This window comes from Trichomycterus rosablanca, chromosome 20 (assembly GCF_030014385.1).
Source record: "Trichomycterus rosablanca isolate fTriRos1 chromosome 20, fTriRos1.hap1, whole genome shotgun sequence".
NCBI classification, from domain to species: domain Eukaryota; kingdom Metazoa; phylum Chordata; class Actinopteri; order Siluriformes; family Trichomycteridae; genus Trichomycterus; species Trichomycterus rosablanca.
The window spans coordinates 20,184,360-20,306,255 of record NC_086007.1 but is presented as its reverse complement, the minus strand read 5'-3'; the positions used below and the strand labels follow the sequence as shown (position 1 = coordinate 20,306,255).

Genomic DNA, 121,896 nt, shown 5'->3' with positions numbered 1-121,896 from the left:
TGCCATCTCTTCTGTGAGTAAATAATGATGCACTCGTGCTCGGTTGTGTCCGTGAACTTGGAGAAAACAGGATTGGTCTGAGCAGTCAACCTTCTATTATTGAGAATGTCCAGTTCCAATAGCTGTGCCCCCAGTGCAGGTGCTTTTAGTGGTGGACAGGAGTAAGCATGGGCACTCTGACTGGTGAATTCTCTTGGATCTTTAACAGAACGTAGAAAGCAGTAGACACATATTAAGGCAGGTGTGTTTACCCCTTTGTTTATCACCTTTCCTATTAATGAGACTTTAATAGTTTGGGAACTGAGGACAATAATTGTTGCTTTCAGCAGCTTAACAGATTTTCAATAAGAGACAGAGCTGGACTGCAGGCAGGCCAGTCAAGCACACACACTACACCGATCAGCCATAACATTAAAATCCCCTCTTCGTTTCTACACTCACTGTCCATTTTATCAGCTCCACTTACCATATAGAAGCACTTTGTAGTTCTACAAATACTGACTGTAGTCCATCTGTTTCTCTGCATGCTTTGTTAGCCCCCTTTCATGCTGTTATTTAATGGTCAGGACTCTCCCAGGGCCACTAAAAAGCAGATATTATTTGGGTGGTGGATCATTCTCAGCACTGCAGTTACACTGACATGGTGGTGGTGTGTTAGTGTGTGTTGTGCTGGTATGAGTGGATAAGACACAGCAATGCTGATGAAGTTTTTAAACATCCCACTGTCACTGCTGGACTGAGAGTAAGTCCACCAACCAAAAACATCCAGCCAAAAGCGCCCTGTGATCACTGATGAAGGTCTACAAGATGATCAACTCAAACAGCAGTAATAGATGAGCGATCGACTCTGACTTTACATCTACAAGGTGGACCAACTAGGTAGGAGTGTCTAATAGAGTGGACACTGTATTTAAAAACTCCAGCAGCATTGCTGTGTCTGGCCCTGTGGGGGTCCTGACCATTGAAGAACAGGGTGAGAGCAGGCTAAATAAAGTATGTAGAGAAATAGATGGACTACAGTCAGTAATTGTAGAACTACAAAGTGCTTCTATATGGTAAGTGGAGCTGATAAAATGGACAGTGAGTGTAGAAACAAGGAGGTGGGTTTAATGTTATGGCTGATCAGTGTAATTCTGTGTATATTTTAGAGAACCTGCAGCTACATTTCTTTACCGCCAGATGGTGCCAAATATTCAAATTGGTCTGTTTTCTACCAGTTACGCAATGTATGTGCTTGCTTATCTGCATATGCTCTATAAAAACAGACAAACATGGGTTGTAAGAACCCAAACCAAAAAACATTGCAGCTATAGGGACTACTTAATTGAATTAATGGTCATAATGGGTCCGTCTGAAACCACAGGGCACAATGCTTGGTGCCAATGAAGTGCAGGGTATCGTGCATTCACTCATTAAGCCACAGCAGCCAATCAGAGGGCTTCTTTTCAAGAGACAAAAAGCAAACTAAAAACTAATAGAAAACTGTGACCAGATATGACCCATCCTCCAAGTCCAAGTACTAACTAAGCCTGATCCTGCTTAGCCTCTGAGCGGTTCTACAACCCCAAATCAGAAAAAGTTGGGACAGTATGGAAATGTAAATAAACCAAAAATGCAGCGTTCCTTACATTTACTTTGACTTTCATTTGATTGCAGACAGTTTGAATCCATTTGTTAATATACATCCATTTCTGCATTTCAGGCCTGCAACACATTCCAAAAAAAGTTTGGACGGCGGCAATTTAGAGCTAGTAATGAGGTGAAAAAACTAAATAATAATGTGATTCCGAACAGGTGATTGTAATCATGGTTTGGTACAAAAGCAGCATCCAGGAAAGGCTTTGAGTCTTTGATGAGCAAAGATGATCATAGGATCTCCAGTTTGTCAACAAATGCCTGAGAAAATGATTGAAATGTTTAAAAACAATGTACCTCAAAGAAAGATTGGAAGGGATTTAAATATTTCTCCCTCTACAGTGCATAATATCATTAAACGATTCAAGGAATCAGGAGGAATTTCAGTGCGTAAAGGCCAAGGACACAAGCTTAATCTGAACGCCCGTGATCTTCGATCCCTCAGACGGCACTGCATCAAGAACCGCCACTCAACAATAGCTGATATAACCACATGGGTGAGGGATTACTTTGGCAAACCTTTGTCAAGCACTACAATACAGAGTTACATGCACAAATACCACTTAAAACTTTACTGTGCAAAAAAAGAAGCCTTATGTTAACCATGTCCAAAAGCGGCGTCGACTTCTCTGGGCTCAGAGGCATCTAGGATGGACCATCACACAGTGGAAACGTGTATTGTGGTCAGATGAATCAGCATTCCAGGTCTTTTTTGGAAAAAATGGACGCCGTGTGCTCTGGACCAAAGACGAAAAGGACCTGCAGTCCTGAAAGGTCCCCAATAGAGAACGTGTGGAGAATTTTAGAACAAAAAATGCGACAACGACGGCAAAATAAAACCTGAAACATGAAATCACTTGGTATCCTCAGTGCCAAAACAGCTTTTAAGTGTGGTGAAAAGGAATGGCAACATTACAAAGTGGTAACTGCTTTACTGTCCCAACTTTATATGGAATGTGTTGCAGGCCTGAAATGCAGGAATGGATGTTTATTATTTGCATTTTCTGATTTGGGGTTGTATAAGTGGTATGTCCATAAGTGAAAATATTTTAGGCATAGACAAAAAAATTCATCTGTATCGTGTTTTCACTGCCAAAACCTTATTACTACTGTGTGTGTGTATATACTTTTGTGCCAAGTCTGAAGAATTTTGCTTTCCAACAGCAAAATTAAGTTAAATTACGTTCACATTGTAGGAATAACAATCACATATGTTTTGAAGCCATAACTGGTTATTAAATGAGTGGTACGTGTTCATTAGATTTCAATCTATCTAGTGTCTACACCAGGGGTGCCCATACTTTCGTGGCTCGAGATCTACTATTTCAGTCGACAGGTCATCACGATCTACTTCTTAAGGTTGGCCTCATCATATTTTAATGTGCTTCAGTTGACTATACTGATATTCAACATTACAGAGCAAACGACTGAACGGTGTCAGCCAGGTTTATGTAGTTTGGACAATAGCTGCTGATGCCAAGTCTCAAGTAGCTTTCAAGTGATCATCAGTAAGGGTGGACCCATATTTAGACTTCATTATTAAGTTGATTCAAAAATGCTGTCAAATATGTGGCACATTTGGGCCGCTCAGGTGGCGCAGAGGTAAAACACACGCTGGAACCAAAGATGGGATCTCGAATACATCGTATCGAGTCTCAGCTCTGCCTGCCGGCTGGGCTGAGCGGCCACACGAACAACGTTTGGCCCGTTGTTCAGATAGGGGTGAGATTAAGCCGGATAAGGATCAGGACTAACGCAACTATGACCTCTGCTGGCTGATCGATGGCGCCTGCACAGAGACGGGGAAAAGAGTGCTGTCAGGGTGTGTCTCTCCGTACACAGTGCTGATCCGCATTGCACTCGTCAAAGTGTAGGTGACAAAATGCATACGGTTGCTGCCCACGTGTCGGAGGGGGCGTGGGTTAGCTTCGTTCTCCTTAATCAGAACCGGGATCGGCATTGGTGGAGAGGAAGCATGGCGCAATCGGGCATATGGACGCACTAAAAGGGAGAAAAAGGGAAAAAAATGCATTAAAAAAATATGTGGCACATTTTCTTATGTTTGGCAAGTTCCAAAATTGTCCAGCAGAGACCCTGGATTTCATATGAATGTCAGATGTAGGGTTAAAATTTCTCCGTCAGACTTCTTCCGTCTCCGCAGTGTTCTCACCCGGATCAAACCGGTGTCTTTGTGCTTGGTTGTGCACTCATCTTCACAGTGTAGGTCACAAAAGAAAAAAAAATGCAAAAATGACACAAACTGGCTACTGATGAATTAAAATTTTCTAGATTCGCAATGCTTTAGGCAGGCTAAGGCGTAGCTATGGTGACAAACTGCAAATTAAAGAAACAGTGGCCACATTTCACGTCAATCACGATGACCTGTTTAAATGAGGCGCGATCTACCAGCGTGCACTGTGCGATCGACTGGTAGATTGCGATCGATGTATTGGGCACCCCTGATACTTTGTTTTCCACTATATATTAAACACAGAGAATTAGCTGATAGTCTTTGCTAGATTGGTGCACCGAGTTAAACAGTGGTTAGATATTGTCGAGAAGAGAGATGCCAGCAGTGTGGTATTTCTCACAGAATGTTTAGTTGTGCGCGAAAACTATATATATACACCGATCAGCCATAACATTAAAACCACCTCCTTGTTTCCACACTCACTGTCCATTTTATCAGCTCCACTTACCATATAGAAGCACTTTGTAGTTCTACAATTACTGACTGTAGTCCATCTGTTTCTCTACATACAGTGTATCACAAAAGTGAGTACACCCCTCACATTTCTGCAGATATTTAAGTATATCTTTTCATGGGACAACACTGACAAAATGACACTTTGACACAATGAAAAGTAGTCTGTGTGCAGCTTATATAACAGTGTAAATTTATTCTTGCCTCAAAATAACTCAATATACAGCCATTAATGTCTAAACCACTGGCAACAAAAGTGAGTACACCCCTTAGTGAAAGTTCCTGAAGTGTCAATATTTTGTGTGGCCACCATTATTTCCCAGAACTGCCTTAACTCTCCTGGGCATGGAGTTTACCAGAGCTTCACAGGTTGCCACTGGAATGCTTTTCCACTCCTCCATGACGACATCACGGAGCTGGCGGATATTCGAGACTTTGCGCTCCTCCACCTTCCGCTTGAGGATGCCCCAAAGATGTTCTATTGGGTTTAGGTCTGGAGACATGCTTGGCCAGTCCATCACCTTTACCCTCAGCCTCTTCAATAAAGCAGTGGTCGTCTTAGAGGTGTGTTTGGGGTCATTATCATGCTGGAACACTGCCCTGCGACCCAGTTTCCGGAGGGAGGGGATCATGCTCTGCTTCAGTATTTCACAGTACATATTGGAGTTCATGTGTCCCTCAATGAAATGTAACTCCCCAACACCTGCTGCACTCATGCAGCCCCAGACCATGGCATTCCCACCACCATGCTTGACTGTAGGCATGACACACTTATCTTTGTACTCCTCACCTGATTGCCGCCACACATGCTTGAGACCATCTGAACCAAATAAATTAATCTTGGTCTCATCAGACCATAGGACATGGTTCCAGTAATCCATGTCCTTTGTTGACATGTCTTCAGCAAACTGTTTGCGGGCTTTTTTGTGTAGAGACTTCAGAAGAGGCTTCCTTCTGGGGTGACAGCCATGCAGACCAATTTGATGTAGTGTGCGGCGTATGGTCTGAGCACTGACAGGCTGACCCCCCACCTTTTCAATCTCTGCAGCAACGCTGACAGCACTCCTGCGCCTATCTTTCAAAGACAGCAGTTGGATGTGACGCTGAGCACGTGCACTCAGCTTCTTTGGACGACCAACGCGAGGTCTGTTCTGAGTGGACCCTGCTCTTTTAAAACGCTGGATGATCTTGGCCACTGTGCTGCAGCTCAGTTTCAGGGTGTTGGCAATCTTCTTGTAACCTTGGCCATCTTCATGTAGTGCAACAATTCGTCTTTTAAGATCCTCAGAGAGTTCTTTGCCATGAGGTGCCATGTTGGAACTTTCAGTGACCAGTATGAGAGAGTGTGAGAGCTGTACTACTAAATTGAACACACCTGCTCCCTATGCACACCTGAGACCTAGTAACACTAACAAATCACATGACATTTTGGAGGGAAAATGACAAGCAGTGCTCAATTTGGACATTTAGGGGTGTAGTCTCTTAGGGGTGTACTCACTTTTGTTGCAGGTGGTTTAGACATTAATGGCTGTATATTGAGTTATTTTGAGGGAAGAATAAATTTACACTGTTATATAAGCTGCACACAGACTACTTTTCATTGTGTCAAAGTGTCATTTTGTCAGTGTTGTCCCATGAAAAGATATACTTAAATATCTGCAGAAATGTGAGGGGTGTACTCACTTTTGTGATACACTGTACCTTTTTAACCTGCTTTCACCCTGTTCTTCAATGGTCAGGACCCCCACAGGACCACTACAGAGCAGGTATTATTAAGGTGGTGGATCGGTGTGTTAGTGTGTGTTGTGCTGGTATGAGTGGATCAGACACAGCAATGCTGATGGAGTTTTTAAACACCTCACTGTCACTGCTGGACTGAAAATAGTCCACCAACCAAAAATATCCAGCCAACAGCGCCCCGTGGGCAGCGTCCTGTGACCACTGATGAAGGTCTAGAAGATGACCAATTCAAACAGCAGCAATAGATGAGCGATCGTCTCTGACTTTACATCTACAAGGTGGACCAACTAGGTAGGAGTGTCTAATAGAGTGGACAGTGAGTGGACACGGTATTTAAAAACTCCAGCAGCGCTGCTGTGTCTGATCCACTCATACCAGCACAACACACACTAACACACCACCACCATGTCAGTGTCTCTGCAGAGCTGAGAATGATCCACCACCTAAATAATACCTGCTCTGTGGTGGTCCTGTGGGGGTCCTGACCATTGAAGAACAGCGTGAAAGGGGGCTAACAAAGCATGCAGAGAAACAGATGGACTACAGTCAGTAATTGTAGAACTACAAAGTGCTTCTATATGGTAAGTGGAGCCGATAAAATAGACAGTGAGTGTAGAAACAAGGAGGTGGTTTTAATATTATGGCTGATCGGTATATATATATAGATGGCTCTTACCCACAGACTAAACCAGAGGCACTTGTGAAGAGGATATTTAGAACAAAAGAACAAATCAGTCCTCAGTCCAGGTTAATGTCCCAGCGGTCTGTCATCATAGGTGCTGTATCTCTTAACGTGAATGCGACGCACCCGCTCTCTCAGCTCCACAGTCTCGTCCTCTTCACTGTGTGAGCAGCAGTGGGCTCTGCGGCGTGTAGCCTCCAGTAAAGAGTTATCCGGAACCGGTAGCGTCTCGTAGAGCAGAGCGTTTAGCGTCTCCTCGTAGATCCTCGCCTCGGGAAACTCCACCTAGAACGGATCACAGGAGACTCACGTTTATGCTGTTTATAATCAATATAGACACATGTTATTTAACTAACATGTAATTTAACATAATGTTGGCATGACCAAGTGTCACTCCAGTTCACCCAAACAGCAGCAACCTCAGGTAACCTTAAACATGACCGATTCTTGGGGCGCCTAGGTGGCAGAGCGAGATATTCCGCTGGCACATCAGCACTGGGATTCTGAACTCCCTGAGCTTTGACAATTGGCGGTGTCTGCAGCAGACAAAATTGGGAAAAGACTGTACTACAAAGGGGGTGTGGTCTTCAACACTGTGTGGCCTGAGGCGCCTGTACAGAAGTGGAGGAACGCAGAGTGTGTTACTTTTCCTGTGTGAGACTGGCCTTATGCGTGACTAAGAGGGGGTCGGTGGACTGCGCACACGTCGGAGGGAGCATGTGTCAGGTGAATATACAGAGCAATAGTCAGTACACAGCAGTGCAATACTAATTGGTTACATTAAATTGGGAGAAAAAAAGGACTACTAAACTACAAATATTCAGACATGCCATTTAAAAATGCCCCATGTCACCCTGCTATGACATAATGGCAGGTCATTTGGGCACCTGCTAGTTGATTGATGACCTGAAAAGAGCAGGAAGAACAGTTACTCAAAAACCAAAACTGTACCACATCTGTCTTTGCAAACACATCAGAACACATCTGGAACAATGTCCTCTGATCAGACAAAACAAAAAACAAGAATCTCTGGCAATTATTTGGATCATGTTCCGAAATAGATGGGTTATGGGTAGGATCCCAGGAACACAGTATACGAAGTATGGTGGTGGAAGCATGAACATACATAAAAGGATGTTTTCTACCCACTTTACATGCTAGCAAAAAAAATAAAATAAAAATGAACTGATGCCTTAGGAGGGCAGCACGGTGGCTCAGTGTGTAGCACTGTCGCCTCACAGCAAGAAGGTCCTGGGTTCGATCCCCAGACGGGGCGGAGTTTGCCTGTTCTCCCCGTGTCTGCGTGGGTTTCCTCCCACAGTCCAGAAACATGCAGTTAATTGGAGACACTGAATTGCCCTATAGGTGAATGGGTGTGTGATGGACTGGTGCCCTGTCCAGGGTGTTACTGTGTGCCTTGCGCCCATTGAAAAGCTGGGATAGGCTCCAGCCCCCCCCCCCCCCCACCCCACCCCACCCCACCCCACCCTTATTGGATAAGTGGTTAAGACAGTGAGTGAGTGAGTGAGTGAGTGATGCCTTAGGACTTATGACAAGATTATTAAACGTTTATTCCCATCAGCCAAGAAATTAAATCTAGACCGAAGGTCGGTGTTTCAAAAAGATCTGGAACATAAAGCACACTTGTACCTACCTTGGTCTGCTTTTTCTCAGTAGCGTAGACGATGGACGTGCAGCAAACCTCCGCTAACTTGCGGCCCTGTCCGTAGAAAGACCAGCAGCAGATCTCGTCGCCAATCACGTCCTTGATGAACAGCACGCGTCGGTTGTAGCTCAGTGAGAGCTTCTCGAAGAGTTCAATGTTCTTCAGTAAGTTGTCATCAGAGTTGCTTCCAGGAAACAAATTACAATACACAGATTATGAATTCGCTCACGAAGGATCTCTCGCATCTTAACATGTAATATCTTCAAAATGTTTCGGATTATTTGTATTTACCTGGTGTAGGAATATTTATTGTTGCCTCGATTATAAAGTAACTTTACAACAGGCTGTAACAGAAAAATCAGAATCAGTTTTATTCGTCAGGTACGTTTACACACTAGGAATTTGTTCCCGGCAGTTGGCAGCTCTCTACAATATACAAACAATACAGTATACAGACAAAACAGTATAATATATACAGTATAATATATACAATATATACAGCAGAAAAAAACTGACTGTAGTCCATCTGTTTCTCTACATACTGTTTTAGCCCGCTTTCACTCTGTTCTTCAATAGTCAGGACCCCCACAGGACCACCACAGAGCAGGTATTATTTGGGTGGTGGATCATTCTCAGTAACAATGACATGGTGGTGTTATTGTGTGTTGTGCTGGTATGAGTGGATCAAACACAGCAGCACTGCTGGAGTTTTCAAATACCGTGTCCACTCACAGTCCACTCCTATGTAGTTGGTCCACCTTGTACATTTAAAGTCGGAGACGATCGTTCATCTGTTGCTGCTGTTTGAGTTGGTCGTCTTCTAGACCTTCATCAGTGGTCACAGGACGCTGCCCATGGCGCGCTGTTGGCTGAATATTTTTGGTTGGTGGACTATTCTCAGTCCAGCACTGACAGTGAGGTGTTTAAAAACTGCAGCAGCGCTGCTGTGTCTGATCCACTCATACCAGCACAACACACACTAACACACCACCACCATGTCAGTGTCACTGCAGTGCTGAGAATGATCCACCACCTAAATAATACCTGCTCTGTGGGGGGTCCTGACCATTGAAGAACAGCATGAAAGGGGGCTAACAAAGCATGCAGAGAAACAGATGGACTACAGTCAGTAATTGTAGAACTACAAAGAGCTTCTATATGGTAAGTGGAGCTGATAAAATGGACAGTGAGTGTGGAAACAAGAAGGTGGTTTTAATGTTGTGGCTGATCGGTGTACAACAATGATTTTGAGCATTATGAACAGCATTTTACCCTTGTACATCCTTGTATTACCCTCTCTTCTTCTTTTGGAGACGTGATGACTGGAATGACACACAGAGCTTTCTGTTTATTATCCTGCAAATCAAAAAGAAAGCTCGTCAACACAGGCAGCTGAAAATACTAAAATATTTAATATTAAAGGTCCAACAAGATTCCAAAAATACAAAAATCTTTGTATTGTTTGTCATGCGTCCACATACGTTTGGCCGGCCATGTAATGTATTACCAGGAAAGCATCTACAACGAGCTTGTTACCCAATTACCCTCATCCTCAACTTCTGGCACACCCAATGACTGGCTTTTTATTTTGGGAAGAAAGAAAAAAAGCTGCTTCAACTTCTTATACAAGTGTTGACTCAATAAATTGGCAAGGTGAAATAAGCCAGTGATAAATCGAAAGACGACTATTTATTTTCTATTCATATGAATTTATTTACATTTTTGGCATTTAGCAGACGCTTTAATCCAAAGCGACTTACAGTATACAGTCTAAGCAATTGAGGCTCAAGGGCCCAAACAGCAGCAACCTGGCAACCTTTCGATTACTAGTCCAGTACCTTAACCACTAGGCTACAACTTGCCCCATTTATTAGAATTCATTTTCACTTAAAGAAAGGATTGCAGCAGCATTGTGTGTGGGCCTTACCAATATACTGATATAGAGATGGAAAAAATATAATTAAACAAATCCTACTCACTAGTTTTGTGTAATGTAAGGATCAGTCTGTGTTCAGTGTTCCTATCAGTTGTTAATAGGGCAGTAATATTTTAGAATTTACCCCCCTTCCTTCACCAATGTTCAGTTCATGGCTATGGCCTTGGGCATGTGAGAGTGTAGCCAATGAGTGACTCAAGAGTGTCACATTTGAATAAACATTATGCATAAATTGCTAGTAAATATGCTTTTTTTTTTAAAATGTTTAAAGTGTCCTCGCAATACAGCTATGATAAAATAATACAATAATACAACCAACAGTTAATCATAATGTAATGAAGTCTTAATAAACTGTGTTTGGTCCTGATGAAAAACAACTATGAACTTTGGTTATTAACCCACTAACAATGGAAACATGTAACTGTATTTGAAAATATAAAGAAGATTTATTAATTAATTTATTAATTTGTGAGGTCCATACACTGATGTTGGACGAGAAGGCCTGGCTCGCAGTCTCCGCTCTAATTCATCTCAAAGGTGTTCTATCGGGTTGAGGTCAGGACTCTGTGCAGGCCAGTCAAGTTCTTCCACACCAAACTGGCTCATCCACGTCTTTATGGACCTTGCTTTGTGCACTGGTGCGCAGTCATGTTGGCACAGGAAGGGGCCATCCCCAAACTGTTCCCACAAAGTTGGGAGCATGAAATTGTCCAAAATCTCTTTGTATGCTTAAGCATTAAGAGTTCCTTTCACTGGAACTAAGCATTGCGCTTGGTGATGTAAGGCTTGGATGCAGCTGCTCGGCCATGGAAACCCATCCCATGAAGCTCTCTACACGCTGTTCTTGAGCTAATCTGAAGGCCACATGAAGTTTGGAGGTCTGTAGTGAATGACTTTGCAGAAAGTTGCCGACCTCTGCTCACTATGCGCCTCAGCATCCGCTGACCTCGTCATTTTACGTGGCTACCACTTCATGACTGAGTTGCTATCGTTCCCAATCGCTTCCACTTTGTTATAATACCTCTGACAGTTAACTGTGGTATATTTAGTAGCGAGGAAATTTCATGACTGGACTTGTTGCACAGGTGGCATCCTATCACGGTACCACGCTGGAATTCACTGAGCTCCTGAGAGCGACCCATTCTTCACTAATGTTTGTAGAAGCAGTCTGCATGCCTAGGTGCTTGGTTTTATACACCTGTGGCCATGGAAGTGATCGGAACACCTGAATTTAATTATTTGGATGGGTGAGTGAATACTTTTGGCAATACAGTGTATGACAGCTTGACCCCACATAAACTTCCCAAAGCTTTCCTGACCTGAAGTGCATGTTGACACAAGTCCATCAGCCCCTGGATCTGATAGTACTTTGCCTCAGCCAGGAGTTCCATGATGCCCTGCTTGCTCTTGGGCAAGGTTTCAACTCCGTCGCGCAGGTAGCTGAGGATCAGACCAAAGTGTTTCCCGCAGCGGTCGATCAAAATCCAACCTAGGAGAAACAGGACAAGTTTAGGCTGAATACACTACATGGACAAAAGTATTGGGACACCCCTTTGAATTTTTTATTTCATGTGTTTCAGTCACAACAACAGCGCAATAATATTTTTTTCTATTTTTGCATTTTACCCCATTCTTCTCCCAATTTAGCATAGTCAAGCTGCTGCTGGGGACGCCCAGTGATGCCCAAGGAGGGGGTAACTTGACTGACACTCTCCCTCCAATGCGTGTGCAATCTACTGATCCCTTCTTATACCCACACATCGGTGGATTTGTGCATACAGAGAGCCACGCCCCCACCTCTGCGCTCCTCCTCCAACCAGGTTCCTTTCACAGCCCCACCCCTCTGTTCAATCCGGTCATTTCCCACCCTAGCAAACTGGTAGGTCAATTTGTCTGCTGCAGGCATTAGGCAAAAAACTGCGGTTATGTAATCACAGTAATCGCTGTCTAAGTCTAAGTAGTGCGTCTGAATAACATGTCTTATAAGTCAATGACTATTTAGAATCCTTTCTACTTAGGCAGCTGCCTATGTAGGCAGTAGACATCAAGGCAGCTCACTAGGTTTTAAACAGACCCACCGTGTGTGTTTGATGGCATCTTCTTGGCATGCCATAAAGACGAAGTGTTTTCATGAACGTTGTTTTTGTTAGACTGGCCCAACCAGTTTAAAGTGACAGCACCAAAATAACAGATGCGTTTACTAAACATTAACACTTAACAACCAACGTTGTAGATCTCATCAATTAATTTACCCTCTTTGTCGGTGAAGACCTCGGTCTTGCCGCTAAACATGGATTTGAGCAACGTGTCGTGCTGCGTCAGCACTTGTACGGTGGAATAGTAGAGCGCTCCACCCACGTTGAGGCGGACATATTTGCCTCCGGCTCTACCTCGCTGGCCGGGGCTGGTGGTCTTGGGACAGAGAACCGAAGAGGAGACCGGGAGGATGGGGTCGGCCTGGGGCCGAAGTGGGTGCAGGCAGCTCTCTCCCGACATGTCCCTCTGAAGGTAGATGACCACCCTGCACACAGTAGGTTTGATGTTCTCCGCCGTGGTGAACGCCACTGGAGAAGCTTCCAATGCAAACGAAGTCCACTGCTTCACATAGCTGCGAACAGTGTAAAGAGATTAGAACATATAAATGCCAATGCTGGGTATAACGATACTGAACAGCAGGATATACTGTATGTCATACTATACTACTAAAAAAGTGATGCATGGCAGCATGGTACCTAACACTAGTTAGTATAGATGTACATCATGTACATCTACATTTTCAGCATTCGGCAGACGCTTTTATCCAAAGCAGCTTACAGTACTTTGACAGTATACACTGATCAGCCATAATGCGGTATCGCAGGTCCTTCCTTCCTGCGGCTGTTAGACTGTATAACCAGCACTGTTCCAGAAAGATCACACACACTTTAAATCATTCATAACAATGTGCAACTTTCCCCATGTGAAATTATTACAGTGCAATATTTTTCCCAAGTGCAATTATTTGTAATCGTTTGTAAATATTTTTCTGACTTTTTTATTATTATTATTATTGTTACACATTGTACTTCTTATTGTCTATTTTTTGTACTGAGTGCTTTACTATCCCTTCGCTGCTGCAACAATGTGAATTTTTTTAACAGGATTGAAGGATTATCTTATCTTATTAAAACCACCTCCTTGTTTCTACATTCACTGTGCATTTTATCAGCTACCCTGTAGAAGCACTTTGTAGTTCTGCAGTTACTAACTGTAGTCCATCTATTTCTCTGCATCCCTTTTTAGCCTGCTTTCACTCTGTTCTTTAATGGTCAGGACCCCCACAGGACCACCACATTGGTGGGTCATTCTCAGCACTGCAGTGACACTGACATGGTGGTGGTATGTTAGTGTGTGTTGTGCTGGTATGAGTGGATAAGACACAGCAGCACTGACGGAGTTTTTAAACACCTCTCTGTTCCTGCTGGACTGACAATAGTCCACCAACCAAAAATATCCAACCAACAGCGCCCGATGGGTAGCGTCCTGTGACCACTGATGAGGATCTAGAAGATGACCAACTCAAACAGCAGCAATAGATGAGTGACCGTCTCTGACTTGTACATCTACAAGGTGGACCAACTAGGTAGGAAACTCCAGCAGGTAAAAACTCCAGCAGCACAACACACACTAACACATCACCACCATGTCAGTGTCACTGCAGTACTGAGAATGATCCACCACCTAAATAATACCTACTCTGTGGTGGTCCTGACCATTGAAGAACAGGGTGAAAGCAGGCTAAAAAGGTATGTAGAGAAACAGATGGACTACAGGCAGTAATTGTAGAACTACAAAGTCCTTCTATATGGTAAGTGGAGCTGATAAAATGGACAGTGAGTGTAGAAACAAGGAGGTGGTTTTAATGTTATGGCTGAGCGGTGTATAAACTGTCTTAACTGTAGCTCTTAGCTAGACCTAAACACAAGTTCAACTTTTGTAAAAAGTTATATAAAAGTTATATTAAAACAATTCAGCCCCTTTTAGTCTATAGAATAAATACCTAAATAATAAAGAGCTGCATTTTTCATCATAACTACAATATTGTGTACAAACGACTAGCAGACGACTAGCAGCTAACGTTAGCAAAACTCAAAATGTAAACACTGACCTGTAAAGTTATTAAGTTGATCTTTTCCGCTCAAGTGTTCATTTTCAACAACAAATTTATATATTTAAAAGTATTAAAAAGCACTACTGACTAATATTATAACACATTTTGTAAAAACAAAACGACTTTTCGCTGTTAAAACACGTTTGACGCTTTCACTTGTTCTGTGTAAAATGGCATTAAGTTAGAAATGCCTTGCTGCCCTCTACTGAGTACAGCTGCCACAAATCTAGTCATGTAAATATACTGCCACCAAGAGGGACTGAAATATACTGTATCTCAAAAAAAACTACTGTAATAATAAATTCATTTTAATAAGAAGAAAAATATCGATTGAATAATGTGGACGTATCTTAAAACATGCTCACAATATTAGGGCCACTGTAAAAAATATTTTTAAGTTTTGATTTCGAGAATAAAGTCGTATAAGTTTCGATTTCGAGATTAAAGTCAAAATATTATGAGAATAAAGTCGAAATGTTATGAGAATAAAGTCAAAATAGGTCGAGGCTTTTTATTATTATTATTATTATTATTTTGAATTTCTTTGTCTCCCAATTTTCTCCCTTAATCTAGTCGTGTCCAATTACCCTGATTGCGGGCGTGCTAAGTGGGTAGCACTGTTGCCTCACAGCAAGAAGGTCCTGGGTTCGATCCCCAGGTGAGGTGGTCCGGGTCCTTTCTGTGTGGAGTTTGCATGTTCTCCTCTGCGTGGGTTTCCTCCCACAGTCCAAAGACATGCAAGTGAGGTGAATTAGAGATACAACATTGTCCATGACTGTGTTCGATATAACCTTGTGAACTGATAAACCTTGAGTGACTACCGTTCCTGTCATGAATGTAACCAAGTGTAAAACATGACGTTAAAATCCTAATAAACAAACAAACAAACATCCTCCACTGATTCAACCCTCCACCGCTGACTGAGGACGCTTCTCAACTGACACACGCCCCCTCCGACATGTGCTCACTACAGACTGCATTTTTCACCTGCACGAGTCGAGTTCATATATATCGATCAGCACTGTGCACGGAGAGCCACACCCTGATCAGCATTATTGGTGGTGGTCTATGCAACCACCACTGTGAGGCAGGCCTTCTCGTCCAACATCAGTGTCTGACCTCACAGATGCGCTTCTGGAAGAATGGTCATAAATTCCCATAAACTCACTCCTAACCCTTGTGGAAAGCCTTCCCAGAAGAGCTGAAGCTGTTAAAGCTGCAAAGTGTGGGCCGACATCATATTAAACCCTATGGATTAAGAATGGGACGTCACTCAAGTTCATATGCGTGTGTATATATATATATATAGTGTATGTTTATAATATACATTCCATGAGCAACGATGCACTGCTGTCTGTCAGCTCCACTTTTATCTGTTCTCGAAGGTCAACTGCATTTATAGTCGGATAGGTCAGAATCCAAAAAGTCCCGCCTTCATTGGCGCTTTGCGATCTGCTGTTGGTCGGTTCGGCTGTCTGTCACAGGGTTTTCACCCAATCAGGATACTTTGTCCTTTCTCACTCGTGCTGTAGCGACGGGTTAGCTTCCATTCAAGATGTCGGCGGTGTGTGTGTATCCCATGTGTGTGCGGGCAAGCCGGGGCCTCCTCAGGCTAAGGAGCGGGGTGAGCCCGACTTCAGCTCCGACAGCGCTGGAGCTGGTGAGAAAACTGTCGGCTGAACAGAGCAAAGCAGGAGAGGGCAGTGGCACACCGGGGCTGGCACAGTCTATATTACAACAGACACTTCAGCAGCAGCAACACAAGAGTCAGGTAAGAAGCTAACGCTAGCTTAAGTGGCTCATTTTGACAGTTGAATATTACCACGCATATTAATAGAAGCACCCTCAATACTGCGCATTATTTTGCCATACAATTCATTACGGTAGTATGTGCTTCGTGAGGTCGACTGTATGTTTAAAGTTAATCTTGCTTTTTGGACTAAATATCAAAATTTTAAAACGTAACAACATACAACGAACTTAGTCATTTATTTGTATTCTTTCTATCCTCATTTTTCCTCTTTAACAGTGTATTTTTAATACAGGTATCGGTATGAATGAAGTTTGACGTTGACATGACCAATTAGCCGGTTGACTTCCAAATACACCCCTTGTTAACAAGTAGTGCACTACGTAGAGCTAATAAGTCGATATGTAATCCCCTATGTAGTGCACGCACACAGGTTGCTAGGAGCCATTCAGATTACAGCCACTGACAATTCATTGCAAGGCTGTTGCGTTTACTTTCTGCTTTGACTTACATTAACCGTTTAAACTATATAACCATATCCTTTCTAATATAAACTGCACCGTGGTCAGGGTCGCTGTGGGTCAAGTGCTACCAGAAACACCACTCCCTCTATTATTCTCTTCTAGAGGCAGTTAGAAAGTAGCAAATCTACCCTATGCATGTTCTTTGGAAGGTGGGTTAAAACCGGACTATTTGAAGGAAAGCCAGGCAAACATGGGAAGAACACAGGGACCAACTCTCCAATTCACCTTGTTTGCATGTCTTTGGACTGTGGGAGAAAACCGGAGCTCCTGGAGAAAACCCACGCAGACACAGAGAGAACATGCAAACCATAACATTAAAACCACCTCCTTGTTTCTACACTCACTGTCCATTTTATCAGCTCCACTTACCATATAGAAGCACTTTGTAGTTCTACAAATACTGACTGTAGTCCATCTGTTTCTCTACATACTTTTTTAGCCTGCTTTCACCCTGTTCTTCAATGGTCAGGACCCCCACAGGACCACTACAGAGCAGGTATTATTTAGGTGGTGGATCATTCTCAGTACTGCAGTGACAATGACATGGTGGTGGTGTGTTAGTGTGTGTTGTGCTGGATCAGACACAGCAGCGCTGCTGGAGTTTTCAAATACCGTGTCCACTCACTGTCCACTCTATTAGACACTCCTACCTAGTTGGTCCACCTTGTAGATGTAAAGTCAGAGACGATCGCTCATCTATTGCTGCTGTTTAAGTTGGTCATCTTCTAGGCCTTCATCAGTGGTCCCAGGACACTGCCCAGGGGGCGCTGTTGCTGGATATTTTTAGTTGGTGGACTATTCTCAGTCCAGCAGTGACAGTGAGGTGTTTAAAAACTCCATCAGCGCTGCTGTGTCTGATCCACTCATACCAGCACCATGTCAGTGTCACTGCAGTGCTGAGAATGATCCACCACCCAAATAGTTCTGTAGTGGTCCTGTGGGGGTCCTCCTGACCATTGAAGAACAGGGTGAAAGCAGGCTAAAAAGTGTGTAGAGAAACAGATGGACTACAGTCAGTAATTGTAGAACTACAAAGTGCTTCTATATGGTAAGTGGAGCTGATAAAATGGACAGTGAGTGTAGAAACAAGGAGGTGGTTTTAATGTTATGGCTGAATTCTGTTACGTTCAGTTAAATGTCTTTTGTTCAACATTGTGTCTCACTGTTTGCACAAGCTCAACTTGTGTGTGTGTGTGTTGTAACTGTATGAAGAAAGATTTTATTGTAATATATTTACTGCAAAAGCAAAAAGTTTAAAGGGTGTGACTTATTCCCTAGTTTTAATTCCACTGCATGGCTGCATAGGAGTTGTATGCAAGAACTGAAATAGGAATTAATTATATAATGTTAACAGTATTAAACAAATAGTGAATGACTATTTGTTTTTTGCAGGGCCAGCCTCCTCCTGCGGGGGAAGGAACCACTGACCACCAGCAAGATGACCAAGGTGAGGACAAGAAAAAGAAAGAGAACACAGCATATGCAAAGAAGGTGGTGCTTCGACTGGCGGGAATCATGGGGATCGGTGGCGCAGTCGGCGTGGTCTACGTCTTCGGTGAGTTAATCCTGTGTGGCAGTCGTCTTGAATCAGTGTTAAAATGTTGAGGATTTTGGCTGCAGTGTATTTTATTTTATTTTTTTTCCATTTAAGGGATTAATTTTTATTATTCTTGATTGGATTACTGGAATTTTTACTTTTTCTTCTTTGATTATTTTTATAATACAATACCAGGATAACAGTGGATTAAAAAAATGTGAAATTAATTATTTGGACTCATTTTTGGCTGGATTATATCTGAATCACTGGATTGAAATGATTTGATTATATGGATTATTATCTATCCACGCGATCTGTGGATTTTACTGTGGCTGACGATGAAGGTAAGAATTCTAAATTTCATTTGTGATTAATTTGAATATAAATGCATATAAATTCGTACATTTAAATTTTTTATGTGTACATATAAGGGTGCTTGGGTGGCACATACAGTATGTAAATTGCACTAACCTACTACTGCTGGGATCCAGGGTTCTAGTCCTCAGCTGCGCTATCGGCTGTTTGGGCATCTATATACAGACCTAATTAAACTCAAATGTTTTTATTAGGGCTGGCACCGTAGCTAATCACTGGATCGGATATCGGAAGGATAAAAACGTGTAATCTGATCCGATACTGTTGCTTAATGTAAATAACACTTAATGTAAATAACACTTAATGTAAATAAGGCCATTCAGAAATTAAAACACACTGATATACTTAAACTTTTAGCATTTTAATCATTCAATACTGCCGCAACTAAAAAGACGTGTCGTCCAAAGTGTCTACAGTTGGAACATGTGGATGTCAATCAAACGCTATGGACCAATTAGAATTGACGCAGAGTTTGGGTGAGATTTTCCGTTAAAGTTCTGTCACGTTTTTAGATTATTGAACCCTGCTGGATTTTGAAGAGGACGTCTGTGGCTAAACGGGAAACGGTGAAGTCTGTTTTATTTCATAACACTAATGGATTAAACTTCGTTGAGGACGTGAGAGATCTCCAAGCCGGGACAAGATGGATACATTTGTTTATTATTTATTTGTTATTATTTAATAGTTTCATTTTTATTGTTTATTAATATTTTTTTATTATTTTATTTATTTTATAATTTTTTTTTGCTGCCTCTTCAAGGTGTTCAAGGACTTGAGAGTTGACAGATCTAGAATTTTATGTGTGATGTAGGTTCTGTATTTATTCCTTTAGAATATTTGTTTCACAGTCTGAGCATTGTTATGTAGATAGCTAGTTTAACCATGGTGCATTGAGACGTGTATTATTACTGCTTAGTTGTTTGACAGGAGAAATGACGGTATCGGGTTGGTATTGGTATCGGCAGGTACTCAATTTGCAGTATCGGTATCGAGCCAGCCCTGGTATTTATACTCAGCTGTGATTATATTAGCTGTTAATGTGTATTTGATAGATTTTGAATAATACATTTAATAATTAATTAATAAAATAATATCAATTGTTTAGTACTAAAATGATCTTTTTCCTTTTTTGTAGGAAGCAACTCTATAGATGAGCATGGAAATAAGGTAGGTAGAACTTAATTCTACACACAAGCTCATTCCTCTGTTTATTTACTCCCTAATTAATTCCCATGAGAAAATCCTGTTTAGAACCTGGTCACAGTTTTTCACACACTTTAACGACTTGCTCAATAAAATCCCCTTCATAGTGACAGGAAGTGTCTCCTAGTATTGCTGCGGCACACTTCCTCACCTATTCCGTTCGCCGCATCAGCGCCACACCCGTGTTGTTATTGTAGACTAGAGTTGGTTAGAAGTTAGGTGGTCTTTTCAAAGGCACACTTCTCAGCCTAGTGCGAATGAGCCCGAGTAGCCTTCAAGTACACACACTTCACACATCTGTGGGGTGAGACTGGCACACTTCACAGGGACACACGCTCGCACTTGGGGCAATTACTAGTAGCTCCAGTTGGTCTGATTGCATGTCTTTGGACTTGTGGCGGGAAACCCACGTGAACACAGAGAACACCATACAGAAAGGATCGTGGCTGCCTGGTTTGGGAATCAAACCCAGGTCAGATCTTCACCTCAGTATCCCTTTAAAAACTCTACACCCTTATAGACACACTAACACTTTAACCACTATACACACAGATAAAAAAAAAGCAAATTAACCCCTTACATTGACGTCTAAAGACTGAATCTACTATCCAGCCATGATAATAATCATAGCTACTTGCTGTGGGGCGACAGCGCTACCCACTGCAACATTCAGAGCTGGACGTACTTGTGTGCTTCGGGTCATTGTGCTGCTACATAACCCAACAGTTATGTAGCTTGAGCTTTAGGTCATATATCGATGGGTGGAAATTGTCCCTCAGGGTTTTTTTCAATAGAGAACAGGAACATGGTTCCATTAGTTATGACAGGTAATCCAAAACCATCACACTACCACCACAGTGTTTGAATGTTGGTATGAGGAGCTTATGGTGGAATGCTGTGTTCCACCTTTGACCCATCACTCCACATAATATAATCCAAATAGAGGATCATCTAGATGTTTTTGGCAAACAGGAACACTCATGAGCATTTGTGTTCTTTTTTTTTTTTTAATTATCAATTTTTTCCCACTTTTTTCCCCCCAACTTTTATCCCCATTTTAATCGTGTCCAATTACCCTGATTGTGTCCTCTATACTGATTCGACCCTTTTTGCCGCTGACTGGGGACGCCACTCAACTGACTTGCGCCCCCTCCGGCACGCAGTCAGTACAGCCTGCATTTTTCACCTGCACGAGCCGAGTTCATACACCGAGAGACACTGCGCACGGAGGGTCACGCCCCCCTCAATGTTATTCCTCAGCCCTGTGCAGGCGCCGTCAGTCAACCAGCAGGGGCCGCAGTCGTACCAGTTATGAGGTCCTATGCTCCGACTCGACCACTAGACCCCTGAACAACAGCCAAACGTTGTTCATACTGCCGCCCAACCCAGTCGGAAAGGTAGAGATGAGTTTCGATACGACGCAACTAGAAACCCAACTCTGTTGAGCTATCGTACTTTTCCGCTGCGCCACCTGAGCGGCAGCATTTGTGTTCTTTTTGGTCAGCAGTGGTTTGCGCCTTGCAACTCCCTGGGTCTGTTTGAAAACCTAGAGAGCTGCCTTGCTGTCTACCGCCTACATAGGCAGCTGCCTAAGTTTGTTTGTTTATTAGGATTTTAACGTCAGTCTTTGGACTGTGGGAGGAAACCGGAGCTCCCGGAGGAAACCCACACAGACACATGGGGGAGAACATGCAAACTCCACACAGATAGGACCCAGGCCGCTCCATCTGGGGATCGAACCCAGGACCTTCTTGCGCTGCCTAAGTGATGAGGATTCTGATAAGACATCGACTTACAGTATATGTCGGGTTGTTCGGACGTGCTATTTAGACAGTGGTTACAGCGACTACATCAGTTTTTGCTTACTAAGCTAAGACAGTTAGCCTCATGCCATTGGAACCAATGGGATGAGGTGGCACAACACACTACCATGTCAACTAACATCTCTCTCCGTGTACCGAAAACGGTTAAATTGTTGCTGACAAGCCAGAATTCGCACATAAATGACACTTGTACACGTTTATACAAATTATTGATTAAAAAAAAGCTCCGCTCGTTGCTCGCAATTCGCCAACTATATTTCTATTTTTTAGTGAGGAAAGTTGTGCCGCACTGAATGCTGGGATTGCCTTCACCGCTAAGAAAGCATCAGACACTCCCTCGTTATCAGTCAAAACACCGTTCAAATTTAAGGTACCTTATGCCTAGTTCACACCACACGATTTTTGCCCTGATTTTCGCTCGCTGACTGGCCGCCGCGCGATTTGCCGGCTCAGAGGCAACTCGGTGTTCGCTCGGCGATCGAAACTCGGCTCTCGATTGCCATGTGTGAACTGCTCAACGACTCGATCCGAGCGGCTCGTCGAGCCTGAAATAAGATATCTAGCATCTAGTTAAATATCTGGGTATCAGTTGGGCGACTGGCATGGGAGGAATTGTAAAAACGTGGGACAGGGGCATAATATAGTTTCTATCAGAATACACTGGCACACACACGTTTTACAGTATCTCTGACGTTATCGTCCTTGACAAAACATAATATCTACGCTGCATTGCAAAAAATATTTATTAACCACCAACTAACTCACAATCCATGCTGTTCGCGATTTCTCCTGATGATAAATCGTGTAGTGTGTGACCCCCCCCCCATTGCCGATCAGTCGTGTAGTGTGAAAACCACGACAACTTAAAAGACTCATGAGAGCAAGAGATCCAGTCGTGTAGTGTGAACTGTACAGCGATCTGAACAACTTGAAAGTCGTGTAGTGTGAACTTGCCATTACTAGGCAGCATTTTAAGGCATCCAAGAATTCGAACAGCCTTCTTTTCGGGAGTGTGAAGATGACCTAAATCTGTCTATGTAGAGAGCTCACTAGATTTTCCAGAGAGTGAGAGAGTTGTTTTTTATTCCCATGTCTTATTTTGTGTATAATGGCTCTCACTGTGGTTCGCTGAAGTCCCAGAAGACTTATCCAGACTGGTAGTTTGTAATCATTCTGCTTTTTCTACATTTAGCTGTTTAGATTTAACAGCTCTGGTAGTAATCATGCCTGTGTGTGTGGCCAGTGATTTTTTTGAGTGCATTGATTATGCATTATTGCTTAATACGATGCTATTCAGACATTAAACTGATTTTAAAATTGTATCATTAAAATAATTAGTGTTAATGAACCTTAGTTGTGTTTGATCAAGTATTACTTCAACAGTTACTACTGTACTTGGGACCTATTTAGTGCATTTCTCATGTATGTGTGAACGTCTTATTGTACCAAGGTGTGGCGCTGAGAGAGTTGGCGCTTCAAAGAGAACTCAAATCCCACGGGAGTTCCTGTCATCAGGTCTGTTCAGGTCTGTACAGGGCCCTTCCTTAAAAAAAGAGGACACACTTCTCAAGTAAGTGTGATCTGGCTGGAGACATTGACCCTGGAGCTAATTGACCCCATTCGCAGCTCGTTGACTAGATTTAATGGTCGGGAAGCGCGAGTAGCTTGTGATCAGGTCGGCGGAACCTTCATCCTGTCTTTGTGTTGTAAACATTTATAGCTTTGTGTACAGTGGTTTGACACAAAAAAGGCTTAAATTAACATTCAGCTAAGGGCTTGTGGAAGAGGCGTTTCATATATTTATATATATGCAGCTTAGGTTAATTTGTGGTAAACAGTATTGGTTAGGATTTGTAATTTTGTGAGAGGCAGGACGACACCAACCTAATCTCTAATCACCGCAAAACTCAATGACCATGAACCACCAAGCTCTGCTCTTTTATCTAAACCCAGGGACACCAAGCAAAGACAACAAGTATACATGCACAATTACACAAGAACCTACCTCACAGCCATTAAAATGAACATATAAAGTGGACCAAAATATAAAGACTAAATTAAATGAACAGACAGAAATATATAGAAACCTGTTTTGCTATCAATTGACACATACACTGATCAGCCATAATATTAAAACCACCTCCTTGTTTCTTGTCCACTCATACCAGCACAACACACAGTAATATGTAGAAACCAGCCACTAGGTGGAACAGACCATGAGAGCATCCGATTGCCCATCTCTGGTTTAATCCAATCAAAGATCTGAGTAAATATGTATGTTTTAATCTGGACTTGAATATTGAAACTATGTCTGAATCTCGAACATACTTGATTAAACAGTCGGAAATTAATATAAATTAATATAAGCAGAAAGGACAACACAGAGGCAGTTCAGTAATGAGCACGCTTGATAAACATCCATCTCTCTTGTTCAATTAGTCTAAATTAGGTTGCTTAACCTAAAATAGACCATTTAAGCATGACCACATAGTTTTGATAAAAGCTCTATGGAATGAACAACCGTATCAGCCTTGTAATTGTTAGGGATGAAGCTTACATATTGAAGATACATGTGTTAACCAAAATTAGGATTGGCATATCTCCAAAAAAGGGGGTTATTAATAAAGTGCTTAAATATTGACCACCAACTTAAAACTAGGCCAACCCCAATGTATTTTTAAAGCAAGTGCATACTGTAGTTAATGCGAAATCTTTAAGGACACTTGGAGGCACCACTGTAAAATACAGGGGGTGGCTGAAAGGCCTAGCAATTGGGGGGTGCTTTTATCAGTGTGCTTTCATTTTCCGTTCTATGCTTGGAAGTGCAAGTGCATTTTGTTGTTAATCTATGGAATCCAATGGTGATTCTCAGCAGAGCCAACAACCTTGCCGGGAATCCACACTAACACATTTAGCCGAGTTTAAGGAAAGAGGGTTGGATGGATGACCAATGAAAGCCGGATAACCAAGCCGGATTATTACCTGCCAATGTTAGGTTCCCACACAGAGCAGTATCGCATGTTACATAAAGCTTCATGTGACCACATTTCCATTTTCATCATTTAGCAGACGCCTTTATCCAAAGCGACTTACACAGTGAGCGGAACACGATGAGCAATTGAGGGTTAAGGGCCTTGCTTAGGGACCCAACAGTGGCGACTTGGTGGTGGCGGGGCTTGAACCAGCAATCTTCTGTTTACTAGTCCAGTACCTTAACCACTGAGCTATCACTGGCCCACACTCACAAAGGCCACCTCAGTGGCCACCACTCACAAAGTCATCCAGGCATCCATGACCAATGAAAGACGGATAACCACACACTGATGTCCAAACATCCAGACCCAGGTGCAGACCCATGGGGTCTCTTGCCGCTGCAATATGCGATATCTGGGACTGGTCTGGATGCCTTTGTGAGTGGTGGTCACATGAAGCTTTATGTAACATATGCGATACTGCTCTGTGTGGGAACCTAACGTTGGCAGGTAATAAGAAGTGGTCGCAAATTGGACATCAGTGTGTGGTTATCCGGCTTTCATTGGTCATATGAGGGGATGTGCAAGCAACAGCGGATTCACAGTCAGAAATCGTAAATGACTAATTTGGGAGATAAAGGGGGGGGAAATCAGGTATGCGGACCAGAATGGTTCCCTGTGGTGGACATACTTTGCACGATTTTAGGGCACACTTTCACACCTCTGAAGTCAACAGGCTTTCTTGTATAACGATGCAAACACCGGCGTGACATGTGGCTTGTGCCAGATACAAAGGTGTGTGTATGGGAAAGCCGGCTCGGCTTAGCTTCCAGGGAGGTGTCTCCTAGGCACACTTCTCATTCAGCTGTCTCTTTAGGAGACAGGGTGAAGTGTGCCAGCCATTTGCTGCTGTTAATTGGGTGGCCTTTAGGTGTGAAAGGAACTTGTCCCAGATTCTGGCGTTTTTTCCCGGACTCCTAAACAAAGGCTATTTAAATTTAGTATAGCCAAGGTGTTTGAAGCCATTATCAGTAGATATTTTTACTTGTGTATGACTGATGTTTAAAAATACAGTGCTGTTATTTTTTTGGTGCCTTTTTGGTTAATTTTCAGTGTTTTAAATATAAATACCTACTGTCACTGTACAAGTACGAGATTCAGTGTGCTCTACTTAGGAAGTAAAATATATACACCGATCAGGCATAACATTATGACCACCTTCCTAATATTGTATTGGTCCTCTTTTGCTGCCAAAACAGCCCTGCAACTGTGATGCACTGTGTATTCTGACTCCTTTCTATCCGAACCAGCATTAACCTCTTCAGCAATTTGAGCTACAGTAGCTCGGACACACGGACCAGCCTTCGCTTCCCACGTGCATCAATGAGTCTTGGCCGCCCATGACCCTGTCGCCGGTTTACCACTGTTCCTTCCTTGGACCACTTTTGATTGATACCGATGACTGCAGACCGGTAACACCTCACAAGGAGGATAAAATGTTCACTTGCTGCCTGATATATCCCACCCACTAACATGTGCCGTGATGAAGAGATAATCAGTGTTATTCACTTCACCTGTCAGTGGTCAGACTGTTATGCCCCGGTCGGTGTATACATACAGTGGGGTCAAAAAGTATTTAGTCAGCCACTGATTGTGCAGGTTCTCCTACTTAGAAAGATGAGAGAGGTCTGTAATTTTCATCATAGGTACACTTCAACTATGAGAGACAAAATGAGAAAAAAAAAATCCAGGAAATCACATTGTAGGATTTTTAAAGAATTTATTTGTAAATTATAATGGAAAATAAGTATTTGGTCAATAACAAAAGTTCAACTCAATACTTTGTAACGTAACCTTTGTTGGCATTGACAGAGGTCAAACGTTTCCTGTAAGTCTTCACCAGGTTTGCACACACTGTAGCTGGTATTTTGGCCCATTCCTCCATGCAGATCTCCTCTAGAGCAGTGATGTTTTGGGGCTGTTGCTGGGCAACACGGACTCCACAAATTTTCTATGGTGTTGAGGTCTGGAGACTGGCTAGGCCACTCCAGGACCTTGAAATGCTTTTTACGGAGCCACTCCGTCGTTGCCCGAGCGGTGTGTTTGGGATCACTGTCATGCTGGAAGACCCAGCCACGTTCCATCTTCAATGCTCTCACTGATGGAAGGAGGTTTTGGCTTAAAATCTCACGATACACGGCCCCGTTCATTCTTCCCTTAACACGGATCAGTCGTCCTGTCCCCTTTGTAGAAAAACAGCCCCAAAGCATGATGTTTCCTCCCCCATGCTTCACAGTAGGTATGGTGTTCTTGGGTTTTTCTTCTTCCTCCAAACACGACGAGTTGAGTTTTTACCAAAAAGTTCCATTTTGGTTTCATCTGACCACATGATATTCTCCCAATCCTCTTCTGGATCATCCATATGCTCTCTGGCAAACTTCAGACAGGCCTGGACATGTACTGGCTTAAGCAGGGGGACACGCCTGGCACTGCAGGATTTGAGTCCCTCTCGGCGTAGTGTGTTACTGATGGTAGCCTTTCTTACTTTGGTCCCAGCTCTCTGCAGGTCATTCATCAGGTCCCTCCGTGTAGTTCTGGGATTTTTGCTCACCGTTCTCATGATCATTTTGACCCCACGGGATTGAGGGAGATTATCAATGGTCTTGTATGTCTTCCATTTTCATACAATTGCTCCCACAGTTGATTTATTCACACCAACCTGCTTGCCTATTGTAGATTCACTCTTCCCAGCCTGGTGCAGGTCTACAATTTTCATCCTTGTGTCCGTCAACAGCTCTTTGGTCTTGGCCATGGTTGACTGTTTGAGGCTGTGGACAGGTGTCTTTTATACAGATAACGATGTCAAACAGGTGCCATTAATACAGGTGACGAGTGGAGGACAGAAGAGCTTCTCAAAAAAGAAGTTACACATCTGTGAGAGCCAGAAATCTTGCTTGTTTGTGGGTGACCAAATACTTATTTTCCACCATAATTTACAAATAAATTCTTAAAAAATCCTACAATGTGATTTCCTGGTAAGTAGGAGAACCTGCACAATCAGTGGCTGACTTTTTGGCCCCACTGTATATGTGTAAGTGTGCAAGTAAGAGTGAGGATCCCGGTAGTAGATGGCTCCGATTTCCGTAAGGTGATCTTAGATCTTTCAGTTAGGAAAAATACAACACATATAAAACTATTGCAATCCTAATAACCGCTTGTGCCACCCTTGGCAGTAACAACATCAATGCATCTTTCACATCTCTTCAAGCATGAATGAATGTATGCTTTTATTGTCATTGTATATAAAATACATCAACATTTATTTGTGCAACTCCTTAGAAAACGAGCATACACTGCCGCATACACTGCCGCATACACTACAGCATTGGAAATGTATCAATACAATATTTATATAAAAAGTGTATCTATGCTATAGGTTTCCATCCCTTTTAAGTCTTGCCACAGCATCTCAGCTGGATTCAAGTCAGGACTTTCAGACCCGGTTACTATAAAACCTTAATCTTGTTTCTCTGGACAGGGCTTCAATCTGTGCTAGAGCTTCGGTCACATGACTAGCTAAATTCATTTTAACATTTACATTTTCAGCATTTAGCGGACGCCTTTATCCAAAGCGACTTACAGTACTGTGACGGTATACAGTCTGAGCAATTGAGGGTTAAGGGCCTTGCTCAAGGGCCCAACAGCAGCAACCTGGCAGAGGTGAGGCTTGAACAAGCGACCCTTTGATTACTAGTCCAGTACCCTGACTACTAGGCTACGGCTTGCCTATATTCATAGCATAACTTGCTTTTCAGGGGCTCATTCATTTTCCCTCTTTATGACTGCTTTACACTGTTCAGCAGGCGGCATGGTGGCTAAGTGGGTAGCACTATAGAAAAGTATCTATATCTATATAAATAATGTATCTATGCTATAGGTTTCCGTCCCTTTTAGGTCTTGCCACAGCATCTCAGTTGGATTCACATTAAGACCCTTGACTTGGCAATTTTGTTTCTTTTGAGCCGCTAAGAGTTGGACTTGCTTGTGCGCTTTTCTTCATGATTTTCTGGTAGAGAGCAAAAATCATGATTCAGTTAATTATGGATTAATTAAGTCGTCCAGGTCCTGCGGAAGCAAAGCAGCTCCAGATCATTACACTACTGTTATCATGTTTGATTGTTGGTATGATGTTGTTGAGGTGGAATGCTGTGTTAGCTTGACGCCAGGTGTAAAAGTTCCACCTTTGTAATATTCTGTGCACTTATGCCTAGTTGGCACTACACGATTTTTGCCCAGATTTCGCTCGGCGACTGGTCGGCGCTTGATTTTCCGGGTCGGGAGCAACTCAGCGTTCACTCGGCGATCAAAACTCGGCTCTGAATCGCTAAGTGTGAACTATCCAACAACTCGACCCGACCGCTCGGCGACCGGATCCAGTTTTCTAGCAGGTCAGATATCTGATCTCAGATGTGCGACTGGGAATGAGTGACATGTCGAACAGCCAATGAGAACGCAGGATACGAGTGGTGAGGGGAAACGCAAGAGACGAGTGTAAACACTGGGACGGGCTTAATTAATATAGTTTATATCAGAATACATCGGCACACACACGTTTTACAGTATTTCTGATTTGATCGTCCTCTACAAAACAAGCCATATACTGTTTGTGTTGCCAAATCCACTCAGATTCATTTATTTTTCCTCTTTGATTTTACGCTGCATATCAGCGCACAAACACTTTGATCGCTCGCTACTTGTTGACGTGCATTTTTGGACGTGGTATCATTAAACCCCTCGTCACTTCTCGCGTGTCTTTTTGTAAAGAAGAAAAAAAGGGAGACCAGAGGAGCTCGCCTGCGATTCCAGTTGGTGATGGATCGTGTAGTGTGAAACCCCCTATCGCCGATCAGTCGTGTAGTGTGAAATATACACCGACTGGAAGACTCCCGAGTGCAAAAGATTCAGTCGTGTAGTGTGAACTGTACAGCGACCTGACGACTTGGAAAGTCGTGTAGTGTGAACTTGGCATTATGAGTCAAAGATACCCTCATACTGGTATTAAATAGAAAGACCATGAACTATTTATGTTTTTTTGCTTTAAAGGACACGTCCTTAACTTATTTCCAGTTGCTTTTTTATCATACAGGCAGTTAGCCATTCATCCAGTGACAAAACAATAGAGTCTCCTGTAGGTGTAAACGCGTGAAGGGCACACATCACACCCAGCTGCCAATTTTGTGAAGTGTGAATAATTGGACGTAAACCCTGAGGTAATGATCCTTTCCTAGTTTGAAATGACTGTCGTCCACCTTTTGGGCAGGAGCTAAATTGAATGAGCGAGGGATACTTCACGGGCAGCTGTGAACCAGGCGGAATGTGGAGTGTGCCACGGTGTGAAGTGCTTCTCCGCACACCTACGGGCCTTAATGGGGGAACAGTCAGTCGAGGCGACAGCGCGGGAGCCGGAACTGAATCCCGATCTCATACTGTTGGTTTTATTGGGAAACGGTACAATCCAGCGTCTTTCCAGCTGTGTCGTTAAATGTCATGTTTTACACTTCGGTTACATTCGTGACAAACGGTAGGTACTGGTTACCCAAGATTCATCACTTCACAAGTTTAACGTCAAACGCAGTCCTGGACAGTTTTGTATCTCCAATTCACCTCACCTGCATGTCTTTGGACTGTGGGAGGAAACCCACGCAGACACATGGGGGAGAACATGCAAACTCCACACAGAAAGGACCCAGACCGCCCCACTTGGGGATCGAACCCAGGACCTTCTTGCTGTAAGGCGACCGTGCCGCCTGGGTCCTGTTTTACCAGGGAGGCAGGAATACCCCGTTAGTTTATGGCAGGGCTTCGTCCCCTACGCCAAGCTAAATTCATAACATGGCATGCTTTTCGGAGGCTTCACGGCTGCTTTATCCTGTTCAGGGGGGTAGCACTGTCGCCTCACAGCGAGATGGTACAGGGTCCGATTCCCTGGTGGAGCGGTCCAGGTCCTTTCTGCATGGAATTTGCATGTGTGGGTTTCCTCCAAGAGCTCTGTTTTCCTCCCACAGTACAAAGACATACAAGTGACAGAACTGGAGATACAAAATTGCTCTTGGCGATGTTCTATACTGAACTTGAACTGTTGCATTATGGGTAACCTGTAACTACCTGTCCTGTCATGAACGTAACCAAAGTGTAAAACATGACCTTAAAATCCTAATAAATAAATACATACTGTATAATGTTTGGTCTGCCACTCGTAAAACACTATGAGCAAGGAAGGTACTGGACTAGTAACCAAAAGGTCACTGGTTCAAGGTTGTCACTGTTGGGCCCTTGAGCAAGGCCTTTAACCCTCAATTGCTTAGACAATATACTGTCACAGTTCTATAAGTCACTTTGGTTAAAGCGTCGGCTAAATGCCAAAAATGTAAATGTAGGCATGAGCGTAGAGACCAAATTCCACACAGATAGAGACAAGTTGTAAGGTTTAAAGCCAGGCCACTAGGACCCTCCGGCTGTTGTGATTAACAGCACTTTTCCCAACCTCAGCAGGACAGCAATGGCAATACTTTAAGTTCACCAGCAGGTGGCATGCATGGGCTGCTAAGAGTCTAGAGAGATGGCTGTGTAAATATGGATCTCCAGCAGGGGGCGTGTATTCTAAAGTTTGCTAGACCCACACTGTCCTGTTCTTTCTTTTTTGCTCCTGTTGTTGATATCTGAGTATGGGACCAGATTGGAACCATGATGGAGTAGACCGTACTGATTAGGTCAACACTTGTTTGTAAGTTTTGTATCATTGTATCATTTCTCCCTTTGTGTGTGTATATACAGGTCCTTCTCAAAAAATTAGCATATTGTGATAAAGTTCATTATTTTCCATAATGTAATGATAAAAATTAAACTTTCATATATTTTAGATTCATTGCACACCAACTGAAATATTTCAGGTCTTTTATTGTTTTAATACTGATGATTTTGGCATACAGCTCATGAAAACCCAAAATTCCTATCTCAAAAAATTAGCATATTTCATCCGACCAATAAAAGAAAAGTGTTTTTAATACAAAAAAAGTCAACCTTCAAATAATTATGTTCAGTTATGCACTCAATACTTGGTCGGGAATCCTTTTGCAGAAATGACTGCTTCAATGCGGCGTGGCATGGAGGCAATCAGCCTGTGGCACTGCTGAGGTGTTATGGAGGCCCAGGATGCTTCGATAGCGGCCTTAAGCTCATCCAGAGTGTTGGGTCTTGTGTCTCTCAACTTTCTCTTCACAATATCCCACAGATTCTCTATGGGGTTCAGGTCAGGAGAGTTGGCAGGCCAATTGAGCACAGTAATACCATGGTCAGTAAACCATTCACCAGTGGTTTTGGCACTGTGAGCAGGTGCCAGGTCGTGCTGAAAAATGAAATCTTCATCTCCATAAAGCTTTTCAGCAGATGGAAGCATGAAGTGCTCCAAAATCTCCTGATAGCTAGCTGCATTGACCCTGCCCTTGATAAAACACAGTGGACCAACACCAGCAGCTGACATGGCACCCCAGACCATCACTGACTGTGGGTACTTGACACTGGACTTCAGGCATTTTGGCATTTCCTTCTCCCCAGTCTTCCTCCAGACTCTGGCACCTTGATTTCCGAATGACATGCAAAATTTGCTTTCATCCGAAAACAGTACTTTGGACCACTGAGCAACAGTCCAGTGCTGCTGTTTCTGGTTCAAAAGTGGCTTGACCTGGGGAATGCGGCACCTGTAGCCCATTTCCTGCACACGCCTGTGCACGGTGGCTCTGGATGTTTCTACTCCAGACTCAGTCCACTGCTTCCGCAGGTCCCCCAAGGTCTGGAATCGGCCCTTCTCCACAATCTTCCTCAGGGTCCGGTCACCTCTTCTCGTTGTGCAGCGTTTTCTGCCACACTTTTTCCTTCCCACAGACTTCGCACTGAGGTGCCTTGATACAGCACTCTGGGAACAGCCTATTCGTTCAGAAATTTCTTTCTGTGTCTTACCCTCTTGCTTGAGGGTGTCAATGATGGCCTTCTGGACAGCAGTCAGGTCGGCAGTCTTACCCATGATTGCAGTTTTGAGTAATGAACCAGGCTGGGAGTTTTTAAAAGCCTCAGGAATCTTTTGCAGGTGTTTAGAGTTAATTCGTTGATTCAGATGATTAGGTTAATAGCTCGTTTAGAGAACCTTTTCATGATATGCTAATTTTTTGAGATAGGAATTTTGGGTTTTCATGAGCTGTATGCCAAAATCATCAGTATTAAAACAATAAAAGACCTGAAATATTTCAGTTGGTGTGCAATGAATCTAAAATATATGAAAGTTTAATTTTTATCATTACATTATGGAAAATAATGAACTTTATCACAATATGCTAATTTTTTGAGAAGGACCTATATATATATATATATATATATATATATATATATATATATATATATATACAGTGTATCACAAAAGTGAGTACACCCCTCACATTTCTGCAGATATTTAAGTATATCTTTTCATGGGACAACACTGACAAAATGACACTTTGACACAATGAAAAGTAGTCTGTGTGCAGCTTATATAACAGTGTAAATTTATTCTTCCCTCAAAATAACTCAATATACAGCCATTAATGTCTAAACCACCGGCAACAAAAGTGAGTACACCCCTTAGTGAAAGTTCCTAAAGTGTCAATATTTTGTGTGGCCACCATTATTTCCCAGAACTGCCTTAACTCTCCTGGGCATGGAGTTTACCAGAGCTTCACAGGTTGCCACTGGAATGCTTTTCCACTCCTCCATGACGACATCACAGAGCTGGCGGATATTCGAGACTTTGCGCTCCTCCACCTTCCGCTTGAGGATGCCCCAAAGATGTTCTATTGGGTTTAGGTCTGGAGACATGCTTGGCCAGTTCATCACCTTTACCCTCAGCCTCTTCAATAAAGCAGTGGTCGTCTTAGAGGTGTGTTTGGGGTCATTATCATGCTGGAACACTGCCCTGCGACCCAGTTTCCGGAGGGAGGGGATCATGCTCTGCTTCAGTATTTCACAGTACATATTGGAGTTCATGTGTCCCTCAATGAAATGTAACTCCCCAACACCTGCTGCACTCATGCAGCCCCAGACCATGGCATTCCCACCACCATGCTTGACTGTAGGCATGACACACTTATCTTTGTACTCCTCACCTGATTGCCGCCACACATGCTTGAGACCATCTGAACCAAACAAATTAATCTTGGTCTCATCAGACCATAGGACATGGTTTCAGTAATCCATGTCCTTTGTTGACATGTCTTCAGCAAACTGTTTGCGGGCTTTCTTGTGTAGAGACTTCAGAAGAGGCTTCCTTCTGGGGTAACAGCCATGCAGACCAATTTGATGTAGTGTGCGGCGTATGGTCTGAGCACTGACAGGCTGACCCCCCACCTTTTCAATCTCTGCAGCAATGCTGACAGCACTCCTGCGCCTATCTTTCAAAGACAGCAGTTGGATGTGACGCTGAGCACGTGCACTCAGCTTCTTTGGACGACCAACACGAGGTCTTTTCTGAGTGGACCCTGCTCTTTTAAAACGCTGGATGATCTTGGCCACTGTGCTGCAGCTCAGTTTCAGGGTGTTGGCAATCTTCTTGTAGCCTTGGCCATCTTCATGTAGTGCAACAATTCGTCTTTTAAGATCCTCAGAGAGTTCTTTGCCATGAGGTACCATGTTGGAACTTTCAGTGACCAGTATGAGAGAGTGTGAGAGCTGTACTACTAAATTGAACACACCTGCTCCCTATGCACACCTGAGACCTAGTAACACTAACAAATCACATGACATTTTGGAGGGAAAATGACAAGCAGTGCTCAATTTGGACATTTAGGGGTGTAGTCTCTTAGGGGTGTACTCACTTTTGTTGCCGGTGGTTTAGACATTAATGGCTGTATATTGAGTTATTTTGAGGGAAGAATAAATTTACACTGTTATATAAGCTGCACACAGACTACTTTTCATTGTGTCAAAGTGTCATTTTGTCAGTGTTGTCCCAGGAAAAGATATACTTAAATATCTGCAGAAATGTGAGGGGTGTACTCACTTTTGTGATACACTGTATATATATATATATATATATATATATATATATATATATATATATATATATATATATATATATATATATATAGGTCCTTCTCAAAAAATTAGCATATTGTGATATATATATATATATATATATATATATATATATATATATACAGTGTATCACAAAAGTGAGTACACCCCTCACATTTCTGCAGATATTTAAGTATATCTTTTCATGGGACAACACTGACAAAATGACACTTTGACACAATGAAAAGTAGTCTGTGTGCAGCTTATATAACAGTGTAAATTTATTCTTCCCTCAAAATAACTCAATATACAGCCATTAATGTCTAAACCACCGGCAACAAAAGTGAGTACACCCCTTAGTGAAAGTTCCTGAAGTGTCAATATTTTGTGTGGCCACCATTATTTCCCAGAACTGCCTTAACTCTCCTGGGCATGGAGTTTACCAGAGCTTCACAGGTTGCCACTGGAATGCTTTTCCACTCCTCCATGACGACATCACGGAGCTGGCGGATATTCGAGACTTTGCGCTCCTCCACCTTCCGCTTGAGGATGCCCCAAAGATGTTCTATTGGGTTTAGGTCTGGAGACATGCTTGGCCAGTCCATCACCTTTACCCTCAGCCTCTTCAATAAAGCAGTGGTCGTGTTAGAGGTGTGTTTGGGGTCATTATCATGCTGGAACACTGCCCTGCGACCCAGTTTCCAGAGGGAGGGGATCATGCTCTGCTTCAGTATTTCACAGTACATATTGGAGTTCATGTGTCCCTCAATGAAATGTAACTCCCCAACACCTGCTGCACTCATGCAGCCCCAGACCATGGCATTCCCACCACCATGCTTGACTGTAGGCATGACACACTTATCTTTGTACTCCTCACCTGATTGCCGCCACACATGCTTGAGACCATCTGAACCAAACAAATTAATCTTGGTCTCATCAGACCATAGGACATGGTTCCAGTAATCCATGTCCTTTGTTGACATGTCTTCAGCAACTGTTTGCGGGCTTTCTTGTGTAGAGACTTCAGAAGAGGCTTCCTTCTGGGGTGACAGCCATGCAGACCAATTTGATGTAGTGTGCGGCGTATGGTCTGAGCACTGACAGGCTGACCCCCTACCTTGTCAATCTCTGCAGCAATGCTGACAGCACTCCTGCGCCTATCTTTCAAAGACAGCAGTTGGATGTGACGCTGAGCACGTGCACTCAGCTTCTTTGGACGACCAATGCGAGGTCTGTTCTGAGTGGACCCTGCTCTTTTAAAACGCTGGATGATCTTGGCCACTGTGCTGCAGTTCAGTTTTAGGGTGTTGGCAATCTTCTTGTAGCCTTGGCCATCTTCATGTAGCGCAACAATTCGTCTTTTAAGATCCTTAGAGAGTTCTTTGCCATGAGGTGCCATGTTGGAACTTTCAGTGACCAGTATGAGAGAGTGTGAGAGCTGTACTACTAAATTGAACACACCTGCTCCCTATGCACACCTGAGACCTAGTAACACTAACAAATCACATGACATTTTGGAGGGAAAATGACAAGCAGTGCTCAATTTGGACATTTAGGGGTGTAGTCTCTTAGGGGTGTACTCACTTTTGTTGCCGGTGGTTTAGACATTAATGGCTGTATATTGAGTTATTTTGAGGGAAGAATAAATTTACACTGTTATATAAGCTGCACACAGAGTACTTTTCATTGTGTCAAAGTGTCATTTTGTAAGTGTTGTCCCATGAAAAGATATACTTAAATATCTGCAGAAATGTGAGGGGTGTACTCACTTTTGTGATACACTGTATATATATAATCAGGCTGCAAAAGACCGGTAAGGCCAATGACTACTGTATGTATGTATATGTATATATATATATGTGTGTAAATATATATATATATATATATATACAGTGTATCACAAAAGTGAGTACACCCCTCACATTTCTGCAGATATTTAAGTATATCTTTTCATGGGACAACACTGACAAAATGACACTTTGACACAATGAAAAGTAGTCTGTGTGCAGCTTATATAACAGTGTAAATTTATTCTTCCCTCAAAATAACTCAATATACAGCCATTAATGTCTAAACCACCGGCAACAAAAGTGAGTACACCCCTAAGAGACTACACCCCTAAATGTCCAAATTGAGCACTGCTTGTCATTTTCCCTCCAAAATGTCATGTGATTTGTTAGTGTTACTAGGTCTTAGGTGTGCATCGGGAGCAGGTGTGTTCAATTTAGTAGTACAGCTCTCACACTCTCTCATACTGGTCACTGAAAGTACCAACATGGCACCTCATGGCAAAGAACTCTCTGAGGATCTTAAAAGATGAATTGTTGCGCTACATGAAGATGGCCAAGGCTACAAGAAGATTGCCAACACCCTGAAACTGAGCTGCAGCACAGTGGCCAAGATCATCCAGCGTTTTAAAAGACCACTCAAAACAGACCTCGCGTTGGTCGTCCAAAGAAGCTGAGTGCACATGCTCAGCGTCACATCCAACTGCTGTCTTTGAAAGATAGGCGCAGGAGTGCTGTCAGCATTGCTGCAGAGATTGAAAAGGTGGGGGGTCAGCCTGTCAGTGCTCAGACCATACGCCGCACACTACATCAAATTGGTCTGCATGGCTGTCACCCCAGAAGGAAGCCTCTTCTGAAGTCTCTACACAAGAAAGCCCGCAAACAGTTTGCTGAAGACATGTCAACAAAGGACATGGATTACTGGAACCATGTCCTATGGTCTGATGAGACCAAGATTAATTTGTTTGGTTCAGATGGTCTCAAGCATGTGTGGCGGCAATCAGGTGAGGAGTACAAAGATAAGTGTGTCATGCCTACAGTCAAGCATGGTGGTGGGAATGCCATGGTCTGGGGCTGCATGAGTGCAGCAGGTGTTGGGGAGTTACATTTCATTGAGGGACACATTAACTCCAATATGTACTGTGAAATACTGAAGCAGAGCATGATCCCCTCCCTCCGGAAACTGGGTCGCAGGGCAGTGTTCCAGCATGATAATGACCCCAAACACACCTCTAAGACGACCACTGCTTTATTGAAGAGGCTGAGGGTAAAGGTGATGGACTGGCCAAGCATGTCTCCAGACCTAAACCCAATAGAACATCTTTGGGGCATCCTCAAGCGGAAGGTGGAGGAGCGCAAAGTCTCGAATATCCGCCAGCTCCGTGATGTTGTCATGGAGGAGTGGAAAAGCATTCCAGTGGCAACCTGTGAAGCTCTGGTAAACTCCATGCCCAGGAGAGTTAAGGCAGTTCTGGGAAATAATGGTGGCCACACAAAATATTGACACTTCAGGAACTTTTACTAAGGGGTGTACTCACTTTTGTTGCCGGTGGTTTAGACATTAATGGCTGTATATTGAGTTATTTTGAGGGAAGAATAAATTTACACTGTTATATAAGCTGCACACAGACAACTTTTCATTGTGTCAAAGTGTCATTTTGTCAGTGTTGTCCCATGAAAAGATATACTTAAATATCTGCAGAAATGTGAGGGGTGTACTCACTTTTGTGATACACTGTATATATATATATATACAGTGTATCACAAAAGTGAGTACACCCCTCACATTTCTGCAAATATTTCATTATATCTTTTCATGGGACAACACTATAGACATGAAACTTGGATATAACTTAGAGTAGTCAGTGTACAACTTGTATAGCAGTGTAGATTTACTGTCTTCTGAAAATAACTCAACACACAGCCATTAATGTCTAAATAGCTGGCAACATAAGTGAGTACACCCCACAGTGAACATGTCCAAATTGTGCCCAAATGTGTCGTTGTCCCTCCCTGGTGTCATGTGTCAAGGTCCCAGGTGTAAATGGGGAGCAGGGCTGTTAAATTTGGTGTTTTGGGTACAATTCTCTCATACTGGCCACTGGATATTCAACATGGCACCTCATGGCAAAGAACTCTCTGAGGATGTGAGAAATAGAATTGTTGCTCTCCACAAAGATGGCCTGGGCTATAAGAAGATTGCTAACACCCTGAAACTGAGCTACAGCATGGTGGCCAAGGTCATACAGCGGTTTTCCAGGACAGGTTCCACTCGGAACAGGCTTCGCCAGGGTCGACCAAAGAAGTTGAGTCCACGTGTTCGGCGTCATATCCAGAGGTTGGCATTAAAAAATAGACACATGAGTGCTGCCAGCATTGCTGCAGAGGTTGAAGACGTGGGAGGTCAGCCTGTCAGTGCTCAGACCATACGCCGCACACTGCATCAACTCGGTCTGCATGGTCGTCATCCCAGAAGGAAGCTGAAGCACAAGAAAGTCCACAAACAGTTTGCTGAAGACAAGCAGTCCAAGAACATGGATTACTGGAATGCCCTGTGGTCTGACGAGACCAAGATAAACTTGTTTGGCTCAGATGGTGTCCAGCATGTGTGGCGGCGCCCTGGTGAGAAGTACCAAGACAACTGTATCTTGCCTACAGTCAAGCATGGTGGTGGTAGCATCATGGTCTTGGGCTGCATGAGTGTTGCTGGCACTGGGGAGCTGCAGTTCATTGAGGGAAACATGAATTCCAACATGTACTGTGACATTCTGAAACAGAGCATGATCCCCTCCCTTCGAAAACTGGGCCTCATGGCAGTTTTCCAACAGGATAACGACCCCAAACACAACCTCCAAGATGACAATTGCCTTGCTGAGGAAGCTGAAGGTAAAGGTGATGGACTAAACCCAATTGAGCACCTGTGGCGCATCCTCAAGTGGAAGGTGGAGGAGTTCAAGGTGTCTAACATCCACCAGCTCCGTGATGTCATCATGGAGGAGTGGAAGAGGATTCCAGTAGCAACCTGTGCAGCTCTGGTGAATTCCATGCCCAGGAGGGTTAAGGCAGTGCTGGATAATAATGGTGGTCACACAAAATATTGACACTTTGGGCACAATTTGGACATGTTCACTGTGGGGTGTACTCACTTATGTTGCCAGCCATTTAGACATTAATGGCTGTGTGTTGAGTTATTTTCAGAAGACAGTAAATCTACACTGCTATACAAGTTGTACACTGACTACTCTAAGTTATATCCAAGTTTTATTTCTATAGTGTTGTCCCATGAAAAGATATAATAAAATATTTGCAGAAATGTGAGGGGTGTACTCACTTTTGTGATACACTGTATATATATATATATATATATATATATATATATATATATATATATATATATATATATACACACACATATATATACCACAGCACACCTTCAGGATATATATATATATATATATATATATATATATATATATCCCCCTTGACCCCTGAAGGTGTGCTGTGGTATTTGGCAGCATATTATATATTATATTTATATTATTATTATTATTATTTTTTGTTAATTGCTCTGTTCTGGTAGTGGTGTGTCTGGTTCCACCGGGAAACCCTGGGTGCAGAACAGGAGTACCCATCACAGGGTTTCAACCACCCCCTCCTCAGACATAGCCAATCATGTCTGTTTAAAAGTCCATCCGGTTGATAGCACCAGTGCTCGAATAACGATGCCCTAATGATCATTGTAATTGTCACATCTTCATTACTCACAGTAAAAGAATGGGAAAAACTAAAGCAGAACAAACTCTACAATATCCACCCCAACATCCAAACACGTCCAACACTACCAACTGGAAAGAGACTGGAACAGACGACATACACAAGATGTCGTATTGGGCACTCCCGCCTAACACATGTACACCTGGTGAAGGGAGAACGCCCACCGATATGCGAACACTGTAACACACAAGTAACCATCGAACATTTATTGACAAAATGGTAGAAATCTTTAACAAAACTAAAACAGAAACTCTGATCAATTATTTGAAAAATACAGGACTGATAATACACGTATAGATATAAACACAGAAAGTACACAAGACAAAGAACATGAATAAATAACCCGAACAAAGCTAGGTACCTATCTTGCCATGAGAATGACCAATGGGTAAACATGGCATTAAACAACAAATAAACAAACATTACCTAGTGTTGCCAGTTCCCCCCTTTAACTCCCAATTCCTCAGTTGTAATTTTCTCCACTGCCAACAGAGGAGAGTCACAGACCATCACACGCCATCTCTGATCGCTTCTTCTCACATCACAGATACTATTTGTGAATCCTCTATCCCTGGTGCAGACATCTTCACCTTGACCTTGAACTGCAATTACAGTGCAGTTGTAGCCTGGTGGTGAAGGTACTGGACTAGCAATCAAAAGGTCACTGGTTCAACCCCCACCATTGCCAGGTTGCCACTGTTGGGCCCTTGAGCTGTCAATATACTGTCACAGTACTGTAAGTCACTTTGGATAAAAGCGTCTGCTAAATGCTGAAAATGTAAATGGTGCAGGCACCTTGACCTGCAATTGTAGCAGCAATGCTCGATAACACAGCCGAGATTCGAGCCCGAGATCTCAGCAGTGGTGGGTTAGCGCGTTGAATCACTGCACCATCCAAGCGTGTCTCAGGTAGCAAACGTACATGCTTTGTGTGGAGAGGAACAAACTGCTTAACACTAAAACCTTATTGCTACATTGAAATCCGCTAAGGATGGTGTCTCAGTTTTGGTCTGATAGTCACTCATACCCCTTTTCCACCAAAAAAACCATGGTTCTTGAACCGGTTCTGTTCGGGTTTCTCTGAACCTTGGTGTTCTGTAGAGAACCGACGCGCGTTTCCACTAGTTTTTGAGAACCAAGCTGCGTCATCAACAGTGGGCGTTACTTACTAAGAGTTAAGAGAAGTGATATGGCGGAGCGTGTGGATTATGTGCGAGCATTTGTGCTGCTGTTACAGATGTTTGTTTTTATGTAGAAAGCAGCGATCTAACTATCGGTGATAAGAAGACGTGACGTGTTTGTCTCAGTTGTTGTTTTCTTTAGTTTATTGACGTGAGAGGAGTTTTGCGCTTCGCTTTCACCGCGACTCTCGGCGCAAATAGCCGATTTGCTCAGCGCTCGACTCGAGCGGTGAAACATCACTAAAGTTCCACAACACGAACATTAATCTGTGTGAAATAAACATCAAATCCAGTCTAAAATAAAACATGTATCTGTGTTTATGCAGCTTGGGGAGTTGAAAAAGCTTCACGCTTTATTTTTCACGTTAAGCGGTGTTCGTTCTGTCCGGGTCACTTTTATCTCGTAATATCAAACAGTTCACCTTTTTACAGGCGCTTTCAAAATATCAGCGGCAAACTGGTTTAAAATGTAATCAGGTGAAGTTTAAAAGATAAAAATACAGCATTAAGCTCCATACGAGACACCAGCGGACGGCATTGTTGCTAACGCGCTATGCTGTACAACGTGACACGCCCGCTGACGGACGTCACGGTTCGGGCTGAAAAACCAAGTATTCTGTGGTGCCAGATTGGCCCGCTAGTTCGCTGTCTGGAACTTCTTTTTTCCGGTGGAAACACGCGGAACCGGTTCAAAATCAAGTTCGGGAACCGGAACGGGTTCCGTGCCGCGTCGGTGGAAAAGGGACCTCAGAGAGCAAGGAATTTTTTTAGTTGCTTGAAGACATGACAGGATGCTTATCCCATCATCTGAAGCTCATCGAATGCACCAAAACTGGGTTTGAAAGCTAGAAAGCAGACATTAAACCAGTTGAGACATCTAAGCAGACATCTATGACCTGAAGTTGTTGCAACTAGTCATAAAATATCCAGGTTCATGTGTTCCACCCAGCACACAAATCCAATTACATATCGCTACTGATTTCTCCAAGCTTCTTATGCCAAGTTCACACTACACGACTTTCCAAGTCGTCGGGTCACTGTAAAGTTCACACTACACGACTGGATCTCTTGTAATCGGGAGTCTTTCAAGTCAGTGTGTATATCACACTACACGACTGATCGGCGATAGGGGGTTTCACACTAATGGAATCGCAGGCGAGCTTCTCTGATCTCCCAAACTACGTTTTGTCACGAAAACACACACGAGAAGTGACGAGGGGTTTAATGATACCACGTCCAAAAATGCACGTCAACAAGTAGCGAGCGATCAAAGTCTGTGCGCTGATGTGCAGCATAAATGAATCCGAGTGGATTTGGCTACTCGAGCAGCATGGAATTTGTTCTGTAGTGAGTTGGAGGTCAATAAATATTTTTTGCAATGCGACGCTGGTGTTATGTTTTGTAGAGAACGATAAGGTCAGAAATACTGTAAAACTTGTGTGTGTGCCGATGTATCCTGATATACTACTATATTACACCCCTGTTCCACCTTTTTACAACTCCTCCCCTGCGTTTCCCTCACCCGTATCTTGCGTTGTCATCAGCTGTAGGACATAGCACTCATTGCCAGTTGGGTGACTCAGATCCAGATATTTGACGTGCTAGATATCACTCTTCAGTCGCCGAGCACTCGGCGAGCCGCTCGGATCGAGTTGTTGAGCATTTCACTTATGGCGATTGAGAGCCGAGTTTCGATTGCCGAGCGAACATCGAGTTGCTCCCGAGCCGGCAAATCTAGCGCCGACCAGTCGGTGAGCGAAAATCAGGGCAGACATCGTGTAGTGTGAACTAGGCATTAGATGACCCCACAGAGGCAGAACACTTAATGCCAAGTTCACACTACACGACTTTCTGATTTGTCGGGTCTCTGTACAGTTCACACTGTCTTTCGGTTGGTGTATATTTCACACTACACGACTGATCGGTGATAGGGGCTTTCACACTACACGATCTATCACCAACTGGAATCACAGATGAGCTTCTCTGGTCTCCCTTTTTTGTTGTTTTTTTTAACAAAAACACACGCGAGAAGTGACGAGGAGTTTAATTATACCATGTCCAAAAATGCACGTCAACAAGTAGCGAGCGATCAAAGTGTTTGTGCGCTGATATGCAGCGTAAAAATAAATGAATCTGAGTGGATTTGGCAACATGAACAGTATGGATTGTTCTATAGTGAGTTGGAGGTTAATTAATAATTTTGCAATGCAGTGTTGGTGTTATGTTTTGTAGAGAACGATCAGGTCAGAAATACTGTAAAACGTGTGCGTGTGCCGATGTATTCTGATATAAACTATATTATCCCCCTGTCCCACCTGTTTTCTCTCCTGCGTTTCCCTCACACCGTATCGTGCGTTCTCATCGGCTGTTCGACATGTCACTCATTCCCACTCATTCTGACCTGCCAGAAAACTCAATCCAGTCGCCGAGCGCTCGGCGAGCCGGTCGGGTCGAGTTGTTGGGTAGTTCACACTTAGCGATCGAGAGCCGAGTTTTGATCGCCTAAATATTGATCCTTTGGGTTGATTGGCTGCTTCAGTGCGTAGATAATCAATGCTAAATAAAACAAGCACATTATTTCATTCTCACTATTGTCCCAATCAATAACTGCATATTTTAACTCCGTTGAAACCACTTCAACCAGCATCAGGTGCAGATTAGATTGATCAGAATCACTCGGTCATACTGGATTCTGCGTCCTTCCGTTAATCGGCAGAGTTTTGCTTTACATTCGCATGACACTCCTTTCATTATCTCCTTCTACCTCTTCGCTGCTGTTTATTGAAGGATGTGATGGCTCGACTCGTTTAACAGGTCAAGAAAATTTATGAAAGAAAGATTGTGTGCATGATCCAGCATGTTCAGTGAACGGGAGCGAAATACAAACCCACTATTGAGCTAGCATTTCCGAGCAACTCGTGAATATGTTACCAAGCCGGTCCCATTCCCGAATTTGTTCATGATGCCTCGGTATTTCGATTAGGCTTCCTGGAAGCCGGAAACATCATGGTGAAATTTCCATCGTGTTTAGGGATTAGGGTTGTGATATTTGCTTAGTGGTTAGGGTACTGGACTGGGGAATCAGACTTTTGGGCCACTGAATACTGACCTTTAACCCTTAATTGCTCGCATTGTATTGAGTCACAGTCGTAAGTTGTTTTGGATTCGATTCCCAGGCGGAACTGTTCGGGTCCTTTTTGTATGGGGTTTGCATGCTCTCCTCCGGGTGCTTTGGTTTCCTCCCACAGTCCAACGACATGCAGTCAGGTTAATTGGTACTACCCATCCAGAAGTTCAGCTTATGGACGAATTGATGTACTGAATTAGTCTTGTTTGTTTTTATTTGCTTGTTTTGTACGTATGTTCTGTACCTTGGCTGACTTTTTTTCTCTTCTTTGTTTTGTTTAGGTTGTAGATGAGTTTGATAACGGTAAGTGAAGCCTTTCCTTTATTCAAGGTCTCAGTTGTAAGCATGTGTTCCTTACAGTTTGAACCTGAGATATTTCATGTTTTGTCTGCTCAACTTCATTTCATTTGTTAATATACCTCCATTCCTGCATTTCAGGCGTGCAACACCTTCCAAATAAAGTTGGGACGGGGCCAATTTAGGGCTAGTAATGAGGTGAAAAAATGAAACAGGTGATTGTAATCATGGTTTGATACAAAGGCAGCAACCAGGAAAGGCCGAGTCTTCGATGAGCAAAGATGATCAGATCTTGAAATAATTAAAAACAATGAACCTCAAAGAAAAATTAGAAGGGATTTGCATATTTCTCCCTCTACAGTGCATAATATCATTAAACCATTCAAGGAATCTGGAAGTATTTCAGTGCATAAAGGCCAAGGGCGCAAACTTAAGCTGAACACTTGTGATCTTCGATCCCTCGGACGGCACTGCATCAAGAACCGCCACTCAACAATAGCTGATATAACCACATGGGTGAGGGATTACTTTGGCAAACCTTTGTCCAGCACTACAATACAGAGTTACATGCACAAATGCCACTTCAAACTTTACCGTGCAAAAAAGAAACCTTATGTTGACCATGTCCAAAAGCGGCGTCGACTTCTCAGGGCTCGGAGGCATCTAGGATGGACCATCACACAGCGGAAACGTGTATTGTGGTCAGATGAATCAGCATTCCAGGTCTTTTGCTCCAGACCAATGACCAAAAGGACCATCCAGACTGTTATCAGGAACAAGTCCAAAAGCCAGGGTCTGTCATGGTATGGGTTTGTGTCAGTGCCCTTGGCAAAGGTCAGTTACACTTCTGTGATGGCAGCATTAATGCAGAAAAGTACATTGAGATCTTAGAGCAACATGTGCTGCCTTCAAGACGTCATCTTTTCCAGGGACGTCCATGCATTTTTCAACAAGACGATGCAAAAGCACATGCTGCACACATTACGAAGGCATGGCTGAGGAAGAAGAGGGTACGGGTACTATACTGGACTGGACTGGATTTCCACACTGCATTTGTGTGGACAAAGTCTTAAAAATAGGGACCCTTGCTAAAAGCTCATCTGTCTCTCTTCAGCAGTGATGAGATTTAAACTCCTAACCTTCTAAACAACACAGGAGTCTAACTGCTGAGCCATCACTGCTTATTGTGTGTTTTTAATTTCCTCTTCCAGACATTGATTACGTTCCACAGAAAGTGGCACCCAGGAATGAGACGATGCCATCGGAAAAGCAATACCGTCTCCCGGTTTTATGACCTACCAGCTGTGCCTTTCAGATCAAGCTAATCTCAAATACGATAACTAGCCGCACCCTGCTTGGTTCGCGCATCTCTAATTGCGTAATTAACAGCACACGTGTCAGCACAAGTGTTCCCCCATGCACACACGGCACCCCCGATCCGAAGATCTCCACGCGCGGGGCACTGGTGTCCAACACTAAAGCGATTAATGTCGTATTGAAGACGATGATTACTTTAGAGACCTGGGTGAAACACCAGGTCCCAGAGGGGAGTAAGTAGAGGCCTGGATGCCTTCTGTCCCCACGCTAACCTATCCTTTCATCAGCAGAAGGCTAGCGAAGGGATGCTGGCCCAGCCCCTGAACAGAGTAGTCCTCTGGGAGCTAAACAAGCGTCCCTTGGAAAGGCTTGTCTTCCTGCCAAGTGACGGTATTCTCTAGAACATGCATATGGATATATGCGACTACAAAACTGCACTGCTATGTTAGGCAGAACATGTCCAGACATGTTTGCATGTAGTGAAGGTTTTGAGTACTATAAGGTTTGCTTGACCCCAGAAAGTAACACAATTTGCAACACATTCCAAAATAAAGTTGGGACAGTAAAGCATTTACCACTTTGTAATGTTGCCATTCCTTTTCACCACACTTAAAAGACATTTTGGCACCGAGGATACCAAGTGATTTAGTGTTTCAGCTTTTATTTTGCAAACACGTCTTAAGATGTGCGACAGTACGGGGTCGCTGTTGTTGCATTTTTTCTTTCAAAATTCTCCACACATTCTCTATTGGGGACAGATCAGGACTGCAGGCAGGCCAGTCCAGTACCCGTACCCTCTTCTTCCACAGCCATGCCTTTGTAATGTGTGCAGCGTGTGGAAAAATGCATGGACGTCCCTGGAAAAGATGACGTCTTGAAGGCAGCACATGTTGCTCTAAGATCTCAGTGTACTTTTCTGCATTAATGCTGCCATCACAGAAGTGTAAATCACCTTTGCCAAGGGCACTGACACAGTCCCATACCATGACAGACCCTGGCTTTTGGACTTGTCGCTGATAACAGTCTGGATGGTCCTTTTCGTCGTTGGTCCGGAGCACACGGCGTCCATTTTTTTCAAAAAAAGACCTGGAATGCTGATTCATCTGACCACAATGCACGTTTCCACTGTGTGATGGTCCATCCTAGATGCCTCCGAGCCCTGAGAAGTCGACGCCGCTTCTGGACATGGTTAACATAAGGCTTCTTTTTTGCACAGTAAAGTTTTAAGTGGTATTTGTGCATGTAACTCTGTATTGTAGTGCTTGACAAAGGTTTGCCAAAGTAATCCCTCACCCATGTGGTTATATCAGATATTGATGAGTGGCGGTTCTTGATGCAGTGCCGCCTGAGGGAAGGAAGATCACGGGCGCTCAGCTTAAGTTTGCACCCTTGGCCTTTATGCACTTTGAATCGTTTAATGATATTATGCACTGTAGAGGGAGAAATATCCAAATTCCTTTCCAGTCGTTCTGGAGATCCTCTGATCATCTTTGCTCATCCAAGACTCGGCCTTTCCTGGATGCTGCTTTTGTACCAAACCATCATTACAATCACCTGTTGACATCATGTCATTATTTTGTTTTTACCTCATTACTAGCCATAAATTGCCCCTGTCCCAACTCTTTTTGGAATGTGTTGCAGGCCTGAAATGCAGGAATGGATGTTTATTAATAAATGAAATGAAGTTAAGCAGATAAAACATTAAATATCTCAGGTTCATCCTGTCTGCAATCAAATAAAAGTCAAAGCTTTGGGCTAGCAACTGAAAGGTTGAGTGATTGAATTCCAGTTCTGCCATGCAGCCACTGTTGGGGCCTTGAGCAAGACCCTTAACCTTCTCTTCTCCAGGGGCGCCATACAATGGCTGACCCTGCGCTCTGACCCCAGCTTCTATAAGAGCTGCGATATGCGAAGAAATAATTTCGTTGTACTGTACACCTGTATATATACATCGATCAGCCATAACATTAAAACCACCTGTTTGTTTCTACAATCACTGTCCATTTTATCAGCTCCACTTACCACATGAAAGCACATTGTGGTTCTACAATTACTGACTGTAGTCCATCTATTTTTCTACATACCTTTTTAGCCTGCTTTCACCTTGTTCTTCAATAGTCAGGACCCCCACAGGATTAACACAGAGCAGGTATTATTTAGGTGGTGGATCATTCTCAGCACTGCACTGACACTGACATGGTGGTGGTGTGTTAGTGTGTGTTGTGCTGGTATGAGTGGATCAGACACAGCAATGCTGCTGCAGTTTTTAAATACTGTGTCCACTCACTGTCCACTCTATTAGACACTCCTAGCTAGTTGGTCCACCTTGTAGATGTACAAGTCAGAGACGATCGCTCATCTATTGCTGCTGTTTGAGTCGGTCATCTTCTAGACCTTCATTATTACTGATGCACTGTTGGCTGGATATTTTTGGTTGGTGGACTATTCTCAGTCCAGCAGTGACTCATACTAGCACAACACACACTAACACATCACCACCATGTCAGTGTCACTGCAGTGCTGAGAATGATCCACCACCCAAATAATACCTGCTCTGTAGTGGTCCTGTGGTGGTCCTGACCATTTAAGAACCGGGTGAAAGCAGGCTATGTAGAGAAACAGATGGACTGCAGTCAGTAATTGTAGAACTACAAAGTGCTTCTATATGGTAAGTGGAGCTGATAAAATGGACAGTGTGTGTAGAAACAAGGAGGTGGTTTTAATGTTATGACTGATCATTCTTTGTTACCTCAGCGGTCACCTTGCATTCGTTTACACCAACAGTATGTTTCGTCTCAGACTTTGTATGCCCACAGACAGACAAAAGCCTCATACCAAAAACAAACAAACATTAATCTAAAGGCTGACCAGGCCGCTTTGTCCCGACTGCCCTACCTAGTGCTCTTAAGTCTGGAGCGGTACATAAGGGCACCGCCAGCACACACTGACAAAATAAGGGGAGCCAAGAAAGCAATAGCTTACCTAAAGAAAAGAAATGAAAAGCAATTGAGCAATAATGGCTTTTGGCAAACTAGCCGAGCATATGCTATGCCCGTGCCGGATTAAAGGAGGCCTTTGTTGAGGCCGGGGGCCCAGCCTTTCGATCTTTCTCTCGCTCCTGCCGTCCTGCATTTCAATAGACCGTCCTTCAAGAGCCACAAAGCCTCTCCGGCTAAACAAAAGACCCCCCTCTCCATTACACTGACAAACAAGGTTAGGACAAGGAGCACTTCAAAGCATGGCCAGTTGCTTCTCTGAACTTTTAGCTTTTCTACTGTCTCCTCGTATTAGCATTAACGGTTCTTGCAACTGTCCACTCTTGAGTCGATCCAAGCCTTACATGACAGACATGTAAGTCCTAAATCGAAGCCAATTGGTTTTGGTCAGTGTGGGTTTTGTTGAGGTGAGGTGTAGCAAGATCAAATAATACTGTTTTTTATTTGTGAATAAGTGGAACTGATACCAGCCAAATTAATAAATGATTGATTGCCAACCACCAATCTGCCTTTGTTGGGCCCTTGATCACAGTCCTTAACCCCCAATTGCTTTGGACACTGAGGGCTGCTAAATGCCATACGTGTACATGCAACTAGGTTCAGTGGCCATCTCTGTTATGCTATACTGACTACACTTACTGTCCATTTTATCAGCTCCACTAACCATATAGTAGCACTTTGTGGTTCTACAATTACTGACTGTAGTTCATATGTTTCTCTGCATGCTTTGTTAGCCCCCTTTCATGCTGTTCTTCAATGGTCAGGACCACTACAGAGTAGATATTATTTAAGTGGTGGATCATTCTCAGCACTGCAGTGACACTGACACGGTGGTGGTGTGTTAGTGTGTGTTGTGCTGGTATAAGTGCATGGAGTTTTTAAACACCTCACTGTCACTGCTGGACTGAGAATAGTCCACCAGCCAAAAATATCCAGCCAACAGCGCCCCGTGGGCAGCGTCCTGTGACCACTGATGAAGGTCCCGAAGACGACCAACTCAAACGTCAGCAATAGATGAGCGATCGTCTCTGACTTTACATGTACAAGGTGGACCAACTAGGTAGGACTGCCTAATAGAGTGGACAGTGAGTGGACACGGTATTTAAATACTCCAGCAGCGCTGCTGTTTCTGATCCACTCATACCAGCACAACACACACTAACGCACCACCACCATGTCAGTGTCACTACAGTGCTGAGAATGACCCACCACCCAAATAATACCTGCTCTGTGGTGGTCCTGAGCACTGAAGAACAGGGTGAAAGCAGGCTAAAACAGTATGTAGAGAAATAGATGGACTACAGTCAGTAATTGTAGAACGGATTGTAATTGTAAATGGACAGTGAGTGTAGAAACAAGGAGGTGGTTTTAATGTTATGGCTGATCGGTGTATATAACAAATAAAGGTGTTTTATTCTATTGTGTTCAATCACAAGTTATTTTGGATAAAAAGCATTTGCTGAATGCCATAAATATTAGTCATTCAAAGAATTATCTGAGAATGTTTTATCTAGTGTCAACACCATGGGAAAAACGTCACACTTGGTGTAATTCAACACTGAGCCAGTGACTTTAATATTTTGATCATTCACAAAATAATAACAGCAATAATATTTATCTTATTAATTGGTTGTAGGTCCATTATTTACCACTGTGGTTTATTAAAATGAGTTCTCCATAGCTCGAGGTCTGTGTCTAAATGGTCATTTTCTGTTGTATTTTTTTCTCTAGCGGTTCCAGTTATTCAGCAGCTCAAGAGAACATTCAAATATTTTAAAGATTACAGACAGGTAAGTAAAATGGCTTAATAAATATTAATAAATGGGCTATGGATGTTTAGAGGAATTCACAGGTTCTCTGTCCTGTTCTCTCTGCAGATGATCATTGAGCCCACAAGCCCGAAGCTTCTCCCTGACCCACTGAAGGAGCCGTACTACCAGCCTCCGTACACCCTGGTTCTAGAGCTTACTGACGTCCTCCTTCATCCAGAGTGGTCGGTATGTCCTGTCCTGCCTCTAATAAACATATACCCGGTGGACCTAAGTGGACAAAAGTTCATCTTCAGTGTAGCACGTACACACTTGCAACATATTGGGACAGATTGGCAACTGTCTATTATGCAGTGTGATTATTTTTGCTTAATACAAATGATCTTCCACAGTTCCAGTTCCTAGTAAAATATAGCTATTGGCCCGTCAGGCGGCTACACAAACATGATTGGCTATGTCTATGGAGTGGGTATGGCTGAACAGCCCAGCCGTTGGGAGGTAAACTTGTCAGTGCACTCTCAGTGCCGATCCCGGACGATTAAGAACCATCATTATGTTTAACTTAGGAATGGATGATGCTGTGTGGCCAACAATTGTACCATGACTCTGCCACTAGCCACCCTGCCTGAGCAGCTAGTCCCTGAAACACTGTATACAATGGCTCCATACAGTGTTAATTATACAGTAGATTAAGGCCACGGTAAAATGTATACCATATACCTGACTGGGACTGCTGGAACACTGGGTTTAAAGGGACTAGAAGCAGTTGCTATGAATGAATACATGAGCAAACATCGATCAGCCATAACATTAAAACCACCTACTGGTTTCCATACTCACTGTTCATTTTATCAGCTCCACTTACCATAGAAGCACGTTGAAGTTCTACAGTTACTGACTGTAGTCCATTTGTTTCTCTACATACTTTTTTAGCCTGCTTTCACCCTGTTCTTCAATGGTCAGGACCACCACAGAGCAGGTATTATGTAGGTGGTGGATCATTCTCAGCACTGCACTGACATGGTGGAGGTGTGTTAGTGTGTGTTGTGCTGGTATGAGTGGATCAGACACAGCAGCGCTGCTGGAGTTTTTAGATACCGTTTCCACTCTATTAGACACTCCTACCTAGTTGGTCCACCTTGTAGATGTAAAGTCAGAGACGATCGCTCATCTGTTGCTGCTGTTTGAGTCGGTCATCTTCTAGACCTTCATCAGTGGTCACAGGACGCTGCCTACATGGCGCTGTTGGCTAGATATATTTTTGGTTGGTGGACTATTCTCAGTCCAGCAGGGACAGTGAGGTGTTTAAAAACTCCAGCATCATTGCTGTGTCTGATCCACTCATACCAGCACAACACACACTAACACACCACCACCATGTCAGTGTCACTGCAGTGCTGAGAATGATCCACCACCCAAATATTACCTGCTCTGTAGTGATCCTGTGGGGGTCCTGACCTGGCTAAAAAAGTATGTCGAGAAACAGATGGACTACAGTCAGTAATTGTAGATCTACAAAGTGCTTCTATATGATAAGTGGAGCTGATAAAGTAGACAGTGAGAGTAGAAACAAGGAGGTGGTTTTAATGTTATGGCTGATCGGTGTACGTTGGCTATATGTTGTTGTTGGAATGCAAAACTGTTTACCTAAAGCCGCACAAGCATCAGTCATTCACGAAGGACGTTTAAACATCTGTGTTTTATCATTTAGGCTTTGAACATTGGTTTTATTTAATTCATTTTGGTTTTGTTTGTACTGGACATCATGCAAAATATTCTGGAGTGTCTGCATACTTCCAATCAGGAGCCAGAAATTTATTCTTCCAATGGGACAGAATGGAATGTTTACCATAGCTGTAAATTTGGTTTATTTTGCAGATAGTTTTGAGGCAGGAAAAAATTCAATTTGTCTTCCGCTGCTGGGGATCACGGATTTTTTTTGCAGTTGAGGAGGGTATATTGCTGTTTATGCCTCCTCGGACGCGCCGCGCGCAGCTTTAAACGGAACCCTTTTTCACCCATGCACTCTGCACAGGCACCTCTATCTGCCAATCAGGGTCCTTACACAGCATTTGAAGACCCCACACACATATTCCGGTCATCACTCCCTGCAGGCACTTCCAATTATGCCCAGCCGACCGCTGGCAATGCCGAGTTTCGAACAGAGGAGTTTAGAATCTCGATATCCCACCGCTCCACCTGGGCGCCCAGATGATACATTTTAGATGATCTATTGTCAGTGATCAATTCTGGGTCCGGGTTCCCTTCAAATAAAGCCAATCATTTCTGTAGGGCAAGCCATAGACTAGTGGTTAAGGCACAGGACTAGTAATCCAAAGGTTGCTGGTTCAAGCCCCACCACTGATAGGTTGCTGCTTTTGGACCCTTGAGCAAGGCCCTTAACCCTCAGTTGCTCAGACTGTATACAGTAACTAATGTAAGTCGCTTTGGATAAAGGCGTCTGCTAAATGCCAAAAATGTAAATGTATGTAGATGTCCGACCGGCCAATAGCACCACTGGATATTCGAACCCGGTATCTCAGCGGTAGCAGGCTTGCATAATTGAATTTAATTTGATGGGTTCGTACAGGAATAATATGGCACATACTGATCGTAATTATGTTTATTCCATGCTGTGCTTCACATCACCAAAGCGCTTGTACATCAGGTAACATTTATATTGACAGAAGGGTTTAGGTCAGACCAGACTGTATTAGAGTACATTACATTAGACTAGAGTCTGTATGTAGATGCCAGACCGGCCAATAGCACCACTGGTTATTCAAACCCTGGATCTCAGTGCTAGTGGGCTTACGTAATTTACCCCTGCGTCACGTTTATACAAAGCGACTTGCAGTACTGTGACTACTATAGTCTACTATCTAAGCAATTGAGGGTTAAGGGCCATGCTCAAGGGCCCAACAGTGACCTCCACGATCCGTACCAGTCTGGCTTCAAGGCAGCGCATTCTACAGAAACAGCTTATGTGGTGGTTACTGAGAAGCTTCATGCAGCCAAAGCAGCCAAACCGTCATCGGTCCTCATTCTTCTTGACCTCTCTGCAGCCTGAATCACAGCATTCTCCTGTCTACTCTCTCCGACCTTGGAGTAACCGGTTCGGCATGGCAATGGATGGCCTCCTACCTGGAAGGATGCTCCTACGAATTGTCATGGATGGGATCTATATCAGATTTGTGTTCTTGGACTGTTGTTTGCTTAAACTAGAGTAATGAAATGTTTACTATGGAAGCACTTCTGTAAGTCGCTCTGGATAAGAGCGTCTGCTAAATGCCGAAAATGTAATGTAAATGTGTAAGTGGCAACCTGGCAGTGGTGGGGTTTGAACCAGCAACGTTTTGGTTACTAGTCCGGTACCTTAACCACTAGGCTACAACTGCGCTAATTGTTTTCCCAGGTACAGAAGAGTTTAGGTCAGTCCTGGCTGTGTTAGTTTAGGTGAAGTTTTATTTAAATTACTTACACTTAGACGTGTGTGTGTGTGTGTGTGTGTGTGTGTGTGTGTGTGTGTGTGTGTGTTCTCTCCATTTCGTCTAGTTGGCCACAGGCTGGCGGTTCAAGAAGAGACCAGGCATAGAGTACCTATTTCAACAGCTAGCGCCACTTTATGAGATCGTAATCTTCACATCAGAAACGGGCATGGTGAGTAGCTTTGTCTGTCTGTTTGTTGTTGTTTTTTCTTGCACTAACTGTGTCTTCAAGCATGATTGTTTACCTAATCGGATGCCATGCGGCTGGACCTGTTGTGGTGTCCATGAAGTCTATTATATCGGGCACACGCCTTTATTGTGTCAGCATTGACATGCTAATGAGCCATACGCATGGCTTTAATTGGGCTTCTGTTTTGCAATCTGTTGTTGTTTTCGTTTTTCACTGGCCATCGCCGATCACTTTGTGTTTGTTGTGCCATGACTGGTGGTCTTTTTAGTTCAGATAAATACAAAAAGGTAGCTGACACATTGCATCAAAAGATTCCTTGGATAAGGACTATGATTTAGACCAGAAAGGGAAAAAATATATAGAATTAGCCAGTCGGACAGCCTTTATTTACCCCCCTGGGGGAGTTTGTTATTGAGTTCCTTACATTTACAGTGGTCCCTCGCTACTTCGCGGTTCGCTTTTCGCGGACTCGCTGCTTCGTGGGTTTTCACTTAAATATTAGTGTAAAATATTTATCGCGGTATTTTCGCTGTTTCGCTGGTTTTTGCGGTACTCGTTCTTCACATGCGTAGGATGAATACTGTACACACCAAAAACGCAAAGTAGGACCTACCCAGCGGCCGCTTGAGCCGCTACTTGCCGACGTGAGATTGTAAACAACACATGATTTGTTGACTGATGGAAAGCAACCAACCAGAGAATGCTGCTGTGTATACCAGTCGCTGATCAAATTTTAAAAATTACGTATCCAGGTTTAAGAGTTTAAAACACTTTTAGTGTACAGTATGTATGAACATTTAAGGAGTGTTTTAAAAGAAACAGGTACAGTGGGAAAGGTTATTAAGGGAATGGGAAAGTGTTATGTAGTGTATAAGTGAGTGGGGAGGGTTTATAAAAACTTAAAATAGTGTATAACTACTAAAATAATGTATAAATATTAAAATAGATATAGCGTCGCTACTTCGCGGATTTTCCTGGAACGTAACACCCGCGATAAGTGAGGGATCACTGTACTTTAAAAGTACTTTGACTTTTATTTGATTGCAGACAGAATGAACCCAAGATATTTCATGTTTTGTCTGCTTAACTTCATTTCATTTATTATTAAACATCCATTCCTACATTTCAGGCCTGCAACACATTCCAAAAAAAGTTGGGACAGTAAAGCATTTACCACTTTGTAATGTTGTTATTCCTTTTCACCACACTTAAGACGTTTTGGCACCGAGGATACCGAGCGATTTAGTGTTTCAGGTTTTTCAGGGGTCGTCGTTGTCTCATTTTTCGTTTCAAAATTCTCCACACATTCTCTATTGGGGACAAGTCAGGACTGCAGGCAGGCCAGTCCAGTATCCGTACCCTCTTCTTCCACAGCCATGCCTTTGTAATGTGTGCAGCATGTGGTTTTGCATGGACGTCCCTGGAAAAGATGACGTCTTGAAGGCAGCACATGTTGCTCTAAGATCTCAGTGTACTTTTCTGCATTAACGCTGCCATCACAGAAGTGTAAATGACCTTTGCCAAGGTCACTGACACGACCCCATACCATGACAGACCCTGACTTTTGGACTTGTTGCTGATAACAGTCTGGATGGTCCTTTTCATCTTTGGTCCGGAGCACACGGCGTCCATTATATCTAAAAAAAAGACCTGGAATGCTGATTCATCTGACCACAATACACGTTTTCACTGTGTGATGGTCCATCTTAGATGCCTTCGAGTTCAGAGAAGTCGACGCCGCTTCTGGACATGGTTAACATAAGGTTTCTTTTTTGCACAGTAAAGTTTTAAGTAGCATTCGTGCATGTAACTCTGTATTGTAGTGCTTGACAAAGGTTTGCCAAAGTAATCCCTCACCCATGTGGTTATATCAGATATTGTTGAGTGGCGGTTCTTGATGCAGTGCCGTCTGAGGGATGGAAGATCACGGGCGTTTAGCTTAAGCTTGAGCCCTTAGCTTTCACGCACTGAAATTCCTCCTGATTTCTTGAATGGTTTAATGATATTATGCACTGTAGAGGGAGAAATATGCAAATCCCTTCCAATCTTTCTTTGAGGTACATTGTTTCTTTAAATCATCTTTGCTCATCAGAGACTCGGCCTTTCCTGGATGCTGCTTTCATACCAAACCATGATTACAATCACCTGTTGACATAATCTGTTTGGAATCACATCATCATTATTTAGTTTTTTCACCTCATTACTAGCCCTTAATTGCACACATCACAACTTTGTTTTGGAATGTGTTGCAGGCCTGAAATGCAGGAATGGATGTTTATTAACAAATGAAATAAAGTTGAGCAGACAAAACATGAAATATCTTGGGTTCAAACTGTCAAAGTAAATGTAAGGAACACTGCATCAGCTCTATGATGAGAAATGCCACAAAGTTCTTGTGACCTGAGCTCATCTTATAAACCAAAAGACTTCGAGTTCTTCATGCCAAAGACCAAGGGAACCATCAAGACTGTCACTGCCCACTGAATTGGTGACTTAAATATCTGTGAGGGCGGCTCGGTGGGTAGCACTGTCGCCTCACAGCAGGGTTTGATTCCCAGGTGGACCGGTCTGGGTCCTTTCTGTGTGGAGTTTGCATGTTCTCCCTGTGTATGCATGGGTTTCCTTCCACAGTCTAAAGACATGCAAGTGAGGTGAATTGAGGATACAAAATTGTCCATGACTGTGTTTGACATTAAACTTGTGAATTGATTGGAACAACCTGTTCTCTCATGAATGTAACCAAAGTGTAAAACATGACGTTAAAACCCTAATAGATAAATAAATGTGTTACAAATAATATACCGGTATAATTTGTGTATCTGGCTAGACGGCGTACCCCCTAATCGACAGCATAGACCCTCAGGGCTTCGTCATGTATCGCCTCTTCAGAGATGCCACGCACTACATGGAAGGCCATCACGTCAAGGTAAGTCTTGTTTGCTTCATAACTGCACCCCAAACCACTGTCACGCTGTCTCCTATGGAGTGTGGCGGTACTGCTTAGCTCAGTCCACCTGATTGAACTTTGACCCAGTTTGCCGCTGACCCTATTAAAGCGCCTCCAATGAGACGAACTGTTTGATATGGCGCTGACTTATTGTATTAAAGCAATGACCGAGGTATTCAATCAGTGGAGAGAACTTATGAGCAGTGATAATTTAGAGAGGTTTAGTGTTCATGTGTCGTTCTTTTAGTACTTTAAACCACAATAAATACTGATTCTTACAATTCCTCAGCACATTGAGCGGTAACACAAGTCTAAAAGTGAAACAGTGAGGAAAATACAGCTAAACATAGATGTACACTATTTTGCCTTTACACGCATATGAACTTCAGTGACGTCCCATTCCTAATCCATAGGGTTTAATATGATGTCGACCCACCCTTTGCAGCTATAACAGCTTCAACTCTTCTGGAAAGGCTTTTTACAAGGTTTAGGAGTGTGTTTATGGGAATTTTTTGATCATTCTTTCAGAAGCGCATTTGTGAGGTCAGACACTGATGTTGGACGAGAAGACCTGGCTCGCAGTCTCCGCTCTAATTCGTTCCAAAGGGGTTCTATCGGGTTGATGTCAGGACTCCCAAATCGCTCATCCATGTCTTTATGGAGCTTGCTTTGTGCACTGGTGTGCAGTCATGTTGGAACTGGAAGGGGCCATCCCCAAACTGTTCCCACAAAGTTGGGAGCGTGAAATTGTCCAAAATCTCTTGGTATGCTGAAGCATTAAGAGTTCCTTTCACTGGAACTAAGGGGCCGAGCCCAACTCCTGAAAAACAACCCCACACCATAATCCCCCCTCCACCAAACTTTACACTTGGCACAATGCAGTCAGACAAGTACCGTTCTCCTGGCAACCGCCAAACCCAGACTCGTCCATCGGATTGCCAGACAGAGAAGCGTGATCCGTCACTCCAGAGAACACGTCTCCACCACTCTAGAGTCCAGTGGCGGTGTGCTTTACACCACTGCATCTGACCATTGCATTGCGCTTGGTGATGTAAGGCTTGGATGCAGCTCCTCGGCCATGGAAACCCATCCCATGAAGCTCTCTACACACTGTTCTTGAGCTAATCTGAAGGCCACATGAAGGTTGGAGGTCTGTAGCGATTGACTCTTCAGAAAGCCTCAGCATCCGCTGACCCCGCTCTGTCATTTTACGTGGCCTACCGCTGAGTTGCTGTCGTTCCCAATCGCTTCCACTTTGTTATAATACCACTGACGGTTGACTTTGACATATTCAGGACTTCCTATTGGCTATTCATGAACTGTGTTTAAATCTGGATAACCATGTTGATTCTTGAACTTATAAAGGCATCATTGCAAGACCTTGCGTGACTCCTGTTGACCTCTTATTCTTGCACTCTATGTTCTAGCACACTTAGTCCATGTTAAACCAGCTCACTTTGTAGAAAAGAGGTCCAGCCCAGCGACCCAGCCCCCTCTTGCGGCCCCTTTCTCCTTAACGACCCGAGTGGCATAATGCCGCGATGCCCCCTGCGTTCTCTTCCCCATGCTGACCTTCTGCTTTTCCATTGATCCCCCCCATCCCCCTTTCTTTCCCTTCTTTTCTCTTTCCTTGCTAGCCCGGGACAATAGGAGGTTCTAACCCTCCTGTTCTTACCCTCTTTTTGTGCCTCATTAACCTTCTGCCTCCCTCGGCTTCTTCGTCAGGCCATCGTTACTCAGGCCATGTTCTTGTGTCTCTACGGTCTTAGTCGGCAGGATGAGGATTAGAGCCGATTTAGGAATATGTGAATGGTAGATGCTAATTACTCGCCAGGAAGAGGTGGAACCTGCATGCTATTTACGGTCAGGTCTTGGTTCAGACCTAACAGTTGTCAATATTTAGAGGCTGACAGGACAAGGCTTTAAATGAAATATACACTGATCAGCCATAACATTAAAACCACCTTCTTGTTTCTACACACATTGTCCATTTTATCAGCTCCACTTACCATATAGAAGCACTTTGTAGTTCTACAATTACTGACTTTAGTCCATCTGTTTCTCTGCATGCTTTGTTAGCCCCCTTTCACCCTGTTCTTCAATGGTCAGGACTCTCCCAGGACCACTACAGAGTAGGTATTATTTGGGTGCTGGGTCATTCTCAGCACTGCGGTGACACTGACATGGTGGTGGTGTGGTAGTGTGTGTTGTGCTGGTATGAGTGGATAAGACACAGCAGCACCTCACTGTCACTGCAGGACAGAGAATAGTCCACCAACCAAAAATACCCAGCCAACAGCGCCCCGTGGGCAGCGTCCTGTGACCACTGATGAAGGTCTAGAAGACGACCAACTCAAACAGCACCAATAGATGAGCGCTCGTCTCTGACTTTACATCTACAAGGTGGACCAACTAGGTAGGAGTGTCTAATAGAGTGGACAGTGAGTGGACTGTGTCTGATCCACTCATACCAGCACAACACACACTAACACACTGAGATTGATCCACCACCTAAATAATACCTGCTCTGTGGTGGTCCTGACCATTGAAGAACAGGGTGAAAGCAGGTTAAAAACGCATGTAGAGAAACAGATGGACTACAGATAATAATTGTAGAACTACAAAGTGCTTCTATATGGTAAGTGGAGCTGATAAAATGGACAGTGAGTGTAGAAACAAGGTTGTGGTTTTAATGTTACGGCTGATCAGCTGTAATCTTAGTCCTTCTAAATATTTCTAAATATAAATCATCATAATTCGTAAATTGCGTAACTCTTTGGCTTCTGTAAGCATGTGTCTGATTTGTCAGAGACTCCTCGCTTGTTGAAACCTGTGCGCACATTTCACCAGTGTCTGGATGACACAGCCCGCTCCCTCGTACACCCTCCGCACAGCCCGTTTTCCTCCCCTCCTCTAGCTCCCCCGTCCTTACCTCCCATCTGGCGCACCGAGAGGAAAGAAAAGGCGGGAGACTGAAAGCCTCACTGAAACCAGAGAGGAGACCTGAGCGTCTGACGTTAAGCTGCATTTATGATTTTGACCCCATGGTGCAGTGATACTCGAGGTACCGATAACCAGGTGTTTTAACTGCTGTGTTTGAATAGGGTAATGAGAAGGTTAAAGCCCTTAACCCTCGATTGCTCAAATTCTATTCAGTCATAATAGTAAGTGGCTTTGGATAAAGCGTCCACTAAATGCTGCAAACATTACTAATGCCTATTTTTCATTGCACAATACCCAGCAGGACAATACGGTACACATCCAAATTAAGATCTATACCCACCATACCTTAAGTGTTACTGCATTTTTCTGGGTTGCACAAGAGTACTGGTGAAAGTGGGAGGAGTTTGCATTCTCCACTACAGTGAGAGCAAATATGCCATGCTAACTATAAACAAAACACCAGCCATCCTTGTTTCTACACTCACTGTCCATTTTATCAGCTCCACTTACCATATAGGAGCACTTTGTAGTTCTACAATTACTGACTGTAGTCCATCTGTTTCTCTGCATGCTTTGTTAGCCCCCTTTCACCCTGGTCAGGACCCCCACAGGACCACCACAGAGCAGGTGTTATTTAGGTGGTGGATCATTCTCAGCACTGCAGTGACACTGACATGGTGGTGGTGTGTTAGCAGTGCTGCTGGAGTTTTTAAAAGTGTCCACTCTATTAGACACTCCTACCTAGTTGGTCCACCGTGTAGATGTAAAGTCAGAGACGATCGCTCATCTATTGCTGCTGTTTGAGTCGGTCATCTTCGAAGCCTTCATCAGTGGTCACAGGACGCTACCTACAGGGAGCTGTTGGCTGGATATTTCTGGTTGGTGGACTATTTTCAATCCAACAGTGACAGTGAGGTGTTTAAGAACTCCAGCAGCGCTGCTGTGTCTTATACACTCATACCAGCACAACACACACTAACACACCACCACCATGTCATTGTAACTGCAGTGCTGAGAATGATCCACCACCTAAATAATACCTGCTCTGTAGTGGTCCTGTGGGGGTCCTGACCATTGAAGAACAGGGTGAAAGCAGGCTAAAAAGGTATGTAGAGAAACAAATGGACTACAGTCAGTAATTGTAGAACTACAAAGTGCTTCTATGTGGTAAGTGGAGCTGATAAAATGGACAGTGTGTAGAAACAAGGAGGTGGTTTTAATGTTATGGCTGATCGGTGTATATACAGCACTGCTGAGATTCGAACCCAGACCATTACTGAGTCTAATTCTGTGTGTGTGTATATGTGTAGACATGACACCAGTGGATGCTGACCGCAGTGACCCCTGCAACACGCTCCCTCTCCCAGACCTGTTCTGGATCCATACGCAGTCTGGATGGGCAGGTGTTAAGCGCGGCGTGTGTGTTTGAGCCACGCGTCCCACTCGCTTTACCTGGGGGAATATAGCCCGTCTGACACGGCAACCTAATACCCTCGCTCTACCCCGCTCCCAGTTTCCTCAGCTCCGCCAGCAGTATGCGCACTCAAGTGTGAAGTCTGCGTAGGTTTTATTACACCCATCGATCCTTCCAAATATTCCTTTAATACACACTCACTCGGACGCTAAGATTCTGTCCGACACGCCCACTTCTGCTCCCTGTGGACTCCTCACGCATCTCGGAGGGAGTTCGGACGCGCATAATTCAAAGCGAAGCGTGCCACGTGCGTTCCTGGATGCTTGGGGGGGGGGGCTTGTTTTTCGGATTGCTTCATTTATGTTTACCCATCAGTCTTATCTATCTCTTACTTAGACTCTCTCTCTTATAGCTAGCTAGCTATCTCTCTACCTTGTGTTGAGACTCTCATGGGGATACAGATGACCCCGGTGATAGGGAGAGTGTGGCGTCCCTGTCCATCTGCTCCTGGGGCCCACTGCCGAGACAGCTGCCGCAGAGAAAGTGTGTGGTGTGTGTGAGGGAGAGAGAGACTCTCTGCAGGGGGTCAGTGTGTGTGCGTGTTAACAGTTTGCACTTCTCTGCATATGCATAGGTGTGAATAAGGTGCCCAACAGTGTCATTGCAGGGTCATGGGACAGTCTGGAAAATGTGTTCTTTACACTTACTTTTTTTTTTTTGATTGCAGACAGTTTGAACTCTGTATATTTTATGTTCTGTCTGCTCAACTTAATTTAATTTATTAATAAACATCCATTCCTGCATTTCAGGCCTGCAACACATTCCAAAAAGAGTTGGGATAGGGGCAATTTAGGGCTAGTAATGAGGTGAAAAACCTAAATAATGATGTGATTCCAAACAGGTGATTGTAATCATGGTTTGGTGCAAAAGCAGCATCCAGGAAAGGCTGAGTCTTTGATGAGCAAAGATGATCAGAGGATCCAGTTTGTCAACAAATGTGTGAGAAAATGATTGAAATGTTGAAAAACAAATAAAAATTGGAGAGGATTTACATATTTCTCCCTCTACAGTGCATAATATCATTAAACGATTCAAGGAATCTTGAGGAATTTCAGTGCGTAAAGGCCAAGGGAGCAAGCTTAAGCTGAACGCCTGTGATCTTCCATCCCTCAGACGGCACTGCATCAAGAACCACCACTCAACAATAGCTGATATAACCACATGGGTGAGGGATTACTTTGGCAAACCTTTGTCAAGCACTACAATACAGAGTTACATGCACAAATGCTACTTAAAACTTTAGTGTGCAGAAAAGAAGCCTTATGTTAACCATGTCCAGAAGCGACATCGACTTCTCTGGGCTTGGAGGCATCTAGGATGGACCATCACACAGTGGAAACGTGTATTGTGGTCAGATGAATCAGCATTCCAGGTCCTTTTTTGGAAAAAACGGACGCCGTGTGCTCCGGACCAAAGACGAAAAGAACCATCCAGACTGTTATCAGCGACAAGTCCAAAAGCCAGGGTCTGTCATGGTATGGGGCTGTGTCAGTGCCCTTGGTAAAGGTCATTTACACTTCTGTGATGGCAGCATTAATGCAGAAAAGTACACTGAGATCCTAGAGCACCATGTGCTGCTTTCAAGACGTCATCTTTTCCAAGGACGTTCATGCATTTTTCAACAAGACGATGCAAAACCACATGCTGCACACATTACAAAGGCATGGCTGTGGAAGAAGAGGGTACGGGTACTGGACTGTCCTGCCTGCAGTCCTGACCTGTCCCCAATAGAGAATGTGTGGAGAATTGTGAAATGAAAAATGTGACAACGACGACCCCGTACTGTTGCACACCTTAAGACGTGTTTGCAGGAATAATGAGACAAAATAAAAGCTGAAACACTAAATCACTTGGTATCCTTGGTGCCAGAACGTCTTTTAAGTGTGGTGAAAAGGAACGGCAACATTACAAAGTGGTAAATGCTTTACTGTCCCAACTTTTTTTGGAATGTGTTTCAGGGCTGAAATGCAGGAATGGATGTTTATTAATAAATGAAATGAAGCTGACCAGACCTTTGGGCTTTCACTTAATATAACTTTGATAATTAGCTTGTATTGTTGTAATAGTGAATGCCGAATGTCTCTTTCTCTCTTTCGGGTGACGCAGGACATGTCATGTCTAAACAGAGACACCTCCAAAGTGATCTTAGTGGACTGCAAGCGAGAGGCCTTCAGCCTCCAGCCCTTCAACGGCGTAGCTCTGTGCAAATGGGACGGCAACTCGGAGGACCGCACGCTTTATGACTTGGCTGCTTTTCTCAAGAGTAAGTCCTTGTTGCGTCTGTGTAGGGTGCGGAGATTGTTGTAGGGTTGTCGAATTTTAAATAACCGAAGCTTGACGATTGTCTGTGCAGCGATCGCACTTAGCGGCGTGGAGGACGTTCGTAGCGTGCTGGAGAATTACGCCCACGAGGACGACCCCATCGAAGCCTTTAAGAGGAGACAAGCGCAGCTCGCAATGGTACTTATTATTGTTATTACAATGAATACTTTATAGTGCTACATGACGTGAAACTATCAATATTATATACACTGATCAGCCATAACATTAAAACCACCTCCTTGTTTCTACACTCACTGTTCATTTTATCAGCTCCACTTACCATATAGAAGCACTTTGTAGTTCTACAATTACTGACTGTAGTCCATCTGTTTCTCTACATACCTTTTTAGCCCCCTTTCACCCTGTTTTTCAGTGGTCAGGACCACCACAGAGCAGGTATTATTTAGGTGGTGGATCATTCTCAGCACTGCAGTGACAATGACATGGTGGTGGTGTGTTAGTGTGTGTTGTGCTGGTATGAGTGGAGTCCACTCACTGTCCACTCTATTAGACACTCCTACCTAGTTGGTTCACCTTGTAGATGTAAAGTCAGAGACGATCGCTCATCTATTGCTGCTGTTTGAGTTAATCATCTTCTAGACCTTCATCAGTCATCACAGGACGCTGCCCATGGGGCGCTGTTGGCTGGGTTTTTTTGGTTGGTGGACTATTCTCAGTCCAGCAGTGACAGTGAGGTGTTTAAAATCTCCAGCAGCGCTGCTGTGTCTGATCCACTCATACCAGCACAACACACACTAACACACCACCACCATGTCAGTGTCACTGCAGTGCTAAGAATGATCCACCACCTAAATAATACCTGCTCTGTGGTGGTCCTTGGAGAGTCGTGACCATTGAAGAACAGCATGAAAGGGGGCTAACAAAGCATGCCAAGAAACAGATGGACTACAGTCAGTAATTGTAGAACTACAAAGTGCTTCTATATGGTAAGTGGAGCTGATAAAATGAACAGTGAGTGTAGAAACAAGGAGGTGGTTTTAATGTTATGGCTGATCGGTGTATTTTTATGCTAGGGCTATGGTGGCTCAGTAGATAAGGTACTGGACAAGAAATTGGAAAGCCACTGGTTCAAGCCTGCCTCACCACTTTTAGGTTGCCACTGTTGGACCCTTGAGCAAAACCCTTAACCCTAAATTGGCTGTGTTTAGTCATAATTGTCGCTTCGGGTAAAAACGTCTGATCAATGTAAGATTTAGACCCTTTTATGTTGCAGTTGATGGTTAAGGGCCTTGCTCAAGGGCCCAACAGTAGCAACCTGGCAGGGGTGGGGCTTAAACACTAACCCAGTGACCTTCTGATTACTAGTCTTGTACTTTAACCACTAGGCTACAGCTTGCACACCCATGTGGAAATTTGGAAAATTAGGGCAGTTGTAGCCTAGTGGTTAAGGTACTGCACTAGTAATCAGAAGGTCGCTGGTTCAAGCCCCATGACTGCCAGGTTGCCACTGTTGGGTGTTTTTAGTATGATATTAACTCTGTCCCGTATGTTTGTGTGTTCGCCTGTAGGAGGAGGAACAGAGGCTGTCCGATGTCTCACAGCAGAAGAAACAGGGTTTGTCTTTCGGCTCCATCGCCGGACGCTTCCTGTCCCGCAAGCAGCAGTAGCGATCGCTCTCGCTCAGGCCATCGGTCGTGGTCCACCCCGGGCGGCGACTGGCCGACACGGCGGAACAAGAGTCACTGCAGTGAGTTGTACCTCCGGCTGCATGGGATTGGCTGAAGATTGGTTCCACCGAGCACTACTCCAGAAAGACATTCGGTACCTGCGCGTTGGCGACGGCATACCTCGGACTGAAGGCGCAATCCCACAGCCTGTCGTCACACGATCTCGGCTGTGTTCGTCACTCGTGTCTACAAAGACGTGAACCTTTCCAGTGAACAAAGAACTATGACTTCAAATCTTGGTTTAGCATCTTCAAGCATAATGAGGACTGTGGTCAATAATGTCATTTTAGGAGGTTTGGTAGGTTGTGTGCACTTGCTGCTGGAAAGACTGCGTCCGTGTCCGATCGTAGGTCCGATTCAATGAAGTCATATCCAGTTATAAAATGTCTGTATAATGCAATTGATGTGAATCTCGTAAATGATTCTCAATAAACCCGAAATGACTCTCAATAGTTGGTGTCTTTTTTCATGCTTGTATTTCAGTCAGTATCAGATTTTATACTGCAGTGCTGATAATATACACTACTGTTCACACGCATATGAATTTGAGTGATTCCCATTCTTAATCCATAGGGTTTAATATTATGTCTGCCCACCCTTTGCAGCTATAACAGCTTTAACTCTTTTGGGAAGGCTTTAGGAGTGTGTTTATGGGAATTTTGGACCAATCTTCCAGAAGCGCATTTGTGAGGTCAGACACTGATGTTGGACGAGAAGGCCTGGCTCGCAGTCTCAAGCCCAGACTCGTCCATCGGATTGCCAGATGGAGAAGCGTCACTCCAGAGAACACGTCTCCACTGCTCTAGAGTCCAGGGGCGGCGTGCTTTACACCACTGCATCCGACATTTGCATTACGCTTGGTGCTGTAAGGCTTAGATGCAGCTGCTCGGCCATGGAAACCCATCCCATGAAGCTCTCTACGCGCTGTTCTCGAGCTACTCTGAAGGCCACATGAAGTTTGGAGGTCTGTAGCGATCGACTCTGGAGAAAGTTGGCGACCTCTGCGCACTATGCTCCTCAGCATTTTTTACGTGGCTACCACTTCAAGGCTGAGTTGCTGTCGTTCCCAATCGCTTCCACTTTGTTATAATACCACTGAAAGTGGAGTGTGGAATATTTAGTAGCGAGGAAATGTCACGACTAGACTTGTTGCACAGGTGGCATCCTATCACGGTACCACGCTGGAATTTACTGAGCTCCTGAGAGCGACCCATTCCTTCACTAATGTTTCTTTGTAGAAGCAGTCTGCATGCCTAAGTGCTTGGTTTTATACACCTGTGGCCATGGAAGTGATTGAAACACCTGAATTCAATTATTTGGATGGGTGAGTGAATACTTTTGGCAATATACTCAATATACCCACCTCACAACTTAGAGGAGTTAATGGATCTGCTGCTAACATCTCGGTGCCAGATACCACAGCACACCTTCAGGGGTCTAGTGGAGTCCATGCCTCGGGACCAACACAATATTAGGAAGGTGGTCATAATGTTATGCTTAATCGGTGTATGTGTCTACTAGTACAAAGCAAAGTAGATGTGAATACTGAGCCAAGTTAAATGATCTACAGATTCATTCTGGGTGAGTCTGGTAGTTTCACTGTTATTTATTAGAAATAAAAACAAAGATAAATAAGAATGAACATTCTCCCTGTGAATTTGCAAGTAAAGCTATGAAGCTAAGTGTGTATTTCATAAGAAGGAGTGAGTGGGTGTAGTGGGAAACTTAACAGCCTTGCTGTCTGTCTTCATGCTATTAAGTAATCTGTTACTATTTTAGACATGATTTATTATCTTATTAATAGGAAGTTGGAAAGATGCCCACATTCTTTCGGTTCCTGTAAGAGTGTTGTGACTGTTTTCTATTGAGATGTCAGAGTGTGAGGCCTGCAACACATTAAAAAAAAAGTTTCACCTTTTCACCACACTTAAAAGACGTTTTGGCACCGAGGATACCAAGTGATTTAGTGTTTCAGCTTTTATTTTGTCCCATTCTTCCTGCAAACACGTCTTAAGATGTGCAACAGTACGGGGTCGTCTGTTGCATTTTTCATTTCAAAATTCTCCACACATTCTCTATTGGGGACAGGTCAGGACTGCAGGCAGGCCAGTCCAGTACCCGTACCCTCTTCTCTGTGCAGCATGTGGTTTTGCATTGTCTTGTTGAAAAATGCATGGACGTCCCTGGAAAAGATGACATCTTAAAGGCAGCACATGTTGCTCGAAGATCTCAATGTACTTTTCTGCATTAATGCTGCCATCACAGGAGTGTAAATGATCTTTGCCAAGGGCACTGACACAGCCCCATACCATGACAGACCCTGACTTTTGGACATGTCACTGATAACAGTCTGGATGGTCCTTTTTGTCTTTGGTCTGGAGCACACGGCGTCCATTTGTTCCAAAAAAGACCTGGAATGCTGAAACATCTGACCACAATAATTTCCAGTGTGTGATGGTCCATCCTAGATGCCTCAGAGCCCAGAGAAGTCGACGCCGCTTCTGGACGTGGTTAACATAAGGCTTCTTTTTTTGCACAGTAAAGTTTTAAGTAGCATTCGTGCATGTAACTCTGTATTGTAGTGCTTGACAAAAGTTTGCCAAAGTAATCCCTCACCCATGTGGTTATATCAGCTATTGTTGAGTGGTGGTTCTTGATGCAGTGCCGTCTGGGGGATCGAAGATCACGGGTGTTCAGCTTCAGCTTGTGCCCTTGGCCTTTACGCACTAAAATTCCTCCAGATTACATGAATCATTTAATGATATTATGCACTGTAGAGGGAGAAATATGCAAATCCCTTCCAATCTTTCTTTGAGGTACATTGTTTTTAATCATTTCAATCATTTTCTTACACATTTGTTGACAGACTGGAGATCCTCTGGTCATCTTTGCTCATCAAAGACTCGGCCTTTCCTGGATGCTGCTTTTGTACCAAACCATGATTACAATCACCTGTTTGGAATCACATCATTATTTAGTTTTTTCACCTCATTACTAGAGCTAAATTGCCCCCATCCCAACTCTTTTTGGAATGTGTTGCAGGACTGAAATGCAGGAATGGAGGTATATTAACAAATGAAATGAAGTTGAGCAGACAAAACACTTCTGCTAAAAAACTGGAACTAAACATATTCAGCTATGTTTACTTGACATGTGGGATGTGGGAGGGTATGCTTCCCTCACTCGATTTGACATGCACCCCAGGATAATAAACTTGTGTAAATAGCAGTTTGACAGCAAAATAATAAGAGTGCAGACATGGTACTGGATTGTACAGATACTGAGATGGCTGAGTCAGTAAAACTTTAACCATGGTTGGAATTACATGGGGGATTGGGGATAGGGGGGTTCTGACCCTCCTAGTTAATGCCTGTACCCTTCAAAAAATTAGGATGGTCATTAGTTAGCTAAAGTTCAGACAGAACTTAGAAACTAGCTGATATTAGGATTGATCAATATAGAGTTGATACAACTTAAACACTTAAATGTAGACGTGCCCAGTAATGGGAGTAAAGGCAGGCAGACGAGATTAGAAATGGTATGGCCAACATTAGGGGTGTCTAAATTGTAAATGGAATGTGTGTGTCTAACAGAGTGGACAGTGAGAGGACACGGTATTTAAAACCTCCAGCAGCGCTGCTGTGTCTGATCCACTCATACCAGCACAACACACACTAACACACCACCACCATGTCAGTATCACTGCAGTGCTGGTGGTCCTGTGGGGGTGCTGACCATTGAAGAACAGGGTGAAAGCAGGTTACAAAAGTATGTAGAGAAACAGATGGGCTACAGTCAGTAATTGTAGAACTACAAAGTGCTTAAATATGGTGGCTCATGATGTACCAACACTAGCTAAAACGCATACACAATAACAGCCAATATGAACACATTATATAGTTTTCTACTTGAAATGTGTTATGATTCTGCATCTAAATGAAATGGCATGATTTAGATGATGGTTGCACAGTAAGTTTGGTATGTTCTCTTCATGTCCATGTAGGTTCTTTTTACTGTTCAAAACCATGCAATAGGTGGATTATCTGCCCAGCACTGGATTGCTATCCTGTCTGTTGTGTATTTCTGCCCTAGATAACCCTTACTTATTCGAAGTAATATTTAATATATAATTTTAGTAGAACATAATTTTGCTATTTGTAGTGCCAAGTTTTTAAATTAAGTCATTGAATTTACATGATTAATCCTGCACTAATGCCATTTGGCTGCACTTTCAGTAACCTCTACTCCATTTCTCACAAATACCTTTCCGACAGAGATTAATGATTCACTTTTGCACGTTAAGAACAATACTAATACAGTAGTTTGCTGAAGAATCAGGATAAAGGTGTGGTTAATACAGTGTCCAAATGCAAATATTATTGCTTTTCATGCAACATACATTTCAAAGAACGCATTTTCAGCTAAAGGCCCAAGTCAAATAAATACAAATTATGCAGTGTCTGTCCCTTAGTTTAACTCTACATGTTCAAGAGTGTGAATAATGATGAAAATAAAAATTAACTTTCGTATTTTTAGGGTACCACAGCAGATCTGGTCAAGACACCAGACTTTTACGCTGAGTGCCCTTACTGTCGCAGCCCTCCTATATGGAACCAACACACTGAGAAGTGTACCTTCAAATGGCTAGGTTGACATGGCTAGTGCAGACAGCCAACTGGCCAATAGCACAGCTGAGATTTGAACCCCAGTCTACTTCAGTACTGAAATGTAAATGTTTACTGCTACAAAACGAGTGTCCAATAATAATTCACTAAGAAATATTCGCTGTTTTAACTTTGTCTTTATTAGGGTCAACTGGAATTAGGGCAGAAATACACCCTCATGGGCAGTATGGTTGTTGTTTTTTTAGCATTATCACAACATATTTTAGTTTTCAGATTTTTAAAATGTACAATAAAATATTTCTTAATTATTGTATTGTTTAAACCATATTTCTGTCTGAGATCCTTCAGTAAAAGGGAAAAAATAAGCAAACAAATGAGATTTGTTATCATCCATTTAAAAAATCTTTATTGCTTGTGGTCCAGTAGTGATCTGTTTAATTTATGAACTTTTTAGACTTTGACATGACACTTGCATATACACATACGTACAGTGACACCTTGTAACTCAACGTTTCCCTTAAACTCAATGTGTGTGCGGTAAAACGTCATCGAAGTGCGAATACAAGAAGAATCTGCATTTGTGTGGAATAACCGTCAAATTAACTCTAAAAGCTCCACATGTATCTGTGTTCAGCTGGATTTTTCTTCTGTTTCACTTTTAAACTTGTTTTATAGCTCGGGGTGCTGAGAAATTGTAAGAATCAGCTTTTCTGAGAGAGTCTAAAATGCTTATTGTTAAAAAAAACCTTATTGTGACTTAATATATTAAAAGAATTACATAGAAACACTAAACCTCTCTTAATTATTACTGCTCAAAAGTTCTCTCCACTAATTAAGAAGCATAAGAAAACAATGAAGAAATAAAGGTAGATAGATATCCTTTATTTGTCATATATACATATAGAGTACAATGAAATTCTTTCGTCACATATCCCAGCTTGTTTGGAAGCTGGGGTCAGAGCACAGGGTCAGCCATCGTACGGTGCCCCTGGAGCAGACAGGGTTAAGGGCCTTGCCCAAGGACCCAACAGTGGCTGCATAGTAGTGCCTGGATTTGGACCGCCAATCTTCCGGTTGATAGCCCAAAGCTCTACCCACTAGGCTACCACTGTCCGAAGGTACAGTACAGGTTTGATTTTTAAGTGTTTTTTAATTGTATTTTAGTGTTTTTTTATATTATATTTGTGTTATTTTCAGTGCATAAGTAGCAAACAGATGCATACATCCTTATAGGAAAAAATACCTTAAAACTCAACACCTTTTAAACTCAACACCACTGTATATATAAATATATAAATGGACGAGCCACCACATTGTCATATATGTATAAGGCACATAAGCATTAGTGTTTTTAATGCTTAAATGTATGTTTCAGCAATCAGTTGGTGGTGTTTTGTACAAACATAGTATTCTAATCATCTGATCAGTATGAATTAACCATTTCTGTCATAACATAGCATAGTAAAGAACTTCTATTGGAGATGTTTCCATCAGCATTGTTCAGATCTCCCCTGCCAACACCTTGTGATTGTAGAGATTCGACACGATTGTTATTTGCTGCCCTGTTATTTTACTCGTAATATGCACTGGAGGTCGAGCCCTGACCCCCTCATGATCACTTGCTGAGGGGTTAGGGTTTATTTTGTGTGTGAATGTGCTGAATAATAAGTGATAGAATGGTTAGGTGTTAAACTTTTGTTTTGGTTCTGACGCCTCAGAGCTCGACAGACGGTCACGTGCCGCCATGCCCTCGAGACACAGTTCACTTCACACGCGCGCACCTGAGCGCGTGCACATATCACCTCAGTGTAAACACACGCTGGGATCTCAGTTTTAAATCGTATAGAACTAAAATACGACTTTATTGCTCTAAAATAAAACTCTTAAAGCACCAGTTTTTTGCTTTTCCGTCTTATTTAACGTTTTCAGATTAAAATTATAATTATTGTATAGACAGCTTTGAGCAGCTCTCAGTCATATATTTGTATTATTTTTTTTACATATTCATATCTGACAGGTGATTAGTTTTATTTATTTATTTACTTATTAAGAGAGACTCAATTAATACTTAATATTTCAGTATGCATTGTGAAATTATTTTGTTTAATATGTATTTATCAGTACAAAATATTATATACATTTTTACCACACCAATCAGTGCTGCTACAATATTGTATTTCTTTTATGGGTTATATTCATGTCAGTTCTGTTTAATTTATATGATTGCTTAAGAACAAATATGAGTGAATAGTGCAAATAAAATAATGCATCAATTTTACTTAACTTTTCATTCAACTCATTTAAATTTATAGTTCATTTCAATATGGACTGTTTGTTTGTTTGTTTATTAGGATTTTAACGTCATGGACAATTTACTATCTCCAATTCACCTCACTTGCATGTTTTTGGACTGTGGGAGGAAACCCATGCAGACACGGGGAGAACATGCAAACTCCACAGAGAAAGGACCCTGACCGCCCCACCTGGGGATCGAACCCAGGACCTTCTTGCTGTGAGGTGACAGTGCTACTAGACTTACTGTTGTAAAGCTGAATTTCATATACTGTGGATTTAGAAAGTATTCACACCCATTGATCTTTTGCACACTTTGTTTTGTGGACTTGATTTAACTGGATATAATCATCATGTTTACCCATCACTCTACATGTAATCAATCATAATGACTAAATAAAACATGCAACATGTCTGCTTGAATTAAAATTTGGGGTCAATTTGTGGGAACTGAATTGATTGGACATACTTTGGAAATAATTTGACTTGTTAATTATGGTTGGCACAAAATTGAACTGTTTAGTCAAAATGGGCATCTGGGCATGAGAGGCCTTGGTCAGGGAGGTAAGAAAGAACCCAATGATTTTAAACGTCCTGTGCAGAAGTAAGAGAACCTGTTGCAGGCCTTTGGATGAGTGGCAAAGGAGAATATGACATCCAACTAGCTTGCAAGATAAGAATGAAGTATCTGGTGTACAAGAAATTTCTTTTGGTGCTGGTGTCAACATATAAACATATAATTAAATAATAGTAAGTTGTACTATATATAAACATAGAATAAAAAAATATAACAGCAACAACAAAAGTATAGCATCCGATGAAGTGTTAGTAGTACAATAAGGTCTCATGAAATGATTTTTTGGGCTGTTTTGAAATCATGTGATGCTCAGTGGCAGGTAGACTGGTAAAAATGCACTGATGCCAAATGCAAAAACATCCTGCCAGAGCACAAACAAATTCAGATTGGGACAATAGTTCATCTTACATCATCGACCTGAAGTAAAGTCCATGAGCGGACCAGCCAAATCCCAGACTTAAAACTCATCAAAACGTCATTGTTCACAGATGCTCGCCTTCCAGTCTGAAAGAATTTGAGAGGATCTGCCACAAAGAATGGAATAAATCTAGCTTGTAGAGATGTATCCAAGAAGACTTGCATCTGTAATTGCAGCTTGAAGGACATGGGTATGACTGCTGCTGTAAATAAGATAAATAAATAATTGAAACATGTTTTACTTTGTCATTTTGGGAGCTTAGGTGTACATTGGTGAGTAAAATGTCAGTTATATCCATTTAAAATCAAACAAACTAGACAAAAACGTGTTCAAAAAGCCAAAGTTTAAATAGCTTTTGAATCCAGAATGGTACTAAAACCCTCAAAATAAATACTCAAAAAAAATGTGGCTTAACCTGGGTCAAAACACCCAGGTTAACCTGTGCAAAAGGCAATGTGCTGCTATAACTGCTGGCCAAATGCTTATGAAGGTGTGAACAAACGGCATGTGCCGTACTGGCAGCTCGGGTCTGTGTGTGTGGGAACCAGTGTGTCCCAGCGTCTCTTCTGACACCTAGACAGATTCTCACCTTCTGCCATGCTTCACACCTTCTCAAAAGCCAAAGTGTGCCTTTCCGCCTCTCTTGCTTTTGATCCTCACACCCATACAGACACACGCCGTCTGCACAAAGCGTTTACGCCTTTTGCGCACCTGGGCACGTGGATGGATGATCAGGGGGGGATTTAAAGCACAAATAAAGAAAGGGAAAATTATGCATATGTGCATGTTTTACCCCCCCCCCCCCCTCTCCCAATTCGAGTTATTAATTCCTTAGGTTACAGTTTCTTTGGGTTTATCGATCATGCAAGTTTATCGATCATTACCTGCGTCTGCAAACAGGCGCAAAAACGCGTGCGCCTTCGATTACACCAGATGGTTATTGATTGCTTTAATTAATGCCTTTTTTCTCAGTCACGTGACCTTTCCGGTCGGGCACACAGTGCGCGTCTGTCTGCCCGGGTACATCAATCCCATATGAGCTCAATTAACGAGACACAAAACTCGTTGCTGTAGATCCATAATGCATTCAAAATACATTAATCTTTAATCAAGACATCCTTTCTAGGTCGAATTACCCATATAAAAAGTTTACCACAATGGTTTATGGTAATCATTTTGCTTACATCTTGACTATACACCATGGTTATCATGGTGATCAAAATGTATGATATTACCAGGGTTTTGGTTTAGTGCTTTAAATTAGCAATGGGAAACACTTTCTTAAACCATAGTACCAAGATGGTTTATGGTCTGTAGACGCATGTACTTTGCTTTAAGTTACATTTGCTGTATTTTATACTGTAACCTAAATAATTATTGCATTACAATACAAATCTGTTATGTGTAATGTGTTGCATTAAAAGTGTATTCCATTTGGAAATTATAGTCTTTCGTAATATTTCAAAAATCTGCAGTAATTTACATTATTGCAATGTTTACAATGTTATTAAATAGTGTAACTTTTGGTGTTTTATAAATTCCAGGGTGACTAACGGTGTTTGTTTAGCAGAAATAATATGTAAATTTATAAATAGATCATTTGAAACTCCTTTGCAGCAGGCTTATGCACTTCATTAAAAATCTAATTGGATATCAGAGGTTTGCAGAAAACTATACATACCCTACTGTTTAATTATTATCATTAATATTAATAATGATAATAATGACAATAATAATAATAATAATAATAATGATGATGATGATAATAATGATAATAATAATAACAATGATGATGATAATAATAATAATAATGATAATATTAATATTAATAATAATAATGATCATATTAATATTAATAATGATAATAATAATAACAATGATGATGATAATAATAACGATAATAATAATAACAATGATGATGATAATAATAACAATGATGATAATAATAATATTAATAATAATAACTTTTGTGAAGTCATCAAAAATACTAATAAATGATTTATATAAAATGCTACTATACTAACAATTCCAACAAACAAATAGATTGTTATTTTTTATTCTATATGTCAATTTTTTATTCATAAAGTAAAGTTTTTAGACTCCAGGCCAACATTACCCTTGCATTCTTGTTTTAAGTGGAATTGAAATGGATCTCTTCTGCAATCTTTAAAACGTATCCAAATAAATAAAAACATTAGGTTTAGGGTTGTGATGTAGGTTGATTGGCTTTCCTTTGTGTGTGCCACCCCAATATATATAATAATTTAATAATTGCTAATTTAAAATTCAATAAAAAAAACCTACTATATAGTTTGACTCCGTCCCCCAGCACCCCCCCCCCCCCCCCCCCCACCCCTCCCCCGTGGCGTAGGCGAAGTGTGCCGGCGACGGCACGCGCTGCGCTCATTACAATAACAATAACAAGCAACAGTTTGGAAAGCTGATCAATGTCCATTCTCATCCAGCATCCAAACTTTACTGAGGTGTGACTTTTATCTACATATCCCGTGTGTTATTTCAGCTAAATTCATGCGTTTACTCAGCCTACACGTTCTGGCATTGCCTGTTTACCTGATAATTGGTGAGCAGATTAAGGGGCTGGTAGATTTTTCGCTCTGCTGACTTTCTACAAACGTTTCTGTTTACCTGTAATCGAGTAACAACGGTTGGTGTTGTCATGGCAGCATATGGCACACAAGTACACGGGTCAGTTAGGGGTAAGAGCCCCTGTCACCCAAACTTTGGTATTTATTTTGCACTTACATAGATTTTAAACAATTTAATGTACGTTACTATGTGGTGCGCACCAGTTACTATGTGGTGCGCACCAGATAAGAGAGCACTTTCTTGCACTTGGGTCAGCACCTTGCACTTATACTCTATCTGAATGGATATTGGCGAGTTTATTGAACTTTATTTACAGCTAGGTCTCAAATATAAAGACATAACATTTATTCTTGCTTGTCTTCATGCATATATTATCACGAAGAGACGCATAGTATCTGGTGCGCACCACTTAGTATCTGGTGCACCACCTATCTTAGTAAAAAATACACACGTCACTTCAGGGGCTCCATATTAAAGAACCAGTTAGGCTTAATTGCAGCCCACTTCTACATTTAGAGCAATACTAATAATGCACTGAGACTAATTAAGGTGCGTGTTGGTGGAGAATAAGTCAGCATCTTGCAGTTATACTCTATCTGAATGGATATTGGCGAGTTTATTGAACCTTATTTTCAGCTAGGTCTCAAATATAAAGACATAACATTTATTCTTGCTATTCTTCATGGATATATTATCACGGACAGACAGCAATTTAGTAACTACAGCAACTTAGTATCTGGTGCGCACCACTTAGTAAAGACATAACATTTATTCTTGCTATTCTTCATGGATATATTATCACGGAGAGACAGCAACTTAGTATCTGGTGCGCACCACTTAGTAAAGACGTAACATTTATTCTTGCTATTCTTAATGGCTATATTATCACTGAGAGACACATAGTATCTGGTGCGCACCACTTTTTCGCCTAAAACATCAAAATACACACGTGTCCTTTCAGGGGTTCCATATTAAAGAACCAGTTAGGCTTAATTGCAGGTCACTTCTACATTTAGACCAGTGCACTAATAATGCACCGAGACTAATTAAGGTGTTCATTAAGTAAAAGTGGTGAGAAGGTGGTGCGTGTTGGTGGAGAATAAGGGTTGGGGGCGCACAAAGTCTTGCCAGGTGCTGGATTAACATACAGCTGTGATCAGTACAGTCTCCCCACACACGCCAAAAGCAATTATATGTAATCTTAGGCACCCCCCCCCCCCTCCTCCCAAACTGATCCTTGTCCCCCCTTCCTGAGGCCTACAGTGTAACCCAAGCGAACAAAAGAAGGCCGGATCTGTAAGGGGACAATAAACGGCGGCTCTGTGACGCTCGCCGGTTTAACGACTCACACGCGCCGGAACAATGGCACACGTTAGGGCTGAATTAAATGGGGCGAATGCGAACAACCTTTTCTCCTCTACAGTCCTCTCCCCCAGGCACAGGGGACTTAAGAACATGCATATGAAAAGCCCTGGCACGCGGCGACCAGGACAGTAAAAACAAGGACAAAATGAGACGAGAAAAACTTTCACATTCTGGACTTTCAGACCACAGAATCAGATTTTAATAAATTAATCATTATTAGTTATTTTTCATGCAGTGCAATATGGGTAAAGAGTTTTACCATCACTAAATAGTGAAATCCAACACAATACTATGCATAGGGACACACACACACACACACACACAAGTATGTATTTATGCATGCATGTGTATATATAAACTAAACCATGTTTATTATATAAAGTTATAACACAAATTTCAATTAAGTACATTCAAATTCAAGATAACACCTTTATACCCTGTACACAAGCAAATCTTTTGATCTTTTAATACTAAAAACACATCTTTCCTAAATAAATGAATGAATAAAAAGACACACTAATAAGAACGTTATTACATAAAATTCTAATTATTATTTATTTGTAATGCATTGCAATATGGGTACAATCCAATACAAAACTATGCATAGGGACACACACACACACACACATACGTATGTATGTATTGATGCATGCATGTGTGTATATATAACCTAAAACATGTTTATTATATAAAGTATAAATACATTCCTATTATAAAAACACCTGTATACCCTTTACACAAGCAAATCTTTTTTGTTTTAATACTAAAAACACATCTCTCTTAAATAAATAAATAAAAAGACGCACTTATAAGAACACTTATTATTTATTTGCAATATGGGTACAAAGTCATCACTAAATAGTGAATTTAATACAAAACTATGCATAGGGACACACACATATACATACGTATGTATGCATAGATGCATGCATGTGTATATATAAACTAAAATATGTTTATTATATAAAGTATATATAAATTATATACCTTGTACACAAGCAAATCCTTTTTCTCGTAATACTAAAAACACATGTCTATAAAATCAATCAATAAATAAATAAATAAATAAAAAGACACACTAATAAGAACATCACTAAAGAGTGAAATCTAATACAAACCATGCGTAAGGGGAAACATACATACGTATGTATGTAATTATGCATGCATGTGTATATATAAACTAAATATGTTTATTATATAAAGTATATATAAATTATATACCCTGTACACAAGCAAATCTTTTTTCTTTTAATACTAAAAACACATGTCTATAAAATAAATAAATAAATAAATACAAAGACACACTAATAAGAACATCACTAAAGAGTGAAATCTAATACAAACCATGCATGGGGGAAACACACACATGCGTGTATATACTGTACATTTATGCATGTGTATATATAAACTAAAATATGATTATATACCCTGTACACAAGCAAAAACACATCTCTATAAAATAAATAAATAAAAAGACGCACTAATAAGAACATTATAAGAAAATGTTGCTTTTTTGCACCATATCTGTGCGCCTTTACTCAATAACAGTGTTTTTATTAAACTACTCGTGCTCTAAAAATCCTCCCAAAAGCACATTCAATTCTTCCACTTATTTTGCATTTTACAGCAACTTTGGTTTTAATTGCTGGTCAATAAAACGCGCAGTGTTATTAATAAGCTCCGCCCACCGGCTCCGGGCTTATAAAGTCGCGCTTCCAGTCAGTGCGGTTAAACTGAAACATAGGTCCAAAGTGCAAGTAAGTAGGGAAGGACGGAGCTCAGAGATTTTCTAGTTTCTCATTTTGAGCTTCTTATAGGATCAGGATTATTATTTAGATTTATATTATTAGGCTAAACATAACTGACTTATTTTTTCCATTGGAAATCAAGAATCGTGTTCGATTGGATATCTGTTCCCGTCTGCGTTTGCAGACCATGACGAAAATGGCTCGTTTCTTATCAACGTGCATATTCCTGTTAATAGCGTCGGAGCTGGTAGGTAACGCGCTCGTTGTCTGACTTGTGAGCGAGCTTGTGTGGACGCGCTCGCGTGTGGACGCGCTTTATTCACGCGCTCTGTTTTCCTCAGGTCGACTCGTCCGGAGTGTTCGAACTTAAAGTGCACTCGTTCACCAGCTCGCAGAGTGTGTGTCAAAGTGGGCAGGAGTGTCGGATCTTCTTTCGTGTGTGTTTGAAACACGCACAGGATGTGATTCTGCCCGAACCGCCGTGCACGTACGGGGCAGGACTGTCTGAAATCGTCGGGGCCGAGCAGAACTCCATCTCCGGGAGCGCGCCCATCCGAGTGCCCTTCGGCTTCAAGTGGCCGGTGAGTTATGATTCAATGATTCAATGATTCAATGATTCAATTCAGTGTACCTTATTATAAGGTACTGTCCTCCCACAGTCTAAAGGCATGCAATCAGTCTAATTGGAGATACAAAATTACCCATCACTGTGTTTGCACTGTGTTAATCTTGATTAATGAGTTACATGATGTTAAAATCCTAATATAAATAAATATATAATTCTTTTTATTGCTTATCCACAGGGAACATTTTCATTGATCATTGAAGCATGGAATGCTGAATCCTCATCCAACCAGTCCACAGGTAAACCCTCATCCTGCACATACTTACAACTTAAACCCATCGACCTAAACTCCAGCCCTAAAGGACGACCGAATGACCGTTTGTTTGACGTATTTCAGAAAACCAGAACGATCTGATCAGCCGCTTGGCCTCCAAAAGAAGCTTGGCAGTTGGGGAGAACTCCTCTCAGCATGAACTACTGGAGCAGACCGAACTGCGATACTCCTATCACGTACTGTGCGACGAGTTATACTACGGCGAGAGCTGCTCCGACTACTGCCGGCCACGGGACGACACCTTCGGCCACTACAGCTGCGACTCCTCGGGCCAGAGGATCTGCAATGCCGGATGGAAGGGCAAATACTGCGCAGAACGTAAGTGTCTCTGGCTTGCATGTAAAAAAAAAAAACAATGTGTGGTGCTTAGTTTAGTACTTAACAAATACTTGATAGGTCTAGGGACAAGCGAATGCTCGTTCTAATCTCCCTCTTTCTCTCTCTCTGTTCTAACAGCCATCTGCCTGCCTGGCTGCAGCGACGAGCACGGTTACTGTGAGACCCCCGGTGAGTGCAAGTGTCGCTCGGGGTGGCAGGGCCCCCTCTGTGACGAGTGCCAGCACCATCCCGGATGTGTCAATGGGATATGCAACCAGCCATGGCAGTGCATCTGCAAGGAAGGCTGGGGTGGCCTGTATTGCGACCAGGATTTAAACTACTGTACTAACCACAAGCCCTGCAAGAATGGTGCCACATGCACCAACACGGGCCAAGGGAGCTATACCTGTACCTGCAAGCCTGGCTTCAGCGGCACCAAGTGTGAAATCGAGATCAACGAGTGTGACAGCAATCCGTGCAAGAATGGGGGCAGCTGCAATGTATGTTCTAATATTTAATCTCTACGTATTGTTTACTTTAGACACGCACCGTGTGTTTTGCCCCTCAGGAGCCAGATTGATTATAATTTATCCTCTTTCCTTTTCCTTGAAGGACCTGCTGAACGACTACTCGTGCACATGCCCTCAGGGCTTCTATGGCAAGAACTGCGAAGTGAGTGCCATGACCTGTGCTGATGGTCCATGCTTCAATGGAGGAACCTGCATGGAGTCTACAACCGGGAGCTACTCCTGCCGTTGCCCGCCTGGTTACATGGGCCTCAACTGTGAGAAGAAAATTGACCGGTGCAGCAGCGACCCCTGTGCTAATGGTAAGCAAAAACCCATTATAACTTAAACACATTAGCTACCATCATCTTTTGCCTGAGAAGCAACTCACTGTCTTAAAGCTCTGCTTTGTTTTGAGATGCATCTATTCAGCCACAGCAAGAATGTGGTTAGGTTATGATAGGAAAGATGCCAGTTGAACTTTCACACTGATATAAAAGGCAAGATAAAGCTGTTTTGATAAGCAGTGAAAAAATCTGCACCCTCCTCCCAGTGGCCTATTTATTTGAATGTACTCAAATTCCTTAATACCATCATATTTTGAATTTTTCAGTCCCGTCAACAGCACGCAAACCTTTGCTAAGATTTAATGTAGAGTAGCCTAAGATTGCATTTAATGTCATTGTACCTGGCAACAATCTTCAGTCCTTAACCTTTTGTCTTATCTCTTTTTTAAAGGTGGCCATTGCCTCGACCTGGGTCACACTCTCATGTGCCGATGCCGCCCTGGATTCAAAGGCCCTCGCTGCGAGATCAACATCGACGAGTGTGCCCGCAACCCATGCCGCAATGCTGGAACCTGCGTTGATGGAATCAACGATTACACCTGCAAGTGCACGTTGGGCTTCACGGGCAAGGACTGCGGCGTTCGTTCCGATGCCTGCGGCCTCTCTCCCTGCAGGAACGGAGGCACCTGCTACACCCACTTCAGCGGCCCCGTGTGTCAGTGTCCGCCGGGCTTCATGGGCCTGCACTGCCAGTACAGCCAGCCTCCGACTCGGGCGCCTACCTCTCGCCAGACCGAAGGCGTGAGTTTCTCCGCAGCCCTGGCCGTCTCCTTCACCCTGGGTCTGATCACGCTGGCCCTCGTGCTGTGCGCCGCCGTCATCCTGCTTCGTCAGATGAGACGCGGGGCTAAACCCGTGTCCACCTCCGTGCGCAACGACCTGGACTCTATTAACAACCGCAACTCCATGATCTGTAACACTCAGGCCGGCTGCAAGGAGAAGGAGGCGTTTCTTATTCCCGGAGCCCCGTACAAGGTGTCTAACAAGGACGTGGCGCTCAATTCAGGTCTGGAGGACAAGGCCAACAACAAGCAGATGATGGTAGACTACAATCTGGCCAAAGATGAGAAGCTTACGAAGGACAAGCTAGACCTGTAAGCACATTTTTCACTTTTTACTTGCTTTTACCTCTATGCCAGCCAAAATAACAAATTGTACCTACATAGTTGGGTGTATAAAGAGAACTGGATCAGACCTGCTTTGTGTTCTTTTCTTCCAGAAAAAAATCTGAGACCAGTATACTGATTCCTCAGTTGTGCTACCCTAGAGAAGATCTCTATCATCCTGTATACATCATTCCTGAACAAATGGAACCACGTGTATTTGCTACTGAGGTAAGCATCATTTACTTATTTAGTTAAGTGTACCATAAAGCATTTCTTCTTTAGCTTTAAGTATGTTCTTTATTAACAATGAAATCTAACGTCTTGTCTTCTTTTCTCTCATTAGGTTTAACAGTATTGTCAAATCTGGAGCACCTCAATCCCACCCAGGCGTCGCCTGATCATGTTTACAAGTGAAGAGTATATATTATAGTTATGTATATTATTTAATATTTATTAATGCTGCTAAAATGAAAGGACTGCTAAGCAAGACGAGCTGAACGGATGAAATGGGGAGGAATCACCAGCGTTATTTGCACTATTTTTTTAATGCAGATACACACACACACACACACACACACACATATGTATATATATATGTATAGTGCCACCTATATATATATATATATATATATATATATATATATATACAGTGTATCACAAAAGTGAGTACACCCCTCACATTTCTGCAAATATTTCATTATATCTTTTCATGGGACAACACTATAGAAATAAAACTTGGATATAACTTAGAGTAGTCAGTGTACAGCTTGTATAGCAGTGTAGATTTACTGTCTTCTGAAAATAACTCAACACACAGCCATTAATGTCTAAATAGCTGGCAACATAAGTGAGTACACCCCACAGTAAACATGTCCAAATTGTGCCCAAATGTGTCGTTGTCCCTCCCTGGTGTCATGTGTCAAGGTCCCAGGTGTAAATGGGGAGCAGGGCTGTTAAATTTGGTGTTTTGGGTACAATTCTCTCATACTGGCCACTGGATATTCAACATGGCACCTCATGGCAAAGAACTCTCTGAGGATGTGAGAAATAGAATTGTTGCTCTCCACAAAGATGGCCTGGGCTATAAGAAGATTGCTAACACCCTGAAACTGAGCTACAGCATGGTGGCCAAGGTCATACAGCGGTTTTCCAGGACAGGTTTCACTCGGAACAGGCTTCGCCAGGGTCGACCAAAGAAGTTGAGTCCACGGTTTCGGCGTCATATCCAGAGGTTGGCTTTAAAAGATAGACACATGAGTGCTGCCAGCATTGCTGCAGAGGTTGAAGACGTGGGAGGTCAGCCTGTCAGTGCTCAGACCATACGCCGCACACTGCATCAACTCGGTCTGCATGGTCGTCATCCCAGAAGGAAGCTGACGCACAAGAAAGCCCGCAAACAGTTTGCTGAAGACAAGCAGTCCAAGAACATGGATTACTGGAATGCCCTGTGGTCTGACGAGACCAAGATAAACTTGTTTGGCTCAGATGGTGTCCAGCATGTGTGGCGGCGCCCTGGTGAGAAGTACCAAGACAACTGTATCTTGCCTACAGTCAAGCATGGTGGTGGTAGCATCATGGTCTTGGGCTGCATGAGTGTTGCTGGCACTGGGGAGCTGCAGTTCATTGAGGGAAACATGAATTCCAACATGTACTGTGACATTCTGAAACAGAGCATGATCCCCTCCCTTCGAAAACTGGGCCTCATGGCAGTTTTCCAACAGGATAACGACCCCAAACACAACCTCCAAGATGACAACTGCCTTGCTGAGGAAGCTGAAGGTAAAGGTGATGGACTAAATTTTGGACTATTTTCAGAAGACAGTAAATCTACACTGCTATACAAGCTGTACACTGACTACTCTAAGTTATATCCAAGTTTTATTTCTATAGTGTTGTCCCATGAAAAGATATAATGAAATATTTGCAGAAATGTGAGGGGTGTACTCACTTTTGTGATACACTGTATATATATATATATATATATATATATATATATATATTTTATATACATGAACTCTAAAGAAGAGCTAAATCTGAAGCAAGGTCCTTTAATAAAAAAGGCAGGACCTTTTCTCTCCAGATGCCTCTCCAGATGCGTCACTATATACCAAATGAGGCCTTGCATTCAGTCAATCAAATGAAAAGACTTCGTTGAACAATCCAATGGTTTGGATATGCTGTGGATAATGAACTCTTAACGGCGAACAATCAATCGACAGACCAGTTCTGCTGAGATACTGTGAACAGTGGTCATGGGAAATGTGATCTGCAATCGTCGCGTGAGCGGGATCTGTTACACTACACCATATGCCTACGATGAACCCGACTACCAGTGAAAGCTCACGCCAAAACAAGTGCCTGATTGTACCGTTGCAGAATGAAACTGTATTCCTCAGGAACCCTGAATCATTAACCTCATGGGACGTATGAACTATTTAACGGCAACATCTGAGAAATATTCAGGATACAGATTGTTTCCTTTAAGAATTCTTATTTATACTTGTATCAGTCTTCCACTGTCGCTGAGCTATTTCCTACATTCCCTCGACTTAAAGGAAAGTATATTAACCAAGCAGATAGCCCAAATGTCAGGATTTCCTTCTGCATCAGGGTCTTAGGAAGCAAAGGGCATTTTATATGAATATATTTTTGTTTATACCAAATAGAACTTTTCTTATATGCTATTATTATTATTCCTATTAATTTAATGATGCAATGTTGTACAGTCTTTAAGATATCCTATTTAATTTGTAAATAATTTGTATTTATGAACAAAATTGTATACGTCAATGTGCCTATCAAATATAAATATATATATCTATATTTTTTCTAAAATAAATCATAAAATAATTAATGAACCTCGTTTGTTTGCTTGGATTTGTGAACCTCCTTGTTTCTACACTCACTGTCCATTTTATCAGCTCCACTTACTATATAGAAGCGCTTGGTAGTTTTACATTTACTGACTGTAGTCCATCTGTTTCTCTACATAGATTTTTAGCCTGCTTTCACCCTGTTCTTCAATGGTAAGGACCCCCACAGGACCACCACAGAGCAGGTATTATTAGGGTGGTGGATCATTCTCAGCACTGCAGTGACACTGACATGGTGGTGGTGTGTTAGTGTGTGTTGTGCTGGTATGAGTGGATCAGACATGGAGGTCTGTGAGGGCACCATTAATACCACCTTCACACAGTAAGAGAGTGCAGGTGCTAGACTGACCTGAAGCACGATATACGACAACAGAGATCCACTGGTGATCCGCTGGTGATCCATTAATGATCCAGCCATACAACCATTGGCTTGTTCGTGAGCTGGGGTCAGAGCGCAGGGTCAATCTGGAACCGAGCATTTAATACCCCTTTTCCACCAAAAAAAACGTGGTTCTTGAACCGGTTCTGTTTGGGTTTCTCTGAACCTTGGTGTTCTGTAGAGAACCGACGTGCGTTTCCACCAGTTTTTGAGAACCAAGCAGCGTCATCAGCGGTGGGCATTACTTACTAAGAGTTAAGAGAAGTGATATCATGGCGGAGTGTGTGGATTATGTGCGAGCATTTGTGCTGCTGTTACAGATGTTTGTTTTTATGTAAAAAGCATCAATCTAACTATCGGTGATAAGAAGACGGTGTTTGTCTCAGTTGTTGTTTTCTTTAGTTTATTGACGTGAGAGGAGTTTTGCGCTTCGCTTTCACCGCGACTCTCGGCGCAAATAGCCGATTTGCTCAGCGCTCGACTCGAGTGGTGAAACATCACTAAAGTTCCACAACACGAACATTAATCTGTGTGAAATAACCATCAAATCCAGTCTAAAATACCACATGTATCTGTGTTTAGCTGGATTTACTTCACGTGTGCTTATGCAGCTCGGGGAGTTGAAAAAGCTTCACGCTTTATTTTTCACGTTAAGCGGTGTTCGTTCTGTCCGGGTCACTTTTATCACGTCATATCACACAATTCACATTTTAAAAGGCGCTTTGAAAATATCAGCGGCAAACTGGCTCAAAATGTAATCAGGTGAAGTTTAAAAGATAAAAATGCAGCATTAAGCTCCATACGAGACCCCAGCGGACGGCATTGTTGCTAACGCGCTATGCTGTACAACATGACACGCCCACTGACGGACGTCACGGTTCGGGCTGAAAAACCAAGTATTCTGTGGTGCCAGATTGGCCCGCTAGTTCGCTGTCTGGAACCTCTTTTTTCCGGTGGAAACACGCGGAACCGGTTCAAAATCAAGTTCGGGAACCGGAACGGGTTCCGTGCCGCGTCGGTGGAAAAGGGGTATAAGAGCCTTGCTCAAGGGTCCAAGAGCTGTCGCACGGCAGAGCCGGGATTCAAACCCACAATCGTTCTTTACTTCTAGGGCAATTGTAGCCTAGTGGTTAAAGTCCTGGACTCATATGCAGAAGGTTGCTGGTTCCAACCCCACCACTGCCAGGTTGGGCAAGTCCCTTAATGCTACATTGCTTGGACTGTATACTGTAAGATACTTTAGATGAAAGCGTCTCCTAAACGCTTTCTTTCTAAAAATTAAACGTAGGGTTTGTAAGACAGTGGGCATGGCTAATCTGTATAAAGAAGGGGCGTCCACATGCTTTTGGCCACGTAGTGTACGAAATAAAAGCCTCAGCCTGGGAAAGTAAGTTTAAAGAGTTTAATGTTGGCCTGGAAAAATTTCTCCAGCTAAAACAAACGATTGTGAAACACAATCCCCAAACACAAATTCCCAAAAGCCCAAGGCTGTGTTTTCACAGCATTTGTTATCAGGTTCTAAACAGTGTTTAATCCAGGACCTAGTTTCTTGTCTATGTCTATGAATATGCTAATTATAACAGTAAAGTAAGGTAAAATCAGGCTTTGCCAGTGATCTTTTGATGCGTGGAGAGATTGGTTATGGAGAGTTTTAGACCCAGACCACCTGCCACTCATGAGCCTGTCCTTCCTGCACCCCCTCTTCCTGCAAATAAAGCTGGGTTTTAGACTTAAATAGGGGGAGGGTGTTCTGTCGGTCTCCCTTGGAAGTGTGAATGCATGAGCCTGGGAGAGCCTGGCACCTGTCTTTTGTCCTATGACTTTGTTATCCACCCTATAGCCTCTTTTATTACCTTTTTTTTAAGACAGATGACATGGATGAAACTAAAAAAGTTGAGTAGCACAGTAGGGAGTGTAACAGTGTCCCAAATTGGCCCCTACAACCAGCAAGACTTAAATTTGCTGCTAATCACATGAGCAAAAAGCTCCCTTGTGCCCATAGCAATATAAAGATTGCATACACCGATCAGACATAACATTATGGCCACCTTCCTAATATTGTCTTGGTCCCTCTTTTGCTGCCAAAACAGCCCTGACCCGTCGAGACATGGATTGCACTAGATCCCCGAAGGTGTGCTGTGGTATCTGGCACTAGCCAGACGTTAGCAGCAGATCCTTTAACTCCTCTAAGTTGTGAGGTGGGGCCTCCATGGATCGGACTTGTTTGTCCAGCACATCCCACATGCTCGATCGGATTGAGATCTGGGGAATTTGGAAGCCAAGTTGTTGTGCTCCTCAAACCATTCCTGAACTAGACCACAGCCATCAGGGAATACCGTTTCCATGAAAGGGTGTACATGGTCTGCAACAATGCTTAGGTAGGTGGTACGTGTCAAAGTAACATCCAAATAGATGGCAGGACCCAAGGTTTCCCAGTAGAACATTGCCCAAATCATCACACTTGCCTTCTTCCCATAGTGCATCCTGGTTCCATGTGTTCCCCAGGTACACGCACCCGGCCATCCATGTGAAGTAAAAGAAAATGTGATTCATCAGACCAGGCCACCTTCTTCCATTGCTTTGTGGTCCAGTTCCGATGCTCACGTGCCCATTGCTGGCGCTTTCGGTGGTGGACAGGGGTCAGCATGGGCACCCTGACTGGTCTGCGGCTATGCAGCCCCATACGCAACAAACTGTGATGCTCTGTGTATTCTGACACCTTTCTATCAGAACCAGGATTAACGTCTTCAGCAATTTGAGCTACACTAGCTCGTCTGTTGGATCGGACCACATGGGACAGCCTTACATACAACTGAGTAGTCAAGTTGTGGGTGAAATCAATCTAAAAACCATAAAATCAGTGTTAAAATGTTATTTAAACCTGTAGTATCTTGCCTCCAGTATTCTATGAGGCAACACCAAAACAATGCAGCAGATATGTGATTGTTTTTTCATGTCAGCTATTTCTGTGACATGCTGAGACTTGATCTGTTCCAATTTACAGACATAAACTCATTTCCCTTCCTCATACTGATTTTATCTTAATGGGTGTCAATTCAAACATGCAGTGTTTACAGCCCCAAATAAGAAAAAAGTTAAAAGTGTGGAAAATGCAAATAAAATATAAATGCAGTGATTTACTTTGACTTTTATTTGATTGCAGACAGTTTGAACCCGATATATTACATGTTTTATCTGCTCAACTTCATTCTATTCATTAATATACATCCATTCCTGCATTTTAGGACTGCAACACATTCCAAAAAAAGTTGGGACGATGGCCAGAGGATCTCCAGTTTGTCAACAGTTCATTTAAAAACAATGTTCCTGAAAGAAAGATCGGAAGGGATTTGCATATTTCTCCCTCTACGGTGCATAATATCATTAAACCATTCAAGGAATCAGGAGGAATTTCAGTGCGTAAAGTCCAAGGGCGCAAGCTTATGCTGAACGCCTGTGACTCTTCCATCCCTCAGACGGCACTGCATCAAGAACCGCCACTCAACAATATCTGATATAACCACATGGGTGAGGGATTACTTTGGCAAACCTTTGTCAAGCACTACAATACAGAGTTACATGCACAAACACCACTTAAAACTTTCCTGTGCAAAAAAGAAGTCTTATGTTAACCATGTCCAGAAGCGGCGTCGACTTCTCTGGGCTCGGAGGCATCTAGGATGGACCATCACACAGTGGAAACGCATATAGTGGTCAGGTGAATCAGCATTCCAGGTGCAGAGAATTTTGAAACGGAAAATGCGACAACGACGACCCCGTACTGTTGCACATCTTAGGACGTGTTTGCAGGAAGAATGGAACAAGATAAAACCCGAAACACTAAATCACTTGGTCTCCAAGTGTGGTGAAAAGGTATGCAAGATTAAAAAGTGGTAAATGCTTTACTGTCCCAACTTTTTTTGGAATGTGTTGCAGGGCTGAATGCAGGAATGGATGTTTATTAATAAAAATAGCTGCTGTAAAACACTTTTTAATTGAGTGAACGCTGCCCCCCGGGTTAAAGACTGGCTGTAAATGTACAAAACAGATTCATTTAAGATAAGAGCATTTCAGTTTCTTTCAGTTTCTTTATTTCATCTTTAATGTCACACTGATTGTATAACTTTGCAGTGTTTCGTAATTCACCAGAAGTTCCTAATGCCCATAAAACCATGTGGTGGTCTTCGGGTGCCAGGTGTAGTCCCATCTAACACACCTGCCTCTACCCTTCACCTGCTCTTACCTACTCATTTCAAACCCACAGTGTTGCCTGTTACTTTTCGACCTTGAGTCAGCTGCTCATCTTCAGCCAGGGAAGTACAAAGGACAGGGGTTATCCAGATTAGCCTTTCTGGTTGGCCAAAAACAGGATGCGCTTGTGTATATAGAGCGGGGAGCGATCAAAACATGCAGTTGGAGCAGGGGCATCTTCGGCATCCTGTTTACCTTGTTCAGACACTATGAGCGGCCAGGATTCAAGGCTTCCTCTGCCCCTGTGCTGTTTTTCAAGGATAAGACAAATACAATGTTCTTAATATAACCTAAAATTTCACCCTTTAGCCGCCTGTCCTAAATGTTAGCGATCAGCTAATAGGTTTGTTGTATGACGTTTGGTTGTATTTACACCTGAGATTAAGGAATAATGTAGCCAATTCAATTTAAAAGCCTTTAGCTTAGTAAACCCAAGGGGTTCACATTTGCTTGACAGGGAGTAGCCACATAACTACTTTTGCTAACCTGTAAATTAGCATGACCATGATCAGCCATAACATTAAAACCACCTCCTTGTTTCTACACTCACTTTCCATTTTATCAGCTCCACTTATCATATAGGAGCACTTTGTAGTTCTACAATTACTGACTGTAGTCCATCTGTTTCTCTATATACTTTTTTAACCTGCTTTCACCCTGTTCTTCAATGGTCAGGACCCCCATAAGACCACCACAGAGTAGGTATTATTTGGGTGGTGGATCATTCTCAGTCCTGCAGTGACACTGACATAGTGGTGGTGTGTTAGTGTGTGTTGTGCTGGTATGAGTGGATCGGGCACAGCTGCGCTGCTGGAGTTTTTAAATACCGTGTCCACTCACTGTCCACTCTATTAGACACTCCTTCCTAGTTGGTCCACCTCGCTCATCTATTGCTGCTGTTTGAGTTGGTCATCTTCTAGACCTTCATCAATGGTCACAAGATGCTGCCCATGGGGTGCTGTTGGCTGGATGTTTTTGGTTGGTGGACTATTCTCAGTCCAGCAGTGACAGTGAGGTATTTATAAACTCCATCAGAATTGCTGTGTCTGATCCACTCATACCAGCAGCACACACACTAACACACCACCAACATGTCAGTGTCACTGCAGTGCTGAGAATAATCCACCACCCAAATAATACTCTGTAGTGGTCCTGGCCATTAAAGAACAGCATGAACGGGGGCTAACAAAGCATGCAGAGAAACAGATGGACTACAGTCAGTAATTGTAGAACTACAAAGTGCTTATATATGTGGTTGTATAAATGCCGGAAGTTTTCGAAGCCTAGTTTCAAAATAGAGCTAGACGTTTGCTTACCGTCACACCTTCTAAATTCAATACAAATGAAACCAATTGGTCATGTGTTAATGGTTTACAGTTCTGTTTGTTTCACCTTTGCACACAATGACATACATACACTGTACACATGCTTTTATTACTGTAACTGCATTAGTCACAGTCTTATTGACATTAATCTGTTCCACAGTTCTACCTGGAATGTTTACGAGAGACTATGACATGTTCAAGTCATTGCTGTACTACTTAACTTATAAGAACTCATAAAACCCCGCTCTGTACAACACAACCTCTGAGCCACTAGTCTCGCCGTCTTGATCCTACTGTACCAGCACCAAAGTGGTGGAAGGAATGTCCCCTGGCTGTCCGAACATCTCACAGAGTATCTCACCATATTCAACAGACGTTTAAAGACCTATTTCTTTACTCATCACTTAAGCTGAGAACTAACATGCACTTTACTAACCTTCTGTAGCATTTATATACATATACAACCCCAAATCAGAAAAAGTTGGGACAGCATAGAAAATGCAAATAAGAAAAACACAGAGTTTCTTACATTTACTTTGACTTTTATTTAATTGCAGACAGGATGAACCTGAGATATTTCATGTTTTGTCTGGTCAACTTCATTTCATTTATTAATAAACATCCATTCCTGCATTCCGTACCCCCTTTATATCAGCTATTGTTGAGTGGCGGTTCTTGATGCAGTGCCGTCTGAGGGATGGAAGATCACAGGCGTTCAGGTTAAGCTTGCGCCCTTGGCCTTTACGGACTGAAATTCCTCCTGATTCCTTGAATCGTTTAATGATATTATGAACTGTAGAGGGAGAAATATGCAAATCCCTTCCAATCTCTCTTTGAGGTACATTGTTTTTAAACATTTCAATCATTTTCTCACACATTTGTGACTGAAGATCCTCTGTCCATTTTTGCTCATCAAAGACTCAGCCTTTCCTGGATGCTGCTTTGACAATCACCTGCTGACATCACCTGTTTGGAATCACATCATTATTTAGTTTCTTCACTTCAGTACTAGCCCTACATTGTAGCCGTCCGAACTTTTTTTTGGAATGTGTTGCAGGCCTGAAATGCAGGAATGGATGTATATTAACAAATGAAATGAAGTTGAGCAGACAAAACATGAAATATCTCAGGTTCAAACTGTCTGCAAACAAATAAAAGTCACATGAAATGTAAGGAACACCGTGTTCTTCGTCTTCACACTGTCCCAACTTTTTCTGATTTGGGGTTTTACAAGGTACCACTGTATACCTTTGTTCTAACAGGGTTTCAGCAGATTTGTTTCCTTGGACTGTTGTTTTTACTTAAACTAGAGTAGGGAAATGTTGACTTCTGTAAGTCACTCTGGATAAGAGCGTCTGCTAATTGCTGTACATGTAATACAATACATGCAATTGCCTCTAGCCATTAATGACTAAGAAATGACAAAGACGTTATTTAATATTATTAATTTCCAGTAAATTTATTCAATACGTTAGAACAAGAAATATCACTGTAGTGAAGAGAGTGGGAACAAAAATAGAGAGAGTAAAGGTAAGAGTAAAAGGGAGTGGGCTACACAGATGAAAGGCACACCTGTCATCACTTCATCATTGCTGGTTTCAGTGCTCTTCCTCTGCAATCAGACCATGTCTGCTTTCAATCCTGTACGACAGACACAAGGGAAGACACATGACGAAGCTGTTATGACTGTTCATGGGTCCAAATATAGCAGTGTTTTACAACCCCAAATCAGAAGAAGTTGGGACGGTATGGAAAATGCAAATAAAATAAAAATGCAGTGTTCCTTACATTTACTTTGACTTTTGTTTGATTGCAGTTAAAAAATGGGTGAGAAAAAGATTGATTTGTTTTGCATATTTCTCCCTCTACAGTGCATAATATCATTAAACGATTCAAGGAATCAGGAGGAATTTCAGTGCATAAAGGCCAAGGACACAAGCTTAAGCTGAACGCCCATAAACTTCCATCCCTCAGACAGCACTGCACCAAGAACCGCCACTCAACAACAGCAAGCCAAACAGGAAATATATAGCAAACACTGATATATATATGGAATGAAATGATATATATGGAATTAAACTGATATACAGTGTATCACAAAAGTGAGTACACCCCTCACATTTCTGCAAATATTTTATTATATCTTTTCATGGGACAACACTATAGAAATAAAACTTGGATATAACTTAGAGTAGTCAGTGTACAACTTGTATAGCAGTGTAAAATAACAGTAAAATAGCAGTCTTCTGAAAATAACTCAACACACAGCCATTAATGTCTAAATGGCTGGCAACATAAGTGAGTACACCCCACAGTGAACATGTCCAAAGGGATTTTTCGAAGGGAGGGGATCATGCTCTGTTTCAGAATGTCACAGTACATGTTGGAATTCATGTTTCCCTCAATGAACTGCAGCTCCCCAGTGCCAGCAACACTCATGCAGCCCAAGACCATGATGCTACCACCACCATGCTTGACTGTAGACAAGATCCGGTTTCTTGGTACTTCTCACCAGGGCGCCGCCACACATGCTGGAGACCATCTGAGCCAAACAAGTTTATCTTGGTCTCGTCAGACCACAGGGCATTCCAGTAATCCATGTTCTTGGACTGCTTGTTTTCAGCAAACTGTTTGCGGGCTTTCTTGTGCGTCAGCTTCCTTCTGGGATGACGACCATGCAGACTGAGTTGATGCAGTGTGCGGCGTATGGTCTGAGCACTGACAGGCTGACCTCCCACGTCTTCAACCTCTGCAGCAATGCTGGCAGCACTCATGTGTCTATTTTTTAAAGCCAACCTCTGGATATGACGCCGAACACGTGGACTCAACTTCTTTGGTTGACCCTGGTGAAGCCTGTTCCGAGTGGAACCTGTCCTGGAAAACCGCTGTATGACCTTGGCCACCATGCTGTAGCTCAGTTTCAGGGTGTTAGCAATCTTCTTTTAGCCCAGACCATCTTTGTGGAGAGCAACAATTCTATTTCTCACATCCTCAGAGAGTTCTTTGCCATAAGGTGCCATGTTGAAAATCCAGTGGCCAGTATGAGAGAATTGTACCCAAAACACCAAATTTAACAGCCCTGCTCCCCATTTACACCTGGGACCTTGACACATGACACCAGGGAGGGACAACGACACATTTGGGCACAATTTGGACATGTTCACTGTGGGGTGTACTCACTTATGTTGCCAGCTATTTAGACATTAATGGCTGTGTGTTGAGTTATTTTCAGAAGACAGTAAATCTACACTGCTATACAAGCTGTACACTGACTACTCTAAGTTATATCCAAGTTTCACGTCTATAGTGTTGTCCCATGAAAAGATATAATGAAATATTTGCAGAAATGTGAGGGGTGTACTCACTTTTGTGATACACTGTATATGAAATGAAAACTGATATATATGGAATGAAAATGATATATATAAAATGAAACCTGATATATATAAAATTAACCTCGATATATTTGGAATAAAAACTGATATATATATATATATACAGTATATATATTAAATGAAACTCGATATATATGGAATAAAAACTGATATACCTGTAAATAAAATAAAACTCGATATATACAGTGTATCACAAAAGTGAGTACACCCCTCACATTTCTGCAAATATTTCATTATATCTTTTCATGGGACAACACTATAGACATGAAACTTGGATATAACTTAGAGTAGTCAGTGTACAACTTGTATAGCAGTGTAGATTTACTGTCTTCTGAAAATAACTCAACACACAGCCATTAATGTCTAAATGGCTGGCAACATAAGTGAGTACACCCCACAGTGAACATGTCCAAATTGTGCCCAAAGTGTCAATATTTTGTGTGACCACCATTATTATCCAGCACTGCCTTAACCCTCCTGGGCATGGAATTCACCAGAGCTGCACAGGTTGCTACTGGAATCCTCTTCCACTCCTCCATGATGACATCACGGAGCTGGTGGATGTTAGACACCTTGAACTCCTCCACCTTCCACTTGAGGATGCGCCACAGGTGCTCAATTGGGTTTAGTCCATCACCTTTACCTTCAGCTTCCTCAGCAAGGCAGTTGTCATCTTGGAGGTTGTGTTTGGGGTCGTTATCCTGTTGGAAAACTGCCATGAGGCCCAGTTTTCGAAGGGAGGGGATCATGCTCTGTTTCAGAATGTCACAGTACATGTTGAAATTCATGTTTCCCTCAATGAACTGCAGCTCCCCAGTGCCAGCAACACTCATGCAGCCCAAGACCATGATGCTACCACCACCATGCTTGACTGTAGGCAAGATACAGTTGTCTTGGTACTTCTCACCAGGGCGCCGGCACACATGCTGGACACCATCTGAGCCAAACAAGTTTATCTTGGTCTCGTCAGACCACAGGGCATTCCAGTAATCCATGTTCTTGGACTGCTTGTTTTCAGCAAATTGTTTGCTGGCTTTCTTGTGCGTCAGCTTCCTTCTGGGATGACGACCATGCAGACCGAGTTGATGCAGTGTGCGGTGTATGGTCTGAGCACTGACAGGCTGACCTGCCACGTCTTCAACCTCTGCAGCAATGCTGGCAGCACTCATGTGTCTATTTTTTAAAGCCAACCTCTGGATATGACGCCGAACACGTGGACTCAACTTCTTTGGTCGACCCTGGCGAAGCCTGTTCCGAGTGGAACCTGTCCTGGAAAACCGCTGTATGACCTTGGCCACCATGCTGTAGCTCAGTTTCAGGGTGTTAGCAATCTTCTTATAGCCCAGGCCATCTTTGTGGAGAGCAACAATTCTATTTCTCACATCCTCAGAGAGTTCTTTGCCATGAGGTGCCATGTTGAATATCCAGTGGCCAGTATGAGAGAATTGTACCCAAAACACCAAATTTAACAGCCCTGCTCCCCATTTAAACCTGGGACCTTGACACATGACACCAGGGAGGGACAACGACACATTTGGGCACAATTTGGACATGTTCACTGTGGGGTGTACTCACTTATGTTGCCAGCTATTTAGACAATAATGGCTGTGTGTTGAGTTATTTTCAGAAGACAGTAAATCTACACTGCTATACAAGCTGTACACTGACTACTCTAAGTTATATCCAAGTTTCATGTCTATAGTGTTGTCCCATGAAAAGATATAATGAAATATTTGCAGAAATGTGAGGGGTGTACTCACTTTTGTGATACACTGTATATAAAATGAAACTCGATATATATATAAAATGAAACTCGATATACTGTATATGGAATGAAAACTGATATATATATATAAAATAAAACTTGATATATATGGAATGAAAACTGATATATATAAAATGAAACTCGATATATATGGAATGAAAACTGATATATATAAAATGAAACTTGATATATTTAAAATGAAACTTGATATATATGGAATGAAAACTGATAAATATGTATATAAAATAAAACTTGATATATATGGAATGAAAACTGATATATATAAAATGAAACTCGATATATATGGAATGAAAACTGGTATATATAAAATGAAACTCGATATATATATAATGAAACTCGATATATATGGAATGAAAACTGATATACACATATATAAAATAAAACTTGATATATATGGAATAAAAACTGATATACTGTATATATAAAATGAAACTCGATATATATGGAATGAAAACTGATATGTACGTATGTAAAATAAAACTTGATATATATGGAATAAAATCTGATATATATATAAAATGAAACTCGATATATATGGAATGAAAACTGAGAAGAAATCTTAAAAATACAGCATACAACGTCACTCTAGGAATTGTGTACAAATTCAAGGCAACATTTATGGAGGCTCCTCCCTGTTTAAGTATAACAGTGTGGTTTATTGTACTTACTGTAAAAAACAGCCTGCACACAGCCCTGACCTTAGCACTCATTTGGGACTACGATGTATTCGAGATCCAGCTCTGGTTCCAGCGTGTGTTTTTACCGCTGCGCCACCTGATGCGGCCCATGTTCAGTTTTTTTATGTATTTAGTTTTAAATGAACAATAAACAGCCACTTTGTTCGGCGCTCGTCTTGAGCGGTCTAGTAAAACGTCATCAACGTTTGAATACGAGATGAATCTGCATATGTGTGGAATAACCGTCAAATCCACTCTAAAAGCTCCACGTTTATCTGTGTTTATCTGGATTTTCCTCCTGTTTCACTTTTAAGCTTGTGTTACAGCTCGCCACACTCCATAGGAAAAAACTGCACTGCAGCGCAACAGCTATTTTGTCACTGCTCATGTGGGCGTGCCTGTACTTAACGGAATACAGTATTCCAAGATCAAGCATCTCCACAAGTAAGAAGCATAAGGAAACAATAAAGAAGTAAAGGTAAAGTGCAGGTTTTATTGTATTTTTTATTGATTTTTAACCATTTTCAATTGTATTTCAGTGTTTTATGTTATATTTTTGTTATTTTCAGTGTATACGTGTCAAAAACAACCCCATGTTTTTACATTAACCTAAAATATATGCAGTTCCACAAGACCATGGAACGTGTTAACAGGTTTCCCATACATCCTTATGGAAAAAATACCTTGAAACTCAAAGCTTTTCCGAATCTAAAATGCTTGACGTGACTTAATATATTATATTAAAAACGACACAGGTCTGCACTGCTCTTAAGTTCTCTCCACTAATGAAATTTCTCGCTTGTTGCTTTAATACAATAAGTCACGTTATGTTTTGTGCACCACCACACTCACACAGCCGGTGCAAAAGCGGTTTTGTCAGTTCTCATGTGAATGCGCCTTTTCTGAACGGAATACAGTATTCCAAGATGAAGAATCTCCACAATTAAGAAGCGTAAGGAAACAATAAAGAAGTAAAGGTAAAGTATTGTATTTTATATTGATTTTAACAGTTTTTCATTGTATTTCAGTGTTTTTATATTATATTTGTGTTATTTTAAGTGTATAAGTATCAAAAACAACCCTATTAATTTACATATGCCTAAAATATATGCAGTTCCACAGGACCATGGAACGCATTAACAGGTTTCCCATACATCCTTGAAACTCAACGCCTTTTAAACGTGACACTTGTAGAACCAACTGACGCTGAGTTTCAAGGTAACACTGTATGTAAATGTATGGAACTGTGTATAAGACATGTAAGAGTTTCCTTTTAGGATGTGCACTAAATGCCATTATAAAAAACACAATGACAATAAAGGAGTCTTAAACATTGAATAATCACATTCATAGCAATGTATCTAATAGGAATGGAACAGTGTAATAATACAGTATATCATAATAACTGATTTTACATAGGTCAAGTTATGCTTATGCTTTATTGTCTCAACTTTTTTGGAATGTGTTGCAGGCCTGAAATGCAGGAATGGATGTTTATTAATAAATGAAATGAAGTTGAGCAGATAAAATATGAAATATCTCAGGTTCATCCTGTCTGCAATCAAATAAAAGTTGTAAAAGTTGGGGTTGTAAGAAATAATATGTTCCTATGAATGTTACTGAGATATCTGGACATATCAGCAAGTTCACCCAATAGCACCAACTACACAACTGCCTATGGTGGAAAGCTTTGAGTATTTTCAGACGTGTTTTTGCTGTCGTAGCTCTGGTGGTTACGACATCACATGTAGGGCTAATGTGGCTATCTAGGAGTTTGCCCAAAAACTACCTTTCCTGTCGGCTTCCTGTTTTTAGAGTATTAATAGGTCCCGACATGGGAAGGGAAGTCAGCCATATTCTGGCAAACTCATCACTCCTCGGTCCCCATTCTTTTTTTTTTTTCTTTTAGGAAACGAAGTACCTTCCTGACCACACACAACCCAGCACACGTGCTCCTTCACGCACTGTGTACAGCCTAGAGGAAATTCTGATTACGCCAGTAAAAGTTTACTGGAATTTTGCACCATGTACGAAGACACAAGATCTTGCCCAATAGTAGTGGTTACAATCAGAATGAAGGTTCTAGATGAATTCAGTAGCTAAGAAGAAATACAACCTACTGCTCAGCTGCTTCTACCCCAGACGTCAAAGGTCAGAACAACTAGGAAGTGACCAACACAAATATAGACCCGACTGAATGGACTGACAGAGAGGGGGTGCAGAAAGGAAAAGGAATGTGGGGGCAGGTGAAGGCTACGGGAGCCCGAGCGGTGGGAAAACATACATACGAAACCACGTGAGGCACTGAGTCAACAAAACCTATTTTAAAAGAAAACAACCTCCTTATTTTATTGGAATTAAAAGCAAGCTTTCCGTTCCCCAGTGTATCTGAGCTATGTGCAACATTTAATCTGTAATCTATCTACTGCCAGACATAAATAAAAAGTAAACATGCCATACCATGGATGTCCTACTGTTGTTTTTCAAAAACACATTTATAATTGAGACTAATCAGTCTTTACTGGCCAAGTATGCCCACAAATACAAGGAATTTGACTTTGGTTACACGGATGCATGTAGCCATCACACCCAGCTGGGACAGTAAAGCATTTACCACTTTGTAATGTTGCCATTCCTTTTCACCACAATTAAAAGACGTTTTGGCACCGAGGATACCAAGTGATTTAGTGTTTCAGGTTTTATTTTGTCCCATTCTTCCTGCAAACACGTCTTTAGATGTGCAACAGTACGGGGTCGTCGTTGTCGCATTTTTCGTTTCAAAATTCTCCACACATTCTCTATTGGGGACAGGTCAGGACTGCAGGCAGGCCAGTCCAGTATCCGTACCCTCTTCTTGTGTGCAGCATGTGGTTTTGGATTGTCTTGTTGAAAAATGCATGGATGTCCCTGGAAAAGACGATGCCTTGAAGGCAGCACATGTTGCTCTAAGATCTCAATGTACTTTTCTGCATTAATGCTGCCATAAGGGCACTGAAAGAGACCCATACCATGACAGACCCTGCGTTTTTTATTTGCATACTTTTGGCCAATTTATGTATAAAAATGGGGGTTTGTAAAACAAAACGTGAAGCACTGAGGACCAAGGAACCTTCCCACCCCCTACACTTCCTATCCCGGGGCTTTCTGAAGATCTGATCAGAGCCTAGGATGGATGAGGTTGTAAATCAGAATGTGCAAGCAGGCGTTAATGCAGTGTTGAGCTTCCCAGTGACTCCTTGTGCCCTCTGAGATGTTATGGGAAGAATTACGAGCTGTCTTTTCCTCTCTCTCTGTTTAGGTCTTTGTGTGTGAAACACATGGATACGGGCTCACATGTGCTCGATGACGTGTATCGTGTTTTACCGTATCCTGGTGTCGGGTTTAGAAAGGGCATAGTAAAATAATGTCGCGGGTCTGTGTTCGTAAGGGTTTGTGATGCATACTTTGATAGGAAACACTACATTTTGCTTTAAGATCATAATCCCAGTTATATTTCCACTAGTATGAAGTCTTGGGTGGGAACGGCGTTTACAAGTTTACCTGACGCTCCCTGGTTTACCCTGAGTGTTTGGGGGAGCCATACATCCGGTACTCAGCACCCCTCTCGACCCCTGGCAGCGTGGGAAAGAGTGGTCAGGGAGCCGGCGTGACCGAGGGCATTAACACAGATGACTCTAGCAGACCTGACTGAACACCTGTCCCCCTCCTTTCTCTTTGCTTGATCCAAAGAGCTGTCCTTTCCCAAGTGGGGGAAGGAAGAGCGCCACCCAGCTCAGCATCTCCCGGATCCCACTTATCTTTATTTCCAGAACTGTGTTGATAAAAACTAGACTAACAGAAAATGACCAGAAAGAATTACAATCTGAAAATTACAACCCCAAATCAGGAAAAGTTGGTACAGCATGGAAAATGCAAATAATAATAAAAAAAAAATTTCTTACATTTACTTTGACTTTTATTTCATTGCAGACAGGATGAACCTGAGATATTTCATGTTTTATCTGCTCAGCTTCATTTCATTTATTAATATACCTCCATTCCTGCATTTCAGACCTGCAACACATTTCAAAAAACATTGGGACAGTAAAGCATTTACCACACGACTTAAGATGTGCAACAGTACGGGCTCGTCGTTGTCGCATTTTTTTAAAGCAGGCAGGCCAGTCCAGTACCCGTACCCTCTTCTTCCGCAGCCATGCCTTTGTAATGTGTGCAGCATTTGGTTTTGCATCGTCTTGTTGAAAAATGCCTGAACGTCCCTGGAAAAGATGACGTCTTGAAGGCAGCACATGTTGCTCTAAGATCTCAATGTACTTTTCTGCATTAATGCTGCCATCACAGAAGTGTAACTGACCTTTACCAAGGGCACTGACACACCCTGGCTTTTGGACTTGTTGCTGATAACAGTCTGGATGGTCTTTTTCGTCCTTGGTCCAGAGCACACGGCGTCCATTTTTTCCAAAAAAGACCTGGAATGCTGATTCATCTGACGACAATACACGTTTCCACTGTGTGATGGTCCATCCTAGATGCCTCCGAGCCCAGAGAAGTCGACGCCGCTTCTGGTCATGGTTAACATAAGGTTTGTTTTTTGCACAGTAAAGTTTTAAGTGGTATTAGTGCATGTAACTTTAATTACATTCTGTGTTGCAGGCCTGAAATGCAGGAATGGATGTTTATTAATAAATGAAATGAAGTTGAGCAAACAAAACATGAAATATCTTGTGTTCAAACTGTCTGCAATCAAATAAAAGTCCAAATTAATGTAAGGAACACTGCATTTTTATTTTATTTGCATTTTCCCTACTGTCCCAACCTTTTCTGACTGTGGTTGTACAACCTGAAATACAATCAGACCATAACACAAAACTGCATCACCCACTGGAAAACAGAGACACAATCACAAAGCAAAATGCAGTACTATCTGGCGCTAAATGTAGCGGAATTCCTGAACACAATGACTGATCCAAAAAACAAAACCACGCTGACGGAGAACAGACTCGGTCAGTGCGGCCTGGCCGTTAAAAGAAATTCCGGCTGTCTAAAGAGCAAAGACTCTGCCAGCAGTGCAACATCTGCACTTTCTAACTAAAGATAAAAAATACAAACAATTATGAACAATCTACTATACACTAATCAGCCATAACATTAAAAACCACCTCCCTGTTTCTACACTCACTGTCCATTTTATCAGCTTCACTTACCATATAGAAGCACTTTGTAGTTCTACAATTACTGACTGTAGTCCATCTGTTTCTCTGCATGCTTTGTTAGCCCACTTTCACCCTGTTCTTCAATGGTCAGGACTCTCCCACACTGACATGGTGGTGGTGTGTTAGTGTGTGTTGTGCTGGTATGAGTGGATAAGACACAGCAGCGTTAATGGAGTTCTTAAACACCTCAATGTCACTGCTGGACTGACGATAGTCCACCAACCAAAAATAAATCCAGCCAACAGCGCCCTCTGGGCAGCGCCCTGTGACCACTGATGAAGGTCTAGAAGATGACCAACTCAAACAGCAGCAATAGATGAGCGATCGTCTCTGACTTTACATCTACAAGGTGGACCAACTAGGTAGGAGTGTCTAATAGAGTGGACAGTGAGTGGACACGGTATTTAAAAACTGATCCACTCATACCAGCACAACACACCTTTGCCAAGACATGGTGCCAACACACCACCACCATGTCATTATCACTGCAGTGCTGAGAATGATCCACCACCTAAATAATACCTGCTCTGTGGTGGTCCTGTGGGGGTCCTGACCATTGAAGAACAGGGTAAACGCAGGCTAAAAAAGTATGTAGAGAAACAGATGGACTACAGTCAGTAATTGTAGAACTTCAAAAAGCTTCTATATGGTAAGTGAAGCTGATAAAATGGACAGTGAGTGTAGAAACAAGGAGGTGGTTTTAATGTTATGGCTGATCAGTGTATACCTGAGGATAAAATGATAAGAAAAAACAGGTCCAGGTTGGCTTGTTTACACTCCTTTTGCCTATCATGTTGTAGACGATCCCACAGAAGTCGCTAACTCTACTGCTATATTTATTGCTCACAGACGCCAATGCAGCGGAAGCCCATGTGAAACGGTTATAGTCTCCAGATACTATTGCTGCTTTACAACAAACTGTAATAATGCCAATAATACCAATTGGAACAAGCAGCATTCAAGATTTTGTCCTGGCCATGACATCACTATATCCCTTCCTTATAGCATTAAACCTCCTTAACCAGACTCAGGAACTTTGTCCGTACTTATAACAGGAACCTCTACTGATTCATAGACGCTCTGAACATTCCATAGCACATTCTTAGTGCATCTCGACCAGTAATACTGCATGCCAGTCATTGCATCATTCTATGTATCTGTTTTGTATATTATTGTATCTATTGGGTATATTATCCACTTTGACAGCATCTGAATCTGCTACATGGTTGATGGCACTGCTACTGCCCATCGCTATATTACCTTGTTATTGAATGCATATGACACATTATACATAAATCCCTACCTAATTGATTGCAATTTGCTGTGAAATTCAAAATGTAAGGTCTGAGTTCAACTATTTAACGTTTTTCATTAGAGCAGCATTCAAAAGCCCTCAGTTTACTGGTTAATTTGCACTATCCTACGGCAATTCAGTTAGCAATCGGTTAGTCAAAATATCCAAGATGTCGAAGTCTAAAGCAGCTAAAAACTCATATTTAAGACAGAGACTTGCACTGCACATGTTCTACGTTTACATTCAACTATTAAGGTAGGCTGTGCTGTGTATTGTAGCATTCATTTATTCTATCATTTAATTTATGAGTGTTATTTGATGACTGTCGTGAAATGTGGCACGGGACTTCTCAGCCAGGGACATTGTCATTTAGATATAATATTAAAACCACCTACAGGTTTCTACACTCACTGTCCATTTTATCAGCTCCACTTACCATACAGAAGCACATTGTATTTCTACAATGACTGACTGTAGTCTGTCTATTTCTCTTCATCCTTTTTTAGCCTATTTTCATGCTGTTCTTTAATGATCAGGACCCCCACAGAGCAGGTATTATTTAGGTGGTGGATGATTCTCAGCACTGCAGTGACACTGACACGGTGGTGATGTGTTAGTGTATGTTGTGCTGGTATGAGTGGATCAGACACAGCAGCGCTGCTGGAGTTTTTAACTACCATGTCCACTCACTGTCCACTCCTACCTAGTTGGTCCACATTGTAGATGTAAAGTCAGAGAGGATCGCTCATCTATTTATGCTGTTTGAGTTGGTCATCTTTTAGACCTTCATCAGTGGTCACAGGACGCTGCCCACGGGGAGCTGTTGGCTGGTTATTTTGGTTGGTGGACTATTCTCAGTCCAACAGTGACAGTGAGGTGTTTAAAAACTCCATCAGCGCTGCTGTGTCTGATCCACTCATACCAGCATGTCAGTGTCACTGCAGTGCTGAGAATGATCCACCTACTTTGTGGGGGTCCTGATCATTGAGGAACAGCATGAAAGGGGGCTGACAAAGCATGTAGAGAAACAGATGGACTACAGTCAGTAATTGTAGAACTACAAAGTGCTTCTATATGGTAAAAATGGACAGTGAGCGTAAAAACAAGGAGGTGGTTTTAATGTTATGGTTGATCGGTGTACATTGCAAGCATTTGAGAGTTAATGGCCTAACATCAGCAAGCTGGCCTTTTGATTACTGGTCCTGTACCTTAACTGTATAACATGTTGTAAAGATCAACACTATTTAGGACTGCTTTTTGCACACTACATGCTAAATGAGACGAGACATTTCTAAACAGAAAACATAAAATAAACAAAGTAAGCTAAACAGGATGCTAATGAAGTACACATTTCCCTCCTAACAGGTTTCGTTTTTATATCAGTCACATTTCCTGTTAAAAGCCCCCACAGCAGCACTATCAGACACCCCCCTCCCCCAAAAGTAATTTATTCCCAGTTTACTTGGGTGTTACTGAGTAGGGGGAGTGAATCGTCCATACGTAAGTAAGTCCATCCAGTGCACAATGGTGATCTAAGTGTGGGAAAAGAGAAAGAGGAAGGATGCAGGTTTCATTCTTGTTCAGATAGGTTTGTGATAAGAATCTACCACACAGAACAGGGTGGTTTTCCCAGTAGAGAACCACAAGAAAGGCTTGCATTCTGAAACTTTGGGCAATTTTTTTTTTACGAAATAATCAGAGTATGTAGAGAGTTTTCAACTCTTTAGTTTGGCAAATATTCTCATTTTAACTTAAAAAAAAAAATACTAAAATTAATACTAAAGGTAATTTTGTCGAAATGTCTCTGGAAATACATAAATATTCAATTGGGAACACCTCAGGTTGTTCAGCTGTACCTAACAGCAGGATAATTCGCTAACTGATAATTAAATATATATTTTACATATTCAGAAAAATACACCACAAATCAGAAAAAGTTGGGACAGTATGGAAAAAGCAAATAAAAATGCAGCGTTCCTTACATTTACTTCGACTTTTATTTGATTGCAGACAGTTTGGGGCAATTTAGGGCTAGTAATGAGGTGAAAAAACTACATAATGATGTGATTCCAAACATTGTAATCATGGTTTGGTACAAAAGTCTTTGATGAGCAAAGATGATCAGAGGATCTCCAGTTTGTCAACAAATGTGTGAGAAAAGGATTGAAATGTTTAAAAACAATGTACCTCAAAGAAAGATTGGAAGGGATTTGCATATTTCTCCCTCTACAGTGCATAATATCATTAAACAATTCAAAGGATCGGGAGGAATTTCAGTGCATAAAGGCCAAGGGCGCAAGCTTAAGCTGAACGCTTGTGATCTTCCATCCCTCAGACGGCACTGCATTAAGAACCGCCACTCAACAATGGCTGATATAACCACATGGGTGAGGGATTACTTTGGCAGACCTTTGTCAAGCACTACAATACAGAGTTCCATGCACTAATACCACTTAAAACTTTACTGTGCAAAAAAGAAGCCTTATGTTAACCATGTCCAGAAGCGGCGTCAACTTCTCTGGGCTCAGAGGCATCTAGGATGGACCATCACACAGTGGAAACGTGTATTGTGGTCAAGTGAATCAGGATTCCAGGTCTTTTTTTGGAAAAAATGGACACAGTGTGCTTCGGACTAAAGACGAAAACGACCATCCAGACAGTTATCAGCAACAAGTCCAAAAGCCAGGGTCTGTCATGGTATGGGGCTGTGTCAGTGCCCTTGGCAAAGGTCATTTACACTTCTGTGATGGCAGCATTAATGCAGAAAAGTACATTGAGATCTTAGAGTAACATATGCTGCCTTCAAGACATCATCTTACGGTACTGGACTGGCCCGCCTGCAGTCCTGGCCTGTCCCCAATACAGAATGTGTGGAGAGTGTCATTGCACAAGACGTATTTGCAGGAAGAATGGGACAAAATAAAAGCTGAAACACTAAATCACTTGGTATCCTCGGTGCCAAAACGGCTTTCAAGTGTGGTGAAAAGGAATAACAACATTACAAAGTGGTAAATGCTTTACTGTCCAAAAATTTTTTGGAATGTGTTGCAGGCCTGAAATGCAGGAATGGGTGTTTATTTATAAATGAATTTGAAGATGAGCAGATAAAACATGAAATATCTCAGGTTAATCCTGTCTGCAATGAAATAAAAGTCAAAGTAAATGTAAGAAACTCTGTGTTCTTATTATTTGCATTTGTCATGCTGTCCCAACTTTTTATGATTTGAATAAAAGAAAGTGATTTGGAAAAAAAAAAGCTTAGTTTTATTTTTAGTACAGTCATAACTACAGAGACGTGTCTAACCTACTGTATTGGGGTGAGAAGGGAAGTGTTCCTCCGTCTAGAAGAGGCCGTTCCCATGAACATGAAAGACTAAATGAAGTGTGAATGGCAGACAGAGTCTGGGGGGGTTGGGGGGGGGGGGTTTGAGGCCGTTTCTCGTAGTAATGACCCACAGCTTCTTACTAGTCGCACCTCGGGTGGGATGTGAGAAAGTGTGCCTACATTTCAAAGAGTCCGCTTAGTGCGACATGGACTGCTGAGCAAATGCGTGATGTGATCTTCTTCCGAAGTTCCTGAGAACACAGATGTCAGTACAATTCTATACAGATAAGATTACATAAAATGTAATCTGGTTGGAGTTGAGCAAGAACAGTTGGCATACAACCCCAAATCAGAAAAAGTTGGGACAGCATGGAAAATTTCTTACATTTACTTTGAATTTCATTTGATTGCAGACAGGATGAACCTAAGACATTTCATGTTTCGTCTGGTCCAGCATCCATTCCTGCATTTCAGCCCTGCAACACATTTCAAGAAAAGTTGGGAGAGTAAAGCATTTACCACTTTGTAATGTTGCCATTCCTTTTCACCACACTTAAAAGACGTTTTGGCACAGAGGATACCAAGTGATTAAGTGTTTCAGCTTTTATCTTGTTCCATTCTTCCTGCAAACACGTCTTAAGATGTTCGACAGTACGGGGTCGTCGTTGTCGCATTGGGGACAGGACAGGACTGCAGGCAGGCCAGTCCAGTACCCGTACCCTCTTTTTTCGCAGCCATGCCTTTGTAATGTGTGCAGCATGTGGTTTTGCATCGTCTTGTTGAAAAATGCATGGACGTCCCTGGAAAAGATGACGTCTCGAAGGCAGCACATGTTGCTCTAAGATCTCAATGTACTTTTCTGCATTAATGCTGCCATCAGGGCACTGACACAGCCCCATACCATGACAGACCCTGGCTTTCGGACTTGTTGCTGATAACAGTCTGGACGGTCCTTTTCATTTTTGGTCTGAAGCAAACCAAAAAAGACCTGGACTGCTGATTTATGTTATATTACAGTATATTATGGTCCATCCCAGATGCCTCCAAACCCAGAGAAGTCGATGCCTAAAGAGCACTTGTTGCAAAGATCAACACTATTTAGGACTGATTTTTTTCTTGCACACTACGTCATCCTAAATGAGACAATAATGACATAATGACATAAGCTAAACAGGATGTTAATGAAGTACACATGTTACGGGAATGAAAACATGGTTTCATTATTATTACAGTAAGTTTTCCTGTTGAAAAACCCATAGCATCATTAGCAGACCCCCAAAACTAATATATTCCCAGTTGAGTTGTCTGTTACTCAGTAAGGGGAATGAATCGTACCTACATAAGTCAGTCCATCCAGTGCACAACAGTGATGCAGGTTCTATTCAGCTTCATATAACATTAATTGTGAGTCACACTTTTTATTTTCATTTACCATCAGTCTGACCTCATAAATGATGTTTTATTTAATAGAATGGCACACATTTTTAAAAAGCATTAGACGAAGAATGGAGGCTGTTATGGATTCAAGATGTGTATCAACGTTGGATGGAATATCCAACAAATATTTAGCATATTATGTACTTATTATGTACATCTGCTTATTACGCTTCAAAGTATTGATGGCTTATAAGTTCCCAATTACTTAAGTTTAATATGATCTCCTTAAAGCTCTTGTGCTGGGGTGAGTGGATCAGACACAGCAACGCTGCTGCAGTTTTAAAACACCTCACTGTCACTGCTGGACTAAGAATAGTCAACCAAACCAACACCAACCAAAAATATCCAGCCAACCAATGCAAACAGCAGCAATAGATGAGCGATCGTCTCTGACTTTACATCTACAAGGTGGACCAACTAGGTAGGAGTGTCTAATAGAGTGGACCAGTGAGTGGACATGGTATTTTGAAACTCCACCAGCATTGCTGTGTCTGATCCACTCATACCAGCACAACACACACTAACACACCACCACCATGTCAATGTCACTGCAGTGCTGAAAATGATCCACCACCTAAATTATACCTGCTCTGTGGTGGTCCTGACCATTGAAGAACAGGGTGAAAGCATGCTAAAAAAAAGTATGTAGGGAAACAGATGGACTACAGTCAGTAATTGTAGAACTACAAAGTGCTTCTATATAGTAAGCAGAGCTGATAAAATTAACAGTGAGTGTATAGTACGCAAAAGCAGTACGCGAGAGCGGTTAGTATGTCCGTTAGTATACATAAAAAAAGGTACGCGAGAAGTACCCGGATGACCTACTTCTGAGTATGCACACGATGCACACTTTCGGTCCGCTAATGTATCCCATAATTCCTCGAATCTAGTACGTACTCTGTAAGTATGCGATTTCAGACGCAGCTATGGTCTTTACTTTCTGATTAAACGGGAGAAACGTGCTAAATGTAGCGGAGAAAAATTAAAACTAAAGTATCTATCCCATCACACTAGTATCAACGTTGGTATCGATAATATCGGATAGAATATTTGGATCGATCCGCCCACCACTACCATCCAGTGCACAACGGTGATGCAGCTTCAATGCATCAATTGTGAGTCACATGTTTTAATTTACCATCAGTCTGCCCTCATAAATGCTCTTTGGCTGTTATGGATGGGTATCAACATTGGATGGAATGTCCAACAAATATCTGGCCCCCCTGTTTGTTAAAAGGGCCTTCATCTCTAAACAAATGTGCTTTTTCTACTCTAGCTCAGGCAATGATTAGGCAATTTAAAGCCGCTCCTTCCAGGAAACCTCAAAATCAGCTAAAAAAAAATCACCCAACTTACGAGAATCACTTCCACAGCTGTTCGTTAACGTAAACCAGGGATTTGTATTTGTAAATCTGACGTCATTGTATAAAATCTGATAAGCTGAGGCTGTCAGATTGGGAAATCCTGATTGGAGGAAAGACACGAGGAAGTGAATTCGGTCACACAGTCACACAAAGCGCTACGAGAGACGGTGGACTGAGGTGGGAACTTGTTCACTTCTCAAGATCAAAGCCTTTACCTCAGTTTCCCAGGCTAACACATCGCATTTTATAGAGGTAGCCTGACTGGATTTCACACCTATAGGAATTCGATGTGATGTCAAGTCAAATCAAGTCACCTTTATTTATATAGCACATTTAAAAGACAAAGTGTGTCAACCAAAGTGCTGTACATTAAAATCAAGTATAAATATCACTCAACTATGCAACATTTGACAAATCATTAACATACATACAAAATAACATACATACGCACCAACATATAAATCAAATAAAACCACTAAAACAAAAATGGCTATGACAACCCAACAAATATTAAAAGCTTATTCATTAAGAGGACTGAAATTCCAAAGAAAACAAATGAGTTTTTAAATTTGACTTAAAGGCATCTATTATGAAAAGTGGAAGACTATTCCAGAGTCTTGGGGCAGCTACAGAAAAGGCCCTGTCACCCTTGAACCTCGTTTGAGAACGTGGAACAGCTAAAAGCAGCTGGTTAGAAGATCGTAGAGCTCGTGGAGTGGATGTGTTGTATAAAACTTAGATATTTCTCCCAGGTGCAAAAGCCTTTAGTAATAAAATCTATCAGTTAATGGATCAACAATCACATCTACCAGGGCCGGCGCTAGGGGGGAGCTGAGGGGGGCATTGCCCCCCCAAATTGTGTCTTTGCCCCCCCAAGCACAATGCAAGCAACGGCTATTTTTAAAATTATCTCTGAACCAATCACAAAAATGCATTTTGTTTTACAGTGTGAAGATATTTCCTTGCTTATTCCTGATTGGCTCTTTGAGTCATATAAAAATCGGCAGACTGCCCCAAACAGTTCAGTTCGGCAGTATATGTTCTGTTAGTGTGAGCGAGAGGCAGGTATACTGGTAAACACTTTTTTTTTACAGAATTAGTATTCTTTTGTTTTCTTTATATTTTAATTTCCCAATAATATAAATATTCTCACTCATTCCTATTTCCACGTTTGAATATTCTCAGTCTGTGTGTAGGTACATTTGTCAGCTTTGACTTAAATTTGTATTAAAGCCTTTCAAGAAATAGAGTTGTTCTATTAGTAATGGCAATTTAATTAAGGGGGCGTATTAAAATGAAATACAATTAGACAATCTTTTTTCTCCATTTACATAATCAACATGTATTTTTTAATCATTGGGTTTTAAGTTTAAGTTCGAAAACATGCATTTTTATTTCTTTACCTCATACATCACTTTAAGCCAGTATCAATAGCTTGGCTGTCATCATTCATGCACAAATCAAGCCTTGAATATATTTCTGGCTTCAAAAACATGACTATCAACATGCCCCCTCATTAGGTTTTACTGCCCACCCAAGCAAAGCAGTCCAGAACCGGGGCTGACATCTACATCTAACACTTTTATATCATTAGAGGATTACAAAGCAAGTTCACACGTGATGTGTAATTTCTATAAAGCTCTAGAACTCTTTACTTGTAGCAAAAAGAAGCTAGGCTAATTAGCTAGCCTGTAAGCTATGTGTTAACCCACCTAACAATACAGTTATGTAACAGTTTGACTTATTTGGCTAATATTGAATAAATCACTGAGAATATAATATAACAAAATGCTAATACTACCCCATTACTAAAAGATCACTTGTGGCGCCCAGCATATGTGTGTGTGTCTGCCCTGCGATGGACTGGCGCCTCGTCCAGGGTGTTACTGTGTGCCTTGCACCCATTAGAGTGGACAGTGAGTGGACACGGTATTTAAAAACTCCAGCAGTACTGCTGTGTCTGATCCACTCATACCAGCACAACACACACTAACACACCACCACCATGTCAGTGTCACTGCAGTGCTGAGAATGATCCACCACCTAAATAATAGCTACTCTGTGGTGGTCCTGGGAGAGTCCTGACCATTGAAGAACAGCATGAAAGGGAGCTAACAAAGCATGTAGAGAAACAGATGGACTACAGTCAGTGATTGTAGAGCTACAAAGTGCTTCTATATGGTAAGTGGAGCTGATAAAAAGGACAGTAAGAGTATGAACAAGGACGTGGTTTTAATGTTATGGCTGATCAGTGTAACACTATCCTTGTTGTAAGCCAGGCTAATACAGCGGTTCCCAAACTTCTTCTGCAGTGCCCCCTTTTTGTAGATAAGGATATTTTCAACCCCCAAACCTCCCCATCCAACAGGCATATACGTCTTTTACTTCCAAACTCTACTGGAATTTATTTTTAAACATTGCAGTCCATACAAACCTGCTACTTCTTACTGAACACAACAAAATAAAGTGACAAATCACCTTTACAGTAGACATGCATATGTGTCTTAGACATTTATTGCTAGCAGTGCTTAAACATGCTTCATTCATTTGTCTTGCTGCGCCCATTTTGCAATAACTCTGGGCCCCCCACTGGGGGCCTGATTCCCACTTTGGGAACCACTAAGCTAGTAAGGTAATAGATACACCAGTACACCAATAAAAATAAACTATTTTGCCCCCAAAAGGGCTCTTTCTTCATAAGCTTTGCTATTTTTATTGTTTTATTTTATTTGTGTATTGTTTTAATGTAGTTAGTTAAAGATATCACAGATAACTGACCCCTTTTTATCTATGACTTACATTGTTACTCCTCTATGTGTACAAAGTAAATGTAAAAAAGCAAGGGACTAAATTTCCAATAACTTATTTATTAGGATTTTAACGTCATGTTTTACACTTTGGTTACATTCATGACAGAAACGGTAGTTACTCATTACACTAGGCTCATCAGTTCAGAAGTATTGGATAATTGATATAATTATATGGATAATTTTGTATCTCCAGTTCTCCTCACTTGCATGTCTTTGGACTGTGGGAGGAAACCCATGCAGACACAGAGAGAACACGCAAACTCCACACAGAAAGGACCCGGACCAGTGCTACCCACTGAGCCACTGTGCCGCCCCTTCCAATAACTTACAACAGTAAACTGTTAGGAAACTAGTTATCTATAACATCATGATCATCTACTAAATGACTTCCACATATTTGTTTTATTAATCTAGGACATTAGTTTGCATGTTTTGCATTATGACACTGATAACTGGTTGCTTAATTACAGTAATGGTCCCCTTAGCTTCGACCAACAGTATGACTGGTTCATCCTGCTGTGTGTACTTTTGACAGACTCTGAAGAAGAATGTAACATTAGTCTAGTAATTTTTTGGACCTAATCTAACATTTCTGCAGCCACAAGTGTGCAGATATGAACAAATACAGTGGTACCTTGAAACCCAACATCAATTGGTTCTGGGACTGGCATTGAGTTTAAAAGGCGTTGAGTTTCAAGGTATTTTTCCCAATAAGGATGTATGGGAAACCTGTTAATGTGTTCCATGGTCCTGTGGACTTGCATATATTTTAGGCTAATGTAAAATAATGGGGTTGTTTTTGACACTTAAACACTAAAAATAACACCAATATAATATAAAAACAAACAAGAAGCTGATTCTTACCATTTTTAGAACACTGAGCTGTAACACAAGTTTAAAAGTGAAACAGAAGGAAAATACAGCTAAACACAGATACATGTGGATGGTTTCAGAGTGAATCTGACGTTGTTCAACAAGATTTTCGTGTCATATGCACACTTTGATGACGTATTACCGCACGGATTGAGGGTACAAATTTCTTGACGAAAGGCGTCGAGTTTCAAAGATTTTGAGTTTAGGGGACATCGAGTTACAAGGTACCTCTGTACACCAACAGATATGTTGTACAAGAAATGATCAGTTATAAACTTAACATGCTTTTTGTATATAGAGTTCATTCTTTGTAGCACTTGATCTAGTAGCTTGTTTGATTTTGGAATTCAGACACTAGTTAGTCATGATAACGTGTAAAGTATCTATAGTAGCAGAATGTTTACATGCGATCACGTAAGAGGTAGATGATAATATTTGAACTGTATGTTATTTGTCTGTAATAAGGATTGTATTAATAAAGTAATTAGGAAACGGCAGGAAAAATCCAAACTGTCTGTCTGTCTGTCTGTCTGTCTGTCTGTCTGTCTGTCTGTCTGTCTGTCTGTCTGTCTGTCTGTCTGTCTGTCTGTCTATCTATCTATCTATCTATCTATCTATCTATCTATCTATCTATCTGCAATTACACATGTTTACTGCTTAAACATCACCTATTCAAAATAGGTTGGTTTAGTTATCAGCCTGCTTGCTACTTATTAAAGATGGCACATGAACACAGTTAGGTATAATGTTTCCAGCATACTTTATATAATTTTTATATAATTCATGTATATAATTTTCAATAAAATTTTTACTTATATACTCATATACTGTATATATATATAATGTGCAATAATTTAAGGATATAAAGATATAATGTGAAGAATTTAAGGACCCTACACTTGTTCGTGTGTAAATGGGACATGTATTCATGTGTTAAACTGCTAAGCAAGCCCAGCTGACCCCCGTTTTGCATTAAAATCAGGCAGGAAGAAAAGAGAAACTGAAATTATTTTATTATTATGGCAGAGACATTAGTCACTTGCTAAGGTTTTATTAGGATGTGAAACCTAGGAAAAATCTGCATGTGCTCTTGCATTAGTGTGACATATAAAGATAAAGATAAACAGAAGAAAGGTGACCGAGCATGTCAATGCAGCCACTAATCACTAATCAGCCACTTATTGGGGGGTTTGCATATATCAATCTTGATAAAAAATATTTACTTTTCTTTTAATGTCACCCACCTTTATGTTTTAGAAAACACAGTGGCACCATGTTGATAAAATAGTCTCTGAAATCAGACATTATGATCACCTTCCTAATATTAAGTTGGTCCCCCTTTTGCTGCCCCATATCCAACAAACTGTGATGCACTGTGTATTCTGACACCTTTCTATCAGAACCAGCATTAACTTCTTCAGCAATTTGCGCTACAGTGGCTCATCTGTTGGATGACCACACGGTCCAGCCTTCGCTCCCCATGTGCATCATTGAGACTTGGCTGCCCATGATCTTGTCATCGGTTTACCACTGTTCCTTCCTTGGACCACTTTTGATAGAAACTGACCACTGCAGACCGGGAACACCCCACAAGAGCTGCAGTTTTGGAGACGCTCTGACCCAGTCATCTAGCCATCAAATCCTTACACTTGCCCATTTTTCCTGCTTGTCTAATATATCCCACCCACTAACAGTTGCCGTGATTAAGAGATAATCAGTGTTATTCACGTCACCTGTCAGTGGTCATAATGTTATGCCTAGTTGGTGTAAGTCAAAACATTAATGGTTAACATCAATATCCCAAACTAGTCATTATCATTTTCACTGGCATACTGCATTGGGGGTATAGCTCAGTGGTAAGGCATTTGACTGCAGATCGAGAGGTCTCTCGTTCAAGTCCAGGTGCCCCCTTAAACCACCCTTCTTTAAAGCATTTCACTGCTAGTTATACCCTGTATGTGACAAATAAAACTTTGAACTAAAATGTTGGATTATGGTCTTAAAAACATACCATACCCAGAGATGTTCACAAGTCACAAAATACGAGTCCGAGTCAAGTCACGAGTCTTTAGGCTAGAGTCCGAGTCAAGTCACGAGTCTTTAGGCTAGAGTCCGAGTCAAGTCACGAGTCAATATAATCTACACAAAACATATATTGGAAAAGTAGCGTAGAAATAAACAAATAATATGTAAGTTCAGATAAAAAACGACAACAGATTAGCAACTGTATTTTGCCGTGTTACTTAGTGCCTTTACTTTCCTAGTCATTGTGCAAATGAATGTAATTTCCGTAACAAGAGGGTACCAGTTAAAAGCTTCAACTGATACGTTTTGTTTTCATTGCAAAACAAAAGCGCACAATAAATTACGGCACAGCGGCCAAAATCCAAATGACAGCAAAAAAAATCATAACCACTGCTTACCTTAGCTTATGTTCTTCCAGATGCTATTACATTTATAAGTGTGTGTCCCATTAGGAATAGAATCCTTTATTTTGTAAATGTGCTTATAATTAAAAACCTCCAAGCTTTTCCCGGTTGTGAAGTAAAACACGAACTCGTTAGAAAGCCAATCAAGCGTTTCATTAACACATCATCTGTGTGACGCAAACTGAATAAATGCAAATAACAGCATTTCTTACTAAAAATTTAAATCAGAATGTCTGATGGTCTTTCAACCATTCAACATTGTTCCTGTGAAGTGCACTACGTAGGGTATTCCACCATTTTAAGTGAGATTCCAATCCAAACGTAACAAAAATGTTCAAATGAAGTGAACTTCAAACTGTGTAGGGAGTAGGGAGCGATGCTTCATCACTATGCCGGAAGCTGGCTGTAACATTTACCCATTGCGTGCGTTGTGGGTTAAGACGGCCGGAGCGTTATTAGAGAGCAGAAAATGACACGATCAGAATGATGTCGGATCGACGTTTTATTCATCTTTAATAAAAACTTGTTGTTTAAGAGTCATTTTTTGTGAGTCATGAGTCGAGTCCGAGTCATTTGCAATGAGTCCGAGTCGAGTCTGAAGTCGCTGTGTGTGCGAGTCCCCATCTCTGACTGTACCATACCAAAAGGAACCATGAAGTGGAACACTGCCATTACATATTAAATGTCAAGAGACTTGAATCTTTGGCACTGGCATTGAGGAACTGAACAGACTAAAATAATCGCTTATTTGGGCTGAATTTACAAAACAAGTTCTCTAGCCAGCAGTCATCTGCTGTGTGAGGTTCACGAGAGGATATCCTGCTCTGGAGCAGAGTAAGCATCCTCACAGATGAGCTACTTGCAAATGAAAACATCTGAGACTTTCAATTTAAATTTTCATCAGGATGTAAATTTTTAAACTAATTTTTTACTCATTAATTCATAAAAAAGTTGGGAAACTGTTCCACTTCATGGTTCCTTGTGGTATGGTATGTTTTTAAGACCATGATCCAACATTTTAGTTCATAGTTTTGTCTGTCACATACAGGTCATACATGGTATAACTAGCAGTAAAATGCTTTAAAGGAAGGTGGTCTTAGGGGACACCCAGACTTGAACCAGGGACCTCTTGATCTGCAGTCAAATGCTCTACCACTGAGCTATACCCCCTGATGTAGTGAGCTAAGGGAAATCAGACCCTTCATGGAACTAGACATGAAAATGATGACGATGAGTTTGGCCTATTGATTTGAACCATTAAACTCTTTAGAAGGCATTTGTAGCCTAGCAGTTAAGGTACTCGCCTAGTAAGCAGAAGGTTGCATGTTTAAACCCCACCACTGTCAGGTTGCAAGGCCCCTCAATTGCTTAGACTGTAAGTAGCTTTGGATAAAAGTTTCTGCTAAAGGCTGACAATGTAATATTAACTGCAGACAGGTCTGGACTGCAGACAGGCCAGTCTAGAACCTGCTCACTCTTAGACAAAACTCCTAGAACGTCCTCCCACAGTCCAAAAACATGCAGTCAGGTTAACTGGAGACACTAAATTGCCCTATAGGAGAGTGTGTAGGTGTGTGTGTGTGTGTCTGCCCTGCGCCCGTCTGGGGTGTTGCTGTGTGCCTTGGGAGGTGGGAGTGCCAGGAGGATTCCTGCAATCACAACCTCTGCTGGCTGATCAATGCTGCCTGCACAGAGCTGTGGGATAATGAAGATTGGGGTATGACTTTCTGTGTGCAATACATGCAGGTAAAAAAAGAAGAGGTCGGCTGCAGCACACATGTCGGAGGGGGCGTGTGCTGGTACGGCCCTCTTCGGTTAAAAGTGGAGCTCAGCACCAGTAGAGAAAACAATTGAAAAGCTGGGATAGGCTCCAGCACCCCATCACGACCATAATTGGATAAGCGGTTAAGAAAATGAATGAATGAATGAAGATGAAGATGACTAGACTGAAAGAAAAATTTAGAAAAATGCATTAAAACATCTTTATGGACCTTGCTTTGGAAACAGACACACAGCCCCCTTCGATAGCTCAGTTGGTAGAGCAGAGGACTGTAGTGGATGGTGCTGGCATCCTTAGGTCGCTGGTTTGAATCCGGCTCGAAGGAATTAGCTCAATAATTTTCCTCGGGATAAATATAGTATCTATCTATAGCCATGCTGGAACATTAATGTTGAGTTCTGTTTACCCTTGTTTGTCCATCAACTGTTAATTTAACCTAAACTGTAGGGTGAGGTCCAGATGTACGTTAGTGCAGGAAATAATATCCAATTAGTCATTGCACATAGTTTATAGATGCAGTGCAGAATGTAGCATGTGTGTTTAGAAAGTTTCCAATCCTGAGGGCTCATTAAAAAGCTGTTTTCTTGTCTAAAAATTTAGCTAGTTTTATAGCATAAAGGTTGTTTAAAGATTTATTAGAAAGGGCTGTAAAAAGATCCTTTTATAGAAACCTATAAAAGTCAGAAAGAAATTGGAACAATTACATCATGCAGGCAAAAAATCATCTGAAATAAATATCATTAATCCATAAAAAAGCACTTTTTCGAATATTATAACCTCCCCTGCTTAGTTCTGTTTGGCTTTTCTCTCCGAACAGGATTCTGGGTAAACATTTCTGTCATTAAAAACAGGCAAATATAATCGCTCCTCTTTTAAAGTGTTACTGACTTGGCTGTTCTCACCAAAATGCAGAGGTCAATGCTTTTACGGTGCCTGCAATGGGATTCAATGTAATCTCTTTCCATCCTGCCTTTACTCCAGCTTCAGGACGTTTTAGTGCAACTCTGGACAGCTGCTGCAGCCTGCCCTGCTTTCTGATTGGCTGATCTGAGTGTTCTAAAACCTTCGACCTCTGGCCAGGAGGATAACTTGCCAACTGTCGACAGGAGTCAAAGAAAGCGATTTATTGTAAAAGGTCAAAAACCTTCCGCACACAACAGCGCCAAGAAACGGAAAGCGATACAGAGGATGAAATAGAATTGGCAGATTAAAATCACAGTCAGTGATTTTGGCATTTTTGGCATTTAGCAGACGCTCTTATCCAGAGTGATGTACAGAAGTGCTTTTGCAGTAAACGTTTCCCTACTCTAGTATAAGTAAACAACAGTCCAATGATAAATGAATTATTGTGATGGTGATTGTCTGAGTTTGGTGCGGTGCTGGTTATATAGCCTGACAGCAGAAGGAAGAAAGATGCTGCGGTATCTCTTCTTTGAGCAACGCGGGTGAAGAAGCCTGTCGCTAAAGGAGCTGCCCAGTGCTGCCACAGTCTCATGTAGTGGGTGAGAGGTGTTCTCCATTAAGGATAAAAGCTTGGCCATCATCCTTCTCTCCCCAACTGCCTCCACTGAGTCCATGGTGCAGTCCAGTTTATTTTTAATGTGAACACCCAGGTACCTATAGGAGTTAACGATCTCGATATTCCGTTCCTGGATGCTCACCGGTTTCAGTGGATGTAGTTTAGTCCTTCGAAAGTCCACCACCAGCTCTTTTGTCTTGCTGGTATTAATTTGGAGGTCATTCTGTCCACACCAGTCCACAAAGTTCTTGTTGAGTTCCCTATACTCACTGTCGTCTCCATCCAGGATGTAGCCAACAACAGCCGAGTCATCGGAGAACTTCTGTAGGTGGCAGGTTGCTGTATTGTAGGTGAAGTCCACGGTGTAGAGGGTGAAAAGGAATAACACTGATTATCTCCTCATCACGGCACCTGTTAGTAGGTGGGATATATTAGGCAGCAAGTGAACATTTTATCCTCAAAGTTGATGTGTTAGAAGCAGGAAAAATGGGCAAGGGTAAGGATTTGATGGCTAGACGACTGGGTCAGAGCATCTCCAAAACTGCAGCTCTTGTGGGGTGTTTCCGGTCTGCAGTGGTCAGTATCTATCAAAAGTGGTCCAAGGATGGAACAGTGGTAAACTGGCAATGTTGGGCAATGTTCTGTTGGGAAACCTTGGGTCCTGCCATCCATATTGATGTTACTTTGACTTGTACCACCGAACGGTATTCCCTGATGGCTGTGGCCTCTTTCAGCAGGATAATGCGCCCTGCCACAATGCAAAAATGCTTCAGGAATGGTTTGAGGGGCACAACAACAAGTTTGAGGTGTTGACTTGGCCAAGCATCTGTGGGATGTGCTGGACAAACTGGAGGCCCCACCTCACAACTTATAGGAGTCAAAGGATCTGCTGCTAACATTTTGGTGCCAGATACCACAGCACACCTTCAGGGGTCTAGTGGAGTCCATGGCTCAACAGGTCAGGGATGTTTTGGCAGCAAAAGGGGGACCAACACAAGCCATTAATCTGCTCTATATGTCTGGGCTGACCTGAAGGGTCAGGACAAATGAGAACGAGTTTTGCTTTAGTTATTTCCATAACTCCTTCCATCAAAGTAGATAAAACAAGATAAGGCTGCTGAAAATAACCCAAGGCTGTCATGCCATGGCCAGCTTGGATCATGTTTGTTTATCTTTAGGCTGTAGTGTCTAAAATTGTCCCTTCATTGGAATATAAACAGGGAAATTTCGCAAGGCTGAAAGTACTGAATCATTACTGAACGTGATTAGTCAGTGTTACATGCATATCAGCACTAAACGGTGGGTAGCACTCTCACCTCACAGCAAACGGTCCAGGTGAGGCAGTCCGGGTGCTTTCTGTGTTGAGTTTGCATGTTCTCTCTGTTCGTGGGTTTCCTCTGTGTGCTCCGGTTTCCTCCCACAGTCCAAAGACATGCAGTCAGGTTACCTGGAGATATTAAAGTTCCTTTGGTATTACCAGTTCAGGGTGCTTCCTGCCTTTAAATCCATTTTTGTCTTAGAAACCCCAAATCAAGTTGGGACAGCATGGAAAATGCAAATAATAAAAAAACACACAGTTTCTTACATTTACAGGTGGTTTAGCATTGTCTTGTTGAAAAATGCATGGACGTCCCTGGAAAAGATGACGTCTTGAAGGCAGCACATGTTGCTCTAACATCTCAGTGTACTTTTCTCATTAATGCTGCCATCACAGAAGTGTAAATGACCTTTCCCAAGGGCACTGACACTGCCCCATACCAAATGCATGACCAAAGACCCTGGCTTTTGGACTTGTTGCTGATAACAGTCTGGATGGTCCTATTCATCTTTGGTCCTGAGCACACGCGCCTTTTTTTTGTTTTTTAAGTCCGGGAATGCTGATTCATTTGACCACAATACTTGTTTCTACTGTGTGATGGTCCATCCTAGATGCCTCAGAGCCCAGAGAAGTCGACGCCGCTTCTGGACATGGTTTACATAAGGCTTCTTTTTTGTACAGTAAAGTCTTAAGTGGCATTTGTGTATGTAACTCTTTATTGTAGTGCTTGACAAAGGTTTGCCAAAGTAATCCCTCACCCATGTGGTTATATCAGCTATTGTTGAGTGGCGGTTCTTGATGCAGTGCCGTCTGAGGGATCGAAGATCACAGGTGTTCAGCTTAAGCTTGGCCCTTGGCCTTCACAAACTGAAATTTCTCGCGATTCCTTGAATCTTTTAATGATATTATGTACTGTAGAGGGAGAAATATGCAAATCCCTTCCAA

General features: G+C 42.1%; 3 protein-coding genes and 2 non-coding genes across 5 annotated transcripts; 3 read left to right on the top strand and 2 right to left on the bottom strand.

Annotated features, from left to right (window-relative positions):
- Positions 1 to 6,690: 6,690 nt before the first annotated feature.
- tnfaip1 (tumor necrosis factor, alpha-induced protein 1 (endothelial)) lies at positions 6,691 to 12,927 on the bottom strand. Its single transcript, XM_063016858.1, has 6 exons — positions 12,616 to 12,927; positions 11,683 to 11,852; positions 9,700 to 9,783; positions 8,719 to 8,771; positions 8,416 to 8,611; positions 6,691 to 7,046 (listed from the first exon to the last, which is right to left on the bottom strand). The coding sequence occupies exons 1-6, from the start codon at positions 12,857 to 12,859 to the stop codon at positions 6,828 to 6,830; spliced, it is 966 nt and encodes a 321-aa protein (XP_062872928.1). The 5' UTR covers positions 12,860 to 12,927; the 3' UTR covers positions 6,691 to 6,827.
- A 3,051-nt stretch (positions 12,928 to 15,978) lies between these two features.
- Positions 15,979 to 66,545, top strand: timm50 (translocase of inner mitochondrial membrane 50 homolog (S. cerevisiae)). The gene is made up of 11 exons (XM_063016633.1): positions 15,979 to 16,284; positions 18,180 to 18,342; positions 19,835 to 19,866; positions 44,946 to 44,967; positions 51,006 to 51,064; positions 51,152 to 51,271; positions 54,599 to 54,703; positions 57,549 to 57,647; positions 64,192 to 64,348; positions 64,439 to 64,545; positions 65,937 to 66,545. Exons 1-11 carry the CDS (start codon positions 16,069 to 16,071, stop codon positions 66,033 to 66,035), a joined length of 1,179 nt encoding a protein of 392 aa, XP_062872703.1. The 5' UTR covers positions 15,979 to 16,068; the 3' UTR covers positions 66,036 to 66,545.
- Positions 66,546 to 71,093: 4,548 nt separating this feature from the next.
- dlc (deltaC) lies at positions 71,094 to 83,512 on the top strand. Its single transcript, XM_063016486.1, has 10 exons — positions 71,094 to 71,142; positions 77,186 to 77,208; positions 80,075 to 80,308; positions 80,531 to 80,591; positions 80,690 to 80,944; positions 81,083 to 81,444; positions 81,557 to 81,773; positions 82,189 to 82,891; positions 83,017 to 83,131; positions 83,247 to 83,512. Exons 1-10 carry the CDS (start codon positions 71,094 to 71,096, stop codon positions 83,250 to 83,252), a joined length of 2,025 nt encoding a protein of 674 aa, XP_062872556.1. The 3' UTR covers positions 83,253 to 83,512.
- A 33,920-nt stretch (positions 83,513 to 117,432) lies between these two features.
- trnac-gca (transfer RNA cysteine (anticodon GCA)) lies at positions 117,433 to 117,504 on the bottom strand. Its single transcript has one exon. It is a non-coding gene; the product is annotated as a tRNA-Cys (tRNA).
- An 848-nt stretch (positions 117,505 to 118,352) lies between these two features.
- Positions 118,353 to 118,439, top strand: trnay-gua (transfer RNA tyrosine (anticodon GUA)). Its single transcript is given in 2 exon segments — positions 118,353 to 118,389; positions 118,404 to 118,439. It is a non-coding gene; the product is annotated as a tRNA-Tyr (tRNA).
- The last annotated feature ends 3,457 nt before the right edge of the window (positions 118,440 to 121,896 follow it).

Coding starts and splice junctions, on each gene's coding strand:
- tnfaip1 (XM_063016858.1), bottom strand. CDS start 12,859: ATGTCGGGAGAGAGCTGCCTGCACCCACTTCGGCCCCAGGCCGACCCC. Junction 8,772..9,699: donor TAATACAAGGATGTACAAGG/GTAAAATGCTGT, acceptor TTTCTGTTACAG/CCTGTTGTAAAGTTACTTTA. Junction 8,612..8,718: donor AATAAATATTCCTACACCAG/GTAAATACAAAT, acceptor GTTTCCTGGAAG/CAACTCTGATGACAACTTAC.
- timm50 (XM_063016633.1), top strand. CDS start 16,069: ATGTCGGCGGTGTGTGTGTATCCCATGTGTGTGCGGGCAAGCCGGGGC. Junction 16,285..18,179: donor AGCAGCAACACAAGAGTCAG/GTAAGAAGCTAA, acceptor TGTTTTTTGCAG/GGCCAGCCTCCTCCTGCGGG. Junction 18,343..19,834: donor CGGCGTGGTCTACGTCTTCG/GTGAGTTAATCC, acceptor CCTTTTTTGTAG/GAAGCAACTCTATAGATGAG.
- dlc (XM_063016486.1), top strand. CDS start 71,094: ATGAGATTTGTTATCATCCATTTAAAAAATCTTTATTGCTTGTGGTCC. Junction 71,143..77,185: donor TCTTTATTGCTTGTGGTCCA/GTAGTGATCTGT, acceptor GTGGAGAATAAG/TCAGCATCTTGCAGTTATAC. Junction 77,209..80,074: donor GCATCTTGCAGTTATACTCT/ATCTGAATGGAT, acceptor CCTCAGGTCGAC/TCGTCCGGAGTGTTCGAACT.